The sequence below is a fragment of the Plecotus auritus genome (assembly GCF_963455305.1).
Source record: "Plecotus auritus genome assembly, chromosome: 12".
NCBI classification, from domain to species: Eukaryota; Metazoa; Chordata; class Mammalia; order Chiroptera; family Vespertilionidae; genus Plecotus; species Plecotus auritus.
In genome coordinates, this window is record NC_137778.1 from 14,845,377 (window position 1) to 14,968,082 (window position 122,706).

The 122,706-nt window shown below is 44.4% G+C and overlaps 3 protein-coding genes across 4 annotated transcripts in view; all 3 read left to right on the top strand.

The window, feature by feature from the left end:
• The window catches only part of LOC308237251 (talin rod domain-containing protein 1-like), a gene marked incomplete at both ends in the record, with an annotated part of 11,985 nt that extends 9,100 nt beyond the window's left edge, over positions 1-2,885 (top strand). The window contains one exon of the mRNA XM_080647804.1: positions 2,421-2,885. Coding sequence (XP_080503930.1) covers positions 2,421-2,885 — 465 coding nt within the window. The remainder of the gene's footprint in view (positions 1-2,420) is intronic.
• Positions 2,886-55,155: 52,270 nt separating this feature from the next.
• On the top strand, positions 55,156-112,553 carry ATF3 (activating transcription factor 3). Of its 2 annotated transcripts, none has more exons than XM_080647718.1 (4): positions 55,156-55,308; positions 104,532-104,775; positions 108,453-108,560; positions 109,749-112,553. In XM_080647718.1, exons 2-4 carry the CDS (start codon positions 104,536-104,538, stop codon positions 109,944-109,946), a joined length of 546 nt encoding a protein of 181 aa, XP_080503844.1. In that variant the 5' UTR covers positions 55,156-55,308; positions 104,532-104,535; the 3' UTR covers positions 109,947-112,553. The 2 variants fall into 2 exon arrangements, with proteins under 2 accessions (XP_080503844.1, XP_080503845.1); XM_080647719.1 differs by lacking the exon at positions 55,156-55,308 and adding an exon at positions 98,182-98,351 and having other exon boundaries at positions 109,749-111,165.
• Positions 112,554-115,416: 2,863 nt separating this feature from the next.
• GARIN4 (golgi associated RAB2 interactor family member 4) lies at positions 115,417-117,168 on the top strand (the record flags this gene model as incomplete). The annotated part of the gene is made up of 1 exon (XM_080649509.1): positions 115,417-117,168. One exon carries the CDS (start codon positions 115,417-115,419, stop codon positions 117,166-117,168), a length of 1,752 nt encoding a protein of 583 aa, XP_080505635.1.
• Between the last annotated feature and the right edge of the window lie 5,538 nt (positions 117,169-122,706).

The following is a 122,706-nucleotide window of genomic DNA, read 5'->3' on the forward strand; positions in this document are numbered from 1 at the left end:
TATGTTACACAAGGGAAGAAAAGCCAGTTAAGATTTCTATTACATGTAAGCCAATGTAATCCCTATATCCGGATATGTGGGTTGATGTCTTGCCCTCTTCTCTGAGCTCTATCGAGTCACACATATGGTCACAAGTGTATCAGAGAGATTTTGGACATAAGCAAAGTAGCCTAACAATCCAGACTTTTCAGAATCCCAGAAGCAGAAAGTTCTGATTCACACAGAATGTCTGCACCCCAAAGCTAATGAAGTCTTGCATTCAAGTTACTTCTTTATCACTGATATTTATCATAGAGGAGGAATGAAAGGCAGATGAATGCTGATTGCACCATTTGCAGGACTTGTTAACCCAAGAGTGTGATGGGGCCAGCAGACCTCCAACCCACCTCTGGTTTGGGGAAGACTCAGTCCATACTGTTCATAAGAGTATTGGTTCTAGACCAAGTAATGAGCAAGTTCTACCTTGAGCAGCATAATCATTTCTTCACATGACCAAATTCTGCATCCCCAACAAGCTCAAGTTTGCAATTCCATTTAAAGTTACTTACTGTGCACTTCCCACATGCACGTTTCTATGCTAAGTGCTGGTGGGAAAGGGGAGGGGGGACTCAGGGATGAAGAAGACCCAGGCCTTGCCCTCAGGGAGTTGGCAAGCTAGCTGAGGAATGGCACAGACACATAATTCCCATACAAGTGTGGTCGGTTGCAGAAAGGCCATCAGAGAAGTAGAGAGGGATGGGAAATACAACAGAGGAGGTGACTGATGCTGCATCTGAACTGAGCTTTGGGAATGAGTGGCATTTCAACTGGGGGCAGGGTGGGGAGGGCTTGCCTAGCCTGAAGGAGCAGCGGGAACATGACACAGCTGCGTCACCAGGCATGGAGTGATTCCAAACTGTCACAGTCTAGTAGCGCTACAGTGTTGGGAGCCTGAGGCAGTGAAACTCAAGTGCTGAGGGTGGGTGATAAAGCAATGACTGAATTAAACATAAAAATGATGGCCAGCATGCACTGGTATGTAATATGTGCCAGCCACTGTTCTAAGTGCTTTCTGTGAATTAAGTCACAACAATCCTATAAAGTAAGGACTATTATTCTTCCCATTTTACAGGTCAGGAAACTAAGCTTTCACCAAGGAAAAGTCTGCCCAATGTCAAAACTCTGAGAAGAGCCAGGATGCAGTCCTGTCTGGCTCCAGGGTTTGCTCTCTTAATCACTAAGTACCGTATTTTTCCATGTACAAGACACTATTTTTTTCTAAAATCGTTAGACTGAAGTCAGTTGAGTAGGGAGCTCCTGTGGTGCTAGCTGCCCAGACCTTGTCAGACAGGCTTCCTCCAATCATGAGCCTTATTGTTACTGACATCAGCTAATGCCATAATTGGAGGTGCAGGTGGAGAGTGCACAGATGCAACAGGGACAAGAGCATTCTGAGCCCATAAAGATGTCAAAAAATAAAAAGATAAATACCAGTAAGCGATTGTCTTACTCAGCAAAATTCAAAACTGAATGAAATCAGCTGTGCAAAAGAGCATGGAAATAGAGCTGCAGAGAGACAATTTGGACCTCCTCCCACTGAATGTATGATCAGACAGTGGAGAAAACAGGAAGAACAACTCCTTAATGTGCCAAAAAAAAAAAAAAAGGCCTTAAGAGGAAAACCAGCAAAATGTTTAAAATATTGATTTCTTAATTTGGGGTTGGAAAAGTGGGGGGAGCATCTTATACACAGAAAAATATGGTAACAGTAGGGAGAGGTCAGACCTAGGTGGTGGTGGGGGGTTTCAACACCACTCTAAGGGGTGTGGCTTTCTTGCACAGATCTGTGAAATGAGCAGAGGACCATCAGAGTGAAACTTTCCACTTTGTTGCTTCCCTCTGGGGGCTCCCTGAGGGTGGGCTACAGCATTGAGAAAGTAAAGGCAGGGGGCCCATTGGAAGGCGGAGTCCATGAGACACTTGAGGGCCTCACCTGGGTCAGGGCCAAGGGAACCGAGGGCTGGAACATCTCTGCAGAGACCCACCAGGAGTGTGTGGAGCTCTCAGTGCGTATGGTGGTAACTGACTGCTACTGAGCAAGATGAAGACTTTCGAGAGAGGAGAAAGGAGGTGGGGAACTAAGGCTGTTCAGATCGATCAAACTCGTTCCCAAGTTTATCCTACAGATGCATCACCTGCAGCTGACCTGACGTATGGCAAGATTACTCACTGAGGCATTACATGCGACAGGGAAAGACTGACACCAGGCTAAAAGTCCACCAATGGACACTTTAAATACATTTTGGTCTACTTGTATATCGAAATATGTTTTTGTACAGCCTGTGAGATAAATATGGCTTTCACATTTTTAAATATTTGGAAAAAATGAATATTTTGTGATAAGTGAAAATTGCATGAACTTCAAATGTGTCTACAGATAGCGCGAGCAGTTCAAGCTGGAGGTCAAGTGCATGAGCACCAGCGCATCGGCGCTGCTGGCCTGCATGCGGGAAGTCAAGGCGGCGCCCAGCGAGCTGGAGCTGGCGCGCAGCTGGTGCGCCTTGTTCAGCGGGCCGCTGGCGCAGGCAGTGAGCGCGCTGGTGGGCTTCGCCACGGAGCCGCAGTTCCCGGGGCGCGCGGCCGCTCTGAGCGCCGAGGGCAAGGCGGTGCAGACGACCATCCTGGGCGGCGCCATGATCGTGGTGTCGGCCTGCGTGCCCCTGACCCAGTGCCTCAGGGATCTGGCGCAGAACCCCGATGGGGGCGCCAAGATGCCAGACCACAGAGAGAGGCTGAGGAACTCGGCCTGCGCTGTGTCTGAAGGCTGCACCCTGCTATCTCAGGCTTTAAGGGAGAGGTCTTCGCCCAGGACTTTACCGCCAGTGAATTCCAATTCTGTGAATTAGCACCCCCGACTCCCTCCCCCCGCTGCCCCCCCCCCCCAATAAAGGAAGATGCTTATGGTTAAAAAAAAAAAAACTTTATTGGAACACAGTCACAGTCATTCGTTTATATCATCTATGCCTGCGTTCCTGCTCCGATGGCAGAGTGGAGCTGTGTGAGAGAGGCCTTCTGGCCTACAAAGCCAAAAATATTTACTATCTGGCCCCTTTCAGAAAAAGTTTGCTGACCCAAGGTGGACTATCTCTGGAAAGCTGCACAAGACGTGAACCATGGCTGCTGCCTCTGGGGAAGGGATGCCCAAAGGGCAGAAGCAGAAAGGAGACTTCTTACAGTGTAACTTTTGTAATTTTTGAATTTTGAATCATGTGAATGTTTAACTTACCTGTAAGCTTAATTTGAAATTTAAAAGAGAAAACGTGGGACCCATTTCCAATCAGGAACTGAAGGAAGAGGAAGGAGAGAAGGAAGAAAGGGTGGCAGATTTGGCCCTGGGTCTGGGTGAGGTCATGGGCCTTCACCAGGAAAGCCTGCAAGGTGAGCCTGGACTTGACCTCACCTGACCCTTGCTACGTGACCCAGGACAGCTTCCCTTCCTGTGGGTAAGGGTCAGTGTTGCTCAGACCCTAGAGGTCCTGCCCCAGAAAGGGACCGAATACTGGCCCCCATCTCTCTGCCTGCCAGGGAATGAGGAAAATGCACAAGCAAACCCAGACTGTGGACTCATAAGTCGTTGATTAACAAGGAGCAGAGCGGATAGGAAATGTGGAATGGTGAGAGGACACGAGGATTCCGGACACTGGGTCCTAGTCCTGTCTAGCCACCGACTGTCTCTATGGTCTTAGATAAGTCATTTTCCATTTGGGGCCCAAGCTCCATTCTTGTTAACGGGGGCCTGGACCACACTGATGTCACCAGCCGCCACTCTCTTCATTAGCTCCCTGCTTTACCTCTTGGTCATCCATTCAAGAGTTCACAGAGGTCCTGATTTAAAAAATGACAACAACCCAATGAAAAAGTAGCTAGTCTCACCTAGAAGGTCTCTAGGACATGTTGTTCTGTCATTCTGAGAGCCGCCCCACCTCCCCTGATGCAAACCCTTCAGTCAGGGAAGTCAACAGACCAAACTCCCATCACTGGCCACAGCCCGGCTGACCTGGTGGCGGGCAGGAAGTTGGCATGCTGTGAGGCCCTCCTGAGCAAATCCAGGCAGATGCATTAACAGTCCCAGTGCTGGAAATAGCTGTAGCAGCTACAGCCCCAGAGGAGTGGTCCCTGGGAAGTTCTGCTGGGGATCAGATGCCTTCAGGGGAGGGCTCTCTGCCTGAGCAAGGTGTGTGGCTGCATCTTCCTGGTCCTCATGCTCAGGAATAGCCGTACCAGAGGTCACCCAGCATCCTCAGAGAGCGTTTGGGTGTACAGCCCATGGTCGCCCTCAGGACTCTCTCAGTCCTGGAAGCCTCTGCCTCATTTATGACCCAGCTCAAAACTTTCCTCCCAAACACAGGAGCCAACTTAATGGGGCTCCCTCTTAATGGCTGACCTGGTGGCCAAATTTGAGTAACAAAATAAGTAATGATTGCAATAGATTATAACTTACAGTATAAGGATAAAATAAGAAATGAGTCTATATACTGATATAAATATTTGAATAAATAAATAAATAAGGGAGAAGGCACAGCTCTTTCTAACAACAGAATTCCAATTAAGAAATGTTAGAAGGGTCGATGGACATAGAAAACCATCATTTGGCAAACACCCTCAGTAATAATTGTTTTAAGCAAGAATTATCCATGGAAATAAACATCTGTGTGTGAAAACATGATGAGAAGAAGGATGTCTATATAATCTCAAAGTATTTCCCTAGGAGATGCTGATTAATTGCAAAGGAGGAAAATGGTAACTTTACAGTGAGAACACCTGGCAGACACTACCTTACAACATACTGGCTCTGCGTACCACCTGATATGATGCATTGAGAAGAGCACAATATCACCTCTGTGGTGGTCTGGTCAAAATGCACAGTCTGAGAAAATACCAGCCAAACCCAAATTGAGGGACATTCTACAAAATACAAGCATGAAGGAGTAAAATTCAGGAATTATCCCAGACCAGGAAGAACTAAGAAAACATGACAACTAACTGCTACGTGTGGTCCTTGATTGGCTCCTGGCCCACATGAAGACATTAGTGGGGCAACTGATAAAATTTGAATGAGGTTTGCAGCTAATGTCAATTTCTGGTTTGGATGACTATACTGTAAATTTGTAGGATGTTAACATTTGGGGAAACTAGGTGAAGGGCATTCGGGAATTCTTTGTACTATTTTTGCAACACTTACGTAAGTCTGAAATTATTTTGAAAAACAGAACAAAAACCTTTCCTCTTTTGTCCAACTTCCCCACTCACCCCTGTAGCTGTGCGTGGGCAGCTACTTCACACATTGTACTGGTACTGTGAGTTTACATCTCTCTCCCTCAGGCTCTGAGTTCTAGGATAAGGACTATGTCTCTTTAATCTTTGTTTACGCCTCATCTTATAGATCTTGTTTGGACAGAAGCTGGTTTCCTGTCTTCCTCTTTTTTTTTTTTTTTTAAATATATTTCTTTATTGATTTCAGAGAGGAAGGGAGAAGGAGAGAGAGATAGAAACATCAATGATGAGAGAGAATCATTGATTGGCTGCCTCCTGCACGCCCCCCACTGGGGATCAAGCCCGCAACCCAGGCATGTGCCCTTGGCCGGAATCGAACCTGGGACCCTTCGGTCCGCAGACCGACGCTCTATCCACTGAGCCAAGCCGGCTAGGGCCTCCTGTCTTCCTCTTTAAGAAACTCCCCACTCAACTCCCTTCATTCTCCCACTGTTGCCCAGACCAAAATCCTAGGGCTCATCTTTGATTTCTGCTCAGGCTCCCCCTTCAGAATTCCCATCTGCCCCCAAAGAGAGCAATCTGGCACTGGAGAGATGTTGCCCATAAAAGCCTTGGCCGGTTACTGGGCTGGGTGGGCCTTCCTTGCAGTTTCACGTGCTTCTGGCTGACTGAGGAGAAGAAAAAGGAGGGTCTAACTCCTCAGACTCTTTCTGAACCGCCAATGTGAGGTGTGAGACTTCCAGATGACTCAGCAGGGCCAGTTTCCTTGGAACCAGCCCTCTGGCTGGAAACTGTCCATGTTGCAACAGGCACACTCAGCCACCCCCAGAAAAGCTGGCCCACCACTCCACATGCTTCCTGATTTAACACCTATATATAGCCATACTTATAGACATTTCTATATATGTATGCACTTAGGAACCAACGAGGCTAAAAACACCCCCACCCCATACCTCATTTCTTTGGTTCCTGTGAGTCCCTTGCTCTAACTTAACAGCTCAGGAGACTGGAAATTGCTGTCAGAATGGAGTGAGCTCTGGCCGTGGGCGGCAGGGGAACTAGAGGACGGGCTCTGTCTGGGAAACAGGTAGGCCCAGCTCTAACATCAATGTGCTGAGATGTTCTGGGACATTCTCCTCCTTGCCAGGCCTCAGTGTCCTTCAACTGAAGGAGGAATTGAACTTGACAATCTAATGTACTTTCTTGCTCTCCATTCTTTGGCTAAGTACAATTGTTTTCATGGGAAAAGTTGATATGGGTATTCCTGTTCATTCATTCATTTAGCAAATATTTATTGAGTACTTACTATGCGTCTGATAAAAATCTCTATCCTTAGAGAAGTTACATTTTAGTCAGGGAAGACAAAAAACACACAAAAAAACACTAAATAAATAAATATGTTTGATAAGCATCGAGGAGAAAAATAAAGGAAAAGGGGGCAGGGGTGCAATTTTAATTAAGGAGGTTAGGGAAGACTTCCTGAAACAATGGTATTTGCATGAAGACATGGGATGAAGCTGTGCCCAGGAAGAGAGGGAATAAGCATGCAGATACTTGACCAGGGGAGATGGGGGGAGTGTTCTCAAGCAGAGGAGATACAAATGCCAAGGCCTCGAGGTGGGAGTGCACCTGCTGTGTTTGAGGCCACTGTGTTTGGCATGGAGTGAGCAGAGAGCCAGTGCTAGGAGTCAGAGGGAGAGGTAAGGTGGGCCGCTGCTCCACATGGAATGGGCACCATTGGAGGGCTGAGCTGAGGAGGGACCTCTGCTGACTCTTCACAGATATTCTGGCTGCTGAGTTAGTTTACTGTATAATAGACTGCAGGGCACAAGGGTGGAAGCAGGGAAACCATTAAGGAGACTTGGCTTCTGCTTTGGCCAATGGAACATAAGTAAATGTGATGCAGGCTGAAGCTTGAAAAGCACCTGTGCTTTGGGGCTTGCTCTCTCTTGCTGCTGGCCCTCCCTTCTGCTATCAGGAAGTGGGTCAGCCTGGAATATGAGACTGCAGGAGCAAAGACAAATCTTTATGCTGAGCTCCCCTGGGCCAGTGGTTCTCCATCAGAAGGCAATTGTGCCTCCCTGGGAATAGTTGCCCATGTTGAGATATTTTTGGTTGTCCTAACTGGGGGGAAGGGGTGCTACTGGAATCAAGTGGAAAGAAGCTAGAGATGCTGCTACACATCTTACAATGCACAAGACAAAGAATTGTCCCATCCCGAATATCAATGGTTCTGAGGTTGAGAAAGCGTACCCTCAACCAACCAGACCCCAGGTGATCTCCTAGGAGTTACCCCAGGTGAGACCAACAGAAGAGTGGCCCAGGTGATCCCAGCCTAGACTGCTGACCCACAGGACTGTGAGCAGTAAGGAAGGGGGTGTTGAGCCATTAGATTTGGGGGGTGGATTTTTATGTGGCAAAGGCTGATACAGGACACTTGGCTAATGGTGGTCCACTGCTGAGTGTACTTGCAAGTGTCCTCGCTCTCTGTAACAGGAAATGTGAGGTGGCTGGATCCTCAAGCATGGACTCTCCATCTTGTGGATATTGCCCAGCCTGGAGCTGTTACAGTCCCTATTACAGGCCAGGTGCTGTTCTAAGTATTCTATAAGTAATAATTCAGTTCAGCCTTACACCCCATAAGGTATTGCCTTCATTTCACAAAAGAGAAACTGAGGCTCAGACTAACTTGCAAAGGGTCACATGGTTATTAGGTAAGGCCAGAATTTGGACATCTGGCCCTGAGCCCCTGACCAACACTCCACACTGTCTCCTGTCAGTGACTCTGCTTCTTGGCTTCACGTGTGCTCTGTCTTCTCATGGCCCAGCTTCCCCTTCCCTTGCCCGACTGCCGCCCCCTGGGATGGCTGCTCCCAGGTGGCCACGGGTGTTATCTCTCTTGTGACATATTGGACCTTGAAACAGGATTCCCCAGGAGGGCTAGTGAGCCGCAGTTCCTGGATCAGAACCCAACCTCCAAGCGCAGTTCCAGTTCTTATTTGTTGTGGGATCTTGAGCACATGTCTTCACTTCTCTGAGCCTCAGTTTCTTACTGGCAAAGTGGGGCCAAATCGTCAGTGTACAGCAGTCAGCAAAGTACAGGACACCGGCCTAAACACTGGTGATACGAGGCACCCCTCCTGGAACTCACAGCGTGATGGGGAAAGGAAACACTAAACAAACAGTAAGAACGAGCTTCAACGTGACCTCACGGGGCACTTGTAAGGATTAAATGGATAGTGATGTGAAAGCACTTAAGTGTCTGGTGGTGGATGCTCCATAGATAGTTGTGGAGCCTCGAATGCAGGCTGCAGTGGTTGATTTCTAGCTTCATGGCCATGACCTTGCTCTCTCACTGGGGGCTCAGGGGGTGGAGCAGGACGAGGGGACCCAGTAAAGTAACTGACTTTGAAGACCCCCAGGAAATAAAACGTTGCTTTTATTCAGGAAAAGAGTGATACTTCCTGGAACTTGAGCATTTTTCTCACTCTCTCTGATGATACTCCTCCTGCCATTTTGTGTGCTGGTTCTCAGCCCAGATCCTGGAATTGGACGTGTGAGTTCAAGTTCCCTGGGCAAGTGCTTAAATCCTCTGGGTCCCAGTCTCCCATCTGACCCTATCTCATGAGGTTGCTGTGAGGATTAAATGAATTAAAGTACAGAAGTATGAATTAAATGCATACACTGCCATCAAAGCATTAGCTGGTTTTTATCATTCTGCTTTGCCTGCTCCCCTCCCAAAGGGGGTTCTCTGGATTCTAGGAATTCTGGCTGGCAGACAACTGACATGTTCTCTGCTCAGGCTGAAGATCATCTGTGCCTTTTAGGGGCCACGGAACTTTTCCTCCTGCCTTACCCCTCCCCTTTCAGGGGAGTCATCCCCTTGTTCTTTATTATTGTTCTTGTTAATTTAAAATACAAAGGGCAGAACAGAGAACCCAGAGATTGACCCAAGCCATTACACTCAATTAATCTTTGATAAAGGAGGCAAGAGCATACAATGGAGTAAAGACAGCCTCTTCAATAAATGGTGTTGGGATAATTGGACAGCTACATGTAAAAAAAAACCACATGAAACTAGACCACTAATTTATACCAGACACAAGAATAAACTCAAAATTGATAAAACATTTAAATGTAAGTAATAAAAATCATTGAAGAAAACATAGGTATTAGATATCAAAATATCAGATATCTCACATAGCAAAATTTTCATTGCTACAACAGCTAGGGCAAGAGAAACAAAGGAAAAAATAAACAAATGAGACTACATCAAAATAAAAAGCTTCTGCACAGCAAAAGAAATCAGCATGAATGTGAAAAGGGAACCTACTGTGTGGGAGAACGTATTTGCCAATGATACATTTGAGAAGGGGTTAATACCCAAAATACATAAAGTACTCATACAACTCAATATCAGGAAGATAAACAACCCAATCAAAAAATGGGCAGAAGACCTAAATAGACATTTCTCTAAAGAGGATATACAAATGGTCAGGAGACATATGGAAAAATGCTCAATGCCACTGATCATCAGAGAGATGCAAATTAAAATGACAATGAGGTACCACTTCACACCTGCCATCAATAAATCAACAAACAATAAGTAAGGGAAGGATGTGGAGAAAAAGGGAACCCTAGTACACTGCTGGTGGGAATGCAAACTGACATAGCAACTATGGAAACAGTGTGGAGTTTCCTCAAAAAATTTAAAAATGGAATTGCCATTTAACCCACTGATCCCACTTGTAGGAATATATCCTAAGAAGCCTGAAACACCAATCAGAAAGAATATATGCACCCCTATGTTCATAGCAGCATTATTTACAATAGTTAAGATATAGAAACAACCCAAGTGCTCATCAGTAGATGAATGGATAAAAAACTGTGGTACATTTACACAATGGAATACTATGTAGCTGTAATAAAGAAGGATCTCTTACCCTTTGAGACAACATGGAGGGACCCGGAGAGGATTATACTAAGGGAAATAAGACAGTCAGAGAAAGACAAGTATCACATGATCTCACTTATATGTGGCATCTAATGAACAAAATAAACTGACAACAAAAATAGATCCAGAGACATGGAAGCATGCAACGGAAAGGGGGTGGGGAGGGAAGAGATCAACTAAAGAAGTTATATTAGTATGCATAACCCATGGACACAGACAATAGTGGGGTGAAGGTCTGGGGAGGGGATGGGAGTGAGGAGCGGGGGGAGTCAATGGGAGAAAAAAAGGAGACATCTATAATACTTTCAACAATAAAGATAAGATTTAAAAAATACAAAGGGAATGTATAATCACTATACAAAAATGGAAACATACAGATAAGCATGAAGAAATTAAAATCACTTCAAATCCCACCATTCAGAGAGAACTATGGCTAACTATGGTGTTAGAGTATCTTCTCTCTCCAGAGTTTTCTGCATTCAATATGTTTGCTTAAATAAATGTGTGTATATATTTAGGCCCAGGGTCAGCGTGCTCAGTCTTGGGCCCTCCTCCTCCGAGGCCCCATTAGGAGGGTGGGGCACCAGTGCTCTGTTGGCACCTCTGAGCCCAGGACCCAGGCGGGTTGGAGCAGGACCTTTCTGCCTGGCACCACTGTGCTCCCCGCCTGCAGCTGGGCCTGAAGCGGCCTTCTCCCAGCTCTGCTCTGATGCCCCATCTGGAAGCTGCTTCTGACCCCTTCGATGGAGGCTACTTGCTGTGTGGGACGATTGTGTCAGAAGGAAAGCCCACAAGCAGGCCCCTGGGAATGAATTGGGCCTTTATACGAAAAGCCGCTCTGGGCCGCACCCCAGCTCCTCCAAACCCACTCTGAAAGCTGACCATGACATCGCTAATGACCAAGAGAGAAGAGAAGGGGTGGGAGCCCGCTGAATAGAGGCAGCGTAACAACAGCTGGAGCACTTACTGGCAAACATGAAGGGTGACATTTGCCCAGGCTTTCTTGACCCTCCCAAATCCGGGGGCGGTGGAGTATGCTTTCACTCACTATCACAAAGTTGCTCAGAAATCTTAAAAACCATAATAGCTATAATTTATTGAGCATATATTTTGTGCCAAGCCCTTTACAGCAATTATGCTTAATCCTCACCTCAGTTTTACAAGACAGACAAGGAAATCGAGGCCCCGGAAGGCAGCCGCTTGACCCAGGCCCTGCTATCGGAAAGATAATAGAGATTTGAACACAGGTAATTGGACATTAGAGCCCATACTCATTATTTTCGAATAAAAATTAATGTTTATGTTATTAAAGTGACCTATGCCTATACTTAGAAATCAAATGGGGCTAAAAGACACAGCAAAAGCCAGCGGCCCACAGCCCAACCCTCTCTACTCCTCTGTTCTGCTCCCAGAAGCCACCAACTCAGCACCAGCCTTTTTCTGCTCTGTACTCTAGATTTCGTTTCTTCTTCTTAAAAAAAAATATTTTGATTGATTTTTTTAGAGAGGAAGGGAGAGAGAAAAACATCAATGATGAGAGAGAACCATTGATCAGTTGCCTCCTGCAGGTCCCACACTGGAGATTGAGCCTGCAACCTGGGCATGTGCCCTGACCAGGAATCGAACTGTGACCTCCTGGTTCGTAGGTCGACACTCAAACACTGAGCCACACCGGCTGAGCTAGATTTCATTTCTTACACATTTTCCCCCTGAAATAATAATCCCCCTTCCCTCCTTCCCATTTCTTAATTTCTTCTACTTACTGTATTCCCTCCCCCCGCCCTGCCCATTTCCTTTCATGGATCTATCTAAGGCCCAGCAATACTTTTCCCACAACTCACCAGGCCATAACATCTAGTCCCATCCCTGTGCTCCCCCACTGCTTCGGGCGGGGCTGGCTCCCTGCTCTGGGCCCGAGACGTCCCTTTGCCTCTCGCTTTGCTGGAGCCCTTGCTCCTAGATGCCATGGCTTCATCTTTCATGACAGGCACAGTTTTTGAGTCCTGCATGTATGAAAATGTTTTCACTTTTTCTTCACATTTGATGGATCATGTAGTGAGAATCCAATAAATGAAAACCTAGAAGAGTGCCTGGCATGCCACACATTGTAAGTAAGTGTTAGGTGGAGGCACCAAGCACAGCTGGCTCTGCCAGGGCCACTGTGACGACAACACTGCCTGTTAGGCACAGGGGCACTTCCTCTATACAAGTCACCATGTCTGCTCTCCAGGGGTCGGGCGGTCAGCTCACAGGTACGCCTACCTGCACAGCTGTGGTTCTTAACCTGGGCTCTCTGGGTGAGCCTCAGGGGGCTCAGGACTGCCCAATATTGCTTGGAGCACATGGGTGAATATGCATTTTTCTGGGGCTACACTTTACAGCTTTCATCAAATCCTCAGAGGTCACAAACCCTCTAAATATTGAACATCTCAGTGCTAGAGGCTCTTCCACCCTTCCAGCATGTGTGCTTCTAATGTGGTTTGGGTTGAGAAATATCATGTTTGAATTATGATTAAAGTAGGTCAACAGGACCTGCAAACGAGCTAGAAGGGCTATCCTGTTGGGGAGAGGGGTGAGCTTCACCATGAATGATACCAAGGATTCCCTTTTGGCTGCCCAGAGGCCTGCATTTGCATCCTGGCTGGCCTAGCTGTTTGCAAAAGTGGGTGACTAGAGAATTGACCACCAGTGAAGTGAGCTGGTTTTCACTGTTTTCATGGAAGCCCAGATGTCCTGAGCCCCATGTGTATGCTGTATCCTAACCTCTGGGTGGGGCATGTCAAAGAAATCCCTCACGCTGCACCCAGGAGAAGACAGGCAAGGGTTGGCCTCATCTGGCAACTTGCAGTGGCACCTGTCTAAGGAAGTCACCTGCTCTTCCAAGACAGGTATTTTCTCTCACTGGTTCTTCTGATAATAGTCACATTTATGACCCAAAGAGTCAGCTTTTAAGGCTGGAGCTTTTGCTCAGGAACATGCTGTTGTATCATTTTTAAGGGGAAGAAACAAGCCCAGCAGAGCTGCAACACTGGATCTAAGTCTCAGTTTAATTCTTTATGATCTTCCTCTCGTGACTCAAAGGCAGAGAGAAGAGGCTTCACCCAAATTCTGTGAAGTATTTGTTGACTGACCTGATCCTGAGGGGGGTCACACAAAACTCTTGGAGAAGAGCCAAGGAGTGACCTGGAACCCAACTCAAAGCATCCTGGGTAATTCTGTGGCAAGCAGAGAGAGAATTCTGGAGCCTGTTGCACCCAGTGTGAGGTCTATGCAACTCTACCATAGGGCACCATCTTCCCCCACCAGAAGGCTGCCTCTCTCCCTTTCCCCACCCTCATCCAACCTCATCACTGGTTAATGTTGTCCCTAGGGTGGGAACTTGGGGAGTATCCAGGTGTGGGACACCTGGGGGCAGGGTTCCCAAGTTAAGCCTGTCTCTGCAGAAGGCCCCTTCCCCCTGCCTCTCAGCACAGGGATTTGGTGACTCACTCTGAATAAGGCATCATAAATTTCCTCCTAATAACACACTTGTCACTGAAGCACTCCAGGAATTTGGCACTGCAAGAGATCTGGCTCCAGGCAGCAGGGCCAATAGGTAATCCTCTGTTTATAAACTGTTCCCACTTGGGCTGGATAGGGCCGAGGACCACTAAGTCAATGTCACACATTCCTTTGGGAACTGGAAAGAGTATGCCCACTTTACAGATGACGGACACAGTGGCTCACTCCACAGGCCCAGCTGGGACATCCCCTGCCTCTCCACCGCAGCAGGCTACACTTCAGAGGAGCCTTAGTGGCAGAGAGTGGGACCTTGACTCCTGACTATGCTGCTTCCAAGCTGGGCCTCCTTGGGCAGGTTCCTTAATCCCTGTAGCCTCTCCTTTCACCACCTGTGAAATGGGGATAACACTTAACTCTGTAGATCCCAGGAGGTGTGTTAAATGAAGAGCTTCCAGCACGGAGCCCAGGGAGCCAGCCTTCTAAGTGCAGCTGTTAGCATTGCTGCTCCTCAAGTGCCACAGGCTTCCCTTAAGCTGTGACCCCTGATTTGGTTTCCTGTCCTCCTCTCTGTTGGCACTCTGTCCTGAGTGAATAAAGAAAGGTGACCTCTCCTACATGACATCACTTCCTCTCAACTAGCATTTCAGGGAGGGATTATTATCCCTAGTGGACAGGGGTGGAAACTGAGGCTGAGAGAGTTTGAGTGACTTCCCCAAGGCCACCACTGGGGGCGGGACAGAATCAAGATTTGAACCTGGGTCCTAACTGAATTCATCCTCCAGCACAACAGCTCCCAGGGGAAGCCAAGAACAAGGCCCAGCTAGCAGCAGGGAGGTTCTGGATGTGGCCAAGGAGCTCTGTCACTGCATCCTTCCCAGGCAGGTCACTCTCTGGACTCTGGACAGTCGCCAAGGAGGTGGGGCCAAGAAGGCAGAAAAGGACTGACTTCCTGTGGAGGGTGCATTGAGGCGATTGAGCTGCCCCTGACTGAGCCCTTGCTAGGTGCCCTCCATGCTAACATCGTGGTCTCCTTTAACCCACACACACTCCTGAGAACCAGGCCTAGGGCATCCCTGCTTCACAGAGGAAACGAAGGCACAGAGAGGCCAGGTCACTTGCCCCAGCCTGTACCTGGGCGTCCACCTGTGTTCATCTCCCAATCACTTCTTCCCACCAATGTGGCATAAAGTGCAGCCAGTTTTGGAAACCACATCCAGGAAAAATGATGGGCCCTATGTTCCTCCAGGAGCCTCCCAGGCCTTTTGCTGAGCATCTTAGAATCTGTGTGTGTATGCGGGGTGGGAGGGTGGGGGCGGGGAGAAGGGCAGAGGTGGCAGCAGCCTCCTCAGAATTGCCCACCTCAAAGCTACCTCTGTGTGTCTCAATGGAGTTGGACTTCAGTGAAGAGCAAGGCAGGCCCTGGAGCTCCCCGGGTCCTCTGTGTCCCCTGAACTAAACTTGCCCCATGAGGATGGGGCAATCTGCCTGAGAGCAGGAGCTCCATCCCACCCCCCTTGGTATCTCCACCACCCAGAAAAGTTCCTGGCCCTCAACAGACATTTGACCACTGAGAGACTGACAGATGATGGAATAACTGATGAAAACCCGCCAGCCCAATGATAAACAGAAGCCAGTGTGACAGGAATTTGCTGGGGGGTGGGAGGGGGCGGTCCAGATGGCTCCCTCGCAGGTGGCTGCCATGTGGGAGGTGAGGTGGGGGTGGAGCAAGCAGGCTGGACACAGGGAACCTGTAAGGACTCCAGAAAGCATAGGTTCAAGCCTGAACTAGAGAGATCAACAGGCTGGCCAGGGGTGCCAGAGTTGGGCATTCCACTGTTGCCCAACCACATGCCAGGCCTGTGCCATACCATGTCAGGGCTGCCAAAGGACTTCGGTCCCCACCACTGCCTTTTGGGCTGTCTCTGATATCATGAGACCTCCACGAGAAGGGGTTGTGGGGCAATGGAAATTGTCTGCACTGGGATTACAGACATAGGCTGGAATGACATTCTTTCTACTTGCTGTGTGTTCACTCCTTGGTTGACCTTGCACTGTCCTTCCACATAAGGGTTGTTTCCTCACAGCTTCACCATCTGTCCAAGAGGATGTCCCCTTCCCAGGACTGTGTAGATTCAAGAGCCGAGAACGTGCGTAGGCCCTGTACCTCAACCACGCCCCAGCACAGCTGAAGGAGCTAACTCTGCCAGATGCCGCCTCTAGGGCAGACATTCCACACACCAGCTCAGAGCACTGAGCCTCTCCAGGCCTGGACACCTGGGCTCCCCACTCCAAATTCCACACTGCCTTCCTGCCCCCATCCCAGCCCCAGAAGCCTGGCTTCCCTGTGGAGCAGTCCCTGACACAGAAAAGGAAATAATTAGCATAGTCACCAATTTAATTCTCTCCACTCAGCTCTCTCTGAAAGTAATCTGCCAGCATCCAGCGCCCGGAGGCAGGGCTCCTCTACCAGCCAGGCCAGGGCTGGGGAGAGGCTCAGGAAACTATGGAATCTCAAGCTAATTAAATGGAAGATGCTCTGGGGACACAGGCTGTGTTCCTGTTGCTCTGATCACACCACAATATGCACAGACACCGCCTCTGGAAGATGTGGAGAAGGCATGGAGGAATGTGAATGGCAAAGATGATTAGAGGGCTGGAAAATGAGATGGACCTGAGAGTAAAAGTTAAAGCAATTGAAGTATTTAGCCTGCAGGAGAAAAAGGAATGAGAGGCTGGCAGCTTAATCATCCCTTCCTGTGTTATAAGAAGAATATTCTCCCTGGGTCTTTCCTCCTCTAAGCCTGAGTTCTCTTGTCCTCAACTCCCTTTCTCTCACCCACCTTTTTTGTTCTATTCACTTGTCAGTTCATTTTGACCTTTACTGAGCACCGACTCTGTGTCAGACACTCCGCCAGATTCTCGAGATGAAAAGACAAGAGTCTCTGCCTCATGAGTTAAGTGGAAGAAATGGGCCCATCACCCCAAACTCCCTGACTGCAGCCTGAGCAAGCGGGGCCAACAGACACTCCCCAACTACACACATGGGGGAAGACTAAAGCGGGGCGAGCAAGTGCCTACAGGTCCCCTTGGAAACAAATGCAAGAAAATAAAACCGGTGGGTAGGAGCAGGTGTCCAGGTCTAGGCAGAGTGGCCAGGGAATTTTGTTAATGGAGGGTCTGTTTACCCCCAAAGCTGTGGCTCAAGGGGGTTTTGTTAAGCGGGGCTCATGGCCTGGGCTATGGGCAAGCAAGGCTGTTAGAAACCTGTGCTCAAGTCACAGCTGACCCTCCAAGCTGGGGGTTCCAGGCTGCAGAGGCCAAAGACCTGATGACACTATCCTCCTTAGCTTCGTGGTCTCAGGCAAGTCATCCATTAAAAGAGTATGTGGGTGAAGAGAGGGTTTATCAGCACTGCTAACCTAATAGGGTTATTGGGAGAATAAAAAAGATGGGGCACGTGGAAGAGCCTTGAGAGCCGTAAATAAAGCATGGAGTGCATGCAGGAAGGCATGAGGGGGTGCAGCTGTGTCCCCCCACCCCAGGGGGCCGTGCACAGGAAGCAACAGCAAACCACCTGGGGGTGGCCTTTAGTTACCTGTGGAAAGTGGCTTTCATGGCACACCCCTCTTCTGCAGGACCTTGGGGTCCTTCTGAGAATCCCATTTAAGGCCCCTTAATGAACAACCTTGTGGCCACCCAGAGACACACAGTTCGCTTGGGTTATCCTGAACGATTACTTTAGGCAGACGGATTTATAGTCAGTTCATAATTGCATGGCATCACCCATTGTGTAAAATTCATGCAAATTTAATCCTTAAATAACACCAAAAGATAGGCATTGACATACCCACTTACAGGCTCTGCGAGTTCCCAACGTCACACAGTCAATTCAGAGACAGTCGTGGAGTCCAGGCCTCTGACTGCAGGTTAGATTGGTGCCTGCTATGTAGACACCACTCTCTCTCCTTCCAGGGTCCCCTCTCTCCTTTGCTTCCTTGTCCCCTATCTTTCATGCCCCATCTACCTGTAAACACCTGTCATCAGTTCGATCACACTTCTGCCATGTAAAGGACCCCTGCAGTACTTGTCTTGCTCATGATGATGTGTTCCTAAGCCTGTGTCCTCTGCCACATCAGGACCCTGGTTAACTTTTGCATAGTTATTTGTTGAATAAACACAAATGAAAGATGGAAATGCAGATTAACTGAATGAATGAATCCGCAAAAAGAGAGTCCTGCTATAGGACCTATGGGCTGACACTTAGAACCAGTGATGCCGGTCCATTAGATGTATTCTGGCTAATAAATCTGAGCAGAAGTAATGATTCTTTAATGAATGAATGATTCATGGAGTGACTCAGTTTTCTATATAATATGATGAAACCCATCATCACTCTTCAGCTAGCTTGATTTTTTGGGTTAATCTTCTTTCCTTAAACTCCATGAGGTTGAGACCTGAGGATCAGTAGGAGTTAACCCAGAGAAAGGTGCAAAGCACACGCTGTACAGGACTTGGAGGCAAGAGAGGATGAGGGTTTGGCAACAGCTACCAGGTGATGGGCAGAGTCTGGAAGGATGAGAGGACACTGGAGAAATGAGCAGGAGACAGGCCATGAAAGGACTTAAGCGGTTCCCAGAGGACAGTGGGACACAATTGGACCTTTAAGTGAGGTGTGTTACATGTAGGACTATCATTATTTTTTGTTTAAAGAAAGAGGGCCCTGACTGGAATGTGGAGATGGAGCAAGGCAGAGCAAGACTCAGAAGCCAGCAGAGTTTTAAAGATGCTGCAGAAACTTGGGTATGAGATGGTGGGGGCTGAACTTGGGGCATAATCTATGGGATGGAGACACACAGAGAGATTTAAGAGTGCTGAGGGGGAGAATGGACAGGACTTAGTGATAGCCAGGATTGGCACAAGGCTGATGGTGCTGGTGATGGGACTAGAGGAGGAGTCAGGATGAGAATGCCAAGACTTGGGAAACTGAGTGGGTCCCAACTGAGCTGAGGAAATTTGGGGAAGAAATACAGTGGACTGAGAGAGGGGAAATAATGAGTTATTTCCAGAAATTTTACTATATATAAGCTTTGTTCTGAGAGTCTAAATTATATGATACGTATATATGTGTGTGTGTGTGTGTGTATGTGTGTGTGTGTATGTGTGTATATATATATATATATATATATATAGATGTAGGTATATTATGTTTTTTCTTTTTTAAAAAACTTAAATTCTTTATTGTTTAAAGTATTACATATGTCTCCTTTTTTCCCCCATTGACCCCTCCCTGGCCGCTCCCCCCACCCCCCCACCCCCCGCACATGCTCTCACCCCCCTACTGTCTGTGTCCTTTGGTTATGCTTATATGCATGCATACAAGTCCTTTGGTTGATCTCTTACCCCCACCCCCACCCTCCCCTGCCATCCCTCTGAATTTTGAAGGTCTATTCAATGCTTCTATGTCTCTGGATCTATTTTTGTTCATCAGTTTATTATGCTTTTTCAATTAATACTAGTGACCCAGTGCACGAAATTCATGCACATTAAAAGGGGATTAATTAGAGGAAATAATTTAATATTGCTATTTGCCCTTTCTCTATAATAGAAGTGTCATAGATGAAAGAAAATTAGTAAAATGTATATGAAAACCTTCCTCCTGTCAGAGTCTGGGACACACCATGGGACCCAGTCAAGTCCCCACCCATCCACATGCACCTCAAAACTGCGTGAGACCCAGACCCAGCCGCCCCCCCCCCCCCCCCACTGGGCTATATCCAGACCCAGCCAGTCCACCCTTGTCAAGCCCTGCCGGGCAGGGGGCATAGCCTCAGGTCCCCTGGCCTGGCGCCAGGACGGGGGCGTGGCCTGAAGTCCCCCAGCCCAGGCCGGGGCAGGGGGTGTGCCTTGAGGTCTTCCGTCAAGCCCCGCCAGGTGGGGGACACGGACTGAGATCCCCTGTCAAGCCCCACTGGGTGGGGGGCATGGCCTGAGGTTCCCCGTCAAGCCCCACCAGGCGGGGGGGGGGGGGGCGCAGCCTTAGGTCCCTGGCCCAGCACCGGAGGGCGGTGCAGCCTCAGGTCCCCCGTCAAGCGCCGCTGGGCGGGGGCGTGGCGTGAGTTCCCCTGACCCAGCACTGGGGGTGCACCTTGAGGTCCCCAGTCAAGCCCCGCTGGGTGGGGGCACAGCCTGAGGTCCCCTGTCAAGCCCAGCTAGGCAGGGGGTGCAGCCTCAGGTCCCCTGGCCCGGTGCTGGGGCGGAGGGTGCGGCCTGAAGTCCCATGTCAAGCCCCACCTGGTGGGGGGCGTGGCCTGAGTCCCCCAGCCTGGTGCTGGGGCCAGGGGGAGCAGCCTGAGGTCCCCTACCCCAGCACCAGGACGGGAAGCGCACCTTGAGGTCCCCCATCAAGCCCCACCGGGCGGGGGGCATGGCCTCAGGTCCCTTGGCCTGGCACTGGGGTGAGGGTGCGGCCTGAGGTCCCTGTCAAACCCCATGGGGGTGGGGCAGAGCATAGCCTCAGGTCCCTGCTGTTTGCTCGTTAAGGCTCCTTATGGGAACTTGGCCTCAGCTGTGGGTACAGCCATCTTTGTGATGGAGTGATGGTCAATTAGCATATTCCTGGTTTATTAGATAAGATAACAATATCTTCTCATGTTATTACAGACTTCATAAACACTATTTCTAAGGGACAAGCTGTCAAAAAATATGCAAACTGTTGGAAAACATGAGTCAGATAAGCTGTTGGAAGAGGATTTCCCATGCTACACACGTGCAAGAGCAGGTCAGCAAGGCCATGGACAGCACCTTCCTTGCAGAGGCTGTTCTCGCATGTTGAGTGATACAGAGAACCCGTAAAGAGCCTACGGCTGTACCCAGGAGGCCTCAGGAGACCAGCCAGGATGTGGCCTTGGTCACAGATACATTACTTACAAAAGGTGCAAGGGACCCTGAGGGCAGTCTTGGCATCAGGGGACATTGGTATGTGAGGAAGATCTGTGACTATGCAGGAGGTCTGAAGAAAAGGTCCCCAACCAGATGGTGTTAGAACTGTAGGGCAATACAATCCTTAACAGCCATTTGTAAGCTTCCCACTACAGAACAAAAGACCAGGAAAAACTTGTTGGACACCAGGAGTCAGACCATACAAGGAACAGAAACTGTCCTGAAGGGATCCGATCGCACACCTGCATTCCCTCCGCATTCCAAGCCCACCAGCTCAGCTCCCAAACCCACTGGCGACAACTTTCCCGCCAGTGACTGCATACAATAATGGAACTCCGGCTCCTAGGTGCTGCCATCAACCCAATGTCCCCTTGACTTGTTGCTGTGCAGCCCTTCCCTTTAGATAGCCCATCTCCCATCATCGTCCCTTAAATAAATCCAATTTCTTTTCTTTTTTTTTTTTATATATTTTATTGATATTTCACAGAGAGGAAGGGAGAGGGATAGAGAGCTAGAAACATCGATGAGAGAGAGACATCGATCAGCTGCCTCCTGCACACCCCCCACTGGGGATGTGCCTGCAACCAAGGTACATGCCCTTGACCGGAATCGAACCCGGGACCCTTCAGTCCACAGGCCGACGCTCTATCCACTGAGCCAAACCGGTTTTGGCTAAATCCAATTTCTTTATCTGCCATCTGAGCTGGCTATTTAGCCTACCCACACACCACCATGCTAACCTTCCATATTCACCTTTCAGCTGGGAAGAGAAAATGAGACTATGCCTTTGAAAGTATTTGTAATCGCAAAAGATGAATACAAACTTAAGGGGCTACCATTATTATCCACACTCAAAACCATCAATTTAAAACTAATGGAAGTTTTCCTAACATTCACCTGTAAAGCAACAGGGGTGGGAAGGAGACTTTACTACATCTTCCTTTGTATCTTTTGAATCATTCAACAATAACTTAAAAATTATTTAAATCTAAAGCAAAGTCTCCCTTATTCATTAACAGTAGTGATGGAGAAACATATCAGATTACCAGAATTTTTTCACTTGTCCAGAAAGAAATCATAAAGACAAAGGCAATGACTACATCTCACACAGGCTTTACTCATATGAAAAGCTTGACGCCCATTCCTAGACATTAAAGGATTACATACTGAGACAAAAGAAAATGAGCCAGAGTGGCTTTCGGGGCAAAGTGCATGGCATAAATGTACAGGACTTACATTCATGTTGGGTTAAATTTCTTTAAGCCTGTTTTTTCCACCTGTAAAATAGACATAACAAAACCCACCACGAAAAATCATCACGAGACCTAAATGGATAACTTCTGTGAAGGCAGCTAGCACCAAAGACCTGCAATTCTATACACATCTATTTGTTGAATCTTACAGACACCTACTTTTCATGTGCATCCACAGGGACACTTTAAACCACAAATAACAGAAAAACCTGACTACAACGTCTAAGATAAATAGGGGCTTATTTTTCTCGCTATATAATAAGAAGTCTGGAAACAAGCAGTCCTGGCCAGGATAGGGTGACTAGACAGTATCCGGGTTCACCCAGGATCATTCTTGTTTTAGCTTTAAAAGCCCTGTATTTCAGGAAACCCCCTCAGTCTCCCGGAAACCCCTCAGTCTCAAGTAAACCAAGAGGTTGGCCAGCCTAGAAATAACTGTCATCAATGATACCATCAAGAACCAAGATACTTTCTTTTTTCACTTGGCCATTCTGTTTCTTGTTGCCTCATGGTTGCAAGATGGCTATCACATCCCCAGGCATCATGTCTGCATTCCAGGTAGGAAGTAAAGGGAAGGGCAAAAGGGTCAAAGTCTTTCTCTTAAAGAGGTTTACTTTTATTCTGAGGAAAAAACCTTTCCTCGAAGACTTGTACTTACATCACATTGGCCAGAACTGTTTCACAAGGCGACCCCTAGCTATAAGAGCAGCTGGGAAAACTGAGTATTTGTTTCCACCTCCACAGTTGAAGAAGGCCAGAGGAGAAGGTGATGAAAGGCTTTTGGTTGGTCAATCCACAGTGTCTAGCACACCCCCTCCCTCGTGATTGCACCCAGCAATGTTGAGCACCTGCCACGTGACAGGCACTGTGGTCGGATCTGCAAAGGACAGAACGAAGAAGACACGATCCCCATGCCAAGTAAGCTCATGGTCTGGTGCAGGCTGACACACGACAGAGGTGACTATGTCAGAAGGCAGCCATGAGAGAGTGGAGAGCGCTGTGCTGGCGAATCTTGCCCAAGATGCAGGTGGGAATGGCAGGGTTGATGGAATGAACATGATGCACCTTCCAAGTAAGGAGAAACTCAAGATGCAAGGATAGGGCTTGGCAACAAGAAAGCTCCAGAAAGAAGAGCCAGTGGGTGTGAGAAGGAATGTGTGTGTAGGGGTGAGTACCTCTCATTTCTGAAGATGACCTGGCTTTGGGGCCTTGGGTCGTTGCTATGGCATTAGGAAGCCATTTAGACGCTGGTGTGTGCACAGGAGGTCTGAGAGACCATGGACCACACCCAGCAAAGAGCTGTAGAATGCCTCATGGAGACGTGACCTCTACACGCGATTCCAAGCCGCCCTGGAGAAGACCACACCTACATCCTCTGTCTAAGGACCCTACCGGGAGCCCAAGCCTCACCTTACCCTGTTTCCTATCCTTTTGGCTTCTGAAGCAACCCCCTACCTCACTCCCCTTCACTTCCTAGCTTCCCAACTTCTCAGTTGCTGGATCTACCTCCAGGCCAGCCTGCCAGCCTCGGAGCCAGGCAGTGCATAGGCTGCGACCTCCCTTGCCAATGAGGGCTGGTGCCTGATGCCAGCAACCTGCCCACTTCCTGGGCAAGCGGCCGCATGCCCTACCTCACCCCACTGATACTGGCGCAGGGCACAGTACAGCTCTTGCCTTAATCTGCGGTCAGGCTGCAGCTGGGCCAAGGAGCAGATCTGTTACTGTCCTTCACATGCCTTAGGTTATCCCACAGAAGCATCAGAAAACAAACCCACAAAGTGTGTGTGTAGGTATTACCAAGTAGTTGGGCAGGAAGTGAGGCCGGGAGGTTAGGTAAACTGCCCGATTACCCAGCTGGGTAGTGGTAGAGGTGGGATTCAAACCTGGGTTGGATTCTAAAGCCCCTGCATTCCCCATTGTTCCAAACCATTTCTCTATACACAGCTGAGCTCTCTCCCCCACAACCCCTTTGCCCTGCAAGCTTGTCTGTGCCCAGACCCCTGGCTCTGATGGCATCCTCTGGTCTTGATTGCCAGAGATTATGATGAAGATTCATTTATTCCTTCACTCAACAAATATTTGAGTATCCCCTGTAGGCCAGGCACCAGAGCTTGCTCCGTCCTCAGGGCATATGGCGGAGCTCCCCAGGGCCAGCTCAGACCAGCCCGTGGTGCAGCTGGACCCCTCCCCATCGCCTCTGCGCATAAATGATCTGCTCTGGCCTCGCTTCTTGACCTTTCTTGCTGGACCTGTTTGCGGTCTGGGTCTGGCATGGTCACATTTGAGCCTTTTCCCGTTATGACATCTCAACTAGTTACTGCTGTTGTCAAAGTGAAGTGGTCAGAGGACGAGGAAGAACTGAAACAGCCACCACACCCATTGGGAAACAATACGGTGAAAGTGGAGATTAAATGAGGACAGCTTTTTGGGTGGGGGAGGAGCTGTCAATAATCACACCTTCCCCACTGAGTGGGGGTGCCATGAAGGTACAAGAAACTGAGCCTTGGAGGGTAAAATGACCAACCCAAGTTTACACAACATTATTGCATTTTTTCTATTTGTGAAAGTAATACATAATACATTTCATTGTGGAAAACTGGAAGTACAAACAATATAAAGAAAATTGGGAAATACCAAAGGCATAAAGAAAAAAAATAAAAACACTCTGTGATACCATTACCCAGAGGTGATAAGCACTGTTAACACTGTATGTGTGTCTGCCTCTAGATCTTTCCTATGCACATATTTGGGTTTATTCTATACATTCTATGTTGTATCCATCTTTTATCACTTAACAGTAACTGATACCATCCCCCCCTTGACACTAAGTGATTTATGAAATGTTATTTTAAGAGGCTGCATAGTATTCCATTGTGTGGGGTGCCATAATTATTTGACCTATACTGTTAGCTATTTGGGTTGTTCCCTACCCCCTCATTTTTGTCCTATTAAATAATACTGAGGTGAACAGTTTGTACATAAATATCTGTGCACATATCTGATTTTGGGGGGTGCGCTGAATTCTGAGGGACACAGTGTGACAAACCATGTTGGCATGGTCTGTCTCTGTACCCAGAAAGGAGGATGGGGGGCACTTATTACCACCAGGCCTCCAGGGCAGGGGCTTTGGGGGTATCCAAAGGAGAAGATGCTGAAGCAGGGGGCATGGGCGCCCCAAAGCTTCACTTCTCTCATGGTTTTTCTTTGACCTGCTTTATTACTCAGAACTCTTTACTTTAGAAATCTGCTGAAACCAGCTCAGACCCATGAAAGAAATGGAGATAAGAATGTCAAGCAGGAACCTAGCCAGTCCTCGGAGAGGGTCTAGGAGAGAGGAACACTACCCATGCTTCCTCTTTTCTCCCTTCTCCTCCCCCATCAGCTCCTGTGGGGCAGTGGGCCTCAAACCTGAGAGTGCATCCGAATGAAACATCTACAGCGATCAATCAAACACCAGTTGTTGGGAAGCCGTCCTTACATTTCTGACTGAACAGGTTAGAGGCAGAATGGAGAATTTGCATTTCTTCTCTCCCTCTCCCTCTCCCTCTCCTTCTCCCTTTCCCTCTCCCTCTCCCTCTCGGTGAATCCTCATTTACGGATATTTTTTCCCCATTGATTTTTATTTATTATTATTATTATTATTATTATTATTATTTTAAATACATTTTTATTGATTTCAGAGAGAAAGGTAGAGGGAGAGAGAGAGAGAAACACCAATGATGAGAGAATCACTGATCAGCTGCCTCCTGCATGCCCCACACTGAGGATGGAGCCCACAACCTGGGGCATGTACCCTTGACTGGAATTGAACCCAGGACCTTTCAGTCTGCAGGCTGATGCTCTATCCACTGAGCCAAACCGGCTAGGGCTCCCCACTGAATTTTAGAGAGAGCAAAAGGGAGAGAGAAACATTGATGTGTTGTCCCCCAATCAGGCTGAGATCAAACCTGCAACCCTGGTATGGACCCTTAACTGGAAATCGAACACGAGACCCTTTGATGAGTGGGCCAATGCTCTAATCACTAAGCAACACCATTCAGGGTGCATTTCTTTTTTTTTTTTTTTAAGTATATTTTATTGGTTTTTTTACAGAGAGGAAGGGAGAGGGATAGAGAGCTAGAAACATCGATGAGAGAGAAACATCGATCAGCTGCCTCCTGCACACCTCCCACTGGGGATGTGCCCGCAACCAAGGTACATGCCCTTGACCAGAATCGAACCCGGGACCCTTCAGTCCGCAGGCCGACGCTCTATCCACTGAGCCAAACCGGTTTCGGCGGGTGCATTTCTTTTTTAAAAAATTTTATTAAATGTATTTGGGTGGCATCTATATATATAAAACCCTAATATGCAAATAGACCGAACAGCGGAACAACAGAACAACCAGTCACTATAACGTGTGCTGACCATGAGGGGGCACACATGGAACATGGCGGGCATCGGCAGCAGGCAGTAGAGCGTGAAACATAGCAGACATCAGCCGAGGTGGATGGTGGAGCAGGTGAGCGGGGCACCAGACCAAAGCGGGGCACTGGTCATCGTCATTGGGGTGAGCATCTGGTGGTTACTGAAAATTCTTTGCTTCTGCATGCTGTGATCCCACCGGGTGCTCGCACATGCTGCCAGCACCAGCCCCACTCGTACCCACTGCTAGCACCAGAGCTGCCGCTCACACCCGCTGATGGCACCTGGCACCGGTCCTGATCGCTTGGCGCCAGCAGCAGGTGTGAGCAGAGGCTGCCAGCCCCAATCGTCCCTGAGGGCTTCTCCACCTACCCCTGCTCCAGAGAGGAGATTGGGGCAGCAGCCGCGGCTCGTACCCGCTGACAGCACCGGCCTTGCTCACACCCACTGCTGGTGCTGGCCCCAATCACTCTGCGCCGGCAGCAGGTGCGAGCGGGGCCGGCACCGGCAGTGCATGGGAGTGGCAGTGGCAGGAGCACGGCTGCCAGCAGACAGGGAACTAGGGGCCACAGTGGGAGGGGCTGGGCGGGGGCACGGAGGATGGGCCGAGACCCGCCCCTGTGCCTACTGCAGCCTCATGGCCCACAGTTCCTTTCAAGGTGCATGAATTCATACACTGGGCCCTTAGTTGGTTAATGAAAGAATATAGGTTTCGAGTGTTTAATTCTATAATACATCATCTGTATATTGCATTATGTGTTCACCTCAAAGTCAAATCTCCTTCCCTTACCATATATTTGTCCCCTTTACCTTCTACTGTCTTCCCCCACCCCACTTTCCTTCTGGTAACCCACACTGCTGTCTGTGTCTATGAGTTTGCATGTCTAGTGCATTACCAGATGCTGATGCTTCTGGCCCAGGGACCACACTTTGAAAACCTCTACCTGAGGACAACGTGGCCACTCCTCCAAGATTACCACCATATTCTGGTTTCTGGTGAACCCCACCCTCACTGTGATCCTGCCTGGTGGCACCAAAGCCTGATAAGACCACCTCCTGTCAGAAAGAGACCTTCCCCCCAGAGAAACCAAGATGGCGGCATAGGTAAGCACCTAAACGGCTGCCTAGCACAACAATTTCAAAACTACAACTAAAAGACAGAACGTCTATCACCCAGAACCACGGGAAAGCTGGCTGAGTGGAAGTTCTACAACTAGAAGGAAAGAGCAAACAGCATTGAGGGGTGCACAAGCGCTGAAAAGCTGAGGTACGGAGACGAGCGAATAGGGCTGGCGACGGGTGACTAAAAGCGCTGCTGTTTTCAACCCGAAAGGAGATAAGCTCCCGATTACTCTGAACTCGTTTCTGGGGAGACGTGGGGGACCCAAACTCCTACGGGGAGAAGCTAGACTGTCTGCCGTGGGGTTGGAAAGTGAGGGAGGCTTGCTTGCAGGGCTGCGCGCAGGAACAATTGTTTATTGTGCTGGGGCACGGGATGCGGGGACACGGTTGGAGACGCAGAGCCGCAGAGCCGGCTTACTGGCAGCCATCGCTGTTTGCCACGCCCTAGCCTAGTCACGCCCTGAGACCCCGCCCCGCACAATCTACGAACCCACCCAAGCTCCAAGCAGCGGCTTTAGCATATGAATGGCCTGCCCTATCGCAGCTTAACCTAGCAAACTTGCAGCCCAGGTCAGACAGCTCCAAAACCTCCAAACCCCAAGCAAAGAGGAGAAAACTGTAGTTCTTGCTGTAGCGCCTGCTGGGTGGCCTCAGACAGTAGCTGACCTGCACCCCATTGGAGATCCAGAAGCCAGTGTACCTAGTGGTCAGTGTGAGACACCAGATTTCAACTCCTCACATCCATAAGTGATACATTCAAGAGGCAGACTCAGTGAGCACCAAAGCCCCACTGAAACAAGTCCTATACCATAAGCATGTCTCCAGCGCAGCAGTTCTTCCATTATAGACACAGCGGGTCCTCACAGCCAATTGGCCTGGAGGTCAATTCCTCCCAGTGTACCAACAGCAATCAAGGCTTAACTACACCAAGACTTTGCACTCAGCCCACAAAGGGGTGTACCAGAGGCGTCCACCTCAGGTGATTGGGGAGGCTGAGCTACTGGCCCCTATAGGTCACCTACCACACAAAGCCACTCCATCAACATAAGGAAGCAGCAAAATGCGGAGACAAAGAAACATGTCACGAATGAGAGAAATGGAGGAAAGCAAACTAATGGACGACATAGAGTTCAGAACCACATTTATAAGGTTACTCAAGAATCTTCTAAAAACCGCCGAGAAACTTGATGAGACCTCCGAGGAGCTTAGTGAGACCTTCAAGGACCTTAATGAGAATGCCAAAAAAATGGAAAAAGACCAGTCAGAAATTAAGCATACACTGTCTGAAATAAAGAATATACAGAAACTCAACTGTAGATCAACGTACCCCAAGAATCAAACCAAAGATCTGAAATATGAGGAAACAAAAAACACCCAACCAGAAAAACAAAAAGAAAAAATCCAAAAATAGGAAGATAGTGTAAGGAGCCTCTGGGACAACTTTAAGCGTACCAACATCCGAATTTTTGGGGTGCCAGAAGAAGAGAAAGAGCAAAATATTGAAAACCTATTAGAAGAAATAATGACAGAAAACTTTCCCTACCTGGTGAAAGAAATAGACTTACAAGTTCAGGAAAAGCACAGAACCCCATACAAGAGGAATCCAAAGAGGACCACACCAAGACACATCATAATTAAAATGCCAAGGGCAAAAGACAAAGAGAGAATCTTGAAAGCAGCAAGAGAAAAACGGTTAGTTACCTACAAGGGAGCACCCATATGACTGTCAGCTGATTTCTCGGCAGAAACTATGCAGGCCAGAAGGGAGTGGCAAGAAATATTCAAAGTGATGAACAGCAAGAACCTACAACCAAGATTACTCTACCCAGCAAAGCTATCATTCAGAGTTGAAGGTCAGATAAAGAGCTTCACAGACAAGAAAAAGCTAAAGGAGTTCATCACCACCAAACCAGGATTACATGAAATGCTGAAGGGTGTTCTTTAAGAAGAGGAAGAAGAAGAAAAAGGTGAAGATAAAAATTAGGAACAACAAAATGACATCAAATACATACCTACCAACAAGTGAATCTAAAAATCAAGTGAATAAAAAATCTGAAGAACAGTATAGACTGGTGAATATAATAGAATCAGGGACATAGAAAGGGAGTGGACTGACAATTCTCAGGGGGGAGGGGGTGTGAGGGGTGCAGGAAGAGACTGGACAAAAAGCTTACACCTATGGATGAAGACAGTGGCGGGAGGTAAGGGCATGGGGTGGGGTGGGGAATCAGGTGGAGGGGAGTTAGGGGGAAAAAAGAGGAACACCTGTAATAATCTGAACAATAAAGATTTATTTAAAAAAAAAAAAAAGAAATAAAGAGACCTTCCCCAAGAGGATTAGGCCCAAGAAGGGGATGAGAGCTCGCGGCCTCTTCCCCCAGGTTCTCTCTCTCCCCGGCCTTTTTTGGAGAACCAGCTTAGTCAATTCTCAAGATAGTTCTCTCTCAGCCACACCTCCTTTCCTTGGGCTGAAAATGCTGGGCAGTGGTTAAGGGGTCTCTGCGTCTCAGGCCACTCACTCTGAAGCGCTCCTGCGTTCCCAGTCCCCGTCAAGCAGGAATTGCTGAGGAAGTAGGGTGGTCAGGGTGCTCCACAGGGTATGTTTTTATTTGGAGGAGTTTGATACGTATGCTAAAGTGTTATAAAAATTTCTGGAGTTAATTAAAAGGAAATCACGTGGAATGGCCACCAAACACTGAAACAAAAAAAGTAGCTTCAATATAAAAACGAGTTCGTGGTGGGAATGCAGACTGGTGCAGCCACTGTGGAGAACAGTATGGAGTTTCCTCAAAAAATTAAAAATGGAACTTCCATTTGACCCAGTAATCCCACTTCTAGGAATATATCCCAAGAAACCAGAAACACCAGTCAGAAATGTTATATGCACCCCTATGTTCATAGCAGCACAGTTTACAATAGCTAAGATTTGGAATCAGCCTAAGTGCCCATCAGCTGATGAGTGGATTAAAAAAACTGTGGTAATCTACACAATGGAATACTACACTGCTATAAAAAAGAAGGAATTCTTACCATTTGCAACAGCATGGAATGAACTAGAGAACATTATGTTAAGCAAAATAAGCCAGTCGGAGAAAGATAAATATCACATGATCTCACTCATTTGTGGAATATAATGAACATAAACTGATGAACTAAAATAGAACCAGAGACATAGAAGCATCGAACAGACGGTCCAACCTATGAGGGAAGGCGGGGGGTGAGGGAGTAAGAAATCAACCCAAGGACTTGTATGAATACATATCAGCATAACCAATGGACACAGACTGGGGGGAGAAGGGGAGAGGGCATGTGTTGGAGGGTGGGGTCGGCCAGGGAGAGGTCAATGGGGAAAAAGGAGACTCATGTAATACTTTAAACAATAAAGAATTTAAATTTAAAAAAATTATATTATGTGGGGGAAAAAAAAGAGTCCATGAGTTGACTTAAAAAGAATTCAAGCATTTCCCCACCCCCTATATTTGAAAAGTGCCTTTCCTGATCCCCCCTGTGTAATTTTCTAAAAGGCCTTGGTTTCCATTTTCAAAATAAGTTTTACATTTTTAAGGGCAACTCATACCAAGTAACCAGAAACTGGCCTTGGCTTGGAGAAGCTCCCAGTTCTCATAAACACGCAATCACTAGTTCCTTTCAGGATGATGAATGCTATTGATTGGCTCAGATCAGCTTGTGACCTGGCAGTGGTATTAGACATTGGCTAGAAAGCATCTCCTTATGAATTTTTCATTGGCTTGTGTGTCTGCAGTGCTCACTCTCCCTCCTCCTTTCCGTGTCTCAGGACTGATGATGCCACTCTGCAGGGCCACGTTATTGGATCAGAGTGATTAGCTTTACGGCCCAATTCTCTGGGTCAAATCCAATTTCTCCAGGTACAGCAGGCTTACGAGTAGTCATGTGCTTTCTGTTTTGCGATGGCATCACAGGATTGCTAGCAGATGCAATTAACTGAAGTCATTTCCCATTAACTGTATTCCTCATGACACTAAGACAACGTGCCACTCTGCACTTGCATTCCCAAGCATTTTGCATAAAGAGTGCTTTCAGCAGCTCAACTAAAAGCTGACTAAGAGGCAACTCTTGAGAAGCACTGAGTCAGCCTTAGCTCATGATTCTCATAACACCCCCGAGAGAGGAGCAATATTATTCCCCCTTCATAGGGTAAACACTGAGGATCTGAGAAATCTGGTGATCTCTGGGAATTCGGTATTGTGGATTTATCAAGCTCACACTGAAGTAGGGGGGAAGGTGAAACCCCTTGATCCAGACTTGATCCAGTGGCCAGAGAAAACCTCCAAGTCACCTTTCAGAGACCAGGGAAAGCTTTGCTAAGAGCAAACCTGTCCCCGCCACACCTCCACTGGATCTTATATTCCAGGTCTGGACTATATGAGAAATGCAATTTCGCCATCTAGAAATAGGGCTTTCCTCCCCATTAACATTTTTATTCAGGTGAAGTGGAGTTAAAGAAAACTTCAAGCACCAATTTGGGGAGAAAATAGATAACATAAGGCCAGCAGTAAAGGGGTAGGGTGGAGGGTTGAAGAAATAGCTGCGTGTGAATATGAGCTTTCTCTCTCATGCATGACCCCCTGCCTGGTCCTGCTTCCTCTCTAAGACATGGAGACTCTGTAAGAAACTGTAACACTTGGTTCTGAGTCGCTACACTATGGTTGACTACTGCCAAATATTTTGTTGTACACTTAAAAGTGGAAGAAAGAAAAAAAATAAGGGAATCTAGATTCCACTTGGGAATGGTGGCCAATTTGACCAAAGTTTACAGCAACCTCCCTACCTGAGCCATGAGCCTGTAACTGCCAGAAGCAATGATGCCAAAAGATATCTTACTTTGTATTTATCTCCAGGGTGCTTATCAGCATAACACCAGCAATTTTTAACCGGTGTGCCGCAAGAATTTTTAAAACATGCAATACTTGACTATTTAGTCAGGGGCACTGACCTCTTTCCCCTTAGGTTATCAAATTAAAAAATGACAACAGCCAACACAATAGCCGCACAGTGTGAATGAATCAATATTATACCTATTTTCTGTCAGATCAGTAATATATTTACATATATCTGTGTGTGTGTGTGCGCTGCAAAATTTTAGTAATTGGTTTATGTGTGTCATGAGATGAAAAAGGTTGAAAATTGCTGGCATAACACAATTGTGAGATTACTCTTGAGTCTTTGATATAAATTGTTAGGTAAGATTGAAGACCAGAGCAAACACACACCTAACTAGTCCCTTCTCCAGAGGCCAGTTAAGATGATTATGCTGAGATGCCTAAGAAGACTATATTGTTTTTGTTCTTGAACATTAGATCTTTTCCTATATCCACCCTTGATTTTAAAAGTCCCAAAGGATCCCAGAAAAATTCCAAAATTTCAAGCCAGATTGAATAGAGAAGTCATGTTGTAGATTTATCATAACACATTAGCCTGGGATAGTCAATGATTTTCTCCAGACAACAGGTGTTAGCATGTCCATTTTGTGGATATTAACAACTCATTGAACGACTAAATTCTTTGTCATTACCAATCTCACAAGCCCTCAGGGCTTTCCCAAAAATTTGAATTTATTGACAAATTTTCAAACAAAGATGTATAAAGTATTGCATTAAATTCAAGGATAGTCACTCTGGAATAGAATAGCAAACGTAAAAGGAACTCCCATCTGTCCTCTAAATTCCTCCTAGACCCGGAGGCCTCAGCCTCCGGGGACACCTCTGCTCCCCACTGTTCAGCCTGAGGAAATAGCTCTTGGTGGAACATTAGGAAGTCACTTCCTTAGAACCATGCTTTCCTGAAGCACTGGAAGCCTTGTTTCTCCTGTATCCTTAGACTTTCCTTAGAGGAATAAACAAGCCCATAGTGTCCCCTAACACCGTGGTCGGCAAACTGCTGCTCACGAGCCACATGCAGCTCTCTTTGGCCCCTTGAGCGTGGCTTTTCCACAAAATACTACGGCCTGGGCGAGTCTATTTTGAAGAAGTGGCGTTAGAAGAAGTTTAAGTTTAAAAAATTTGGCTCTCAAAAGAAATTTCAATCGTTGTACTGTTGATATTTGGCTCTGTTGACTAATGAGTTTGCCGACCACTGCCTGAAGAGAGCTCACTAGTCAAGCGCACAGCCTTTAATGTCTTTTAACTCAGAAGGGATCCTAGAGGTCACTCTGTTTAACCCCAATATTAAAAATGAAGCAGCTCTTAAGAAAAGGGTCTGATATCAGTGGTATGAAGAAGGATAAAGCTCAGCCAACTTCTCTGAAACTATAACTGTGATGATCGGGGCTAAACAGCAGGAGAGGAGCTTGGAGTTACTTGGGTCTTGGAGGGGCATGGTCCCTGGTCTCATGACGAAGATGACAGGGCATTTGGGGCAGCTGTTTGCATCCGCCTTGCAGTCTGTGGGTGAAAGAGTGGGTTGATTCTGATGACTGTTTTTTGAATTCTATCCTCACTAATGATGACTATGGTGAGCTCTTCCTTCCTCCTATTCCAAAAAGACGTGTCACTCAGCATAGCCTGGTCTTGAGTTGGACCTTCACATGAATATCGTAGCTTGTGAGCATTTATTTTGGTGGAAAAGGTTTTTCCTAACCAGTGGTGTGATTATGACACAGAAGCATATTTCTGCTTTCAGCTCAGAGAAATATTGGGGGAGAAACAAAAAAACAAGCAGAATTTTTTTCCTTCAGGCTTTAAGGAGGCCTCCATGTCAGTGAATAGCTTTCAGGATCACCTTTGCAATTTCATTTACCCCTAAGCTCTCCATGTCCATTGCGGTCAGGAGGGGATTTCACTTGCCCACAGGAAGGCAGTCCTCACTTGTGTTGCCTTCAAGTGTGTCCTACAGGTTAAAGATTGCTTTCTCTTCCCCAACCTGATTCATTAAAACCAACCTCCAGATTCAGTTTAGGGATACCCCTCTCACCATTTCAGTTTAGAAGCCATCAATAGCTCATCCCAACATTAAGCCGAGAGCTTACTCACCCCCAGATTCATTTTCTAACCAGATCCCAGTGCCAGGCACAGGACAGAGGTCAGTGAACTAAGTCCATTACTTCTGGCTCTGCTCTTTGTGTGGTTCTTTGCTGCTTTGTATGGAGTTTCTCCCAACTGCTAACTGTTGCTTTTCCCTATATTATACTTCTGCACCTTCTTCCACAGAATCCAGTCCATGCTGCTACTTCAGGAGGATGTCAGCCATTGTCTATTGACTGACAACAGTTGTTTGTATGAAAAATAATACAATAATTAATAAATAATAATATATGAATAAACTGTGTTTCATGTACTCACAAATGCAACTCTACTTTTGCCCCACCCTATATATCAAGCTCTGCTATGTGACAGATAAACTGAACTGGTATGTAGTTTGCAAACTTTGGGCAAGCTATTCACTTAATGGTGGGGTATCTACAGAGAAAGTAGTCAAACAACTCTACTTTTTTCTCTCCTCCCTCCCTTTCTCAACAAATTTCTTGAGAGAGTAATCTGTATCTACCCACTTCGTCTCACACCTTGTCTATTTAAATCTAACTTAATATCCCACAATCCTTCCACTCATATGCAAACTCTGAAATTCTCCCTCTAACTGCCAGATGTAAAATCTTTTCTTGAATTCTGTCCTCACTAACCTTCCTAAAGAATTTGATGCAGCTGTTAACTACCTTCTTGGAAATCTCCTTCCCTCACCTTTGGAGAGACTGGAATATAGTTTGCCTCCCAACTCTGACTGACTGATTTCTATCTCTTCATCGGCTCGTCTCGTGCCTCAATGACAACACAGGTGTCCCAAGATCTGTCCTCAACTCAGTTTCTCTTCCTTTTCTACACCTCCTTTCTGGTGATCTCAAGTACTCCTGCTGTTTGAATTAGCACCTCTGTACAGATGCTCCCTGGTCTTCTCATTATAGGTACTAAATATTTAGTATTTACTTAGTACATGTTACTAGAAACAACTTTCTAATAGTTTTACACATGTACATTTTTTCTTTCCAACATGATTATAAAGTCTTCAAAAGAGCAGGGACCGTATTTTCTACAACTATAAATACAGAAGGAGTGTAAATGTTAGCAGAATAAACGAGACAAGTTATGCTTTTTCATAGGAAACATAATATCACATTAAAATCCAAAGTCATTTTTACAATCTAAGATTAATCCTATCTAATAGATGGAATATGCAAATTGACCATCACTCCATGACAAGATGGCAACACCCACAGCCAATAAAGAGGGAATATGCAAATTGATGCAACAAAGATGGCGGTGGCCAGGCCGGTATGCTTGTGTTGTCGCCATGGCAACAACGCAGGCATTCTGCCCTGCCCTGGCCACTCCAGGCCTCTGAGCAGCATGTGCGCAGGCGCAGAGTGGCCGGGGTGGGGCGGGACGCCTGCTATGAAGGGGGGCAGGGAGTGGAGGGAGCTATAGGAGGGCGGCAGGGCCACAGCAAAGGTGGAAGGCGGCTCTGGCCAGAGCGAAGGCGGAAGGCGGCAGCCAGAGTGAAGGTCCGGGTCCCGGGTGCCGGAGGGAAGCCAGTGCCAGCAGCCAGGGGAAGGAAGGCCTATTCTTGCACAAATCTTCATGCATCGGGCCTCTAGCGTCATATAATAACATTAGGAAAAGAAAAAAAACTAGCAAGTTTATTAACAACCACAACATTCTTTAGCTATTTTTTCTTTACCTTTACTAAATAACTAGTGCTGCTCTATAAGAAATCTACACTTTTTATGTACTTATTTTGTAACTGACCTCATTGAAATCCATGATTAGTACTTTTAAAGAAATTATTCTGGTATATAATCATTATCTATAAAGATAATTGTCTCTACTTTAAAATAGTTATATCTTTCTTCTTCTTATCTTATTGAATTGGCTGAAACTTCCAGATCAATATTTTAAAAAATAAAAACAATGGGCCTCTTGTTTTTAATGTTTTTTTCCTACAAATAATAATCAATTTTGCTGTTAATTTAAATTAGATATTTTTATTTTCAGAAGTATTTGTCTACCCTAAATCACTGCATTTAACCTTTCCTTTTCATGTTAAATTTTAAAAATAATCCTCACCTTAGGATATGTTTTATTGAGTTTGAAAAAAAGAGAGAGAGACATTGATGTGAAAAACACTGATTGGTTGTCTTCCATATGTGCCCTGACCAGGGATCAAACCCCACAACCTTTTTGGTGCATGGAATGACGCTCCAATCAACTGAACCCCCAGGCAAGGGCTATCTTAAAATTTTATTTGTGCCCTTATCTGATTGCTCTCAGACTGAGCTATATAACCTAAGTGGAGTGGAGATTTGGTAATTGTTCAGTGATATGATGGATTATAGACAGCCATACCAGATAATGTAAATCATGAGTCATTTGGCCTATCTTTATTGATAAAATTATCAAGAGAATTAATGACCATGTATTATTAGCCTTTTTACCATTTAGAAATAAACTTTCTGAAATAAAGGTGACAAAATATGAAAATGCTAGTGAATTCTTCTATTCTCATGGGGATTTTATTCTAGAGAAGGTAAACAGTCCATTAACAAATAGGTGAGCAAAATATTTTCAGATATTCATAAGTGCTATGAAGATAATAAAATAAGGTGATGTATTAAAGAGTCACCAATAGGGATGGGTTATTTCAGCCAAGAAAGATAGATCTTTGAACAGAGATCTAAATAACAATAAGGAACCAGCTATGTAAAATGACAGAGAGAACATTGCAAGCAGAAGAAATGGCAATTGCAAAGATCCTAAGGTGAGAATGATCTTGGTATTTTGCAAGAACTGAGAGAAGGCTGAAGAGTAGTGAATAGAAGGAGAACAATAGGATATGAGTTTGGAGTGAGAGGAGGACCTAATGATGGTAGAGAATCTGGATTACATGTACTCATGGAAGTAACTCTTTTAAAAAATATATTTTTATTGATTTCAGAGAGGGAGAGAGAGATAGAAACATCAATGATGAGAGAGAATCATTGACCGGCAGCCTTCTGCACAACCCCTACTAGGGATGGAGCCTGCAACCCAGGCATGTGCCCTTGACCGGAATCGAACACTGGACCCTTCAGTACGCAGGCCGACACTCTATCCACTGAGCAAAACCAGCTAGGACTGGAAATAACTCTTAAGGATGAGGAGAATAATACACTTGCCATGATAAAATATTTACACTTAGAAGATTTACAATGTAAATTATAAACACATAAACTTAGTTCAAATCTTAAGTAGGAAATAAGTCTAAATAAGGCAAACAAGCTCTCTGCATTCTATTCACCATCAACATTCCCATTTACTTATTTTGTCACCCTGAATAGCAATAAAGGTCTTGGAATGATAACATGCGTTCCTGGGAGGGAAACTTCCTTATGTAACAGATTGAGAGCCAAAATCGTTTTGGCAGTTTAGGCAGTTCAGAGAGACACATCACCCTAACTAATTAGCTATGGGCTTTCTGAAGCTGAGTAATCAATCACACCATCTATACTAGTTGCAACATTAATGGAAAGTTAAACAAAACCACATGACTTAGTTCCTTTCTTTGTACTCTTATTTGGAGAGAAAAACAAGTAAATGAACCACTTTTAGTGCCCACTATAGTCATCCAAAAATAAAGTACGTAACAAATGGGTCTGGGTGAGTCAGGGTGGTCACCCTCCATGTGTCTTGATTTAGACTATGGGGCTATTTTTGGTTTGTCATGACTAGCTGGCTGCTGTGGTCTCCGAACAGACGCAGTACACTGGTCAAAGCAGTACTTTGTCACAGCACAGAAGCTTGCGGCAAAAAAACCTGGCAACTTTCTGCCCCTTTGTTGAAAGAACACTGAATCCCAGTTGCGGCTAGATTCTGCTGCAATGGCCTCCAAAGGACTGCTCAAGCCTTTGTCATAGCAGAGTTTTAAATTTTCATATAGTCGTTGTCATGTTCTTAGAAAGAAGCAGGGACAAACTCCTCAACTCAAACATCATCAGGTCATCACTCCCTATGCACACACCCCCTACTAAAGATGGAGCTTGCACAGGACCTGGAATAGAGCAACTCCTCAATAAATGTCACCTAGTTATTTTTGTTACATTTATGAACCCCCCTATTAGGTTTCTTCAGAAGTCTTTGGATCACTTCTCAAAGACCAGTCCATGGAATTAGGTTGTCCATTATTACTGGTCTCCAGCAAAGTGAGAGACAAGTTTAAAATTATTATTTATCACTTCTTGTTGATTGCCTTTACTCTGGTCTTTTTGTCTTTCCTACCAGGTTCTTCTTAACATTTACATGGTCTTTCTTTCAGTAAAGAATGTTAGTAGTATATGGTAGTAGTTGTTATTTTAAATGTCCTGAATTGGCAAATTAAATGTTGTCATCTCAATGTCAATCCCATTAAAAAAATTTACTGAACCCTGAACCCCTAGTCTGGATGTTTATAGTCTCTAGTTGTCTGACCTTTTTGGTCCTTACTATAGTATTTGAGGTGGATAAATGTTCACTCTGTAGCCTCTTCACCAATTTATATCCTTCTTCTATGCAATGTCTTATAACTGAAAGCTAGAAATGCAAGGGAGAGAGAGATGTGGTAAGGAAGCAGGAATAAATATTAGCTATTCATAGAAATATTATTAACATTTTATAATAGTATTACAGAAGGGCAGAAAATAAGGCCACATAAAACATACACATTTTTAGTGTTATAAGTATGAAAGATTAGGAGGTTTTTCTAATAAGTGTATCAACTTGTGAATGATTTGTTTTCTAATAATATGAATATATTTTAAATATTAAATGCTTCTGTTCTTACAATGTTTGCTGTCTTTAGTTTGCAAATGTAAAAGGTGCTTTAGACAATCCTTTTAAGAAATATTTAGAATGACAAAAGATCCCCAATAGCCAAAGAAATCCTGAGGAAAAAAGAAGAAAGCTAGAGCTATCACAGTCCCTGACTTCAAGTTATACTACAAAGCTACAATAATCAAAACAGTATGGATTGCCAGAAAAATAGACATACAAACCAATAGAACAGAATTGAGAGCCCAGAAATAAACCCACACACATATATGGACAACTAATTTTTGACAAAGTAGGCAAAAACCAACAATGGAAAAAGGAAAATGTCTTCAATAAATGGTGGTGGGAAAATTGGAAAGCCACATGCAAAAGAATGAAACTAGATTGCTATCTGACATCATACATAAAAATTAACTCAAATGGATTAAAGATATGAATATAAAACCTAAAGTAATAAAATACATAGAAGAAAATATAGACACTAAAGTTATGGACCTTGGTCTCAGAGGAGTTACTGTTTACTTGACCCCAAAGGCAAGGGAAATAAAACAAAAAATAAATGAATAGAACTACATCAAACTAAAAATAAAAGAAACCTTCAACAAAAGAAAAAGGCAACCAACCAAATGAGAGAAGATATTTGCAAATGTTACCTCTGTTAAAGAGCTAATATCCAAAATATATAAAGAACTCAAACAACTCAACAACAAAAGAACCTCAAACAATCCAATTAAAAAATAGGTAGAGGACCTGAACAAATACTTTTCCCAAGAAGATATACCGATGGCCAACAGATAAAAATAAAAAGATACTCAACTTCACTAGTTATAAGGGAAATACAAATCAAAACTACGTGGCTATTATCAATAAGATAAAAATTATAAGTGTTCAATACGATATGGAGAAAAGGGAACCCTTGTACACTGCCGGTGGTAATGTAAATTGATGCAGCCTCTATAGAAAGAATAGCACTACCATATGACTCAGCAATCTCTTCTCTGGGTATCTATTTTTAAAAAATTGAAAACACTTGTTTGTAAAGATATTTGTACCCCTATGGTCATTGCAGCATTATTCAAAATAGCCAAGACATGGAAGCAAATTAAGTGTCCTTTGACTGATGATTGGATAAAGATGTGGTACATATATATCCATTGTAATTATAATATATATATATATATATATATATATATATATATATATATACACACACACACACACACACACACACACACACACATACATACATACCATGGACTACTACTCAGCCATAAAAAAATGATGATGAAATATTGCCATTTGTGGCAATGTGGATGGATCTTGAAAGTATCATGCTAATAAGTCAAATGAAAATAAGTCAAATGAAAAAGGACAAGACCCCTATGATTTCACTCATACAGAAAGCAACAAATGAACAAATAAAAAAAAATTCATAGACACAGACAACAGTATGGTGGATACCAGAGATGAAAGGGGTGACGGGAAAATTAAGAGGCTAAAGGGTGTCAAATATATGGTGACAGAAGGAGACTAAACTTTAGGTGGTAAGCACACAATGCAATATACAGATGACATATTATAAAATTGTACACCTGAAACATATATAATGTTACTAACCAATGTTATCTAAATAAATTTTTAAAAGAAAAAGGAATAAATGAGCAAATATAGATTTTCTACAATTAAATCAGTCTAAATCATTACTTAGATTATGCCTCAAGATATAGCTTGTAACAATATAAGAAAATTGCTTGAGCTGCCTCTGGCTCTATTTTTATAAACTTGAGAGTAAAATTTGTCACTAAAAACAGATTACAAACAATGGCCTTTTCACCTGGGAGGGTAGTTGTTGGTGTATTTAAAAGTCATATAACTTCCATACTATATCTGTAATAAATAAAGCATAAGAATAAAAAATTTGGATTAACGTTGTAATGCCATTAATAACAGCTACCATTTATCCAGCATTTATTAAATACCAGGCATTATTCGAAGTGCTTTATGAACAGTGTCTGCTTTACTCCTTTCAGGAAGCCACTATTATTGCCTTCAATGGATAGTTCAGGATATGGGGGCTTTGGGGGACAATTCCCCATGAGTTACAAATGTCGGGCGAGGAAGCCTCTTGGGAGACAGTGGGCCCACCTGTTCCCATGGAGCAGTGCTGACCCCCTTGGAATCTCTGTGTTAACCAGGCTAGTGAGGGAAGCATTTCCCCTCCTTCAATACCTAATAAGGCAGTATTTTCCTTTTCATTCCTGTAGGTCCTTATAGAAAGCATTCTCAATTTCCCTTTGTGCTTTTGTCATTTGACTTTCATTTCCTGTTTGGGGTTTTCTGCTCTTATCACTCTGAGCCTTCAGTAACTGCCCTGACTCGTTCCTCTTCGTGGTGGATTTGACCTATGTTCCAGTTTTGATGCCCTTTCCTTCATGTTTCAATTCCTTACACAGTCTGTGTTTTGCAAGTGAAGTTACTTTTTATGGTTTCCATCCCTTCTTTTCATTGAAGGTTTTCTAGTTTTTCTATATTCTTTTGATATGTATATATAATTATCTTAAAGGAGTTTCCTTTGGAGGCCTCTAGGTTAGAAGTCAAAAAGAATTTTCTGATTTAAGTGTTGTAAAGTATTAGAGCATTTTATGGAGAAGGATTATAAATGTCTATAGCAGCCGTGGGCAAACTACGGCCCGCGGGCCGGATCCGGCCCGTTCGGCTGTTCTATCCAGCCAGCGGAGCCGAAAGAGCGGAGGGTTCTCTTGCTCTCCCCTCCGCTCCTTTACTTTGAATTTATATTAGTTCACACAAACACTCCATCCATGCTTTTGTTCCGGCCCTCCGGTCCAGTTTAAGAACCCATTGTGGCCCTCGAGTCAAAAAGTTTGCCCACCCCTGGTCTATAGGCTTTATTTTTATAAAAAAAAAAAAGAATAAACACTGACAGAAGAGGGATGTCGAGACTTGTCATCTTGCTGGGATGAAAAGAGAGAGAGAGAGAGGTTGATGGCCTCCACTCATGGCCTTGTAGTTGGAGAATTCTGGACTATTTGTGTGATTTCAGTATCTAGAATAATAAAGCTCAGAAAGAGAAATTATCATCACAACATTAGATATTGTTAGGTAAATTTTGTGGGGTTTTTTCTTTAGAAACAAGGACATTATTCTACCCAGTGTGCTTTTGATCCTTATTATTGGGAGTCCAGGTTCCAAATGGTTTAATGAACTGGCCACAGCAGCGTAGTATATGGAAGCAAATACTGGACTGGGAGCAGGAGACCTAGCCTAGTTTTGGTTTTGCTAGTAACCAGCTGTGTAACCTCAGGCAAGTTGTCGGTCTTCTCCAAGTCTGTTTCCTTACTTGTACAATGAGTTGAAAGGATTAGGGGACCTGCCACAAAAATCTTTTCGTACTTTACAGTTCTCAGTACAACACATTTTTCACCTTTCCTGTTAAAACTTGGAAAATTTTAATTATGAAAAGAAAGTTCTCTGGGGTAAGGAAGACTATCAGTAACTCCAGCCTTTCCATAGTTAGATCTTGGTAAATAACACTTTCCAGTTCTCCATATATGTACCTATCAGCTATTTTCTAAAGAATGGTAAAATTTGGTTGTAATGTACCCTCCTGACTGTGATTTTATATGAATCAAATGCCTGAGAGGTTATCTGAACTACACTTACAGAAAGTGATGCATTTGGGTTTTATGGTTGTAATTCAGTAGTTTTACCGCGTAACTTTAAATATTAGATTCCAAAAGTCTGTCTTTGAGAGCACATACAACTTGAAAACAGCTTTTGTGGCTGAAAATATAGAAAAGATAATATAGATTCCAATGTTCAGAAGAAACCAAGTGCCAGAGGAAAACTTCCCTGACCCCAGCATTTAGAAAGCTACAGTTGTTTTCTAAAAGATATAACTAAGGGTGAAGACCTAAGAGCCCATATTTCCAGATAACGAGTTGTTGCAGGATTTCAAGTTGGGAAGGGTCTTGATCATTTCAAGTTTAAAACTTCTCTTCAGCACAGGCAATTCCTCCCAACCTTCCTGCCAACTTGTCATCCATTCTCTGCTTTCACAGGTCCTGTGACAGGGAGCTTACTATCTCATAATATGTCATTCCATTGAAAGTCAGCTTTATTCATTAACAAATTCTTCTGTTAATCTACCTTTGGCTAGATTTGAATGGAAGTCGCTCTTAACCACAAGTTATAGGATATACTTTTTTATTGTTGTGGTGTCCCAGGCAAGAGTATAAATGGAGAACCCCATGCTATATGTCTACTAGTAAATATGTAAAAGTTATAAATCTGGCTAACAAAGTATAAAATAAAGCATGTTCTATATTCCTACCTTGACAAATACCATAACATCTGTATGGTCTGAATTGTGCTCCCCCAAATTCCTATGTTGAAGCCCTGACCTCCAATATATGACTGTAGCTGGAGATAAGGCCTTGAAAGAGGCAATTAAAGTTAAATAAGGTCAAAAAGGTAGAGCTCTTATCTGATAGAACTGGTGTCCTAATAAGAGGAAGAGTCACCATTTCTATCTCCATGTCACAGAGGAAATGCCATGTGAGGACAGTGAGAACGTGACTGTATCCAAGTCAGGAAGAGAGGCCTCACCACAAACCAACCCTGTGGCACCATAATCTTGGACTTCCAGCCTCCAGAACTGTGAGAAAAATAAATGCCTGTTGTTTAAGCCATCCAGTCTGGTATCTTGTTATGCAGCCCAAGCTGACTAATAAAACACACAAGTTAAAAAATAGGTGAGGCCCTGGCCAGGTAGCTCAGTTGGCTGGGGCATAGTCCTAATATGCCAAAGTTTCAGATTCAATCCTGGGTCAGGGCACATACAAGAATCAACCAATACTAGTAATGTATAAATAAGCAGAACAACAAATTAACCTCTCTCAAATCATTAAATAAAAAATAATAAAAATAGGTGAAAGCTGTGGTTTTTATATGAGCAAAACATGAAAGACAATAGAATTTCCTTATTATTGGATATGTCTGGGTATTCTGTTAATGAGCTGATCATGTTGGATGAGTAATAAAGACTCATGATTCATAAATACTATGTGATAGCTTTAATTTCAGTGAAATCTTTAGGTGTGTTGTTATAATCACTATTTGCACATAATTTATGTTCTATTGGCAGTAATTATATTAAGGATTAAAAATGGAATGTAATTATATTAAATGAGTACATATTTTCATCAAAAAGTTATTTTTTCCTAATACAAAAAAAAAACACCCCATCATTTAAGTGAAAAAATATAAATTACAATTGATACCACTTTTAAAACAAGTTATTTAAATCTGAATTTTGCTTTTCCTTAAAAATTTAAATAATGGTTTAATAAAAATAAAACTATTCACAATCTATCATTCAGTGTCCATCTTGTTGCCAATGTAAAGAGTTACTATCATTCCTAATGAATGTCGTGTCTCAGTCTGTCTATATACAAATTAAAGAGCAAAATGAATTATTTAATATTGTAGCATGTTCCTCAGCTGCTATGTGCAACTGCTCAGAATACCATGATAATTCATGAATGCCTCTGTAACCATGCATTGGAGCACAAAGAGAAGCAAGATATTCATTCCTAACAATACTAGGAAAGGATATTTTTTTAATGCAAGAATCAATTGCATTCATGGTAGCCGAGAAGAAGGGTTTGACAAGTGAAACTGACAAGTCTTTTCTTTTACCTAGGTGCTGCTTCCACTCAAATCCCCCTGTACCTGAAGCAATGACCCTGATGCTGGTGGCAGTGTGATTCACAAAACTTCATAGCAAAGCGATGTGATGAGGTGTTCCCCTGGATTTGAAGTGTGTTGGTCACTAGAGCAAATGTTTAGGGTTACAAGCTGCTGTGTTCTTTAATACAGTGCGTGTGTGCGCGTGCGCGCGTGTGCATGTGTTTGCAGGGCCCCCAAAGCCCAGGAACCAGGGCAGAGGCCCCTCTCACCTGGGACTAAGGGTGGGACTGCCCTTTTATTTAATTCAAAACCTGTAAATAGCATATACTGCATTTTTCAGCTAACTCTATATTTGGGTTATTAACTTTGTGTTTTAGAGTTGTCTTAGGATATGAGTACCATGTTGAGGTTCAGAATTTTTTCTTATAATTGAGGGGATTTTGTACACCAAAGCAAAAAGAATAAAGAATGAACCTTACATTGTGCAACAAGAACTGAGCCACTGTGATTGCATCATATTGCCCATGCAAGTCTTTGTTTCACTCTACTTCCATTTATCTCTGAGCTACATTTGCCCAAAAGCTGGGAGTTCAAGTCCAAAGGCAGAGTGAAGACAATCTAGGATCTGCCCTCTCACCCCCTAAAAGGAAACCTAAGAGCTTATCTATACTTGGGCAACTATCTTTTTTCCTACTTTAATATCATTTTCTTCACATGAAGAAAACAATAAAATAAGTTGTACTGCAGATACGGATTCTCTTGGCTCTTCAAAGACTCCTTTTATTTCCTTTCTCTTAAAAGGGACCTAAGAACTAAATTAATACCTGCCTTGATTTACAATAAACTGCAAAAGAATAAAAAAATAAAGAGTAAAAGTCTTTTCCTTACTCTATTCCAACTCCCAGTAACATTTATCAGAGTCAACAACTGTTAACATTTTCTTGTATAGCTTTCCAGAATTTTTAAAAATATTTTATTGATTTTTTTAGAGACGCCCCTCTAGAGGGGATGGAGCCCACAACCTGGGCATGTGCCCTGCCTGGGAATCGAACTGGTGACCTCTTGGTTTCTGGGTTGATACTCAACTGCTGAGCTACACCAGCCAGGCTTTTCAGAAAATTTTTAAGCATATACAAGGACTTTAAAAAAAACAAAACAAAACAAAAATATTAATGGGATTATGCCATACATGCTCATCTGTATTTTTAAAAACACAATTTATCTTGAAGCTATTTCCATTTCACCACATATAGAACAAGCTTACCTCCTTAAGTTCTTTAAAATTAATTAAATGAGGTAATTATATATAATTATTAGCACCAGATTTGGGGTATACCAGGCTCTCAAAAGATGTTAGTTTTCTTCCTACCTTTCATTAACAGAAGAATCACATGGATTTATGATTGTGATTCTGGAGAATTCTATTATTCTTTTCATGAGTGAAGAAGGTAATTTTTTATATTTACTTATAATGCTAATAATCCAATTTGATATTATACAATTCAATATCAATGTTTTAAAACAGGATATAACAAAATGTTATTAGGTTTTTTAAAATAAGAATTTGAATAGAAAAACCTTTATTATGACCATAATGTTGGTAAGGCAATGCTATATTTAAAAATATATCTTAAACAGAAAATAACTTAAGTCTGTTAAAAATTTCAATGATTTAAACTTCCATAATATTACCATAAATTCTGCTTACATAATATGCTGAAAACTCTACATTTAATAGTCAAAGAATTACCAGCTAGCGTCATTACTTGATAGACTTAGACTTGATTGCATCCTAAAACATAATTTTAGCTTGGTTTCTTTACAAGACAAAGAAATTACTGTTTTAAACAAAACTGGGTTTTAAAAAAACACCATTAAGGGGTAATTAAGTGATGTCTCCTCTTTAATACCCTCTGTTGCTATTTTATCAGACATACCCAAGTCAACCCAGCCAATATAAATCAGGAGGGTAATGTAATTCTAAGCTCTGAAAACCTTGGAACAAATGTACTGTAAACAGGAAGAGCTCTCTTGCCTTGATTAAAGTAATGTAATTGTGGCAGATGTCACTGTCAACAAAAAAATACACATCTGATTTTTTTCTAATACAGAAGAGGAGCATATGTTTACTTTTGGCTTTAATAAAAGATACCCTTTAAGTGTATTATGTTTGGTAAATTAACTTAATGACTGTTTGACTTTAAGAAAGCTCCTTAACATTCCTGAGCCTATAAAGTGAAAATAATCATCCATTCAGCATAGGATTGTAACAAGGACTGGAATAATTTGATAAAGCACTGAGTACAGGGCCTGGCGCATAGTGCTCAATAAATGGAAATTGTTATTATTTTTATTATATATAACAGAAGGCTCTATTTTGAGGGGGGAAATCCCAATGAAACAGGGCCTACAGATGTATTCTGATGTGGAGAGTGATATGACAGTGAGTAGAAACTGTCAATGCTTACCCTAGCCAACAGCAGTGTCCCTTATTCTTTTCTTCTAGCCTTCTCTCCTCTTTTCATGAAAGCTACTCTCTGTGTTTCATCATTCTCATGTAACTCCTAAGGAAAAATTCAGCTGAACTTTCAAAAACTTTCTAAAATCTTAATTAAAATCTTGTTAAAAATCTTCCAAATCCACATCACTCTTTCTTGACTTAAACATAGTGGATATCAAAATGTGGACCTTCTGAAAGAATCACTAATATAACACATATTTATTTTCAAAACTAATTCTCTGATAGAAACTTATTTTGTTATCATTAACCTTTCATAAAATTGAGTGTGGCATCAATTCTAGTTTGCTAGGAGTTCTGGTTTCAAAGCTTTACTATAAAAATCCCCCTCTGACAATGGTAATTTCCAAGAAAGGGAGTAACTATACTCTCTTCATTTTGTATCCTTAAGTCTTCTCTCTGTGCAGACACTGATTCTACTTCAAATGTAAACATTCCACTTAGCAACCAGTCTTAAATATTCACAGAATCAGCAGAGTTTCTGAAATTATTATTTTTTGAGTGAACTAGCCAACTGTTTTGTGACAAGAATCTAATGCCAGTGTATGGATGGCAGTTACGGCCTTGAGGGCTGGGCAAAGTTCCACCATCTGGAATCTAAAAGTACAGCACACTACTTAGATCCCCAAATAATTTATAGTTTGGTTGTTGGTTTTTTCCCCTTTGGTTTCTTCCTCATGGGTGGTGGTGGTGGTAGTGGTGGTGGTGGTAATGGGGGAGGAGTTAGGGTGGGCTGGGAAAAGAAGAAAACTGTCTCTTAGCACAGCTCAATAGGTATGCATCTCCATCCTTAACTATAAAAAAACTCTCCCTTCCCAAAATGTACAATCTGGTTTTGGTAACCCACATCTATTCACAAAACAAAACACTTCAAAAAAAAAAAATGTTAACACTATTCCAGGTGCCAGAGATACAAAGATAAAGACACTAGTCCGGAGCCCCATGAGCTTAGTCTAGTGGTGAAACTAACACCCTAAGCAAACAATCACAACACAGTGAACAGTCACTGAGCGACATGTAGTTCAAAGAGAGCAGGTACAACCTGGGGTCAGGCAAGACTTTACCAAAACGCTACAGGATGCAGGTGGCCCGTTCCAAGGTTAAGTATTTTTCAAGCAAAAACTCAATTTCCGGATGAAAATACCTTCATATCTGAATTTAAGATCTTTTATGTTAAAGTTCTTATGCATCACACACACACACACACACACAACCCAAAGGGAAATTAGCTCAGTTTGAGAACATGATTCATCATCATTCACACCTGCACAATTTAAGGCCCTCACAAAATAGGCTTTACATTGAGGAAATTGATGTAGCAACTGTACATTAGAACAAAGAGACTTCTGTTGTTACATGAACAATATAAAACACTATACATGCTTTTGGATGTATTTGTTAGTCTGCAATTGTTAATCATTTTAAAGCTGTGTTAAGATGGATTCTGAGTGAGGAAGAAAGCCCTAAAATGTGCAGTTTTCATATTTATATCTGAGAAAAATCTCCAATTTACATAGGCTAGTGTGGTATTTTTGAAAAACACATTTGGATTTACGGATTTGTTATTCACTCATGTCATCATCCCCAAAGCTACCTTTATTCCACAACTAAGTTTCCACTATTTCTTTCCAAGAAAAGGTCAGAGGAAGTGTTTATTTTAATTTTTTACAGGTTATAGCCTTCAAAGCCTTGCAATATAAAATTTTAACAACCCAGCAATTAAAAACCGTGCTCATACTACCACTTGACATTTCCGGTTTATCTTTATATTTAATTCTCTCTTGTAACACCCAACACCCTTCCTCTAACAAGGTCAAAAGCTCCCCAAATGATGTTGTATAAGCTTGTGAAACCTGAAGATGCTACACCAACAACAGAACGCAGGTCGCAGGCATGGCAGACCACTCTGCAAAGTCAAAACTGCAGCTCACTTTACGCTGACAGAGCTTCTTGCCAGAACTCTGCCCGCCCCCCAGAACGGGAAAGTATGGGTTTCACAGAATGTCTGGCACTGTTTTCCTTAACACGAAGCTTTTGTCTGGTTCCTGGACCGCCGCGGGCTCGGGAAGGAGCACCTGGGTTTTGTAGCATCAGCGCTGGCTCCTCCACCGGTGACTTCAGCCCCTGTGCTTGGCTGACCCTAGGGCGGCCACGACCCTTCCCACCACGGAGGCCGCCTTCACTCCCCCTGCCAGGCTGAATTTGGTCCCGGCGGCCCAGTCGGGGTACCGGTACACACCCATTGCGGGGATGGCGACACCGCCAGGTCGGGTTTGCGGGGAACTAGGAGCCGCTGAGCGGCCGCTCCACGTGGCCACCGAGGGCTGGGCCCCGACGGGCTCGTTCCACCCGTCCGCCGGAGCCCTCGTGGAAACCGACTCCGGTTCCAACTTCAGCCCACACCTCACTCGGTCCACCAGGGAACTTTCCAGAACCCTGGCCCTCTCTGGGAAGTCCCGACTCGCGGTCCAGGGGACCCTTGGTTCATTTACTGCGCGCCGCCAGAGCAAGCGAGCTCCGGGCGGGCGAGCCCGCGGAGGGGACCAGGTCGCGCCGCCTCAGGGGGCCCTACGCCCCAGCACCTGCAGTCGCCCCGCTCGCACCCTACCCTACCCCGTCAAGGGCCGGGCCCCGCCCTCTAGGAGGAAAGACGGTGGGGCAGCGAGGGACCCGAGAACCGCGCCCCCACCCCTTGGTCCCCTCCGCCCGCCTTTACCTCGCCTGACCCCACCAGAGCAGCCGAAGCTAAACTTAGAAACCAGCGCGGTGCGCGCTCACGTGCGCCCGGGCGGGGGTGAGGGGCGCGGCCCGGTGAGTCACGACCCCGCCCCCCCTCGTTGAGGACGCGCTGACGTCAGCCGCTTCCCCGAAAGGTGACGTCAGCGCGTCTCGGGGAGGTCGGGAGGCAACCCTGGACTGTTCATGGAGTTTCGATGCCTTAAAGGGGCCAGGCCTCGGATAATGAAAGATCTGGGGAGATGACTCCACTTGCCCATCTGTAGAGTCGAAGCCCATCTTATATCCCTTTGTCCTGAGAAGTGCTGACTCTTGAGATGGTGATGAGCAAAGAATAGCAACTGAATGTAATTGGAGGCTCCCTGAAACCCCAGAACCTCTTCCTGGAAGCCCTCCTTGATTAACCAGAGTTTGATGCCAACCAAAAAGTCAGAAAGTTTTCTGTGGCCTTTGACGCTCTCTCTCTCCCCATATGCTTACACTTCTGCTGGTAGAGAAAGGCTGTGGTTTGAATGTTAATACAATCCATCAACTTGGGCCAACTTGACCCTTTTATCACTGTTTCTGACTGTGTCTAAACCCTGTCACCAGTAGTGTGGCCTGAAACCAGTTATTTAAATCTCTGGTGTGAACTGGTCTCCTATGCTAATGTTGCCTGTGGGCACTTCCAGAAGCACTTGATCATTCAGCATTATCAAGGCCTCACAGGAAACTAACAATTTACTGAGGCTTACTATTGGCAGGTATTTTCATTATCCTTCCTCCCCCATCATTTAATACTCCAATCTCTGGGGAGTTATCTATTGTCCCCATTTTACTGATGAGGAAAGAAATCGAGGCACCCAAGTTAAGTATGTTTCCCTAGGTTACACAGCTAAGGAATGGCAAACTGGAAGTCATTCCAGATCAGTTGGACTCCAAGTCTATGTTTGTGGTGATCAAGGTGGGCTATGAAATGTATGACTTATTCTGGATACACTGAGTCCCCTAGAACTAGCTTTTTCTCTTTTAACACAAGCCCAGTGCCTATGTATAAATAACCCACTCTATGCCAGAAGATTCCCAGAGAAGGGGGCCCAGGCCTCAGGGTAAGGCATATGAGAAGGTTCTCATTCCCAGGGGTGCTCCTCCTGCACTTGCCCAACCCTGAGAAAAAGTGCCTCCTTGAAGTGGGCACTGTAGACACCTCACTCACTTCACTCTAGTGCCAGCCCTGCCAAGCCTACCCTTGACTCTGTTTCTCTGTTGAAACTAGAGGCCATCCTGCTTACAGCATCCTCACCTGGCACACCAGTGGCCAGCTCTATTGAAGTGCAGAAGAAATACCTTGTTTCACCTCCACCTTAATCCCCTCTCTATAAAGCAGTAGAAAATTTCTGGTTGCACAGCATGTTCATGCCAAAAACAACTTAGAGACAACAACAGCTTCTCAAAGTTTTGAGCAAAATGATGGTGCCTGAGTCATGGAAATGAGCCAAGTGGGTGAGCTGCTGTCACTGTTATCTTCTGACAATCATCCTTGGCTGAGAGTCACAGCCCCATCCTCAGGCTACACGTGCCAGGACTGACAGGAGCACCTTCCTCCCCAGCTCACCCCTTGGAAGTCTTTAAAACTGACCCCTCTTCCCTCCTACCCAGGCTCCACCCACCACCAAGCTCTATCCTTTGTGTCCCCTGCTCCTGTCCCCTCTATCATGCTGATGGAGTCACTGCCACTGCTCTTCCTGTTCTGCCAGGTTTTCTAGAGTCTGTGACCAAACACCTTGTGTGTGCTCCCACCACAGCCTCGGGAGGAAATGGAGAAAACCACAGGCAACTTCAGCTGTAGGGGCAGTGGCTTCTTCCTCAGTATTGGGGTTAGACACACAGACGTGGAAGCTTAGACCAGTATGGTACCTTCAAGCCAACCATCACAGCCCCTGTTTTATAGCTAAGGGACTAAGGCCCAGGTGAGGTGACCTGCTCGGGGTTCACATGGCCAGTTAGGTACAGTCCTATTCACTTGACTTCCAGTCCACTCCCCTTTCCATGGATCGTGTATCTGTTATAAATTTCAGGTGGAACAATGTGCATGGTAAATTGTCACATGTCATATAAGTGATGGAAGGGAAGACAAGTGGTGACTTTAAGAAAAGATAGAGATGAAGTCATAGGGAAGAATTGGATAATCCAATTTCCAAGGACCCCTGGCTGTTCCCACTTCCCCTTTCCTCTATCTCCCATCCAGTCTCAAGATAGGTGAGGTGGCTATTCCTCCTCAGACCTGGGAACCATTTCCCATGGAATTACATGATGAGTGGGATTGCCATTTTTAAACCTTCAGTAATCCAGATCTTGTGTGTCATTTTAGGGTTTGATTTTTTATCTCCCAGCTTTCGCTTCCCATCATTCTCCTATGCCAGAAGCTCCATTAAATACCATTAAGAGCCATAAGTGTAACTGGCCACTAATGTGAAAGGATTGTGCTCTCCAGAAAACAGCCCCAGCAAAGCAAGGAGCAGGAATCCTGGGTCTGTTCCCAACCGTGCCAGTGACTCACTGGATGACACAAAGCAAAGTGGGGGGAGAGATGTGGGATGACACGCACAGCAGCTGGCCTGACAGAGGTAGAAGGGTGGTGGAGAGGCCATTCGGCAGGGTCCCCCAGTAACTGCTGAGTGGTGGCCCGTCAGGTCAGCCCTGAGCTCCGTCCCACTTAAGTGCCTGCCTCCAATGGAGCCACCAAGATGGCTCAGCCTAGATTATAGTACTACCCTTCATGACATACATTCTCATTGGTTAGGAATGCACCCTCGTCATTCCTAACTCCACTTGTTATAGATCTTCCCTCCAGGAATTTATTTTAAACTTTCTTTAATCTACTTATATTTCAGCCTAATCAGCCTTTTCATGGAACAAGTAGATTTACCATTTATGTAGAAGCACTAAGGTCCTAAAACACAGACAAGTGCTATAAGAAGGTTTCTAAATAATAATATAACATAATGTTATATATAATAGATATAATTCTGTATTATAATTCGATGGTAGTAATTATTCAGATGGTTTCATAGGCTTATTTTCAGTCTCTCACTATGTCAGTCTTTGTCTTTATCTCCATGTGCGCGTGCACATACACACACACACATACACCCATCAAAAATATTTTTATTAATGGAGTGGGATGCTGTGATGGGCATAACTCTGCATGCAAACTTTTATAAACACACTTCATGTCCTCGAAGGACTTACCATCTAGGACCAACATATAGTAGGTGCTCAATAAATACTTTGTTTGGTGGATGGATGGTATAAAAAAAAAAAAAGAGAGAGAAAGCTATGTGGTCACTGGTGAGACATATAACTGTACTTGGGGTTGGAGCAGAAACATTAGACTGTAGTTGGCATGGAGGGAGAAGGAAATGTCCTGATTTTATGGTAAATGGGAGTGCGAGCTTTCCTCCTATAGATATAGCTAGTTTCTAGGCTGCTGAAATAGACAAGGGATGCCAAAGGGCCACCCCTGACAGCTGCTCTGTGGATGGCAGGAGTGAGGAGGCAGGTATGAGGGCCAGGAGTGAAGATGACCAGGCCCTGTGGTCATCTCTGTTTTCAGTGTGAACCACACTAGAATGAAGTTTTAAAAGCTAGGAGATTCAATAGGTGAATGGACAAATAAACCACGGTATACCCAGACAATGGGATATTACTCAGCACTACAAAGAACTGGGCTATCAAGCCATGAAAAGACAAGGAGGAAACTTAAACGCACATTATTAAGTGGAAGAAGCTAATCTGAAAAGGCTACATATTGTATGATTCCAACGATATGACATCCTGGAAAAGGCAAAACTACGGAGACAGTAAAAACATCAGTGGTTATAATGCTGGGGGAGGGATGGAAAGGCAGAGCACAGAAGATGTTCAGGGCAGGGAAAATACTCTTTATGACAGTACTAGAGGCCCGATGCATGAACTTTGTGCAAGGGGCTCGGCCTTCGCAGCCAAAGCAGCTGCCTCCAGCCCTTGCAGCCCCGGCTTTGTCCAGACAACTGGACAGTCGTTCCACTGTTAAGCTTTTGTTATTATAGATAATGATGGATACATGTCATTATACATTTGCCCCAAACCACAGAATCCACAACACCGAGAGTGAGCCCTAATGTAAACGATGGACTTTGGGTGATGATTATGTGTCAATGTAAGTCCATCCTTGGTTAAAAAAAAAAAAAGGGTACCACTCTGGTAGGGAATATTGATAGTGGAGAAGGCTGTACATGTGTGGGAGGAGGAGGGTCTATGGGAAATCTCTGTTCCTTCGCTCAATTTTGCTGCGAATCTTTAACTACTCTACAAATTAAAGTCTATTAAAGAAATCCAGGTGAGCTGATTACACCTTTCTATACATAGATTAGGGGTGCACTGTGGACTCTCAGAGACTCGAGTTGGACTCTGAGCCCCATCATAACCATCTCTGTTACTTCGGAAAAGTTCCTTAATGCCTCTGATCTCACTCCACAGGACAGTCATGCCTTCCTCAGAGTGTTTTGGAAATTAAGTGAAAAACTGTATGTAAAGAGTCTAACCAGTACTTGGGATATACAGCATGGCAGATATATACAAACCCCCTCCCCAATTCCTCCCTAGTTACTGTGATTATTAAACATTCTGATGGCTAGTGGAGGAAAGCTGTCTTGGGTGAAAGTGACTTTCTACTAGAAAGGGAATCTGTGTGGGGGAGTGGGCATGTATGTCCTCAAATGCTCTCAGAGATGCTGGCTACAGAAGGTCAGACATGAACTTGAGCTCTAGGAGGCGGTGTCAAGCCCCTCACTCAGCTTTCTCCTGTGAAAAGGTCAGGATGATGGAAGGCTCTCATATTTAGATGATGGCTCGTAGGGAAGTCTCGGTAGGTTAGTCACCTACATTATGACATCATATTCCCACTCAATATAGTAACAGCTATTGGTTGCTTTAGGGGGCAAAGTCAGGGCCAGCTTTGTTGACCAACCATATCTCCAAGATAAATTGGATGGAACCAGCCGGGAAGACATGACAAGGAGAGAAATCCTCCTCTCAATAGGATATTCCACAAAAATTCTAAGGATTTTTGGCACCTCACCTCAAAATGTGAGTCTTGACTTTTCTTTAATCTTAGGGGTCAAGCTGGAAAATGTCCTGGGAGAAAGGTGTTTGGTCAGGAAGCCTTCAGCTGGGCGTATATCCACCATGACCAGGGCCCCCGCTGCTCTGTTGAGGGGTGGGGAAGAGAAAAGTTCTATGCACCAGCTACATGATGTCTATATGGCACCTAAAGAAGTGGTCCAAGGAGGAGGACTGAAAAGGCCTGGGGTTAGGGTGCTGCAGAATCTTGGGATGGGTTAGGCATTTTATCTCTCAGAGGTTTATAACAACTGGGGGCCAGATCAGCAGCTCATTGAGGAAATGGTGTCATCTCAGCCTTTGAAATTACCCAGGATGATGCCATAGCATAGTGTGAAGATACCACAGATCAGTGCTGTATTTAATCTGGGGTATTGATCGGTCATATCATATTGGAAAGTCACTGGATTTAGTTAACCCCTTCCTTCCAGTGTATTATCCTCTGATGTCTCTGCCTCGTGTGGGGCCTTGTGCTTTGGGAACAGAATGTTTTGAATAAACAGTGTGAGATTCATGGGTTCGCTGGGGAAGCAGGCTCTTCCTGTATCTGAACTGGAATTAAGTCCAGAGTGACGAAGCAGAGGTTAGAGAAAAAGCCTGGGACCAGGGGTCAGGAGACATAGTTTGATAACTGGTCCTGCCACATTTCCAGCCATGTGACCTCGGGCAAGTCATTGCCTCTCTTTAGCTTTTGGTTACTCCTCTTATCTGTAAAAATATGTGTGAACTTGTGGTCCTTCCAACCCTACCTGGCACACTCCAGTCCTCTAAGTGTGGATTTGCTATCCTCGTTGCAGAGTAGGAAGGACCTGGGGTCTGAGTGTGAGGCTCTGCCACTCACCATGCCACCTTGCACAAGACACCCCTTCTCTGAACCTTAGTTTTCCCACTTTTTAATATGATTATTACACGACATAGGTGAGATAACGAACCTGGAAGCCTTCTCAGAGGCACTGTGTAAAATGTGTATTTAAATGATGCCCTGAGCCCTGACCGGTTTGGCTCAGTGGATAGAGTGTCGGCCTGCGGATTGAAGGGTCCCAGGTTCAGTTCTGGTCGGGGGCATGTGCTTTGGTTGCGGGCACATCCCCAGTGGGGGATGTGCAAGAGGCAGCTGATCGATGTTTCTCTCCCATCGATGTTTCTAACTATATCCCTCTCCCTTCCTCTCTCTAAAAAAAAAAAATCAATAAAATATATATTAAAAAAAAATAAAAAATAAATGATGCCCTGAGTTCAGAAGGGAAAGTGGGGTAAGATGAGCTGAAGAGGATAGTTGGGGTTACTTACTGGCAGGTTGGACTGTGACCAGGGCTAGGAAGGTGAGGAGGTGGGGGTTGTGGTCAGCCCAGGGCATGAAAACTTCCAACTCCATCCTGCTCAGTTCCTGGTCATTTCCCAGCAGTTCAGGGAGGGGAAACAATTGAGAGGTTGTGAGTGATACTGAGAACAGTTCAAGAGAGTTGCTGCAAACTCTTGTCTGAGTGGGCATGGAGCCAGAGCAAAGAGGGTGGTGAGGAGCCCAGATAGGGTCTGGAATCCGAGCAAACGAGCAGCCTCCCGTTTCCTACAGATGCCCCGAGTAATATTCCTGCACCGTGCACCTCCCACGGTGTGAAACCACCAGGGGGTGGGGAGGAACAGCCCTGGAAATAACAGATCACAACTGTATATTGACCCGAGTGATCAGTCTCAACTCATCCCTTCGGGAAAATCACAGATCCTCTAGAGAAACTCTTTAAATTCCTGTTTGTTCTTCATGCAAATCGATTAACCTGGGGTTAGCGATTTCACTTTGACCCTCCCTTTCATGCTTCCCGGGAATGAAACTGACCACTTCTTTGAAGCTGTCCTTTGAGCCATGGGCCTGACTTCTCTTCCCTCCCACCAAAAGGAGGTTCTCTGTTTTCGATTTTTTTTTTTTTTTTTTTTTTTTTACTTTTGAAGCCCAGGCGCTGAGGGTGGAGAAGCTGGCAGGAGGCGCAGCTGCCATAGGAGCGGCATGCTGACTTGCTGACTCATCTGACATTAACATCATTATGTTTCAGGAGTCAAAGTGATTTTCAAACTATGAGTAATGCGAGGAATTAGAGAGCATGTTTACAAGGCAGCGGGCATTTCAGCACACTGGAGGAACAAGCAGCTGAAAACGCTCTCGAGAGAAACACCTTTTCTCCCTGGGCTCCTCTTCTTTGAAAAGAATCCCCACAGGGAAGGCAGGTGAACTCTGAGTCCCCTGAGGGGGGATCCAGATCTACTAGCATCCTTACATGGATACCTGGATGTCTAATCATTTCATATGAGAAAAGCTTTTTTATAGTCTTTGTTTTCATGTATGCAACTCTAGGGGAAGATGGATTTAAAGACTCCAGCAAATTATTTCTTTTAAAGTCGAGTTATTACCAGTATTAATAATTATAATAATAGTCTAAAGTTGTGTGGAGAACTGTGTTGCTTCTTCTAAGGCAGGGATGGAAACAAATCATTTCCCAGTTTTAAAGATGGGGAGCAGAAGCCCATGGTGGGGTGTAGGTAGGGGGATAAGGAGACAACGGGGGTAAATGCCTTTTTAAAGCTCCTTTGTGGAATTAGTAAAAGTTTGAGAGCCTTTGAGTACAATAAGCCAAGTATTTAGACCTCAGGAGAGAAAAGAGGGGCTCTTGTTTTTCCAGAGGAACAGGAAATACTAATAGCACTTGCTCAGCCTGCCTCCGAGGGAGATCCTTGAGCTCTGGAAAGGCAGGGACAGTGTCTGCCCACCACGCTACCCCCCATGTCTAACTTAGACACTGACAGTAGTAAGTGCTCAGCACATATCTGCAGAATTAATGAATGAGATAAGAGCTTTGAGCACCAGAACACTGCTCTTCTGTTCAGATGGTTTTCTTGCATTTAGTTCCCCCTGCCCAGAGCAGGATGGGGGTGCTTAGCAAGTGGGGCCACGCTTGGAGACACATCTACGGAGGTACCAGCTCTAATAAGGAAAAATAACTACTCATATCCTCAGAAACTAACTGCTAAAACCAGATGAAAGTACAATACTCAACTCAGAAACTCCTTCAGAAGGCCCATTCCCAAAGCATGGCAGCAATTTTAATTTGTTTATATGTTGGACTCCATTTCACCTACTGATTCTTGAACTGAAATCATCACTGCCGATGTAAGGACAATGAAGTCAACTCGGTGTTTGGGCATTGTGGAGGCAGGTGAAGGATAACTAGTTAGACTGGATTAACCCGTAGAAAATAAAAGTTCTGCCTTGGCCAGGATGGCTCAGTTGGTCGGGTATGATCCTGTGAACCAACAGGTTGCTGGTTCAGTTCTCTGACTGGGCACATACCCAGGGAAAGGCTCAATCCCTGGTAAAGGGTGTGCAGGGGGCAGCTGATTGATGTTTCACTCTCCCATTGATGCTTTTCTTCCTCTCCCTTCCTTTCTCTCCAAAAATCAATAAAAAAATCTTTTTTAAAAGTTCCACTCTTTTGTTTTGTTTGTTTTAATATATTTTTATTGATTTCAGAGAGGAAGGAAGAGGGACAGAGAGCTAGAAACATTAATGAGAGAGAATCATTGATTGGCTGCCTCCTGCATGCCCCCTACTGGTGAATTGAGCCCAAATCTCAGCATGGGCCCTTGATGGGAATCAAACCCAGGACCCTTCAGTTCACAGGCCGATGCTCTATCCTCTGAGCCAAACCAACTAGGGCAAAAGTTCTACTCTTGATATGTGTTTACACATACAAAAGAAAAGCTTGTTGAAATTTAACTCTGCCCTTTTTCCATAGGAAAAACATCCCCATCTATTTATATAAAAGGCTAATATGCAAAGTGTCCCTGTGGGAGTTTGACTGGGAGACTGGGAGTTCGATTGCTTGTTATGATGTGTGCTGACCACCAGGAGGTGGCAGGGAACAAAGGAAGGCCCTGGTCGGCAGCCAGTAGGCCCCGATTGACCCTGATTGCTGACCAGGCCTAGGGACCCTACCAGTACACAAATTTTGTGAACCTGGCCTCTAGTGATTTTATATGCTAGAACAGTGGTTGGCAAACTGTGGCTCATGAGCCACATGCGGCTCTTTGGCCCCTTGAGTGTGGCTCTTCCACAAAATACCACATGCGGGTGTGCACATACAGTGCGATTGAAACTTCGTGGCCCATGCGCAGAAGTCAATTTTTGGATCTCAAAAGAAATTTCAATCGTTGTATTGTTGATATTTGGCTCTGCTGACTAATGAGTTTGCCGACCACTGCAGCTAGAACATATTTCTAAATTTTAATAAGGGCTTACAAGTATAGCTATAGCCTTTTCCAAAATCCCCTCTCTGCAACAGATCACTGTTCTCTTATTCTTTCCATTCCTGCTTTGGCTTCTCTGCCTCTTTTTCCTTTTCTCTCCTTTCTCCATCCCCAAGTTAATTCCTTCCTTCTGTTCTTGTTTTCATGTTGCTTGCTCCCTCAGCATCCCTTCTCATCTTGTAAACTTTCTTATAGCATGGAGCAAAGAGTCATTCACATGGTAGTCAATAACGTTTTGAAAGTCATGAGCTAATTATAAGATCTTTATAAATAAACTAGAGGCCCCATGCACGAAGGTCGTCCTGAAGGATGTATGGAAGGACATCCGGATGGTCGTTCCACTGTTTGGCCATCCGGTCTAATTAGCATATTATACTTCTATTATTATAGACTAGAGGCCCACGGGGGTGGGGGGGTCCTCTCAGCCCAGCCTGCACCCTCTCCAATACAGGACCTCTCGGGGGATATCTGACTTCCAGTTTAGGCCCGATCCCCAGAATCGGGCCTAAACCGGCAGTCTGACATCCCTCTCACAATCCAGGACCACTGGCTCCTAACTGCTCACCTGCCTGCCTGCCTGATTGCCCCTAACTGCCCCCTTGCTGGCCTGGACACCCCCATCTGCCCCCCCCTGCCAGCCTGGTCACCACCAGCTGCCCCCCCTCCCCACCAGCCTGGTCACCCCTAACTGCCTCCCCTGCTGGCCTGGTCACTTCATACCCCCCCCCCCCTGCTGGCCTGGTCACCCCACACAGCCTGCTGCTCAGTCTTTGGTCAGCCCTCACTAACCCCCCTGCCAGCCTGGTTGCACCATGCAGCTCGCTGCTCAGTCGTTTGGTCAGCCCTCACTAACCCAACTGCCGGCCTGGTTGCCCCACGCAGCCTGTTCGGTTGTCCGTTCGGTTGTTTCAGTTGCGTAGGTCGCTTAGGCTTTTATATATATAGATTAGTAATTATTTTTAAGCTTCCAAGTGTTAATCACACACAAAAATATTCCTGTTAACTTGAGAATTTCATTGAAGAAGCCATAAAAATTGGCTTGATCAAATCTCATTCCTTGAGTACATGACCTTTGAATGTTCAATATTTATATCTGGGGGAAAAGTGGCCCCCAGGGAAAGACACACCCTGAGAGTCCTAACCTTAACCTTCTGTAAATTACCTGGCTTGACTGATCTCTCCTCTCCCCACCCATTAATATTGTATTGTTAGGCTTACTTCAAGCAGTAAATATAAGCCAGTACATTCATGGCTCATCAATCCAAAATGATTGCTAAGGAGAGTCAGGATTTGTGGTCCCATCCCAAACATCTGAGTATAATGCCAGGAAAGAAAGTGGGTGTGTTCCCAGAGCCTGTCATTTGGTGCTTCTGCCCTAGGCACACTCTCCATGCAGCGCTAGGGTTCTGAACCTCCACTTCTCTATATCAGAGCTGCACGTCCAGGCCAGTCTTGACTGCACATCCTCCACTCCATTGTTCCTGCAGGTACATGATGCTTATCAGGCTAGGAAACCTCATTTGAGTTTGGATGACACAGTCACTGCCCTGAGGCATCTCAAGTAAAAAAGTTTCCTCATTTGCATCCTAATTTATTTTATAAATATTTATAAATAATTTTATATTCATTTAATGATGTTATTAAGTTAGTAGCAGGTTGCTGAACATTTGAGATCCAAACGTTTAACATATATTCTAAAATAAACTTCAGTTGTTTAGAATCCTCATAGAATAAACTCATTTAATTTTCCCCTATATTATCCTTTTCCCCCCTTCCTTCCTTCCCTTCCTTTCTTCTCTCTCCCACCATCTTTCCTTCCCTCCTGTCCTTCTTTCCTCTTTCTTCATTTGTTGCTTTTTTTTTTTTTTAAGATATTTCTTTATTGATTTCAGAGAGGAAGGGAGAGGGATATAGAGAGAGAAACATCAATGATGAGAGAGAATCATTGATCGGTTGCCTCCTGCACTCCCCCTATTGGGGATCGAGCCCACAACCCGGGCATGTGCCCTTGGCCGGAATCGAACCTGGGACCCTTCAGTCCGCAGGCCGATGTTCTATCCACTGAGCCAAACCGGCCAGGGCTTCGTTTGTTGCTTTTTAAAATATATATACTTTTTATTGATTTCAGAGAGGAAGGGAGTGGGAGAGAGAGATAGAAACATCAGTGATGAGAGAGAATCCTTAAACAGCTGCCTCCTGCACGCCCCCCACTGTGAAACCAGCCCAGAACCCTGGCATGTGCCCTGATCGGAGATTTTAAAAACTGGCAAAGGACTACTTTTTTTAATTATATGCATATTTTGACTTTCCATTTTTAATCATGTGCATATATACTTTTTTCCAGTAAAAAAAAAGTTAATCAGCCCTAGCCGGTTTGGCTCAGTGGAGAGCGTTGGCCTGGGTCCCAGGTTCGATTTCGGTCAAGGGCATGTACCTTGGTTGAGGGCACATCCCCAGGTGTAGAGGAGGCAGCTGATTGATGTTTCTGTCTCATCGATGTTTCTAACTCTCTCTCCATCTCCATTCCTCTCTGTAAAAAATCAATAAAACATATATATATATTTTTAAAGTTAATCAAAACAGTGTTCTTCATGCTTTCTGTTTTTGTGTTTTTAAAAGACTATTTTATTCCCTCCCCAATTCCAACGTCAGCATATTTCCTCCTCCTGGAACAGCTTCCAAAGGGAGATGGGGAAGAAGGGAAGGGAGACAGTTGAGAAGCTAAATGCCTGTGTGCCCAGAGCAGGGATATAGGGGAATGGATGAGCTTACAGGATCAAAGGTTTTGGCTTTTTTTCTTTTTCTTTTAAACTCAAGATGTAAACATCTTCTCACATCATTAAATATTCTACAGCATCATTTTTAATGGTTGTAAAAGTCCTAAGTTAATTTTCTATCTTGTACTGTAATTTATTTAATTAATTGTCTATGTTAAACATTTGGGTAATATCTTATTTGTCAATATTACACATAGTGTTGCCATAAACTTTCTTGTAGCTTAATCTTTGTGCATAGACATTCTTATTTACTTTAAATATCTCTTTTCAAATGAGAATAAGTATAATTTTCAAAGGAATATAAATCAGAGTATACAAATCCTAGAGATTTTGACATATATATTGCTCCTTATATAACTTAAATTTAACTTGAAATTTCCACCTTTGCTTATTAACAAGTTTTATTTTCTATTTATGAATTTTTTGTTGGTATCTTAATATTTGCAACAATTTAGAACATTTTACATAGATATCAAATATATAGACAAGGACGTCATTGTCTAATATGGTTTTTTTAAATAATAATCATTTCTGGCTTGATATTTGCATTTTAATGTTAGTTATTTATATATTTTTTGAAACACAAATGTTTTTAGATTAGAAGTAATCAAATGTATCAAATCAATATTTTCCTTTCTGAGGAAAAAGGTTTTCCATATTAGACCTTTGATAATATTTTATAAAATAATTTTAAAGGTAAAATTTACATATTTTAAATATTTACAGTACAACGCACAAATTTCAAGTGCATCATTCAGTAAGTTGTGACATGCATAAACCTAAGACTTAGAAATTCAAAGGGTGAAAATTTTTTTGAGTTGATGGTTGTACATATATAAAAATACACTAAAAACCATTGAATTGTAAACTTTAAAAGGATGAACTATATCTAAATAAAGTTATAAAATATATTTATAGAGAAATTATCATCCCAGAAAGTTCCTGAGTGTCAATAGATACTTACTTCCACTCTCCCCCAGAGGTAATCAGAATTTTTAGTTTTGTTTTTTTTTCACAATAGATTTGTTTTGCCTCTTTTAGAACTTTATATAATGGAATTATATGGAATCATACAAAATGAACTTTTTCTTTCTCTCAACATAACGTTTTAAAATTCATCTGTGTTGGTGTGTTTCAGGAGTTTCTTTTTGTTATTAAAAGTAATATTTCATTAAGTGTCTATATTACAGTTTGTTTCTCCATTCCTCTATTGATGGACACCTGGGATCTTTCCAGTTTGGGTCATTATAAACATTCTTATACATGACCTTTTGTGGACATATGCTTTCATTTTTCTTGGGGAAATACCTAGGGTTGGAATTGCTGGGTCATAGAATAGATGTATGCTCAGATTTATAAGAAATTGCCAGACTTTATTCCAAAGAGGTTGTACCATTATACTCCAACAAAAATGCATGAGAGTTTCAATCGCTCAATATCTTCGCCAACATTTGCTATTGTCAGTCTTTTGTGATTTCAGCCATTCTGTTGAGGGTGCAGTGGTAGTGCACTGTAGCTTTAATTTTCATTTCCTTGATGACTAAAGTTATTTAAATTTTTTCATGTGCTTCTAGTTTTTTGTTTTATTTTAATAGTTTTGTATTTTATCTCTAATTGCATTTATCAATCTAAAGTAATTTTGATTATTATTTGAAGTAAATCTCCAAATTTATATTTTTCTAAATACTCAATTCACCTACCATAGTTTATTAATAATAATTTTATTCCTACTGATTATGCTTCCTTTATCATAGACTAGTGGTTTCAAAATGTCTATTGTGTGCAATTCATTTGTACATTTGTTCTTTGTCAGCTGCACACTATTTTACTGATATTTGCTTTTAAAAATTGTTTAATATCTGGCAGGGCCATGGTCTCATCATTCCTTTTCAGGTTCAACATTTTCTTGGCTGTTCTTGCCTAATTATTCTTTCAGTAAACATTAGAATTATGTCTGAAAAGAATCTCATTGGGATTTTTATTGAAAGTATATTGAGCATTCAAATTAATTTGAAAAACACTGACATCTTTGCCATAGAATTTAATATTTTTAATATTCAAATTTTCTTGTACATTTGTCAGCTACATTTTGTGATTTTAATTATATGGGTCCTTCACATTCTCATTAAAGCTATTCCAAAGCATTTAATAGGGGTTCTCAATGTCATCATTGCTAATTTGATTTTTTTTTTACTGTATTTTCTAACTGAATAGTATTTCTATATAAAACAGTATTGGCTTTTGTGTCTCTTTTATGTAATTAGAAGTTTTCTTGAACTGCCATATTAATTTCAAGTGAATTATTCTTTTGCGTTTCTAGGAGTTTAGTTATATCACATACAAATAATTTAAAATCTGTTCTCTCCCTTCTAATATTTATGTACCTTATTTTTATATGCATCCTATTTAATTGATCAGAACTTCCAGATCTAAATGAAATAAAAATGGCAGTAAACTACATCCCTGTCTTGTTCCTGATTTTAACAATATTGCTTTAATATTCCATTCTTAAGGATGGTTTGGACTGTTTGAAATAAATACTTTTTGTTAAGAAGGAGTTTTAAATTTGTAATAATTTTTTGGTAATGACTAGCTGTTGAATTTTTATGTCTTCTCTACATCTATTGAGAATCATTTGGATTTTCTTTTTTAGCCAGTGGATGTGATATATTGTATAATTAGATTTTTCAAATATTAAAACACAAAACTTTTCATTCTAGGTTAAACCCTACTGGGATTATTTTTTCTGATACTCTGTTATCTATGTTTGAGTTTTCTTCTTTGTGTTCATAATTTAGGCAGTTTATTATTTTTTTGTTTGTTTTATGTTTCAGGTTTTGACACCCAGATTATCTCTATAAAGTATATTAGATAAACTTTCCATATTTTTCAATGTTTTGATGTAATTATTGAGACATAGTAACTCCCTTCTCCTTAAGGGTTGAAAGATTTTTCCCTGTTAAGTTTTTAGGCCTTGACAATTATCTTTCTAAAAGGAGGTCTTTCTTTTATCTCTCTACTTTCTTTAGCTGTGATTAGTGTTAAGGTTTTATAATTCTAAGTTTGGTAATGCATATATTTCTAGAAGACTACCTATTTCATCCAGGTTTTCAAGTTTATAAATTATAATATTGTAAGTACTGTCTTATATTTAAAATTTCTCCTTATTATCCATAGGGATTTTTCTTCTTTACTTTCTCTGAAATTCTATTTCATTAAATTTTAAAAAGAAGCTCTTGAATTAGTTTTATAAATTTTCTATATTCTAATTAATTTAGTTTCATTTTTGCTTTTATTCTTCTTTCTCTTGATTCCCTAGGGATTTTATTGTTGTTGTTTTTATAAGTCCTTAAGTTGAATACTTTCATATTTCCTTTCCATGAAAATAATGAAAACATAAAGACTGTAATTTAATCAAAATACACTTTGATAATATTTCATAATTTTTATTCTTATTTTAATTGTCTCCTAACTGCTATGTGCTTATACTTTAATTTTTCACATTTTTAAACAGTTTATTTACTCATACAATAACTGAATTTCCTTTGAAAGCTAGAAAATAAAAATCATTTCTCTTCTTATTTTATTGTTTTTCCAAATGGTAAACATTGATCTTTCCCTAACTCTCATAAATATCATTAAATATAATCTATGCACACAGCAAACCACTGAATAATAATGTGCAAAGCTCCAGGAAAACAATTATTTGAACATTTTTAAGGTGGCAGAAAAATCACAATTTTGGTATATATCATATAAACAGTTTTCTTGTTTCTTATTGATAAAAGTGGTTTTCAGAGTGGTATATTTTGAATGATTACAATCCAAAAGTAATTCCCAAAGTAGATAATATCAACTTTAAGAGAACTTCTGAGCTAAGACACTTGAAGGATAAATTAAGAATATTATTTCTTTGGCCTGAATTTCTGAATTTGATATTTTTTCCAAGTGTCATTTCTTTGTGTTTGTTTTAAAGGTAATATACCACACACTCAGAATACAATTTAAGAGTTGTAAATACAGAAATGGGCAAAGTTAAGGTATATTAGTTAGAAAGAATAAAGGGAGGTAGCACATTTAAAGTCACATATGACTTAAAGCCTTAGTGACTTATTGTGATTTCAGTATTCACAAGAGTATATTTCCCTAATGCTTACATACATAACTAAGCAGGCAGACACAGCAAAGTGTCTCAACATGTAAGGAATAAATACAAATGATTTAATCTATATATTATCAGTCAATTAATAAAGTTGGACTCTTAAAGTAACCATTGGTAGTAAAATAATCTGATCACATTTCACAGAACAATGAAAAAGAATAGAAATTAAAGGTCTCCTTTATAATTGAAGCATCTCCTGATATGTAGAGGCCTTACGAAGCCCATGTATACTTTATTTTGCAGATGCTACCCAGACAACAACCTGTCTCAAAACCAACCATCGCATAATGCATTTTGTAAAATACCTTTCTAAAAACACATTGCGTTTCATGATGTTTATTACTACAAATGGGGGGAATTTCTAGGCTGAACATTTAAACCAAACATAAATGAGGCTATTCAGCAGCAGCCTGTAATGCAATTTGATGATAGGAAATTTCACATACACTTATTAAATAGTACCCTATGTTTATTTTTTCAATCGTGTCAAAACACTTTTTTCAACAAAGTTACCAGAAAAGACACTGAGCTGGAGTCAGGAGAGCAGATTTCTAGGTTCAGCTCTGACTCTACCTACCTGTAAGACATGGGGAAAGTTCTCTTAGGCCTCGTAAAGGCCTCTGATGCCTCAACTATAAACAAAAGGGGGGAAGCAGATGAATTCTAAGGAGTATTCCCTTAAAACAGGATTTTGCTAAATTTTTGAGAACTTACATTTTTAAAAAATGATAGCCAGGAAATGTCAAGCTTAATACTTATCACCAATAATGTTGATTATGGAGAGAGCTTTAAGCCAAGGAATTACTGACTCTGCATATATACTTTAATTTTTATTTTATTTTTGTTTAGTTTTTATATTTTATGTTGCTTTAATTTCTATTAATAGCTTTGTTGCCTTGTGATAAAAAATTAAACTTGTATAATTTCTGCTTCTTAAAATAGCTCTTATTTTTAGTTATATGCATTGCAAATACCTTCTCTTGTTCTATAATCAAATATATCCTTCTTATTTGATTGTATGTTGTATCTTACATAAGAAATCTTTCCCTACTAGTGATAAATGTATTTTTCCACATTTTATTTTAACAGTTGCAAACTTGTGTTTTTCACATTTACAACTTTAATCTTTAAGGCTGGTGACAATAAGAATCTAATTTCTCTTCTCCCATAGGGATAAGCAGTTGTCCTAGTCCACCATTTCCCCCCTTGCTTTATGATGCTATCTTAATTGTAAATGGAGTTTTCTCACATGTATAGGTTATTTCTAAGCTTTTGTTCTTTTTCATTCATCTATATGTCTATCCCCTGAGCCAATATTTTTTAAGAAAAATAAAATTCTGGAAATTTATTCAGATGAAACCAGAACAAAGCCTTAGCCATTAGAAAAATTAAATTGTTAATCCAAAGGTCTCCCACCTCTAGAAATACCAGGCCCAAATGATGTCAAAACACGATCTTTTTAATACTAAAATATTTAAAAAGATAAGTCTCTCTACCCAATTCTTCTTCAAAACTGTCTTCACTATTCTTGTCCCTGTCACATGAATTTCAGAATTAGCTTATTAAGAATCACACACACATTGGGGATTTTTAAAATTAAAAGTGTATTAAGTCTATAGATAAGCACAGAATTGACATTTTTATGTTATTGAGTACTCTAATAAAAGATTATGATAATTCTGTCTACTCATTTAGGTTTTTCTTTATATTGTTCAATAATATTTTCATAGTTTTCTTCATAGAAATTTATCCCTAGCTGCCACACAATTTCTGTTAACTATTGTGAATAGAATTCCTTTTTTCTATTATATTTTCTAATTAGTTAATACTGTTAGAGATACTATTGATTTTTGTAGCTAGCATCCTTGCTGAACACTTTTTAACTCTGAGTTTCTCTGAATTTTTTTAAATTCCTTGTGTTGACAATCACATTTTTTGCAAAGAGTAGTTTTCTTTCTCCTTCCAACTTCTCTCTCTCTTTCTTTTCTATTGCATTAGTTAAGACCTTCAATACAATGCTGATAGAGGTTTGTAATTCCTGACTTTAATGGAAATGCCTCTAAAATATCAGCATTTAGTATAATATTTGCTTGTAGAATTTTGATATATGGCCTTTGTCAAGTAGAGAAAGTTGCTTTCTATACCTAGTTTGCAAAGATATTTTTTGAAAAGTATAAATGAATGCTGCATTCTATCAAATGTATTTTCTGCATTTATCAAGATGATACTAAAAACAGTTTAAAAAGAAAAAAGCTTTCTCTCTTTTAACCTGTTGACTTTAATAGGTTTTATAATCTTGAATTATACTTTCATTCTTGATATTAAATACCATTTGGTCACAATATTTTAAGATTTTGTATCTACATGAAAAGTAAGATTGTTATAATTTTCTTGTACTGTCCTTGTCTGGCTTTAGAATCTCAAAAAATAAGTTGGGTAATCTTCCTTTTTCTCCCCATTCTCTGCAACAGTTTTGTGTTTGTTTGTTTTTAGATAGTGTTTATCTATTTTTTGAAGATCTGGTGAAACTATTTGGGCCTGGTATTTCTAGAGGTGGGAGACCTTTGGATTAACAATTTAATTTTTCTAATGGCTAAGGCTTTGTTCTGGTTTCATCTGAATAAATTTCCAGAATTTTATTTTTCTTAAAAAAATATCAATTTCTTCTAAGTTTCTGTTTATTGGCATGAAGTTGTTAACAGTTTTTTAAAATATATTTTTACATCATTATTTTATATATTTCTAAACACTTTCTATTCCTATTTTCTGTTTGTGGGTTTTTTTGTTGTTGTTTTTCCTCTTTCCTTAATCACTTCTGTTCAGGGTTTGTCTGTTTCAAAAAAACACCTTTTGGTTTTAATCCTTTTCCCTAAATAAAATTCCTTTAATTTTTCTCCTATATTTATTTTTTTCCTACTTTCCAGTTTAGGTTTCTCTGTGTTTTTTTAAAATATATTTTTATTGATTTCAGAGAGGAAGGGAGAGGGAGAGAGAGATAGAAACATCTATGATGAGAGAGAATTATTGATTGGCTGCCTCCTGCACACACCCCCTACTGGGGATGGAGCCTGCAACCAGGCCTTCCCACCGCCCCCCCTCCCGCCCCCGACCGGAATCAAACCCGGGAACTTCAGTCCACAGGCCATGCTCTATCCACTGAGCCAAACCAGCTAGGGCTCTCTATTGTTTTTTTCCTTAGTTTGTTAAAGTCAATCATTTTATTTATTCATTGCCCTGTTTTTGTTTGATTTTTCATTTTGTTTTTATAGAATACATTTTTAAGGTACTAAGTATTCATTATTCTCTTGACCACGACAAGGACCCCAGCACTTTCTAGATATTTATTGAACTTTGCTCCCCATCCTGTTTTTGTTCCATATTTGTAGTTTCACCCTTTTAATTATAGAAAATATTTTTACAATCAATAGTTAATTATATTTATAACTAGTGACCCGGTGCATGAAATTCAGCACATTAAAAGGGAATTCATTAGAGGAAATATTTTAATATTGCTATTTTCCCTTTCTCTATAATAGAAGTGTCAGAGATGAAAGAAAATTAGTAAAATGTATATAAAAATCTTCCTCCTGTCAGAGTCTGGGGTGCACCATGGGAACCAGAGTCAAGTCCCCACCCACCCACATGTGCCTCGAAATCACGTAAGACGCAGACCTGGCCGGCCTCATCCCCATTGGGCTAGATCCAGACCTGGCCAGCCCACCCCCGTCAAACCCCACTGGGTGGAGGGTGCAGCCTCAGGTTGCCAGGCCCAGCGCCGGGGTGGGGGGCGCAGCCTGAGGTCTCCTGTCAAGCCCCACAAGGCGGGGCGCGCAGTATCAGGTCCCCTGGCCCAGCGGCGGGCTGGGGTGCACGGCCTGAAGTCCCCCGGCCTGGGCCGGGGCAGGGGGCACACCTTGAGGTCCCTGTCAAGCCCTGCCGGGCAGGGGGCACAGCCTCAGGTCCCCTGGCCCGGTGCCAGGACAGGGGGCATAGCCTGAGGTCCCCCATCAAGCCCCACCAGGCGGGGGGGGGGGGGCAGCCTCAGGTCCCCTGCCCCAGCCCAGTGGCACACAGCCTCAGGTCCCTGCTGATTGCTCGTTAAGGCTCGTTAGGGGAACTCAGCCTCTGCTGTGGGTGCAGCCATTTTGTGTTACGGGATCCCTGCCTCCGCTATGGGCACAGCCATCTTTGTTATGGTGTGATGATCAATTTGCATATCCCCTCTTTATTAAATAGGATATTTTTAGTAGTTCTTTTAGTGACAGTCTGTGATTGTTAAACTCTCTTGGTCTTTGTATGTCTGAAATGTCTTTCTTATGGTATAGAATTCTAGACTGGCAATTATTTTCCTTTTGCACTTTGAACATATTACCCTTATTGCCTTCTAGAATCTATTGTCATGAGAAGGCTGCTATTAAACTAACTTTCATTCCTTTGTAGGTAATCCATCTTTTACCTGTTAACTTTTATCTCTTTATCCTTAATATTCTGCAGTTTTGCTGCCATGTGTCTAGATATAGAGTTATTCTTATTTCAATGCTTGGTCCTCAAGTGTAACTTTTAGTTTAAAGTCTTCAATTCTGAAAAATTCTCTTTATTACTTGACTGTCATTCCCTCCTTTCGCCTTTGAGAATTCCTATTATCTCTCAATCAAACCTCCATGTCTCTTAATACTTTCTCTTCTCTGCTAGGACTCTGGGTGTGTTCCTCAGCACCCCTTTCCATCTCACTATTGCGCTCTTCAGCTTTATTAAGTCTAGAAATTTTATCATCCAGGAAATTTTGTTTCAATCATTATATTATTCAATTCTGAGATTTTTAGTTGGATATATTTATATGTGTGTGTGTGTGTGGTATTATTCTTGCCTAGTTTGTTTTATAATCCTACTAGAGGCCTGGTGCATGAATTTGTGCACTGGTAGGGTACAGCTGGCCCGTCCCAATGGGGGCTGATCGGGGACGGGCTGGCCGGGGCGAGGGGCTGTGGGTGGTTTGCCAGCTGGCCCTGACCCGATCGGGGTGGGGTGCCCGCTTGGGGGTGGGGCCGGCCAGGGCGAGGGGCCATGGGAGTTCAGATCGTTATTCCATTCAGTCTATTTGCATATTACCCTTTTATTATATAGGAGGATATAATAAAACACTAATATGCAAATCGACCAACGGAGGAATGACCAGTCGCTATGACGTGCAATGACCACCAGGGGGCAGACGCTCGATGCAGGAGCTGCCCCCCGGTGGTCAGTGCACTCCCACAGGGGGAGTGCTGCTCAGCCAGAAGCCGGGCTCACAGCTGGCAAGCGCAGCGGCTGGCGAGCGCAGCAGCGGTGGCGGGAACCTCTCCCGCCTCCATGGCAGTGCTAAGAACACCTCAGGGTCTGGGAGGCGGACATCCCCGCCCGAGGGGTCCCAGACTGCGAGAGGGCGCAGGCTGGGCTGAGGGACCCTCCCCACTCCAGTGGATGAATGTCATGCACCAGGCCTCTAGTTTCTAATAATTTCTGTTATCCATCTCTTTTGACACCTGAAATGTACTTACTCTAGTCTTAGTTAGGCTAGGCCCATGGTCAGCAAACCGCGGCTCGCGAGCCACATGCAGCTCTTTGGCCCCTTGAGTGTGGCTCTTCCACAAAATACCACGGCCTGGGCAAGTCTATTTTGAAGAAGTGGCGTTAGAAGAAGTTTAAGTTTAAAAAATTTGGCTCTCAAAAGAAATTTCAATCATTGTACTGTTGATATTTAGCTCTGTTGACTAATGAGTTTGCCGACCACTGGGCTAGGCTATAACATTAGTTTCAATGTGGAGTAAAATCCTATCCTGATTATTGACTTTCTTGGCTGTCTTTCTTAGCATTAGATTTTTTCATTTATTTTGAAATTTGGGTTTTCATTTCAGATGGAAGTCATGTTTGTTTTGTTTTTGTTTTCTTTCTCTCTCTTCCTCACTCTGGGCTCACCCTGCCCATTCTCCCAGGATTACATCCAGCCCTCTTGCTCCTCAACCCTGAACCAGAGCTTCTGGTGGCATTTCACTATTACTGCTGCATGGTGATGATAGGGGACATAGCAGATGTGGTCACTGACCCATTCCCAATTAGCAGGCTGTGTCTGCATCCTCCTGTGTCTCTAGGCCTCAAATTCTAGCAACTGGAACCCAGGCAGCTCTCTGAGTAGTTTTTTAGCCACTTTTTGAAGCTTCAAAACTCAATTCCATGTACCTCCCCCACCATAAAATCCTAAGCTCCATAAAGAGAGGAACTGTATATGTTTTGGTACCGCTGTATACCCAGTGCATAAAATAGTGTCAACACATAGTAATCTGAAAACATGAATGAAAGATAGGAAGTCACAAACTCAAGTTGCAAACTATACCTTTGAAGTTGACCCCAGAGCTTCATTTACTCCCAGTCTTCCTGGAGAGTGGTCAGCCTACTACAGAAGATAACTTGTACCTATAGAAGGGAAGAAATTCTGGTATAAGAGCTCAAATACATTGGTTTCAGAATGGCTCTGCCTCTTGCATACCCCTAAGTCACCTAATCATGCTAACCTCAGAATTTCTCTTCTATAAAATGAGCATCCTGTGGTTGGATAACAATGCTCTTTTCAGATAATGACTGCTCTATCAGCCTGGGTTCCAGAGTGAGAATAACAGCAGATCCCCAGCTGATGGTGGTGGTTATGTAGTATGAATGAGAACCAAATGCATTGTTTTAAGGCACAGAGACTTTTAGAATTGTTTGTTACCACAGCATAACCTAGGCTATCCTGATGGATGCAGTTACTTACCTGTATCCCTCCACTCCACAGATTTTGAGCTCTGTTGGGAAAAGAATCCTCTTTATCTTTTCTTTTTTTTTTCTTTTTTACTTTCCCCCCCAATATCCAGTTAAGTATGCAAATATGACCATTGTTCTTTACTCTATTTTAACTATTAAGGACAAACATATTAAAAGTTAATAATGATCCCATATCTGTGGTATTCCAATTTTCTGAGAAAATTGTGACATTGCCTAGAATTCTCAGAAATATAACAACACGGACTTTGAATAGTATCACCATGCCCTTTCTGGAGATGGGAAAACAAAACTTTTGACCTGAACATAAGTTAATTTTTGCAGGATAACATGCAACATTATTATATGCTCACAATAACTCAGTGATGGCAGCAACTCAGTGTGGGGGTCTGCTGCCCCAATGGAAATGGCTGTAATACTCTTTGAGTTCTGGGTTCCATGTTTTCAGTAGGGCTTCTGCTCTTGTTCACATTGCTTTCTGCTTTTGGTGTGTGTGCCTCTAGTGGAAAGCCCAGCCACCTCCCCGTGCTCCCTTAGAAAACTGGAAAACCAAGAACTCAGACTAATGACTAGAAAAATTTACTTGGAGTAGACATCTATGGAAAGCTCAGCAGTGCCCTAAGTAAAGCACATAAGCCCCGTGGCTTCTCTGATGGGTGTCCTAGGAGTTCTGTTTTGTTGTTATCACTGTTGTTTCTGCCAATGGAAACATGCTTTATTGAATTTAAAATACAAGATATATTTGTGGTTCCTCAGACATTTGCCCTGGGCACATATTATATGTTTTGGTATAATTATTAATGATTTGAAAAGGCATGAGCAAAATATGGCCCATCCTTTGAAAATGCAAAGCATAAAACAATGACTCAGCCCCCTGAGGAATACTTAACATATACATGTGAAATAACTTATATGTGCATACAATAGAAACCTGGTGCCGTTTTGGTATTTGAAGTTGCTACAAGCCTGGCCTCTAGCTAAGGGATATAGTTACATATTCTTAAGGAAATACAGTTTGACTATTTTCAAGGATATAGACATTAGAATTCAGCTAGTAGGATGTTAGAGTCCTCTTAATGAATCTAAAACAAGCGATTTATAAAAAGCACATTGGTTTCTGAATAAGAGTTTCTAAATGTGTGAGGAGCTGGAAAATAATGTTCTCATAGGTCAGTGAAACACCTCTTCCCCCCACCTGTAGAGCTTCCAGATTTAGCAAATAAAAATACACAATACCCAAGAAATGGGAATCTGAGATGAAAACAAATAATTTTTTTTATTATAAGCTTATCCCAGATATTGCACAGACTATGCTTATACTAAAAATTATTTGTTTTTTCATCTGACATTTAAAACTACCCAGGCATCCTGTACTTTATCTGGCAGCCCTGCCCAGCTCACTTTTTTTATCCTCATTTTGTACCAACCTCTGGAAGGAAGCTGGCCAGCCTCTGCCCCAAACCCCATACATTCTGTGTTAGCGAGCTTGCATCCATGCATTTTCCCTTCTACATTGTGAGACACAGAAGACCAGGTTCACGGGCCAAGGGCTCTCAAACCCATCGCACCCGGAGAAGTGGCGCTGCCTTTGGAACTTCTCCAAGGGGAGGGTGTGTGGGCTCTCCCCCATAATGCCGTATTTTAGTCACAGTCATTAACGCTGGAAAAAAGGCACACTGGTCATGAGATTCTCCCTTTGCCATGTCCCAAGAGAGGCAGTAAAAGAAGTGTCTGAAAAGAAGGCGTGGAGGAATGATCTGTCTCGGGAGCAGAGGACTCTGGGGCCTCCTTCTGAAACATGCCCCACGTTCTCCTAGCAGTCAACACCCCTGACATCTCTCCCTGCACACAGAGGAGCAGCCTTTTTTTTTTTTTTTTTTTTTTTTTTTAACCTACAAAAGAGAGTGAGTGCTTTCAGGCAGGTAGTTCAAGCTTTGCCATGAGATCCAAACTTAGGAGAAATGGGAGGAAACACCAACTTAACAGAGCTCGTGGTATAAACACATTGAATTCTTTACTCCTCGTTCCCAACTGCTGTCCTATGTGTCCACTTTACAAACCAGGAAACAGGCTCAGAGAAGTTGAGCCCCTGGCTTAGAGACACATAGCTCCTGCCCAGAATAAGCCTGGAGAAAGCACCAAAGAACTCAATTTGGTGAGAGTTTCAAATGTCCACTGCAAAGCCGTTGTCCCCTCTTCTCATGGCATTGCTCTCTGCACACAGGAAGTGCATTGGAGTACAAGAAAATAAACGCATGAGCTGCTGCACTGACGACATGCTCCAATCACCTTAGAATTTTGTGGGAAGAAGGAAAAAAATCAACAATTATTGGTGTTAAGCCTTAAAAAGTGGTTTTTTGTTCACATCAGTGCTACAGCCTTAGACTCCCAGAGATAGTTGATAAAGAGCTAATTCCCATGTCAGTGAGGTGTCCTAGAGAAAGCACAATGAGGAACTTCTGATGGCCTTCCAGGTGCCCTCTGGGTGTGGGAGCACCATCTAGAACTTTCTGATTCTGACCAATTACCATTTTCACTGACTCTGACCTAAGTCTTGCTTTTTTTTTTCTTAAGGTGGGGTAGGTGAGTTGGGGGAAATAGAGGAAAAGGGGATATATTTAGAAAAGAGATGACCACTGGAAGTTAAAAACAATGCAAGTTAAAAATTGAGCAAAGTGATGTATTTAAAATATTGTGTTTGATAGGGCCTTATAATAATATAATGCTCAAATTACACATAATTGGTGTTCAGTAAGTTTGGGGGGTGAGTACGTTAATAAAGAATATCCGTACCTATGAGTTTTAAATACTCTTTAAAGCTAGCCTGAGAACAAAAATATTTGTTTATTATATTGTTTCTATAGGAAAATATGTTTTGCATTCCACACAACTAACTTGCAATGGACTTTTTTGGAAGTTGGGGGTGCTGCCATGGAGGTGGGTTACATGACACAGACCACAATCTCTAGCCTGTGCCTCTTATGCCAACCCGCATGTTTAGAAGCCCACAGGCTGGGCTCAGGGAAGTAGTCATTAGCCAAGGAACAAAGTATTACACGGAAATACCCCAGAATGTGAACTCACAACAGAGGGCAGAAAATGGTAAATAAAATTCAGACTTTCTGTCTTAAAGTTAGGAGCACCTTCAGTGAAAATGGAGCATTAACCAGTCATTCATTCTCTTATTCTAAAATACATGTACATCTCCATTCTCTCTCTCCATGAGCCTGTTGAAATAACACCAAAGGGATTTTTTAAAAGCATATTAACTTACTAGAGGCCCAGTACATGAAATTCGTGTACTCAGGTGGGGTTCCCTAAGCCCAGTCTGTGCCCTCTCATAGTCCAGGATCCCTCGAGGGATGTCCGACTGCCAGGGAGGCAAGAGAGGCTCCTGCCACCACTGCTGTGCTCGCCAGTCGTGAGCCCGGCCTCTGGCTGAACAGTGCTTCCCCTGTGGGAATGCACTAACCACCAGGGGGCAACTCCTGCATTGAGCGTCTGCCCCCTGGTGGTCAGTGTGCATCATAGTGACTGGTTGTTCGGCCGTTTGGTCGATTTGCATATTAGCCTTTTATTATATAGGATAAGGACACAAAGGATAGGAAGACAATAACAGCAGACAAGAGATGTCAACAGAATTGTGAAGATGGAAAGTCGGGGTGCGATGGGGGATATGTAATTAATTTAGCAGAGCAGGAGTCCAAGTGAAGTGCCTTCTATGGGACATGGGAAACCCTCTACAGACCCCTTGCAAGCCTCAGCATCTGGGGCCACCAGTAACTGTGGGTGGTGATGGTGAAGGATGCCACTGAAATCTGAGAGACTACTCCTAAATCTGAATCAAGAGGGGTGAGCCTTAAGTCCTTAAGTAGCTTTTCTTACTTCCTGTAGCCAGGTAACTCCCCTACCACCTAAGAGCTTTTAGGGAGAAACTGAAACTGAAGAGGCTCAGGACATGAAGATTCCAGGCAGGGTGTGGACTTGGACTGCAACGAGGGGGATTAAGTGAGACTGCACAGCCTGAACTAGGGGATGGTAGGTACACTTCCCACTCTGCTCACAGACAGCCCCCAACCAGGCGTTATGACCAGCCCCGGCCAGAACAGACTTAGGGTTACTAACATTGGGTCTTCCAATAAGGAATCACATCTCATCACCCAACAGCAGCATCACCACCAGGTGACAAGGTTCACCCCATACAGAGAGCCCCAATCCTGTTTTTAGTGCCTCACCCTCAGCTATTAAATTGGGTTGGCAGTGCTTACCTTGGTGGTGGGATAAAAGGGACAGTCACTCTCCTTTTTAGTTTAATTTGTGTCAAAGCAACGCATGTACAAAGCCTAAAAAGCCCAACAATACCACAAGTATCCATACTGAAAAACAACAGTCTCCCAGCCCATGCAATGCACCCCTGATTTCCACTCCCTGAAGGCAATTACTTTCCATTCTTTCAGCTGTTTCTTCTTTGTATTTACAAATAATGTGCTTATAGCTGTTTCTTCTTTGTATTTACAAATAATGTGCTTATACTGCTAATTTCCTGATTTTTCCATTTTGGACATTATTGACTTTTAACTTTGGATGTTTCGGATTCAGCTTCTTCCTCCATCACCTGCATCATCCCTTCAAATGTTCAAAATGATACCACTTGATTGTCTTCAGATTTGGGCAATAACTTTCTATTAAAAAATAAAATTAATACATGGATATGATATCTTTTCCATGACTAGGTAGACATATTTCTATTTTTAAAAGTATTGTCCCAACTAAAACATAGCATAGTTTTGAGCACAAGAGAGAATCCATGTTACTGGTTTTGCGAGGCATGTTCTCCTTTAAGCAGAGAGGTGGTGACTTTGACTTGGCAGAGAAGGAAATATGATCCAACAGGCCCCTGGGCAGCACAGTCATCCAAATTTACATAGTCAATAATGCAAACCTGGTCTATCAGCCTTCCACTCTTGAATCCACCACTCATAAAGCAAGGAAGACTCTACTGTGGTGACAGAGTTGATTGCAGATGTTTTCATTCTTGATGTAAAGTCAAGGCGCAAATAGCAGATAACGGGAGACAGAGCGGAGAGTGGAAAGATGAGAACTGTGCTAATATTCTCATCTAGTATAGTGGGAAGTCAAAAGGTACTGTGTAGACGGAAGAAGAAATGGAGGGTTAAGTATATCATATACTTGCACATAGGGAACCATTAGAAGAACCAAATTATAAATCAGAAAGCTGGGGGCAGGGAATTAGGAAGTTATATCCTCATATTTATTGGAGGTGAGTCAATAGACAGTGTCTTATTGTCTAATTGTTTTTAAAAACAAGAAACTGTTTTTTAAAAACATTCTGAATAATTTTTGAAGTACTTTTTCAAAAAGGTAGTGGAAAGTAGTGGTCTCTGGCAAGTGGCAAGGGTGTGGTGTGAGCACTGTTGGGTTCTCTATGTACACTCCCATACTATTGAATTCTTTAAAATCTTGTACATGTAATACTTCAATTTTAAAACTATAAAGGAAGGGAAGAAATGCATTAAAAAAGCACACATTTTTAAAAAGTTGAATTCAATGAGAAGACAGGTGCCATAACTATAGATGTTCATTTTGCAATGGCAATCTCTATTATTATTCCTTCAAAAACTGCATCTTGAGGCACTTCTTTTTTAAATATATTTTTATTTACTTCAGAGAGGAAGGGAGAGGAAGAGAGAGATAGAAACATCAATGATGAGAGGGAATCACTGATTGGCTGCCTCCTGCACGTTGGACAGAGCCCTCAACCCAGGCATGTGCCCTTGACCAGAATTGAACCTGGGACCCTTGGGCCCACAGGCCGATGCTCTCTCCACTGAGCCAAACCAGCTAAGGCTTGAGGCACTTCTTTAAATGGTAATATAAGATTAATGGGTCACTTGTTGAGAGACTTACAGAGTTAGCATGGGATATGGGCAGCATTATGAACAGGATAATGTATTTTCATTGCTCTCACTGTTGGCTACAAGGTAAGTGCACCAACCACTTAGATAATAAGGAGAGACTGCACAGAAATAAGAATGTTTCTTTATGATGGACCTGGTTTATTGTACCAAGCTCTATTTATTGTCTGGAATTTCTTTTTTACATAAACAGGTCTCTTTTACTTGCCCTGGTCCCACCCACATCACAAGTCTAAGTTTAAAAGAAGATTAGAGATTCAAGGTGTAACAAGTAACTTTGGACCCTATAGCCAGGTGTCCTAGGTTGTGCAGTAGATAGCACATTCCCTTCTTCATCCCTACTCTCGGTCAAATTTTTTATTCAAAGGGAAAGGGGCAATGTCCATCTCTGCAAAGGAAGTTGCCTTTAGTAGGCTCTCAATTTGTGGAAAGAATGAAGTCCATAGCAAGACATATAGGAGCATCCACAATCTGATCTCAGCTAGCTTTTTCAGCCTCTTTTCCCCTTCTGTGTCCCTGCACCAGGGACATGTGGCTACTGTCTGTTTCTGGAGGGAAACAGACTCCTTTGTACTCCCATGCCTTTGTATATCCTGATTCCTCTAGCTGGAATGCCTTTCCTCACCCTTATAAGGGGATATCTTCAAGACTTATCTGCTTTACAAGAGCCTCCCCAGCTCCAGAGGCAGGGAGGACCCCTCCAAGACTTCCCAGCAGCCGTACCATCCAGTTGCTAAATAGAGGTTCCTTAACTACTAGTATATTCAATAATTTCCCCTAGGTCTCTATTGCAAAGAAAACTCTTAAGTGATATCATACCTTATGTCTATAGGAGAAATACAATCCAGAAGCTCATCAAGCTAACTGAGAAAGGCATTGTGTGTTCCAGCAAGGGCAAAGGTCAGGAAATCACTGTACCCAAGGGATGCAGTTTTGGAAAAGTAAGCACCCTTTAGACACTGATGGCCTATGCATGAGTCATGGAGAATGCAGATGCTCTCCACAGCCCTGCTCCCTGTCCATTGCAGGAGTCTTTCCAATCAGCTGGGCGGTTATGTTTGTACACGGATGTGCACTGTATTCATTTACCCTTGACAGTCAGGCATTTTGTCGTTGTTTAAACACTTTTTAATTATGGAAAATTTCAAACATGCACACATAAATCCTCATATACCCATAACCCAGCTTTAACAATTATCAATATTTTGTCAATCTTATTTCATCTATTCTTCCACACAACTTTTTATGGGGGAGGGAAGAGGAGGGAAGAAGTATTTTAAAGCAAATCACAGGCATCTCAAGCTGTATCATTAACAGATAAGTATTTCTTAAAAATTGTGCTGAAGTATACTTAAAATTGACCATATTATTCATTTTTAAATGTACAGTTCAGTGGCATGAAGTACATTCACACGGATGTGCAACCATCACCACCATCCATACATCTATAGAATATTATCGTCATTTAAATCTGAAACTCTGTACCCATTAACAACAACTCCCATTCTCCCTTCACCACAGTCCTGATAACCATTGTTCTACTTTTTGCATCTATAAAGTCACCTATTCTAGATACCTCATATAAGTGGAATCATATGGTATTTGTCCTTCTGTGACTGCCTTATTAGCCCAGTCGTCGGCAAACTCATTAGTCAACAGAGCCAAATATCAACAGTACAACGATTAAAATTTCTTTTGAGAGCCAAATTTTTTAAACTTAAACTTCTTCTAACGCCACTTCTTCAAAATAGACTCTCCCAGGCCATGGTATTTTGTGGAAGAGCCACACTCAAGGGGCCAAAGATCCGCAGGTGGCTCGCAAGCCGCAGTCTGCCGACCACTGACTTAGCCTAATGGTTTCAAAGTTCATCATGCTGTAAGCATGTATCAGAATTCCATCCCCCTTTAAGACTGATAAGAATTTTAAGATAATAATCACAGCATACTAACAATATCAATAATAATCTCCTAATATCATCTAATTAGCCTATGTTCCTGTTTTCAACATTATCTCTTTAAATGTCATTGTACAGTTTAGTTTGAATCAGGAGCCAAATAAGGTCCACGTGTTACATTTGGTGGATCTATCACTTAGTCTCCTTTAATCTATAATAATTCCTTTTCCTTTGTGTTGTTTTTTTTTGTGCCATTTATTTTGGGGGGCGGGGGGACACAAAACAAAGTACCTTGTTCCATAGAATTTCCACCATTCTGGATTTAACTGATTGCATCCTCACTGTATTGTTTAATCATTTCCTCTATGCCCTAAATTCCCTAAAAACCAATGGTCAGATCTAGGGCTTTTTAAAATTCAGGTTCAGTTCCTTTGGTGAGCTGTGTGCCTCCTATTACATCACAGCAAGAGGCTCTCAGTGCCTGGTGGTCCCACTTGCAGAGATGTTAAGATGGATCAGTGGGTTCCAGCCTGATCCATCCATGGGTAATATGGTATTTTTAAAAAAGTGCTCTTAAGTCTTTGTAAGTGATGTTAAGCATGTGTCTGTGTTTCTCTTTGCATATATTTATATCAATCACCATGCTCAGTCCTAGAACTGTCTTCTATTAGTCCCATAAATCCTTAATCCCCACTGTCCCTGCTCAATATGTGATGCTGAATAGTCACTCCCAGAATTCTTAAGCTTTGATTTCAAGATGCTTCCCTATTTTCAATTAGTTTTTGAGTTGCCTACAAATGGGTACCCACTCAGAGCCACAGACAACTGCCTGAAAGGAATCCTTACCCACCTGCCTTGATAGCCTGCACTAATGACCATGCTTTCACAGAGAGTAAGTCTTCCTTCTGTCTAGTCTCACCCTCTTCCTGGAATTGAATTCCATTTCCTCTAATTTGGGGATTGGTGAGGCTGAAGAGCAGCTGGCCAGCAGACCCTGCAGATGAGCCTGGAGAAATGATACACGAGGCTAAGGCACGTCCCAGGAAGCCTACGTACTTCATGAACTTAATGAAATATTGGCAAGGACTAGAATATGCTTTATTATAACTTCCCAGCCTGGGTTCATTATTTTTCTTTCGTAAGTAAATAAATACAGATAGTAACATTTTAGAAGTAAATACTCAGAGAATATGAACTAAAAAAGCAACCCCTAACAATTTTCCAAAGTTCAGAGTTGATGTTGTGCCTTTTTGTGCCCTTAAATATTAGCAGATACTAACAAGTGACAGACTTAAAAAGTCAGGCTACCTCTTACACATTCTGCCTTATTAGGAAAGAAGGATGGAGGAGCCAGGAGGTAGAAGACAGCAGAAATAGTGGGGCAGAAGAGCCCCAGATGAGGACGGCAGGAGGGAGGAGGAGAGTTTGGGTCTATAAGTAGAAACAACAGGAGCCAAGATGCTAGATCAGTTATCCAGTAGAATAAAATATGAGCCATAAATATGAGCCACACATATAATTTTAAATTTCCTAGTAATTACATTAATAAAATTACAAGTAAATAAGTGACCTTCATTTTAATGATATATTTTATTTAACCCAATATATTCAAAATATCATCTCAACATGTAATTAATGTAAAAAGTATTAATGTGTTATTTTACTTTTTTTTTTTGTATTCAGTCTTCCAAATATGGTTGTGTATTTTACACTTACAGCACAAGTCCATTTGGATTAGCCACAGTCAGGTGTTCAAAGGCCACAGGTGGTGGGTAGCTATTGTACCTACCAGCATTGCTCTAGATCTTGGCAAAACTATTCAGACTCTTGTCTTAACTTCTAGTCAGTAAAAAGGAGATAACCCTCCCTGCCCTGATTTGATGGTTGTGTGGAAAGCATAGGAATGGTGTGAATATGCTTTGTATCCTGGAGCCCCTCACAGGCCTCTACCTCAGGAGAAAGAAGAAGGTGTTGCCAGCACCCATGAGCAGAATTAACCTATCAATTGCCCAGTCACCTGGACTTAGCATGTACCAGACTGAACGGAAGTGTGATAGGAGCTCACAGTCATCTCGATTTTACATACCAGTTAAATTTCATAACAAAAACCAGGGTAATTCCCTAACCGGTTTGGCTCAGTGGATAGAGCGTCAGCCTGAGGACTGAAAGGTCCCAGGTTCGATTCCGGTCAAGGGCATGTACCTTGGTTGCGGTCACATCCCCAGTAGGAGGTGTGCAGGAGGCAGCTGATCGATGTTTCTAACTCTCTGTTCCTCTCCCTTCCTCTCTGTAAAAAGTCAATAAAATATATTTTAAAACACACACACACACAAAAAAAAACAACAACAGGGTAATGGAGATGAGGCTGTCAACTGTTGTTCTGCAATCTATTATGACAATCATTTCATTTATTTAAAAATGAAAGCCTATTTTCATACTATGCCAAGCACTAGGGCTAATAAGATGAGCAAAACAGGCTGCTTGTTCCCAAAGAGCTCCCAGAACAGTGGGGGAACACATACAAATAAGTGTGGTTCCCCTTGAGCTCTTTTGTTTACAAGTGTTGGAAAACCCATTTCAAAATGGCTTAAGCAAAAAGGGGAGATTTACTGTCTCACATAACTGAAAAGTGCACGGTAAATGTGCCTCCCCCTTACCTCTGGCTCCATGTGGCAACCCCAGCAACCTCTGTCTCCCCCACATTCAAGTCCAGCAGGGAAATGAGAGCTGGTCTCCAGCAGCCCTAGCCTGATGCTCCCAGCAGTTGGGTGGCTCTGGTTGGTTCTCAAACCCATTACTGAACCAATCACTGTGACCTGTCGCATGGTTAGCTCTGACCCAATGCACAAAGACCAGGAATGTGAGGGGAATGGTTTTACCAGAGGAAAACTGGGAAACTGTTACCTGAATTAGGGTGGATAGATGCTGAATGGCCAAGAAACACTATCCACTAAGAATTATAGGAACACAGAAAAGGTCTGACCAGGGCTGGCTTCATGAGAGTGCTGTCTGTGCAGTACCGCTCTTAAAAGGTTCCACACTTGGTTTAATCCTCCGCTGTTACCAGCCTGAAATTCTTAATAACTTTTGAACGGGATCCACATTTTTCTTTAAATTACAAATTACATAGCTAACCCTGGGTGTAACTAACATTACATTACGTGCATGAGGAAGTGACTTTGGAAATGAATTGTCAAAGATAAAATAGCAATTGGAGAGGGCTGGGTAGGGGAGGAGGAGGAAATTCCAGGCCTAGGGATCCGCAGAGACAATATAGCCAGGTGAAAAGGCTCAATGAGAAACCATTAGCGCCTCAAGTGGTTGGAGCTTAAAGTGTCCGTGGGGCATGGCCCCACCCAAGATGGAAAGACTAGGCAGAGAAGAACCTAGTGTGTCAAGCCAGGAAGCTGGCACTCTGTAAATATTTTTTGAATGAATTAATAAATACAAGTGAGTTTCACAACATTAGAAAAACTACTTATTTTTTAAACTTACATTACTCCAAATGACCATTACCAAATAACTGCCCAGTTTTCCACCTTACTTTTCCACAGCAGACTAAGGCTAAATGTTACTGTGTAGTATTAGTCTCCACTGATCTTTATCATCAGTATGTTAGCAAAGTTAACATTCCACCTCGGTGACTTCACCCTCCAAATATTTATGAATCAGAGAGATGTTTCTAAGAACCTGTTTTCTGATTGTTTACTTTATAGCAATAATAGTGTGCTTTAATTACAAAGATGACGTCTTAAATCTTAAATAGAACAAGCCTCAATTGTGTGGGAGTTTATCACTTTGGTGATAAAAAAGAAACACAGACAGTGACTCAGGTGGAACAATGTTTCATTTTCATTTTGTGTTTCCTTTGGTTCGACATGTCAGGATATGTCACAAAGTCAATGCAGAACTGTGCTGTAGGGAATTTGAAAGCTAAGACTAATGCTTTATGTGTCAGGATGAAAGTACACAGTATCTATTCACCCAGCCTCTCCCTTTTAAGGCCAAAATGAAAGGGCAGAAAGATGGTGGTTTCCCTTCATCAGGTGGATGATGAGCTGGTAATGGCCCATACTTTGCACTGAAATGTTTTAAATCCTCACCTGATGATATGTTTTAATTATTTTAGAGAGAGGGGGAGAGAAAGAGGGAAAGAGAGAGAAAGAGGAACATCAATTGGTTGCTTCCCATATGCGCTCCCACAGTATGGGCCTCCACTGGGGAATGAACCCACAACCTGGGTATGTGTCCTAGCTGGGACTGGAACCAGCAACCTTTCAGTGCACAGGAAGATGCTTCAATCAACTTAGCCATACCAGTCAGGGCTGTACCCAAATTCTTTAAAGGAATGTTAAAAAGACAATACTGGTTCTTCTGAATTGAGAATCTCTTTGTGTTTCCATCACAGCCTTATTTCAATTTAAATTAAATGCAAGTGGAGAAATTAATGTTTGGGTACCTGCTAAGAGCAGGGTGTGCAGCCTTTGTCTGCTTTATTCATTCTTGTATTCCCAACACCTTGAACAATGCCTGGCATGTAGTAAGCACTCAATAAACATTTGATAAGTAAATGAATTTATTCCTCACAGCAATTTTATGTGGCTGTGGCAACTTTTCACATCAGGAAACAGAGACTTAGACTCTGTCCTGGAAATCCAGGGAAAGCAAAGGCGTGTCCAGCCAAGCTTGTCCAAGGCAGACAGAGACATGAGGCCACCTCGGTGACTATTTCGTGTGACCAGGTAGATATGTCTTCTGTAGAACCCTTGCTCAGTAGGGAATGACCCCAGGAGAAAGAGGGCACTTAAAGGATAATATCCCCACCATGACCACCAACTTCATCAACATCATTGATCCTGGACACAGAGCTGAAAAATCATAGAACAGAAGAGCTGTAAGGAATTTCAGAATTTATAATGCTAGAAGCTTCCATTCATGGATAATTTGTTATGTTTTGCCACTTGCGCTCCCACAGTATGGGCCTCCATACATAGAAAAACTACTTATTTTTTAAATTTGCATTACTCCAAATGACCATTACAAAATAACTGCCCAGTTTTCCACCTTACTTTTCCACCTTACTTTCCACCTAACTTATAGTTAGACTACACTATACACACACACACACACACACACACACGCACGCACGCACGCACGCACGCACGCACCTCCCTCTTCCCCAGCTTATCAACTCTGCAAGAAGGAACCTGAACCAAGACTCACATCATTTCCACTTACCCAATATTCTCAATTCTAGATGAGTACCCTTTGGGTTTCTTTCTGTTTTGTTGATATCAGTCAATGCTAGGTTTAGCAGGACAAAAATATCTGAGTGCATTGAGAAGAATCAGTCATCCCATTTCCCACCTTAGCAACTGTTTTATTCTTTCCTGTATCCCATCTCAGTCCTTGGTGCATGGTAGACATTCAATAAGTACTTGACATAATTAAGCCAGGATTTGATTGGAATGGAATCTCTATCCTTAGTATCCTTTAGTGGCAGGACTGGGAAAAAGTAGGTAACTATACTCCCTTTAAAGGCATCAAGTAATATTAGTTTTAACTTCATTATAATATCAAATTTACACTTTCATCTTTTAAGAATTAACATGCCCCATTAAAGAAAATTTAGAAAATTCAGAAATACAGAGGAGAGCCGAAACCGGTTTGGCTCAGTGGATAGAGCGTCGGCCTGCGGACTGAAGGGTCCCAGGTTCGATTCCGGTCAAGGGCATGTACCTTGGTTGCGGGCACATCCCCAGTGGGGGGCGTGCAGGAGGCAGCTGATCGATGTTTCTCTCTCATCGATGTTTCTAGCTCTCTATCCCTCTCCCTTCCTCTCTGTGAAATATCAATAAAATATATTAAAAAAAAAAAAAAAAAGAAACACAGAGGAGAAAAAAAATCACCCACCCATATTTCCACCATCCAGACTGAAACACTTTTAATGTTTTATGGCAATGTTTTCTCTATTATGGATTTGCTGTTATTTATAATTTTTATTGAGTTGTGATTGCTCTACATTTATAAGAAATGTCTTGATTTTTTAAACTTATATTATCCCCCACAGTATTCCCTAAGTTATAAGTTTTTGTAAACATCTTTTTAAACAGTGGCATAGCATGGGAAAAAACAGACTCTTATTTACTTTGTCAGTTCTTAAATATGCCAGGCTAAGGACCATTGACTTCTCCTGATTTCTTGGTAACTACTCCATTGTTTATTAACCACTTTATCAGAAAGCTACCTGGAGTCAACATTATTTTTTTTTTATTAAGACTAACTTTTTTTTAAAGAATAGTTTTAGGTTCACAGCAAAATTGAGAGGAAGTGCAATATGTAGCCTTTACAGATTGGTTTCTTTCACTTAATAACATGCATTTAAGTTTCCTCCATGTCTTTTCATGGCTTGACAGCTCATTTCTTTTTAGTGTTGAATAACAGTCCATTGTCTGGATGTGCCAGTTATCCATTCATCTACTGAAGGACATCTTGGTTACTTCCTGCTATAAATATACATGTGTACGGTTTTGTGTGGACATGTTTTCAATTCCTTTAGGTAAATACTAATAGGGCATGCTTTTTGGGTTGTGTGGCAATGGTGTGTTTACACTAAACTGCCAAATGGTCTTCCAAAGTGGCTGCACCATTTTGCGTTCCCACCAGCAATAAATGAGATTTCCTGTTGCTCCACATCCTTGTCAGCATTTGGTGTTGTTAGTGATCTTGGTTTTGGCCATTCTAATAGGTGTGTAGTTATGCCTTACTGTTGTTTTAGTTTGCATTTTTGTAATAACTTATGATGTGGAACATCTTTTCATAGGCGTATATGCCATCTACATGAGTGGCCAGATTATTATGATCTTTGAACGCATAATAATTTGGCCACTCAGTGTATATCCTATATAATAAAAGGCTAATATGCAAATTGTCCCCTTGACCAGGAGTTCAACCAGCAAGCAGGCTGGCCAACCGCTCATGTCCCCTCACCCTGGCCAGGCTGGCCGGACCCCACCCATGCACGAATTCATGCACAGGGCCTCTACTACACACACACACACACACACACACACACACACACACACACACACTGAGTGGCCAGATTATTATGCATTCAGAGATCATAATAATCTGGCCACTCAGTGTATATATCTTCTTTGATGGGATGTCTGTTACTGTGTTTGGACCATTTTTTAAATAGAGTTGTTTTCTTACTGTTTAGTTAGGGTCAACATTACTGTCAAAAAGCCTGAGGGAAACACAGTTGAGAGCTGTGTACCAGTGGGAGCAGATTTACATGGTACTTGGTAATTAACAGTGAGTTTTCAATCATCTAGAACAGGCTACATCGAGTCCTAGCAACCAGCCTGGCTACCCTTCCCCCTTCTCTGCCCTCTCTCCTCTGAGTCTGTTACTTTGATGTCTCCAACATGCTGATGCCCGGGGCCATTCTCTTTTTTGACATCCCACTTCTAACCTCTGTGTTTGTCCCCACATAAACCCATTACTTTCCTTCAGCCCCTAGTCCATACCATACCAACTAGCCCTCTCCCCACCCTGCTCTCAACTCTGCCCTATAACACCTTGAGGTAGGAGACCCCTACACTCTCCATCTGTCCTGACACCAAGCTCATGCCAAAATCTAAAGGTGGCCACCTGGAACTTTCCCCAAATCATCCCATTTTGTTCACCTCGCTGCCTCAGGACAGGCAGCACTGCTTCACTCCCAAAATCTACCAGGCTCCTGCTTAGGACATTGGTAAAGTAGGAACAGCACCCCCCTAAAATGAGAGGGGCTCAGTTTTAACGAGGAATCTTAAATTTTTCAATGACAAGATCTAGGGGAAACCACTATTTTACTTTCAACATATAAGAGTATTGTGTCTTGTGGATAATTTTGATTGAATGACATGTGAGATTGGACCACCATCTTCTCAGTTCATCTGGCCTTCAGTTACCCCCACCTCCCCCCTCATCATTGTTGCAACTTCCTGAGCCTCTGCTGGCATCCTCCTCTCCCATCCAGTCCACCCTCAGTCCTGCACTGGCAATCTTCCTGAACATCTACTGTGTCCACCCACTGCCCAAAGATCCTGTGACCCATCTCTTTGCTTTGTCCCTGGGACACAATCCAAACTGGTTATTCCAACCTTCAAGGTCTATTCACAGTCTGCCCCCGCCCTCCTGGCCACCAGCACTTACTCCCCAACACCCTCTCCCCTCCACACATACTCCTGCTCAGCAGATGCCTCAGCAAATGTGCTACAGGTTTTCCCAATTTTATATCTTATTCATTGCATGCACATTTACCTGGGCCTAGGATGTACCTGGAATGGTTCAAGGAGGTGAGAATAAGCATAGAGATGAACAGGGCACAGCCCCTGTCTTCCTGGCACCCATAGCCTCTGTAGTTGCCTCTCTCTATGCCTGTAACGCCTCCCCTCCTCTCCTGTCCATAATATGCTCAGCTTTCAATCTCCAACTCAAAAGTCACTTTGTCCATCAGCCGTTGCCAGCTCTCCTGGGAAGAGCCTTCCTGACCCACTTTAGCCCTTATTACATCAGCCTGTAACTATCTGTTGTCAAAGTCTGCCACTGCATGAGCTGTGAGCACGTGCAGGGCAGGGAAGCATCACTATGTATCTGCAGCTCCTGACAGAGTACCCAGCACATAGTAGGTGCTCATTAAATGTTTGCTGAATAAATATATGGCTATCAAACACATGCTATGAGCTAGATACAATTCCACACATTAATTTGAGACCTAAACAAGATTTCAAACTCCTCAAGGGCAAGGGATGCTCTTAGATTGTCCTTGTAACTCCCAAGATGGCTAAACAGGCTGCTGAGATCAGGATCTGGCAATAAGACACAATTTTAGGAATTGACTTACAGGTATAAACTCACAGTGACTCACTCCACCCTCAGCCACTCCAGTTTCAAGTACAAGCTCATCATCAGATGATTTCAGTTCATCATATTTTGGGAAACAGAATAAAAATCCAAAAAGCCCTATTCAGTATACTCAGTCAATAGCAGAACTTATGTTTGTGGTTAAAGCAAATTATGGAATAATTGAAAGTTTGGCAGATGGGCACAGGGATCTGGAATTGATGTCAAGTGGCCATCTTCTGGGACTTCAGGTGTATGAATTTTCTAGTAAGGTCAACTCTAGAATGTTCCATGCACTCAGCAAGACTGGTAAAGCAGGGGTGCCCATTTTCAACAGGAGTGGGAGGGGGACAAGGCTAAAAAATAAATACATATAAAGCTCTCTAAGCTTCTGTTAACTTAACAGAAGTTTTTAAGTAAATCAGACCTGGGTTTGAATCAAATGCCTATGAGCAATTTTCTTAGCTTTTCTGAGCTTTGGTTTCTTCATCTACAAAATTGAAATAATAATACCTACCTCATGGGATTATTATAAGGATGAAATAAGATACTTGGCATTTTTCAACGTGTTTTCCATTGTGCTTGGCATGTAGTATGTGCTCGGTAAATAGTAATTACTAAATATGACTTGGCTTCACATTGATTTTTTTTTAATTTGTTTTAAAATCAGTCAGTAAATCAATATGAAAGAGAGAACTTTCCATTCAGGCTCAGGCATTTCTGATATATGAGAGTTCTTTGTGACTTGTTAGCTTCAAGAATAAGGCATAATGAAGGAAAAAAGTAACATTTATTGAATATCTCCTATGTAGAGGCCTTGAGGATGCATTGTTCTTTAATCCACTGTTCTATCACCTTCTAAGATAGATGTTTTTATTTTACAGGAGAAACTGAGGTTTCAGGACTCACTCAAAGCCAAATAGGAGCTGGCAGTGTGGGGAATTGAACTCAGTTCTATCTGAGTGCAGATGTCCAGGTTCTTTCTGCCATCCTACCCCTCCACCACTCACCTTTTCAGCTCCAGTAATGCTATGCATGTCTAGCCACCAGCCCCTGAAATGCTGTCAGTCGCTCTTCCGATCAGCTGTTCTTCACCTTGGCCCCAATCTTGGCAAATGGAGCATCTCCTGGGGCAAAGGGAAAAATGGGTGCTCAGAAATCTGGCTGCTAAGGTTCTTTTTAGTGTAAGAATTTATGATTCTGAGGCCATAGAGAGCCACTTTTCCTCTCTGAGCTCAATATCCCCACCCATTAAAGGAGGACACTGAACCACATCAGAGTATCCCAAGTTTCCCATGAGTACTTGCTGAGAGGCAATAGGTCTTGTGGTTAAGGACCCAGACTCAGGGGGCCAGACTGCCTAAGCTTGATTCCTGCTCTGCCACTTCCTTGCTGTGTAACTTCTGGCAGTTATTTGCCCTCTCTGTGCCTTAGTTTCCTCATCTATAAAGTGGAGATGTTCACAGTACTTACCTCATAGAGTTGTTATGAGGATTAAAAGCATTAACTATATGTAAAGGGCATAGCCCACAGTCTGGACACAGCGAGTATTACACTTAGAGGCAGAAGACAGGGAACCATTCCCCCCAGGGTCCCAGAAGTATAACTTTCATATATATAATTTATTTCAGAGATTAAAGGAGGGAGAGAGAGAGAGAGAGAGAGAGAGAGAAACATCAATGATGAGAGAGAATCCTTGATCGGCTGCCTCCTGCAAGCCCCACACTGGGGATGAAGTCAACAACCCGGGCATGTGCCCTGACGGGGAATTGAACCATGACCTCCTGGTTCATAGGTCAACGCTCAACCACTGACCAACCCAGGCCAGGCCCAGAAGTATAACTTTCAGTGGCCCATTACAAGCGCAAAATGTATTTGATATCCTTTTCCTTTCCTTAAAAATTCTTGTGTGGCACATTTATATACATGCTTGTTTAATAAAAGCAATATTGAAAACACTGATTAAGACAGACTCCAGCAGGATCCCCTGTGTACCTCCCGGCTCTGGTGCACTTCGGTGCACTCATGCACATGCTCACACCCAGTTTGATGGCAATCGATGACTTCCAGGGCCCTTTCAGCTCTGGTATCTTGCAGTTCAGAGAATCAGCACCACCAGATTCCAGGAACCTGCTCCACCTTGTATCACCCATGCCACCCATGCCCCCCAGCTGGCATAGCAATTTCCAAGCTGAGGTGCTACCCGAGCTCCAGTAAGCATGCTACCGGAAGGCACGGGCTCTTCTGCCTCAGTACCAATCACCATGGTACAGCCTGGATTTTCTGTTTTAAGGAGGATGAAGAGAAAATAAGGGGTTGGGGTAGGAAAGTAGAGAGGGGAAGGGTTAAAGGTGAAGCTCTGTTGGGGGAAGTGCCTGCAAGATATTTTTATTTGGATGTTAGGAAACAAAGAAAAGGTACAGGTAGTCACAATCATTGAGGGACCTTACATTTTCCATTGTGCCCTGTGTAGCACTGAAGATAGAAATCAAGACCTGTTCTCTAATCCCTGCCTGGGGTGCTCTTAAAAGGCAATGTGGGCAATGATAAAATTTGATACCTGCTCTTCCATAATAAAGATTTAAATTTATATAACACTCTTGCAAAATATTGGCAACACCTAAATGCTAAAAGTAGGGAAATGATTGAGTAAATCATACCACCTCCATTGGCCATTAAAAATTATGGTAATATAAAAGTCAGGATAATGGTTACCTCTGGGAAGTGGAGAGAGGCAGATGTGATCAGGAATGGTCACAGAAGGGCTTCTAAGTACTGGTGGTGGTCTATTTCTGAACTTGAGTGGTGGGTTCTTGATGTTGGCTTTATTATTAAAATGAATATATTTATGTTCTCTATAATCATCTGTACATATGATACATTTTACAATAATAAGACAAAATGTTGAGAAGAAACATGATGGTAATTAAGACCACATACAATTCAGAATAATAAGCAAAAGAGCAAATTTCAAAGTTGCATGTAATCATAACTCTAAAAATCATATGCCTGAGAAGACTGGAGGGAACACACCAAAATGCTAATAGTGTTGAGATTAGGGGTAATTTTTTTCTCCTGCCTATTTCCCAAATTTTCATAATGGTAAAAAATATATATACTAAGAAAAGCTTCACCAAAAGAATCTTTAAAAGTATGCTTCTTTTAATTATTTTCAAATCCCTTTCACATCTGTTATCTCATTGATTCTTACAACAATCCTTTGGACAGAGTTGATATTAAATAGTCCTATTTTAAACACAGATGAAGTGTTTATGATTTATGTAAGCCACTCGGTTGGCTAGAGGGAAACCTCCTGGTGGTTCCCAGGTTTCCTGATTCCTGCTAACATTCTGGTTGTTGGGAGTCCATCTTCAGTACCTAGGGCTCCGGGATCCCCACACTTATATGGGAGTAGCTACTACCTGGGCTTTGGTCCTCTGGTCCAAGGTGGATGTCTATGGCTGTTGAAGATTGATTACACACAAAAAAGGTCCCAACAATGCAATCCCTGCTTGGGGGCTCTTACACTCTCTTCTCTAATAAGGCACAAAGTTCAGGGGCAAATTTTCTTAGAAGTGTTGAGTGGGGGGAGGTTGTCAGGACTAAAGGCTGTGTTTGAGAGTCAAGTTAGACAATATTTCTCTAGCTTTTGGAGGGAAAGAGAGATTATGGAAATGGGTTTGTCATTGTGCCTCCCCCCTGACACCTGCTCTCCCTCCAACTCTGTTAGGATAGGTTGCCAGGGTTTTTCAGGATGGCTCTACAGAAGGTGTTCATTTAAGACCCTCAGAGCTCAGCCCAGGTCTCCTCATTTCTGAGGGAAGAATGTCCTGCTCAAGAATACCAAAGGCAGAACCCAACCGGAACCCAAATCTCCTGCTCCCAACCCAGGGCACTTTGCACAGGCCATTGGTCCGCTATGCACTGAGGAGAGCCCCTGTATGTACTAGAGTTGCTGAGGGTGGAGAACAGGGATCACGCTCATTGGTTTCTGTGTGGAGTCTTATCCTCAAGCCCCTGAAGATGACCATTCCTTAATATAGTTTGACTTCATCTACAATTGTTTGTCACAGACTAGGGGATAGAATGGACTCTGGGAGAGATTCAGGGGTATCCCCAGAAAGCCCTCCTTGATTCATAATTAAAGACACCATTACTGAGGACCAGCTGTGTGCCCCATCCTCATGAAGCCTTCCAACAAACTTGTGTGTCCGATACTGTTATTAATGCTCTATTTGAGCTAAGGAAACTTGAGCCCAGAATGTGACATGACTTATGCAAGGTGACAGCCCATTATGCAATCTTTCCCCGTATTTCCTAAGGAGGCCCATTTGTAGACTCTGAAGTTAGTAATGTCCACTACTCAAATTGAGTTTAAGTGTGGGTTTTGGAAAACAGAATAAAAAAGAAAATGTACCCCACACTTTCTTTAAAAAAAAAAAAAAGATTTTTTATTGATTTCAGAGAGGAAGGGAGAGAGAGAGAGAGCGCAAGCCAGAGAGCGAGCTGCGTCCTGCATGCCCTACACTGGGATGGAGCCCTACACTGGGATGACCAGGAATCTACCTATGACTTCCTGGTTCATAGGTCCACACTCAACCACTGATCCACACGGGCCCGGCTATCCCACACTTTCTGAGGTGAAATGGGTTGAGCCACGAGGACTGACTGCTAGTGCCTGACTAACTTTAACTTGTGTTTAATGTGCCTCTCCAGAGCTCTGTAATACAATCTTGGGGTTTGAAGAAGAGTAATGGGGTGGGGGAAGGAGTGGGAAGAAACTGTTCCCTGGACTAAGAAACTGCTAAAATCTTTAAATATCTCTGGACTTTTTTTTTTGGCTCCCTGCAATGTTTGGTGTTTAGATTCGGTTGCCACGAGTGGGCTGTTTTTAGCTGCCTAGTTCCAACCCCTCCCCTTTTAACATTTTCCCCTTCCTTTTGCACATGCCCCAACATGAAGTTTCCAGTTCTTATCTCACTCGGCAAAACATACCAAGGCTGGTCTGAATGTGGATTCCCCAGGCGGTTCTCCAGCATGAAACTTCAACAATATTCAGGTCTCTGCTTCACCCTCTTTCACTGAGGATTAACCCCTGAAATAACCAAAGCATGGCTTCCTTCTCCGGAGGCAGCGATTCTTTGCCTTTTGGAAAAGAAGCATTTTGGCCTGGGAAGCTATTCTTGCCCCTCCTCTAGACAGTGCGCAGGGTGCACACAGGACTCAATCAGGGTAACTGAGGATGCACAGGACGCAGATACTGTTCACTCCTCAGCGATACAGACCTTGGGGCGCTTCCTTTCCACTTTCCCAGTCCGCCATTGGGGCATTTCACAGCTCTCTGGAGGGCTGGGGGCAGGGAGGCGGGGAGGCAGGCAGGCGTCCTTTCTGTTTTTCTTAGATAAGAGTTTCATTCACAAGGGGGTGGACTTACTTCTGTGTCTAGATTCTTATCGCCTTTAGAGTTTCAGTGGGAAAGCTGGCATAGAAAGCGGCCTCAGACTTCTGTGATCAGCTGGCCGCATTTCTATCCAGGTGTGACTTGAAGATTCAAAACCAAGAATTATTAGAATGAAACAAGACTCCTATGAGGAACAGGAGGCACTATGGTAACAAAAACAAACCGCCGGAGCTAGGACTTCTCCGTCTTCATTACCCTCCTCTTGCACTGGTTTGCGCAGGCTAGTCTGGCTGCTGTGTATCCAACTCCTGTAGTTGAATTTCCCCTACAGGACAGGACTCCACCTCCATACATCTGGCTGGGGTGTATGAGTGGCTCAGAGTTTAAAATGTAAACTGGTTAAAGATTTCCGCAGGCATTTCACAGAGGAACAGAAGGGGAAAGCTTTCACGTGTTCTCCCCCATCTCATTTCTCTTTATAATGGTGTCTTTTATCCCAGGCAGAAGATAAGTGCACGCAATAAATAGAGTCCCAAATACCTTTCATTTAAATGGACAAACGCCTTTCCTTCGAATCTAGGAGCTTACCTGCCCGCCTGGAGTTTACCAGCCAACGCGACGCGTAGGCGGGAGGGCGGGTCTGGGGGTGTGGGGCGCCGAGTGCGGGCGGGGGGAGGGGAGGGCTGGGTGTGGAGGGTGTGGCCGGGAGAGCCGTTACCATGGAGAAAAGTAAAGCAAAACAATCGCCTAGTGCTTCCCGCGCGACACAGCTGTAAACCCTATCATGTCCCGAACAACATTCTCGGGGATCCTGCGGGGAACCCCGGGGTTCCAGGTCGGGCTGGGGACAGAAGGAATTTCCGAGGTCGCCCTCGGCGTGTCCTGAGCCCGAAACTTGGGGGCCCGGGGCGCGGTTGGGGGGGGGGGCGGTGTTCTGGGTGGGGCTGGGGGTGGGGAGAGGAAGCCGGATTCGGGAGACTCTGGTACCTGCAGCTCTGAGGGTCTCTGCCCCAGGCTGTTGAACAATGGGCGGGGCCGGGGGAAGGGACACAGATGCCGTGTGCGTGTGCGTGTGTAAGGGAGTGAGGGAGAGAGCGAGCTAGAGAGAGGCTGACGGGACCCTCCACCACCATAAGAGCAGAAGGCTGCAGGTGCGTGGGGTGGGGCTGCGAGCGAGCGAGACCCTTCCGGTTCTCACCCCAAATTACCACACTTAGACCTTCGCTCGCCTCGCTCCCAAGAGGCAGCTGGAAGCAATTGTTTCTGCACCAGCTGTGCCCCCATACCCTACAGGTTCGCATAGGTCTCCCTCCCTGGCAGGTTCAAAAACAGCGAGGGGCACACTTGCTTCCACATATATGCGTCCATGGGCCGGCGAGACAGCTAAGGTCGGGGAATCCGAACCAAGAAGTCATTTTAAGGTTCAAATCCAGTTCTGCTGAAGCCTCGGCTGGAATCTGGGTTCACGGGACAGCGCCTCTCCCGCCACCCCGGCCCGGCTCGGGGGCGGAAGGGATTTCTGCTCCAGGACCTCATTTCCGCAGCTGTCCGCGCGTCCCCAGTCCCCAAGGTCCGGTCCCAGCCCAGTCGCTCTGGGCGCGACAAAATACGTGAAAGCCCAAGACCGCTTTCCCTACGCACCTAAATAAGGAGACCAACGCACCGTACTTTTCCTCCTCTTCCTGGCCTCGAGGCTTCAGCCCCACCCAGAGTCCCTCTTTGGGTTGCCTCTGATTTCTCCAGCTCTCATCTTTCCAGGATCTTGTTCATTTCACTATCAATCTCAAACGCTTGAGGTTGTTAAAAAAGAAATAAAGAAAGAACCCTAACCCTTAAGGTCCTATTTGCCCTCGCCGGGGGTCGGGTTCCCAACCTGCCTCGGGACTGTTCCATTTGCCCTCGGGTGGGTGCGACGAGACTTCGAGCCCACAGTGCCCGCCGAGCGCTGCGCTCCGCTCTGTGTTAACCCGCAAACTTCTCGCGGTCCCAGCCGCGAAGGTCACACACGGCGGGTAACGGTGTGGGTTCGCCGTAGGGTGCCTTTGGGCACCTCTCTCGCACCAGAGGCTAACCCTACAGTTCTTACCCCGCCCCCTACGTGGAAGGAGGCGTTTGGCGGGGGAGAGGGTATTTTCCCGAAGCTCCAGAAAATGATCACTCATTTTAGAGAAAGGATGTGCCTGCTTCCCAGCTTCACCTCGTCTGGACTGCGGCCAGGATCCACCCCACACCGTCCCCCATCACCCCCCCCTCGTCCCCCCACCTAGCGGAGGGAGAGATGCCAGCGCGGTGGAGTCATGCAGCTGGCTTAGGCACCATTGGCTCATGCCTGGAACACGCAGCAGCGAGTACGCACATCTGGCGGCCAGCCCGAGCGACTCCTGTCCTGATATGGAGAGAGGGCGGGCAGGTTTGTGTCCTAGCGCGCGAGTCCGGAGGACGCTCCCGGGCCGGCTCCTCCCCGCGCTTTTGCATCACCAGTCCCCACCTCTACCCCCCCTCCACCCCCCCCTCCACTTTGGCCCCTCCTCCAGTCCCCTCCCTTGCCCAGTCTAGTTCTGCTGGTTCTCGGGGAAAGCTATTAATAGCATTACATCAGCCTGGGACTGGAGTAATCTGGCGCGGCGCCAGCCAGAGGGCTATAAAGGGTGATGCAACGCACTCCCAGCCACAGTCGCACGCAGCGAGGCGGGCACTGCACAGCACTCCCCCGGTCGCTGCCCCAGCGGACCCGCCTGCCCGCGCTTCGGCCGTGCGCTCCGGGTTTTCGCCCGCCAGCCTCACCGACAGGCAGCCCGACCCCGTCCCGACCCCGCCCGCCCTCCGGACCCTGGCCGCTCCGAGTGGAGACCAGAGGTGAGCGCTTGGAAGTCGAGTGAGTGAGCCGGAGAGGGTGGCTCGCTTTCATTCCCTTCGCGCCCCTATAGTAACTAGTCCCGCGACCCCTGGGCCCAGCCCCGACCCGCGCCCGCAGCCTTCGGCTTCTAAAGAACTCTGGCCGAACTTTTCCCAGCTACCGCTGCTCTTCGGCGCTTCAGAAAGTTTCTCGCCAAGAACTTTCTCTTTTGACTTGGGGCGCAGAAGGGTCCTGTTGATAGAGAGGTGGGGCTCCTGCCCCTCGGCTAGGCTGGGAACACCGCTCCTCTCCGCCTTGGCGCTTTCCTACCCCTCTGGGAGCAGGCGTGCGGAGGTGTGTTGCGCACGGGTGTCCGAGGCTCTCCAGCTCGCTGTTCGCTCCATCCCTCGCTTGGTGCCGCGGCACTGGCACTCCCGATTCCAGCCTTCCCGAGATCCGCAGAGTGGCACGGAGGCTGGGGGCTCACAGCAGGGCTGCCCCAGGAGCCGAACGGAATGAATGGAACCGAACCGGGGAACCGGGGTCGCGGCCGCGGCCGCCGGGAGTCGCCCTACGCATTCGGAAGCGGAGGACAGCAGGACAGCGCAGGCAGCCTGGAGCGAAAGTTAGTTGGGATAAGTTTAGAGGTGGCGGGCGCTCAGGTCCGGTCCTTCGGCAGAAGACGGAGAGGGCTCCCGCACTGACTGGGGTCGGGCTCCTGGGCCTGAGACTTCCTGTCCCAAGTTGCTCACGCCTTTCTCTCATACCTGTGGCTTTGGTTCTTCCTGTGGCGTGTTCTCAGATTTCTCTACTTTTCCTCCATGGAGACCCGCCGCAGGGAAAGCGAAGGTGCGAAGCCACATGCTTATGATTGAGAGCTTTGTGGTCTAGTGGCCAGGACCCTGAGGAGAGCTTGTACTGCACGTGATGTCCTGGAGCCTCAGTATCCCCTGCTGGGAGATGGGGGCACATACGCAGTGCTGGCCCCCTCTGCCTGTTTGCCAGCGCAAGGCGGTGTTTGGACCAGATAACCGTTAAGGTCCTTTACTGGCCAGAAGATTTTCAGATTCTAGAGTGGTGTAATTTCAAAAGGGGGGGAGGTAGTAAGGGGTCTTGTATGACTTGAATGAGGGAGTCTCTCACTGACCAGCCTCTGAGGCAAAGGGGGAATGGGGACTCTCTATTGGACATCTCTTCCTTTTCCAGCTTTCTTTCCATTTGGATTGGTTCTCCCCTCTGCTCCTCCATACCCCATTTCCAACTCATCTGCTTACTTCCTAACCACTTCGTTTTCTGTACTTTCATTACCTAGCTCACATATGCTTCCTTACAAATAAAGGAGTTGCTAAAGCATAGGGGGGTGGGAGGTGGGAGGGATGGAGGGGGGGAGGGCAGTTAAGACAGGAAGGATCCAAAGGCTCCAGTAGTGGCTACAGGTGTATTTCTTGCCCACACTGTGGGCCTGAAGTGCTGCCTGCCACGTTTTCTCCCAATGCACCTATTTCATTGTGGCTGCCAGTTACCGCTGTCTCCTCAACTTTAAATGAAGGGGAAATTGATATTACTGTCTCCTTGTGCTGCAGTTAGCATTTGTTGTAGAATAATGCTACAACACAGAGGCTCTTGCTTTCAGGCTATTCCAGACCAAGACTGGGGTGAATATAGGTTTTGTAGTTGTAATTGTCTGGCTGGTTTCAGAGATAACATGGCAGGTAACACTCCAGGCCCACAGTGTGGATAAGACACAGCACTCAGCACCTGTGGCAGCTACCTTGCCTTTGGATCCTTCTGTCTACCCCCTTCTCTCTCCCTGTTCTCTTCCTTCTATACTCCCTCCCTATCTAATCCTGCCAAAGCCTCCTCTGGTGGGTACCAGGTTACTTGACTTGATTCTTTATCTACCTGGCCAGTTGCTTCGTTAGCTGGGTCTCTCTTGGTGATGGAAGAAAATGAGCAGTGGGTGGGTGGTCAGCAGCTTGGCCCGAGCTGGACCACTCGCCAGCTTTGGTTTTGGGCAAGTCACTACCTTCCTGGACCTCATTTTACTTACTTACAAATAAAGACCTGACCTACGTGACTCTAATATTAGGTGTTCTATTTCATTAGATAGAGTCCATGATTTCTTCCTTTTTCAAATGGCTGGGCATGGAGCAAGGTCAGTGACTCCAAGTGTCACCCATCCTGGGGAGGAGGAAGTACATAGCCAGGACACCACAGAAACCAGAAATGGTCTCATTAGTGAGAACTAGTTATTTCATAAGTACCAGTAGAGACAAGCTGGTGCCAGCAAATAGAGGGGTGGAATTGACCTGATGTGTGGGGAGCCTGGGGTCAATCAAAGTGCAAAAGAAGCTGTGACTGACCTGAATGTCTTGAGGGTTCCAGTTAATTCCTTATGAATAAGCTGTATTGACAGCATTGAGTTCCCTCGAAATGGAGAAAGTGGAATCATAGTAGTATTGGGGACTCAGGATATGTGTAAACTCACCTTCATGAATCTCGTAAGATCTTCCTGACAGCCCTGTGAGGGAACTCAGGCAGGCGGTACTGGTCTCATTTCACAGATGAGGAGACTGAGGCCCTGAAAGCATGAGTGGCTTCTTGGTGGGTACTCAGCTTGTCAGTGGAAACATCTAGTCCTGAAGCCCAGCTGTATACCTCCAACCTTCAAATGGGCTGGGAGAAAGACCAAGCAAGATATGAAGTTAGCAAAAGACCAATGTTGGCTTCTGACTTTAAGATGTTTTATGAGCCGTGGTTAACGGAAAATTAAAAGTGAAAATTCAACACAGTTGTTTGTAGCTACTAGGAAATAAAATCTAGGAGCTGAATTTCCAGTTAAAGAAATACATGAGTAAAAGTTTCACTTTCTTGAAAATGATTACACCACCAATGACACGACGTGATTTCTGATCAGAGATAACGAAGCAGAAGCATAATGCAAGTGCTTTGTAGCAAGTGTGGACAATTTTAAGATCAATGTAGAAAGTCAACTCAGAAAATCCCCAAACATATTTTTTTCTTCAATGAGGGGGATGTTAAAAGGTCTCAACATTCACGGGAAAAAGTTGTCTGAAGATTTTAACTTCGTTTTCCTTGTAGAGACACAGCCTGAGTCTGGGCTGAATCATATCTTAAGAGAACTGAGTAAAGAAGTAACCAGAAAGTATCTCAAAAAACTAAAAAAAAAAAACAACCCTAAGCTTTAGCTGAGTGCAGAGAAAGCCCAAATCTCTACAGATAGAACTACTTTATGTTCTGAAAAGCATTTAACATTTTTACAACCCATTTCTGTCCCCAAGTAAGCCCACCCAATGTTTTTCATAAAGACATTCCATACCACTGACATTCTTCACTTTCTTTCCTCAGGACTGCTGACTACACTAAGAAGGAGGGAAAAAAATTCCCAAACAGCAGACCTCAAGCCTTGAAAGCTCATTAATAAATGTAGTTGGGTGGTGAAATGGAACTACACACAACTGTGTGGAATTCAGACTACCCATGTAGAAGGGAGCCATCTAGTCCTCCAAACAAAGGCAAGCCCAGTGGTAGCTTTGAATTCCATCCCTGAACTACTGGATTTTTAATGAAGTTAGAAGGGGAGGGAAAGCATGAATGCATGGAAGCATCTTAAGCCTCCGGCTTTAGAAGGCTGTTTTCTCAGAGTTTATTACCTGCCAGAGACAAGTACCCTCCCAGCATCCTAAGGTTATAGGATTAAGCTGGTAGAACCTCAGTTCTGACTCATGACATAGGGCTTCATAGAAAGGGTTACATACATTTCATGGGTTCCTTTGAATAGTCAAAGGTGGCATTTGTTGGCCTGGAATTCTTGCCTCCAACAGTGTATCTCAGATTGTAAAGGGGAGTTAGAAGTCAGGGTGCTCTATTCAGAAGTGTTTGAGATCCAAGAGAGTGACCAGCCACCCTCCCACCTGGACCTCACAGAGTGTCTGTCAGAGAGCCAGGCTTGTGCCTGAGAGATCCCTGGGAGGCCCAGTAAAAGCATACCCCCTAGTTGTATTATGTTTCCAAGGCAAATTCATGTATTATTATTTCCTCAACTCCTTGTACAACTCGATGAGAAAATAGGACGATTGTTATTAGCTTTCTTTTATATAGGTGAAGGAAGGGCACTGGGAGTTAGGATGACATATGAGTAAGTGAGCCTTAAATCTTGATCTTCAGACCCCAGTCTAGGAATTTTTGTGGATAAAAGGCCTGCTTATATATACTCCAAAATGGGGGCAGCAGCCTGAGTGTGCACCCTGACATAGATCAGCAAATTCATTACCTAGGGTTCAAGTTTCCCCTGTGGCTCTTTCCTCCAGCAATTCATTTCTGGGACGCCCACCATCCCTATGCCTACTCACACCCCCATGAAAAATTTGCTTTGGTTTTTTGTTTGTTTTGCAATGTGGAATAATATTCTATATTCTATACATTAAGGACATGAATTTTGGAGCCAAACCAAATTCCAAATCCTGATGCTGCCTCACACTGACTTTAGGCAAATTATTTAGCTTGTATAAATCTCAGTTACTCCATCTATAAAAATGGTGCTAGGACCTAACTCAACTAGGTTCTCATGAGGATTAAATGAGATAAATCACATCAGGTTCCTGGTGTGAAGGAGGCACTCATTAAATGTTAGCAATTTGTTGATGGGCTTCCTGTCTGGTTGGACTTAAAGACCACAGATCCCCAGATTGAGAAGAACTCTCCAGGGAACCCCTAACTAGATAATCCCCACCCTCCTCACCCCTGGAGAACTGACTGCCTGGACAAAGGGGAACAGCCAGTGCTGGAGGAAGTACATGGCGGGAAGAGATTTATGGGGACCATGGAACTGTTATTGTTTTTACCTTTTATTTTCCTACTAGAGGCCCGCTGTGTGGGGTCCCTCGGCCTGGCCTGTGGGGATTGGGCCTAAACCGGCTCTCTGACATCCCCCAAGAGGTCCTGGATTGTGAGAGGGCAAAGGCCAGGCTGAGGGACCCCATCAGTGCATGATCAGGGCCAGAAGGGACTGCAGGAGGGTTCCAGGGCATGTCTGGCCCCTCTCGCCCAGTCCCGATAGGCTGGACCCCAGCAGCAAGCTAACCTGCCGGTTGGAGCGTCTGCCCCCTGGTGGTCAGTGCGCGTCATAACAACTGGTTGAATGGTCAAACGGTCGGACACTTAGCTTTTATTATTTGGGACTGTCTCTTTGGATTCCTTGGGCTGTAGAATGATAGAGGTAGATAGGACCTCAGAAGCCATTTGCTTTGGCCACCCCTTCCTGATTTCATGTATTTAGTCGGGCAGCCTTCAGTGGTCAGCAGGCATTGGGAGCAGCCTGCTCTGGGATAGAGTGACAGCAGAGACTCAGTCCCCATGCTGCAGAAACTCAGTCATGTGCTGGATGAAGACTGAGGCTCTGAGAGTTCAAGTCATACTGCTCCTTAGCACCAGAGACAGTACCCCAGGTCCCCTTTGGCCCCCAGACCAAGGCTCTGCACAGACACCACAGGGCTGAACAAGACCTCCAGACGAGGTCCAAATTCTTAGCTCCTCACTTTATTCTGAGGTCTTTGCTTCATTAAGCTTAACTTTACAAAGGGGCTACTACTGGTCCCTTGTGATCTGAAAGCCTAGCCCCCAGCCTCTGCCAAGGACTGGCTCAAAGAAACTCGCCTGCCACGGTTACCATCCTCACGCTCATTTATTTGGATTCAACTTCCCGAGGGAGAATTGTCAGAGATATATTTGCTACATTCAGGGGTCCCCCACGTCTTGCTTTACTTCCACTTACTGACAACTTCAACTTGATTTCAGATGCCAAGTTTCTTTTTTCAAAAAGAGACTGGAAATGAGGTTATATAATAGTTTCACTTTTTTTTTATGCTCTTCCTCTTTCAGTACTGTTTGAGGCTACATTTGCATGTATGCACACCAACCAACACTAATGCTTTTGAGAATTCGAAATGCCAACCCTGATCAACTTCAGTGAGGCATTTTATCCACATCACTGAGCTGTGTATTTTAAGAACCTGTTTTACTCAAGCTGAGGATGGCATGAAATGAAAACATAACAGAAGCCGGAGGGCTTATGGGACTTTCCCTGGGGGTGGGACTCGGGTTGGAGGTCGCAGGTGTGGTGGGACTTGGCCCCATGCCCCCAAACCCTGAAGTAGTTTGGGTTTCGATGTGTCTTTCAGCAAAATGATGCTTCAACACCCAGGCCAGGTCTCTGCCTCGGAAGTCAGTGCCTCTGCCATCGTCCCCTGCCTGTCCCCTCCTGGGTCACTGGTGTTTGAGGATTTTGCTAACCTGACACCCTTTGTCAAGGAAGAGCTGAGATTTGCCATCCAGAACAAGCACCTCTGCCACCGGATGTCCTCTGCACTGGAGTCGGTCACTGTCAGCAGCAGACCCCTTGAGATGGCAGTCACGAAAGCCCAGGTAGGTGCCCATTCTTTCAGCATGTGTTTGTCCTACACCTGCACACCTACCACACGCCAGGTGTGCTATGCAAGGGGCCGCAGCGTGAAAAACACAAACTACTGCCCTCAGGGAGCTTACTTTCTGCTGGGAGGAGACAGATAATACACAAAAGAAGTAAATACATAACATGAGAGACTGAGCAAAGGAGAAAAATAAAGCAGCAAAGGGAGACTGAGAGTGGTCCCCCTGGCTGTCATATTGAGAATGGGCAGTAGGGACAAGAGCAGAGGCAGAATACAGAAATGAGACTGTTGCAGTAATCTGGGCAAACAAAGGCAGCTCTGCATCAGGATGGAAGCAGGAGGTGTGGAGAAGTGGTCAGCGAATGGGTCTGTCTGGAAGGTAAAGCTGATGGGCTGGCAGATTGGACATGGAGTATGGCTCCAAGTGGAGGACTCCAGGGTGGCTCCAAAACTTCTGGCCTAACTGTAAGGATGGCACATCTATGTGCTGCTGAGATCAGGACATTGGGCAAGGACAGGAGTCCATCCTATTGGACGCCCCGAGGAGGAGGCAGTTGGATATGTTGGTTAGGAGTTCAGAGGAGAATCAGGGCTAGAGGTGCAGAGTTGGAAGCCACCAGTATATGGATGTTATTTAAAGCCATGGTCCTGTGTGAGCTCACCTTTTGTGTCCAGTTGTTCTGAAAAAGCACCAAGTATATTTCATTCCATTATACAAGGACCCAGGTGGCCAGACTGTGGAGCAAGGACCCCCAGCCATGCTCACAGCTGTTTGTAATGCTCACAGCCTTGGTACTAGGTTCTGCTTCAAGTTCACTTCTGTCCCTCACACTTGCACTGCTCGCCACTCGGTGACTTTTTATAAGACACCTGGAGTAATAGACATGGTGAGAAGTCTGAGAGGTGATTGCTGGCGATGCTGTGGTGGCTCAAGGACTCAGAGCTGAGGTCTTGGATGTTTTACTGGCCTGCCCTCATGGCACAAGATAGGAGTGTTTGGGGCTTAACTGGTATGAACACTGACTTTGGGCCTGGAGTCATGGAACTGGCCAAAAAAGAACTGATTTTTAAAGAAGTTGGTTAAGAATCATTATGATTCTATAAAAGGGGCGGTGATTCTATATATAAGGGCTTTATGAATCTGTATAATGGTGAATGAAATGACAGTTTTTAAGGGTCTAGAAAAGACCTGGCTGACAGTTCAGTGACTGGTAGAGGGGACTACTGTATGATGCTGTCATTAGGGGCACTGGCTGGGCCCTCATTAACCTGAGGGGCTGTCATAGTCCCAATAGTGGACAGTGCCGGTTGGATAATGGGACACACAAGGGAATATTTATTTTAATTTTATAATTAAATATCTTGAGATAACAGTGCAATGGAATTAGTAGGACCACCATAGAAGGAAGGAGAGCATTCTGAAGGATATTTTGAGGGTCTCCAAAGGAAGAGGTAGGCAGCCTGCTTTGTGGAAAAACTCCTTAGAGCCACCCCACCCATCTGTGATTCTGTGTTCCTCAAGTGATCTTCTGATCTTAGGCTAGTATAACAAGTAGATTTTCCTACTGGGAAGAGAATGCACCAACTGACCTATTGAATATTCTGGTCCCCTTGGCTGCTGTAATCCTCAACGTAAAATAAGACACTGAGCCTCTGAAACCCATAGGCATCCTGTACACTTGGGCGGCATGAGCCTGTTCCCCAGTCCCAGCCACTTCTGGGGAGGCAACATGGTGCAATGAGGCAGTTATGACCTGGAGAGGACACAGGACAAGGAACCAAAGGCCTGGAGGACATCAGGGTTTTGTAGGCTACTGATCTGCTGACCATGAGCTGGCGATTCCTAGGTCTCCCTGGGCACGTTACTACACGAATAGATCAGTATTTATTTGTTGGTTGAACTCCTCATTTCCATGTTAAACTGATAGGACTGAGCTAAATGGCCTCTGTAAAGGCTTTTTCATTTCTGACAGTGTGACTCTGAGATTTGTTCTCCTTTCAAGTACTTCCTCACATGAGAAAACCCTGGGTCCTCTCCCATCTATCCAAAAATGTCTGTAGGAAATGTCAAGGAAAATATGTCAAAGGCAATACTAGAATTGCTGAGTTGTTGATGAAGACGTAGATGGTGAGGTTAATAATAACTAAAGCTTACATAGCACTGATCATAAGCTAAACTGTGCAAAGCATTTACGTTTATTGACTAATTTGACCCTCATCATAAGATTATTGATCCTGCCCTAACCAGTTTGGCTCAGTAGATAAAGCATCGACCTGTGGACTGAAGGGTCCCAAGTTCAATTCCAGTCAAGGGCATGTACCTTGGTTGCGGGCACATCCCCAGTAGGGGATGTGCAGGAGGCAGCTGATCGATGTTTCTCTCTCATCGATATTTCTAACTCTCTATCCCTCTCCCTTCCTCGCTGTAAAAAAATCAATAAAATATATTTTAAAAAAAGAAAAAGATTATTGATCCTGTTTTACAAATGAGGAAACTGAGGCTCAGAAGAACATAACTTACCCAAGGTCTCACAGATAATAGGTAGTAAAGCTGGGATTCAAGGCAATTCAGTCTAAACCTAAATGTCTGCCTGTGTGGTTCTGGGATCCAGGATATGAAAGGTAGAATTTCTCTCACCATATTTCCCCCTTGGGCTTTGTTTCTCTAAATTGCAAGGCCTTCCATCTCAGTCCAAACAAAGTCAGTTTCCTCTAATCCAAACGACTAGTAATAAGTCAGATGTGAGGCAAGTATGGCTGCCAGGATTTCTTTGGTTTGAGGTGTGGCTTCCACACCTTTTCCCACTGTCCAGAGCAGTGCCAAGTGGCAAGACAAGGTCTGACATTAGCACCCTAAAAAACCATTACCTACTCAGCCCACCATGAGTGCTTCCCCCAGTAGGACTCTGGTCTTGAAGCCAGGTCCAGCAGCCAGACTTTGCTGATTCCTCATCAGTCCTCAGACAAAGTCAGGATCATAGTGAACTTCCAGAGGACCAGATCCTAAAACAGGATAGGGTTTTTTCTCTGAGGAGCCCCAGGGCTGGCTCAGGGGGAAGAACAGAGGAAGGATAAATCAATGGATGGTTCTAGTTTGTCACCCATTGGTGGCACCAAGCCATGGGCTGATAATTCCACTTTGGTTGGGAATGTGCTTGGGTTTCTCTTCTTCAGGAGCCCCATGGGCATCTCCTGAATTCCAGGTCAAGATGGAGATGAATGAGCTGCCCTTGGGTCTTGAATCAAAGAAACAGGAGGGGTGGGGAGGGGGGAGGACAAGGTGGCCAGGCTACTGAGGTCATTCCTGGTTCTAGGGGAAAGGACATAGCTACCAAACAGAATCTGTTTCCTGTTCTAAAGGATTACTCTTATTACCAATAGCCACCCATTTGAATATCAAACTCCTATTTCAAAATCCAAATGCATTTTTAAAATAAGCTACATTTTGATTTACCAATATTGCCAATATAATTTTAACTAACAGTTCTTCAATTTTCATTATTCTTTCTTAAGGATGAATAATGTATGTGTGGGGCAGGGTTTTGGTAAATCTGGGGCTTCACATTATGGCTGCCCTGGGTTGCCTGTTTTTGCTGGCAATAAAAGACAGTGTATTTGAGGTGGGTCTCATTTCTTGCCTCCCATTAAGCAGGTGCCTCTTGGATTTTACAGGTAGCCCCTGAAGAAGATGAAAGGAAAAAGAGGCGACGGGAAAGAAATAAGATTGCAGCCGCCAAATGCCGAAACAAGAAGAAGGAGAAGACAGAGTGTTTGCAAAAAGTGAGTGTCTTCTCGCCTTGCCCTGACCACCTGCTCATGCCTGTCCCCCACCAACCTCATGTCAGGATCTGAAGGGGAGTTAAGAAGACCCCTACACAGAAGAGTGTTACCCAAGAAGGGTGTTGTAGCTGGGAGCAGAAATGCCAATGGCTGAATGAGGAGCTAGCAAAGCTGTTAGCACAATGAATGGGACTCTGGATGTTATGAAAGCAGGTGTTTGAATTAAAAACCACAGTAGCTGTGGCCAGTCCCTACACGTCCAGCAGTTTCCAGGCTGCAGGATGTCAGCCCAGTCAAATAGGCTTCACTCGCCCATTCTCCTGAGAAAAGGAAGCTGCCAGCTCTCATTTGGCTCACTATGAAATGCCTTTAATTAATCTCTTCAAACAAGTTATTTCCTTAATCCACAAGCAGTGATTAAACTTTCCTGATGTTCCTGGGTCATTCTTAACTCTGCAGCCCTTCTCCTTGGCTCACTCAATAGGCTTTTAGCTCCTGGCTGCATCTAGCCAGCTCCCCTTCCTAAAGGGAACAGCATCTGTGGCAGGCTGGGCAGCTCTTGCTCTAGTCTTTGCAGTATTTATGTCTTTTCCCCCAAGTGTGGACAGGCCAGGGCAGAGTCATCACCCAGATTCCACAGGTCCCCAAGGGTTCTGTTGATTGCTTTAGGGAATCAGTGAAAACTAAGACATTTTGTGTGTTGCCATGTACATTCTTTCTGGGGAGATGAGCTTCTCAGTGAAATGAATGACTCAGAAGACAAAGCACCATGAGTCCAGATTTTGCTCCAGCCCCCAAGGCCCTTGTAGGTCCAGAAGACCTGCATATGGGCTGTTGGACTCATGCAGAGGAGACCTCTGAGCCATTGATTCCACTGCAGCCTCATTACTATTAGAGTCACAGCCTGCCTCAACCTTGAGTGGAAACTCAAAGGCATCACTAAAGAAGCCTCTAAGTGCTGAGGCTTCTCCAGAGTGTGGATTCTCCCAAACCTAAGGCTGCTGCTCCGGCTTTGTGGGGCACTGTAGCAGGAAGCCCATGGCATTGCCTCTGTAGGCCATTTCCAACTTGATGAGACCCCACATGTCCCAGATGCTACCCTATCACCCAGGGGCCACTCCCTGGCCACCCCCCCCTCCTTGCTGTACCTTGGCTCAATTCCTAATAACTCTGTGACTTGTTCCTCAGGAGTCAGAGAAGCTGGAGAGTGTAAATGCTGAACTGAAGGCCCAAATTGAGGAGCTCAAGAACGAGAAGCAGCATTTGATATACATGCTCAACCTCCATCGGCCCACATGTATTGTCCGGGCTCAGAATGGGCGGACTCCAGAAGATGAGAGAAACCTTTTTATCCAACAGATAAAAGAAGGAACATTGCAGAGCTAAGCAGTAGTGGTTATGGGGGCAACTGCATCCTCATTGCATCCTCCTTCTACATCCAAACCCCTGCAGCCATTGAGATCTGACTTCCTCTCGAATCCCAGCAGCAAAGAACTGTGGAGGCAGGATGGCTCGGTGACTCAGCTGGGCCTCTCCACTCTGCCCCAGAGCGGACTTCGGACCAGAGTAAGGGCATTTTTTGCCTCAACTCCAGGATTTAGGCCTTAACATACCAGCCATTCTTGGATTCTCCGGATGACCCCTGGTTAGTGTCCTGCCCACCTTTCATCTGGATTCTACAAAAAACAGGAACTCCCACCATTAGGATTCATGCAGAAGAAGTGTCTATATCTTGGGTGGGTGGGGTGGGGCCACCTCCTCCCTTGCCACTCCCACGGTCACTAGTAGGGGACATGGAGTGAGAATGGCTTTTAGCAAAGTTGTGCAATGGCCAGGGTTGTGCTTCTAGCCAATATGCTGTTATGTACAGGAATTACTGTGTGCAAGGCGTTTGTTTCATAACTAAGCATTGTGCTCTCCTGATGTGTGCTCTGACAACACTGGTGTGACTTGTTCGAGACTTTCCTCAGATCTAGTGTCTGAGAGTTTGAGGGACTACCATCACGTGGAGTGTCTTACAAAATGTTCAGGTAGCTGGAAGAGCTTGTCAGCCCCAGGAGAATAGAATTTTGCCAGCCAGCAGTGCCGTTTTGTGCCAACAGAGCAGGCCTTTCCCTCGGCACTGAGACCTTAGTGCAAAATTCTTGGGCACGACTGCAGGCCCTCTGTCCCAGGAAGAAAGCAGAAAGTCTGCCTTCCAAAGGGTTAGGACTCTGCTCAGTGGTTTAGGTCAGGATTTATTCCTAGGCCAGTTAAGAGCCAAAGAATATTCCGTTTTCCTTTACTTGCAGTTGAAAACCACACTCAGTAGAGGTGCGTTTGAAGCTAGGTGATGCCTAGGCATTCGCATTATTGGATGTGAATGGCATTGTTTTTGTCATGTAGATGTTTAGAAATCTGGCCCAGAGCATGTACAGCTGTGAGAGGTCATTCACACTGGCCACAAGAACTCTGGTCCGTTTAAATTCTGATGTTTCTGTGAAATTCTCAGAGTGTTTAATCCTACTCAATAGTATCATTACAATTTTCTGTAAGAAAAAATATATTATTTATCCTAGTATTCCTATCAATATAATAAATATTGAAACAAATATATGGTAAATTTAAGTGTTGTGCTGGTGTCTGTGATTTAAAATCAGTTGGTTGTTGAAGTCTAGTCATTCTCCTGCCCCTTTCCTCTCCATTGGGGGTGTTGGGGTGGGGTGGTTATTTAGCCTTAAATATTTTATAAGTGTCCCTTTGTTCTTTGGGGTGCCACTAGCTGGTATAGTTGACTCTCAATCCTCTTCCCCAGTCTGTGGCATCTGATGCTCAAGTGCTCATTAACAAACCCTGGAACACAGCACCAAGCATATCCCTTAGACCAGTGGTCAGCAAACTGCGGCTCGCGAGCCACAGAGCCACGGTTTGCCACTCTGTTGACTAAAGAGTTTGCTGACCACTGCCTTAGACTAACTGTTTGGTGTTAAGATAGATTTTGTTATAAAATCTGAATTGCTAAATACCTCAACTATCAATTTCTCTTAAAGTACAAAAGCCTAAAACATACACCTGTTGTTCAACTTGAGCCATGGACACCTTTCCATTCAGCCACAGAACTTCTCTTGAAGTATTCACTTGAATTGCATTAATTATAATGTCCAGATGTGTGTCTCATTGTTGCAAATGTGTATTTCAAATATCAGGAAAAACATGAGGGGAGGATGGGTGTTATGCAATATGCAGGATGGGTGCTGAGGTCCCAGTCCCAGAAAAACTCAGTGTATTGTTTGTGGATTTCAAAGAAATAACCCAGAGGACTGGCTGTAAATGACATGAGTTTATTAGGACTTACTTGCTTAGAGACCAGTGAAGTTTACTACCGTACCAGCTGCCACTGGTGAGGTTGCCCACTAAGTCCCATCTGGCCTGTGGATGGGCCACCCCAGGGGCAGCCGGCCAGTGCTATTGTTTAGCCCTCACCTAGCCTTTCCCAACACAAGGTTTCGTAGAGTACAGAAGAGAGAGAAATATGGCATTCAGGGGAGGGGACATGCTTGTATGAGCTCAAAACACTCGCTGTTTACAGTCCTGGCTCACATCTAGAAGCAGTTTCTCTTTGGCTTTTCTTAGACCAAGTTGCTGGCCAGGTTCCCAAGGTCTCACAGAAGGCCTTCACTCTATTTCCCACAGGGCAGGGTGGAGGAAGGGGAGTTGGAGCATGGGAAGGGGACCATGTTCCCAATTACCATACAATGGGGAAGAAGAAAGGGAGAATAATTTTAGATGGGATAGGTGTGATAATTCAAAGAAAAGTATTCTATCTAATTCTGGGAATCTCTGGAACACAGGATTCCTTAGGTCTGAGACAGAACCAAGCTCCCTTGCTATATATGGTTAATAAAACTAAGTTCTTCTAACAAATGCATTAAAAATAGTTAAAAAACATAAACATAGCCAAGTTTATGTTTCAATACTTTAATAATAATAAAGGATGAATATGTATTGACCATCAAGTCATTTAGTTCATCTTGTTTCACATTCGATGGAGAGGGAAGGTTGGAGGGGGGCGGTATCTGGGAGAATAAACTTGGATGGGGCCTCCGCCAGAATGACAATGTCTTTCATTGGGCTACCTCAGTGGTGACATCACACTCACAGGTCGTGGGAAGCCCACCCTCCCTCCTCTCTCCTGCTCTCATCCTACCCCCTTGCCTTCCTCTGAGATCTGGCCTGGCACCTGTTCTGAAGTAAAGAGCTTTAAAGCGTTCTGGCCCAAGACAGGGGTTCTGGAATTGAAACTTTCACTTTCTGCCATGAACTAAAATGCTGTTCTTTTCTCCTCATGGGCTTTTAACAAACCCTTGAAACCCATACCCAAACCAAGCTTTCTCCTCTCTTCCCCATTCCATATTATTTCATTGTGTTCAAGCAGTTTCTCTATGGAGTGAGCAGTGTTATCATAGATCTGCCTGAGGTAAAACCTCACAGGTGGCCAGGTTTACCTATTGAGAATCCTTCTGCCTTCTCATGGTGGCTCTAACCCCAGAAGTTTCTCTCTTTGTCTGATCAAATCTGCTCTCAGGAAGGAATTCACACTGAGGCTTAAAGGGCCAGTTGAGGACTAATACCAATAAGTGCTAACATTTATTGAGACAGTACACTCAACACTTTATATGCATTATCTGATTTAATCCTCCCAGCAATTGTTATTATCCCCATTTTACAGATGAGGAAGGAGAGAGGTGAGTAGCTTGCTCAAGGTCACACAGTTGACCTTTCTAAAGCTGAAACAATGTTTTCTAACAGGGTTCTGAGAAGGTGTGTAAGAGATTAAAATACACATAACATACAATTTACAAGTGTAACCATTTTAAAGTGTGCAATTCAGTGGCATTCAGTACATTCACAATACTGTGTAACCATCACCACTAGTTCCAGAATTTTTATCACCCCAAAGGATGTCCTGTATCTATTAAGTAGTCACCCCTCTTTCCAGTCCTAGGCAACCAATAATCTAATATCTGTCTCTATGGATTTACCCCTTCTGGATATTTCATAGAAATGGAATCATACAATATGTGGCCTTTCATATCTGGCTTCTTTCACTTAGCATAGTGTTTTCAGGTTCATCCATGTTGTAGCATCTATCAGTACCTTGTTCCTGTTTGTGGCTGAATAATATTCCACTGTGTGGATAGACCAAATTTTGTTTATCCACTCCTCTGGTGATGCACAGGAAGATAGCCTGTATCCTAAGGAATGAATCTCTAAGGTGGGAGAGAAGTTTGGGAACAAGGGTCTTTTTCAGAACTTTCAAGTAACAATTTAGAAATCACTTATTCTGTGACTAGCTCTGTGGGAGCCCAATAAGGCAGGAGGTATAATGGTACATGCTCTCCAAAGGTGTCAATGCTCCCATCCACTTCTGGCTGGCAGGGAGGTTCTGCAGGAGGGCCTTTGGCAGGCTCCTGGAGTTGAAGTTTACACAGGCTGTTTGTACAAGCTTAATGGAGGGGAAGAAATGAGGCAGCACCCTAGATTATTTATTATTATTATTTTTTAATCCTTACCTGACATCACATTTATATTGATTTTAGAAACAGAGGAAATGAGAGAATAGAGAGAAACATCAATGTGAGAGAGAAACATCTATTGGTTGCCTCTTGTAGGTATCCCAACGAAGGAGTGAACCCACAACCTGGGTATATGCCCTGACTGGGATTTGAACCTGCAACCTTTCAGTGTACGGGATGACTCTCCAACCAAGTCAGCCACACTGGCCAGGGCGGCTCACTGGAAAATTTAATTCCCGATTCAGCCCAACCACTGTCCTGGATTCTCTCCATAATATGCACACATAATAGAATTAATTATGCAACTTCTAATAACGCACAAAATGGGTCTTCTTGGAGGTAGTTAAATCAGTCCAGTTTGAAAACATTTGGTCGGCCCAAGCTTCCTTTGTGAGGCAAAGTACTTAGTGGTTCAGAACAAAGACTAGCTGGACCTGCATTCAAATACTGCCTCCACTGCCATTAGTTGTGTGAACTTAGGCAAGTGATACAACCTGTAAAATGGCGGGGGGTGGGGGGGGGGGTAGCAACAGCACCAAACCCAGTGGATTCTCACCATCCTGAGTGAAGAACACATGGTGCCTAGGGGAAGCAATTTTTAAAGTTATTATTAAAGGTCACTGTCATCAACATTTACTAAGATTTTATGAAAGGATGGGCTAGGGACCAAGACTGCCAATTCTGGGTTATTTCATTAAATTAAACCTTGAGCTCAAATGGTTCAAATTTATCCCATCTCCTTACATTCCTACAGATTTTGTCCAGTTTTTATTTTGAAACCCACCTGAGTCCCTGGCAGGGTGGGCCTGTCCTCTGTGGGGTCAACAGGTGTCTGGGGAAATGATGGTGGCCCTGTCCTGAGGGGGTGGCTAAGGGATGAGCACAAAGGGGTAGGAGACAGTGACAGGTCACAAAGGACAGTGGAGTATAAATATGGCCGCACAGGGGGTGTGGGCTGAGAGAGTGGAGTTCATAGCCTCTTGGGGAAATAAGAAAATCAGAGGTGGAGGCGAGGTGAGGTAGAGAGGAAGCCCACTCTTACATCTCTATATCCTTGATGAGGTTCAGTCTGGGCTCCAGGCGCCCTCTAGCATCCCAACGGCAAGCATCTGTGCCCTACCCCCACCCTGACTCTGGGAGGCAAAGGGGTCCCTGTGGGTTGGGGTGGGGTTGAGAGACCTCCGTAGAGCCATCTGTGTGACCCAGGAGCATTACTGCTCCCTCTGCTGCCAACGAGGCCAAGAAAGAGAAGACCCAGGGACCTGCCTCGCCAGCACTGCCTGCTGTGATACAACAAAGCCATGAACAGGGAGTCTCCGTTGCCATATTACACGGCCCAGAACAGCTCCAACATGGGCATGTTCAATACCACCATGGGGAAACTGCAGCGCCAACTGCAGAAGGGAGAATATGACATCTTCAAGCACGCACCTATATTTGAGAGTGACTTCATCCAGATCACGAGAAGAGGAGAGGTGGTCGATGTGCACAACCACGTCCGCATTCTGACCATGGGCATCGCGTCCACCAGCCCCATCCTCCCACTCCCAGACGTCATGCTGCTGGCCCGCCCGGCCACTGGCTGGGAAGAGCATGCAGGGCACAGCAGAGTCACCACAGGAAAAAGCCGCCAGGCTGCAAAGACCTTGGAGCTCACTAGGCTCCTTCCCTTGAAGTTTGTGAGGATCTCCATTCATGACCGCGAGAAACAACAGCTGCGCCTGAAGTTCGCCACTGGCCGCTCCTGCTACCTGCAGCTGTGCTCACCTCGGGATGCTTGGGACGACCTCTTTGCCGGCTGGGAAAACCTCGTTCACCTCCTGCAGACACCAGTGGACAGTCACAACAGTACCTACACCAACCCTGCCACGGACATGGCATGCGTGCCTGTGTTTGAGGACGAGGACAGGAGCCAGAGAGTGGCCAATCTCCAAGGGAAAGAGGATCAGGACCAGGTCAGTATCAGAAGCCTCCATGTGGTCTCTGAGGTGGCTGGGGCCACTTCTGCAGCTTTTGCTGGTGGGGAGGGTATCCAATATGACTCCCACAGATTCACTGCCATGCCTGATGTAGACACCCCAAACCCAAAACCTATGGAGCTTGACAAAGTGTCAGTAGCAGGGACAGCAGCAGGCACCACAGCAGGCGCTCTGAGCATGGCAATAACCACCTCTGCTGCCCTTGAACAACTAAGCGCGGCCACAGCAGGGGCAGCCACTAAGGGTCCAGTGGGGAGCAGCACCAGCATAGCCATTGCAGGTGCTGCCAACATGTCCCCCAAGAGCATTAAGACGGCCTTCACAGGTGCTGCCAATAAGGTCCCAGGGAGTCCTTCCAACACTAGCCTCTCCCCAGAGACCAGCATGGTTGTTGCAAGGGCAAAAGCAGAGCCGACCAGCAAGACTGTTGGAGAAATAGCTATCAGCCGTGCCACAGAACCTCTCATTGCAACCTTGCCCAAGGAAGGTAGTGTGAGTGAACAGGCCAGAAGGCAGCAGCGAATGTCCCCTGCCACGGCTGAAGCCTGCAAGAGCAGAAAGGACAGGAGGGAGCGAAGGGAAAGGAACAAAGCTCTCAGGAGTCCCCATCACCTCAGGGCAACTGAAAGCCACCAAAAGCCAGGGGGTGACAAGATCCTTCGAAAACCATCTAGCTGGTTCTTAGCCAGGCAGAGAAATGACAAAAAGGAGCCACGTTTCAGCAGCCCGGGGGGCAGCAGGCCTGTCACCATGCACAAAGGCATCAGCTCTGATCCCATCACCAAGGACTCCAGGACCTCTCACAAACTGGGGAGGAACTTGTCTACAAGTAACTCAGGTTCCACAACCAAGGGACTCAGCAGTATCAGCTCTTTCTGGAGGAATGTCAAAGCCAATCTTACAACAAAAACCGTGACCTCACCACACGGCAAGGAGGTGGACAATCTGGCTAAGACAATGGGAAGGGACAGCATGGAGAGCATCATAGAGATAGGAGAGAGTGGCCAGAGACTGGAGATGATTGACAGTCCAACATCTGAGATCATGGAGATAATGACCTTTGAACCCTATTAGTAGGACCCAGAAATTGCAAAGGGGACCAGGTTTAGGGGAGGATCCCTGGAAAGCCTATTCCAGCTTTCCTTACTGCATTTTAAATAAAGATCGTACAGTCTGAATACAATCGACACAATGCTGCTTTCTGTCTGAATTTCTATGTCTCCTGGTCTAGCAGTGACCTCACAGTAGATTCTGTGATGTCAACTGTGCTATAGTCTAAGACCCCCATGTCCAGTCCAGAGCAGCGCCCCCTCACCCATGCTGTGCAGAGCCAGCAGGAGGGCTCCATTGTGCCTCAACTCCTTTCTGGCCTTGTCCCCAGGGCCATGGCTGAAACTCCTATGATGACCTGGGAAGCTCTACCTCCACCATCTCCCTATCCTTTTTACAAACAACTAGAGGCCCGGTGCATGAAATTCATGCACTCGGGGGAGGGGAGTTGTCCTTCAGCCCATCCTGCGCCCTCTCACAGTCCGGGAGCCCTCAGGGGACGTCTGACTGACAGCCGTGGGGAGCGAGCCTAAGCCGGCAGTCAGACATCCTTAGCACTGCTGCAGAGGCGGGAGAGGCTCCTGCCACTGTCGCTGTGCTTGCCAGCTGTGAGCCCAGCTTCTGGCTGACCACCACTCCTGCATTGAGCGTCTGCCCCCTGGTCGTCAGTGCGCATCATAGCAGCCGGTTTTTCCTCCATTAGGTTGATTTGCATATTAGCCTTTCATGCCTGTGGGATTGGGCCAAAACCCGCTCTTCGACATTCCCTGAGGGTTCCCGGATTGCAAGAGGGCGCAGGCCAGGCCAAGGGATCCCACCAGTGCACAATCGGGGCCGGGGAGGGATGTAGGAGGTTGGCCAGCCAGGGAGGGACTGCGGGAGAGCTCCAGGGAATGTCTGGCTCATCTGGCTCAGTCCCGACTGGCTGGACCCCAGCAGCAAGCTAACCTACTGGTCAGAGCGTCTGCGCCCTGGTGGTCAGTGCACATCATAGCAAGCGGTTGAGTGGCCTTAGCATATCATTAGCATATTATGCTTTGATTGTTTGAATGGAAGACCAGACACTTAGCATATTAGGCTTTTATTATATAGGAGAATCCCCACCCCACCCCACCCCCGCCAGACAAGGCAAGAAGAGGACTCGCATCACCTCAGGCTATTCAGGGAAGGGAAGAGAGGTGCATCAGCATTTGTTGGCAATCAGAACAGGAAGGAGGGCTTGGCGGGGGAGGGGGATTCTCCTGTAGACTTAGTCCATTCCTAGGTATATACCTTGGAGAAATACATGTTCTAGGAGGCAGCTATGAGAATGTTTCTAGGAAAATTAATGTAACAACAAAACACTGGACACAGCCCAATTTTCGAAAAACAGAATTGATAATACAGTAGGATATTAGCATAGATAAGCTCATAGTTTTTTTAAACAAGCCACAGAATCCTAGATAATAAAAGGCTAATATGCAAATCGACCGAACAGTGAAACAACCAGTCACTATGACTCGCACTGACCACCAGGGGGCAGATGCTCATTGCAGAAGCTGCCCCCTGGTGGTCATTGCACTCCCACAGGGGGAGGTCTGCTCAGCCAGAAGCTGGGCTCACGGCTGGCAAGCGCAGTGGTGGTGGCAGGAGCCTCTCCCGCCTCCGAGGCAGCGCTAAGGAGCAGTGAGCCAAGTGGTAAGGAGTAGCAAGCAGGTGGGCGGTAAGGAGTGAGGGGTCCCAGACTACAAGAGGCATGTCCAACTGCCGGCTTAGGCCCATTCCCCACCATCAGTCGGACATCCCCCAAGGGCTCCCGGACTGCAAGAGGGCACAGGCTGGGCTGAGGGACCCCCCCTCTCCCCGCCGCCGAGTGCACGAATTTCGTGCACCGGGCCTCTAGTAGAATATAATTCCACTTAGAGAACAGTTCAAAAACAAGACCAAACCATACACTGAATAGGGTACATGTTTGCTAAAGCCAGACAACAGTAAACACAAAATTCAGCACAATCGTTTTCTCTAGGGTGGAAAGTTAAGAGATCAAGTTGGTGAGCACAAGGCTTTCAGTGCTGCTGGGAATTGTTCTATTTTTTAAGAAAGGCGGTGGGGCCGAAACCAGTTTGGCTCAGTGGCTAGAGCGTCGGCCTGTGGACTGAAGGGTCCCGGGTTTGATTCCGGTCAAGGGCATGTACCTTGGTTGCGGGCACATCCCCAGTAGGGGGTGTGCAGGAGGCAGCTGATCAATGTTTCTCTCTCATCGATGTTTCTAACTCTCTTATCCCTCTCCCTTCCTCTCTGTTAAAAAATCAATAAAATATATTTTAAAAAAAGAAAGAAACAAGTTTATAAAAAAAAAAGAAAGAAAGGCAGTGCGTGGGTACAAGGGCATTGCATTTTAATATTCTGAAATCAGAGATAAAATCATCATGGCAGTTGTGATGAAACTATTGCCTCAGAGATACTATAACCCAGGGGTGGGCAAACTTTTTGACTCGAGGGCCACAATGGGTTCTTAAACTGGACCGGAGGGCCGGAACAAAAGCATGGATGGAGTGTTTGTGTGAACTAATATAAATTCAAAGTAAAGGAGCGGAGGGGAGAGCAAGAGAACCGGATAGAACAGCCGGATCCGGCCCGCGGGCCGTAGTTTGCCCAAGGCTGCTATAACCAATGCCTTCTCCTATATTTTCACTCTAGTGTATGCACAAAACTGGTATGTCTGAAAGATCTAGTCTCTTTAAATTACATTTATTCTAGGTAAGTAATTACAAAAACCCTTATATGGTTATTAGGAAAAGAAGGAATAATATCCCTATTTTACAGATGAGAATACTGAGGCTCAAAGAATGTAACTTGCTACAGTTACACAGTGGGACCTTTGCTTCTGCCCACTTCAATCACAGCTGTCTCGGGTATGGGGAGGAGGCAGAGAAAACCAGTCTAAGGAGATTGGGCTGGCACAAGAACCTGAGACATCAGCATTCTTACCAACATGGTCCCATACTTCACAGAGATGAGCACCAAATTTACTGGATTGAGGGGAGGGAAAGGTGGATTGCTGGGGAGCCGGTTTTCAAACTCCAGTGAACTCATAGCCCCTAGCTGGTCGTATTTCAAGAGCACCCAGACCATCCCTGAGCGGTGTCTGGCTCCTAGGCTTCTGTCCCCTGCCTCTGGTATGACCTGCACTGCAGCCATAAACAGACCACCCGCCTGGAATTCCATGGCCCACTCCTGACTGGGGCTGCCTCTCTCTGCAGCTCAGTTCTCCCGCAGCTGCTAATTAAACTTCTGAATGGTTTCTCTGTACCACATCTTCAAGAACTTTCTTCTTCTGAGGTTCTGAAAACAAATCCTGAAACGTCACATGAAGGAGGTTATGAGTTAGAGCACAGCATCCTGCTTGCATGGGTTCTCATGCAACAAGGTTTGTGACTTTCTGTTGGTAGAGGGAATGGTGGACTTGCTCAGGCCTGCTCAACGTCCTCTGTTTCCTTTGGCCAAACGAGTTCCTGACTCCAGGATGGGGAATTATTGGAGTGAGTCAAGTTATTCTTAAGAAAAAAGGGAACATGCCAGAGATTAGATATGAATTGGCCCTGTGAAGAAAACAACCTCGGAATCATTAACCCAGAGCTTCAGAGAAGACTGGGGGCCACAGGGAGACAGAATTAATGGTTTACTCCTGACCAGCTTTTCCCTGGACACAAAGTGGGGAAATCACAAAAAGATCACATCACATTCCTTTCATCTGATTTTCTCCACACAGGCAAGTGCAGGTAAACATTAATCTGGAACAAAAATGTGCAACAAACACATGTGCAGGGCATTTAACCATGTATATTTTTTTAATACATGTGGCCCTTGTGATTCTCACATCTCTCCACTTGGCAGATCAACAAACGGGAGTTAGAGCATTTAAAGGACTTGCTCACGGTGGGAGGTGATGGTGCGGACAGAGAACAACCCCAGGGCAACTGCTCTCACATGGCACCTGCTATATGCCTGCCCTGGGTCCCACACAGAGGTACAGAGATGGCGGAGGGAACTGGACAGGGGTGAGTAATTATTACAACTCCCAGTGACAGATACAGGGAGACACTCGTGTTTGGGGAACAGGATCCATTCAGAGGAGGGGTTCTGGGACAAAGGAAGGAGTTGTGGGTGAGGGAAGGTTTCACTGAGGAATTGGCAGTTTTAATGATGAATAGGGCTCTGCCAGGTGGAGGAAGTATGGGGAGCAAGGGGAACGGTGGAGGAGGTGCAGGGGAGGGGTTAGGAGAGCCTCAGGTCATGGAAAAGAACATGTGCAAAGTACAAAGGCTTGAAACATCACAGCGTGTTAAGCAATTGCAAGTATTTCAGTATTGCTGGTTGGAAGGGAGAAGCAGTCATGAGGCTGGAGAATCAGGCAGCTGGATCCAGGGGGCCTGGAGTGCTGTGTGGATGCCTGGGATTTGGGGAGCCACTGAAGGCCAGCACCTAATGGAAGTCCGATTGCTCTAGCTCCAGGATGGAGAGTTCATGGGCATGGGCTGTCTGGAGATGGGGGATCCTCTAGGAAGCCACTGCATTAATCCTGGTCAGAGAAGGGGAGCCCTGAACCTGGGTGGCACTGGGGAGACAGAAGGGGGCAGAGTCAAGAGATGCTGAAGAGCTGAAAGAGGACCATTTCCCATCCCACATCCTGAAAGACAGGGCGTTAGTGGTTTATGTTAAGCACTCATTTAAGGAGGTGGAAACAACAGAAGTGGAGGTGTCTCCCCCTGTGGTGACTGTTGATCAGTCAAGGGGGTGCCGAGAAGAGAGGCTGGTGGGAAAGCAAAGAGGAATATGTTAAGATATAGAACAATATCTTCTAGATGGCTAAAGGGTAAAATATCAGGAGAAGCCAGCCAACGGGGCTGTGGGGCTCCTGCTCTTGGAGATCTCAGGAAGGAGAGACCCCCTGAGCTGTTCCTTGTTCATCTGGGCAGGATGTGTTCTCACCCAGGCCTCCTCCACCAGGCAAAGAGTCGCCGGGTAGAACCCCTTGTGGCCAAGCCTGGGTACTGCAGGTTGGTGCTTGGAGGAGGGGAGCCTGGACTGAGGCTGAGTGGCAGCCACCCTTTCCCTCTGTCACACCACAGTTAGCTAATGCTAATCCCAGAGGTGTGACCTGGGGAACAGGAGGGGATTTGGGTAAGGAGGATGTGTCTCACCTGGGCTGCATGGCTCCAGGTCCCTGGCAGTGGAGTAGCAGTGTGTGGAAGGGCCTGCAAGACAGGTCCCCTGAGAAGTGGGGAATTCAGACTCAAGGGAACAATGAGTGACCACCAAGAATAGGGGTAGGGTACTTCTGCAGCCCAGAGGTCATTTGAGAAACAATTGTTGAGTACCTACTATGGGCAAGATAGAAAACCAGGGACCACAAAGATAGTCTCTCACACACTCACACACATGTATACAGAAAAGTGCACAAGTTGATGCCATTTCACAAAATAACAAGCACCTAGTGAAGAATCAGAACATCCCCACATTCTTAGAAGACCCCTCACTTTCTCTTTCAGTCACTACACCCAAGGGGAACCACTAGCCTAA

Excerpts from the sequence above, each read along its gene's own strand:
- ATF3 (XM_080647718.1), top strand. The coding sequence starts at position 104,536 with ATGATGCTTCAACACCCAGGCCAGGTCTCTGCCTCGGAAGTCAGTGCC. Across the intron at positions 104,776-108,452 it reads TGGCAGTCACGAAAGCCCAG|GTAGCCCCTGAAGAAGATGA; the intron begins GTAGGTGCCCAT and ends TGGATTTTACAG. Across the intron at positions 108,561-109,748 it reads AGACAGAGTGTTTGCAAAAA|GAGTCAGAGAAGCTGGAGAG; the intron begins GTGAGTGTCTTC and ends CTTGTTCCTCAG.